Genomic DNA, 144,179 nt, shown 5'->3' with positions numbered 1-144,179 from the left:
GATTTCTCCTTGATGCTGCATGATTTTCCTTTTATTTTTCATCTATAAACATTTCAAAGTGGAATGAAAGACATGACAAACTATAACTATACTTTATTGCTGCTAAGAGCCATTTGATTCTTGCCATTTTAGCCTGAAATGCCAGGCGTTAAAGAACACAGACACTAATTAGGAGCATTAACTGGAAGAGTCAAGAAGGTGACAATCTCATTTTAGTCATCCTTGCCATAAATTCTGAGTCTTTCCTTCCCATGCCAGGTGACACCAGATGAATGTGCCATATGTAAATGCTTTGTTGTGATAAATAACTATCAGTAAAATGTTTATGCCCTAACCATGGATGGATGTCTTAATGACCGACAAAATAACAAAAGTAATGTCTTAGATTAGGAAAAATAACAAGAGTTTTGTGGTGTCGTAAAACAAGTAGATTTATAGCCTGGTCTGCCCACATCTATTTGGGAGTGAAAATATTGCTGCCTTCTGAACTCAACTGAGTGGTTTGCATTCCTATTGTTACATACTGGTAAGTATTTTACTATCTCAGGGCACATCATCAGATCCATAAAGTGCTATCATCAGTTGGCAGAAGACTGACAGATGCACACACATATATGAAGGCAAAAGACAATAATGCAAACAGTGAGGCCAGAATGCACAAAACTGTTACATTTTTGATGAGAGTATGAAAGACTGGCTTTGGAAAAATCTTTAGGATAAATCCCATGATTTGCAGTACAGGTGCTAAGGAAGCTTGTGTATATGCTCTTTCTGCATGAATGCAGCACACAGACAATCTAATTAACAGGGCATAATTGATCACTGATTCAAATGGAGACTAGGAAACTATGGCGTAGTCTGCACTAGCCAAATAAAGCAGCTTCTAACATTTTGAAGGTGGGGTGTTTAGACAAGGCACAAGACGCAAGTGAGTGGAAAGTGAAACAAAGCCATGCTCCAGAGCTAAAAACCCGAGCAAAAAGAAGGGATACTCTGACTCAAGGTGGAAAATGCACTTCATCACACCAGCATATAAACAGCCTGGCACCAGTATAAGACTGCGGCAAAGCAATGTGATGGCCAATAATGTAATAATAATAATAATAATATAATAATATTTATTTGTATACCGCCCTATGGGAAACCAATCCGGGCGGTTGACAACAGTAAAATATAAAATACAACAATTAAAAACACTTTATCCCTCCCCCCCTTAAGACAGTATTAAACAGTATAACATATTAAAAACACAATATCAAGCATAAAAACAACAATTAAAAACTAAAACCCCTGATATCCCTCTGTTGATCCTCAACCATCACTAAGATGGGGCCACGGGAGGAATGAGGGAATCAGGGAACCTGGGCCGGGATGGTTAATCTGGAAAGGCCTGCCGGAAGAGATCCGTCTTGACAGCTTTTTTAAAGCTGTCTAATGATGTCAACTGACGGATCTCATCTGGCAGGTCATTCCAGAGTTTGGGGGCGACAGCAGAGAATGCCCTCTGGGAGGTCGCGCAAGCCTAGATTTTAGAGGCTGCAGTAAGTTCTTCCCAGAGGACCGGAAAGCGCGGGGAGGATTGTACGGGAGGAGGCGGTCCCTGAGATAGCTTGGACCCAAGCCATTTAGGGCTTTAAAGGTGATAACCAACACCTTGTACTAGGCCCGGAAGCTGATAGGCAGCCAGTGGATGTAACTGGATGTAATTACAACATACACAAACCAGATAGTCCAACAGGAGGGCATGGGATGAAAAGAAGTGAAGGGAGCATGTATGGGAGGCCTCCATTTGCCAGTGTATCATTGGGCACACCAATGCATTGATACATTGTACAAGCAGTGCATTGTATCTGTGACTGTGTGGCCAGTCATCCAATGGAATGGGATCTGGGTCAGAAGAGGGAGGTAATTGGAGGTCTCAAGTGGTGTATTTGTGAATTGATGTGCATGCATGGTAGGGAGGCAACAAAAACAACAACAATCATGAAGCATGGCTTGATGCTACATGGTGCAAACAGCCCGTGGGTGTTCAGCCTGCCTTGGGAGTGAGCTGTGCTGCCAGTGGTATTTTCACCCTCTTTCACAAAACCCAGGATTAAGCAGCTTTTTTTTCCTGCTCGTCTGTTCTGTCTATGTGTCACAATGTTGGTAACTGATATGCACAAAGTACCATGTGATGCAAAAACAAAACCATCTTACATGCTGAAATGTTGCACAAGAGGAACCTATGAGTGGTTTGAGATAGCAGGAGCTTAAAAGTAGGGCTGTATGGATTAATCTATAACCATTTGAAGTTTTGCATGTATTCAACCCTTAATCCATTCTGTCTATTTTCTACATCATTTATAGCTTTTGTGGTTTTTAAAAATGCATACAGAAAGCTACATTTATTTTCATAGGCAATGTACCTTAACGTACATTTTGTTTATATTTCCCCCTAATATGCACATATATCTTTCCTTAATAAATATGTTTTTGTAAGCAGTTCCGCCAATGTACACATTGTGCATATTTTATTTTTAGCTGACAACTTTATTACACCATTGAAATGTGGAATCCTAAGGATAACTGTGCCCCGGTCCTAACATTAATCTGGGAACTATGAATTGCTTCAGTTCATTTAAAAATGAAAATCAAACAGACATTTCCCAGATATAAGAAGTATGGGAGGGAGTGGGGTTATTGTATGCAAAGTATTTTATGCTTGAAAACTCTGGCCTTTGGCTGGTGGGCACAGTCTGTCCATTAGGCTAATAAAGAGGAGTCAGTCCTATGCAACTGCTTTTTATTTCTTTCTTCAAGCTGTTGCCAAATGATTACCAACTAATGATGGAAGGTTATTCTGCAAAAGGCTTTCTTGTTATAGGTGGATGTTTCTTATTGTTGCATGCTTTCAAGTATTTCTTGTGATCCTAAGGTAAATCTATGAAGAGAGTTTTCTTGGCAAGATTTGTTCAGAGGGGGTTTGCCTTTGCCTTTGTCAGAGGGTGGAAGAGTGTCCCAGTGGATTTCTATGGCTGAGTGGGGATTCAAATTGTGGTTTCCTAGAGTCATAGTCCAACACTCAAACCACTACATCATGCTGGCTCTTAGATGGATCCTTAGATATTTGGAATTGTTCTGTATTTTGTCAAAAAAAGAAAAGAGAGTTGGGATTTTTGCAGAACATAAAATGTGTGAGAACGTAGTTTTGCAGATGCAGCAAGTCATGGACGCATACAGTGATGGGAAATGCTAATGGGAGGATTTTCCATCCCGTGACTTACCCAGGTCTTTTCTGCTCATGGCAAACATCACCTTTGTAGCTCTAGGTTTCTCTCTACTTTCCTGGGAGCTAGAAACTTGGTATATTCTCTTTGTACACTCTTGAGTACACTCCAGCTAGTTGTCAAATAGCAGTCAAATTCCACAATCTGTAGTAGATGGCATAATTCATGTTTAGAGCTAGACCCGTCCTTATATCTGAAAATAATTTCACGGTTGTAGTTCTAGGGTCAGCAATGATTGAAAAGTTCAGTGAACATAAATGGAGGAAGAGTCTTAGAAAATGAAGTAATGTGTGTTGTAGTAGATTTAGGACTGCTTGTACTATTATAGATCTGACAATCTGATCTTCTGAAATGTCGATATATAATGGGCCTGTTATGTGTTGAAAAATAGCTGGTGAGTCAGTTCCCAGGATACCATCCACAGCTGTAAAGCTGTTACAGACAGTGACATTGTGATGAGCCTAAACCTTGCAACAGCTGGATTTCATCCACCTCCTTTTCATAAGAACCAAATGGTACCATCAAGAGGCAAGCTGTCTCCCACTATTTATCCTCTGATTAGGATGGCAAAGACAAAAATAAACCACAGTAGAAAATGCATACACCCTTGAGTCTAAACTTAGATCTGTTTACCAAACAGGAAATATAGGGCTGGAACAGCTGCCATATCAGTTTTCCAAATCTGGGCAGTATAATTTACATGTTATGCAAATTTGTATAACAAGCAAATAAATATATTATGCAAATACTCATTGTACAAATGAATGACATTAATTGTTTTTTACCATTTTGTTTCATCTTTGACACCATTTTAAATAGTAAATCTAAAAGAGCCAGTGGAGTTTAACAGTTAGGAGTGCTAGATTCTGAAACTGAGTCAGTGTGGAGCAGTGGTTTGAGTGTTGGACTACAATTCTGGAAACCAGGGTTCAAATCCCCACTTGGCCATGTAAATCCACCAGGGGACCTTTGGCAAGTCACACTCTCTCAAATTCAGAGTAAGAAAAAGATAACCCCTCTTTGATAGGGTTAACATAAGATGGAAATGACTTGAAGGCACAAAATAACATAGGAAAATGCCCCATAATCCATATCATTGTGTTTCTGAAGAATGGGGTTCTTGAGCATTATCTTCATTACTGATTTAGAAGCCATTCATCTCAAGATTTTATTATTATTATTATTATTATTATTTATGGTATTTATACCCTGCCCTTCAGCCCTAAAGGCTATCAGAGCGGCTTACAATTATTATTTTTAATAAGACAGTTCCCTGCCCTCAGGCTTACAATCTAAAAAGACACAACACAAAAGGAGAAGGGAATGGTGGTGGGGAAGGGGATCAGGTCCAGCAGTTCTTCTCTCCCTCTGAAGCCTAGTCTACCACTTAAACCAGGTTGGCTCATATATTTTCCTGAATGGTGTATTGTGTAACTACCAGTATGTTTTAAACTGCATCTTTAGTCCCAGTCCTGGGAAAAAAGCGGGATACAAATAAATAAATAAATAAATAAATAAATAAATCTTTAATTTAATTTATTTTAATTGTGACTTTACTCTTTTATTTTGTGTTTTTATTCCCTATCACTGTAAATGCCTTGAGTCCCATTAATGGAAGAAAGGTGGAACATCAATCCAAATGCATGCTTACAATAGTAACCTCCACCAGCATCCTGGCAGAAAGCTCTTCTGGTACAGATGCCCTATAGATGGAGTCTGAGAAAATGGTGCATCAACAAGAGGTTGGGCATGGTGTTATTATCCCATTACCACTATTACAAATCCATTAATTGTGTGGATACACCAATGATAGTGACGGAACTTAATGTGCCTTCAAGTCACCTGTCAAGCTGACCCTGGAGTAGTCTTTACTTAAGAAAATCCTATGAACATTTTTCATAGGGATTCCTTAAGTAAAGAACATTCTGAGGTGGATTTGCCAATTCCTTCCTCTAAAATCTAGCCTACAGTACCTGGTATTTGTTGGCAGTCTCCCATCCAAATACTAGCTTATTATCCAAGGTTGGGACACTCGTGCAGAGAATCTCCTACCCATAGACGTAGGAGGGGAAAGTAAAAAACACAACAGCTTGCTTTGTTACTATCCCAATCTTGCTGAATGATGTATAGACTACAGCAGACATTCTACTACCTTATCTTCACCCCAGTGTTAATATGAGTATAGATTTGCTTTCCCTAAGCCTTTTCTTTACAAATAAAACTTCATGGGCTAATTGGAATTTGTGAAATGCTTCTGTTGCTAAGTTTGTACATTACCTGACCATGCCTCCTCATCCTTGTCCACCAGGTCCTATTTTATATTTCCACTTGTACTACATTCTACCATGTCAGTTAATGGAAAAATACGTTCCTCTATGTTGGGTTGTTCAATCTATCATTTCCTCAGTTTATTATAACACCTGATTATGACGCCAAGCTGGAAGGTTCCCTTTAGATGGCTGAGTAGTAAAAAGGCACGCTCAGTGTTGATCACATTGTTCAATATTTCCAAGATTCATGCCTCCATAAAGCAAGGCTGTAAAGTGCCTATAAAGCATAAGTAAAGTGGTGTAGGTATATCCTGTAAATTGTAAGTAAATACTTATGCTACTTTTCCTCCAGCAGTATGAAGCAGGATTTTGTAAATCGCCTTCAATCTTCTGCCATAGTTCATGGCTACAACACACACCTGAGCCTGACAGCTGCTTTGGTTTGCAGTGACAGCTTGGACGCAAGTGACAGAGTGTTGCATCTCCTTGTTCATTCTGCAGAAGCAATTGCTAGTCCATTATGTTATCACCCAGAAAGTTAAAGTTAATAAGACAGCAAATATCTCCAGTGCTGTTTTTCTCATAGGTGTGAGGTTTTACATTAGTGGCTGTAGCTGAGGGAGGCTTTATATACTTAGTGCTATATTTTCTCTCTCCTGCCTGGCAGCATGACAGAACTATACAGATCTAGCCAGGTAGCTTTCTGTATCTGGAAGGTACCTGTATATAAAAAACAGATACATTTTTTATGAATATACATTTACTCCACGTCTAAAAGTATAAAAATGCAAAGAGGCTCCTGAGACAATTGATGAGCTTTCCGATTATAGAGGGTTTGTCAACAGTTTTCTTAACCTCATGTAGAACCTTGGAATCTAAGACATTGGCATTCAAGTCTGTATTGAAGTTTGTGCTGGAATGCAAACCTGGATATTTGACCCATGATATTTGACTCTGCCTGCACTATCAGTTGATGGTTCCCTCCCAGCCAGCCTGTGTAGGTGTTTGGTGAATCAGGACACACACACACACTGGAGCAGCTGGTAGCTCTATTGCTGTGGGAGTGATGAATCAATTTTCAGTTTTATGGCTACTCCTCCCACTGTTACTCTGAGGTATACAGGAGCCCTGCCACAGATAAATGCACTTCTGACTGGGCGAGCTCCTGTTCAGCTCAGAGCAATTAGGGGGTGGTGGTTGTTGTAAACTGAGAATGGATTTGCCATTCTTGCAGCAACAGATCCACTGCCCACCTCCCAAAAGCAAGTGTAATAATCCTTAATATGCAATGCATAATTATTTAATGGAATCTGCTGTTACTGCCTGTGGGATTAGCCACTAGTTTAGGCTTAAATCCAGTTATTAGTCCCAATTAGAATAGAATCATAAAGTTCAAAGTATTGGTTATGACCTTTAAAACCCCATACAGCTTGTGTTCATAGTAGCTGAAAAACTGTATCTGCCTGAGTTTTAACATCTTCAGGAGAAGGCTATCTCTTGGTCCCACACCATCACAGTTGTGTTCGGCGAGGACATAAGAGAGAACCTTCTCAGTAGCTGCTCCCAGGTTGTGGAATTCCTCCCATGGGAGACTCAGATGACACTTGTTCACCTCTCTATCTGTTCGCAGACAAAGACATTTTTAAAAAATTCATAATGTTGGATAAAATGTCCTTTTAAGAAGCGGTAAAATAATTTCTATGGCTGCAAATGTTAAGAAATACCAGGTGTCATCCCTAATGGCATCACCACTGTATATAAGGGCTCTGGGATCCAGGACAGGTGTTGGTTGGAGAGTTTGTAGGAGAAGTGGATTGTAGCAGACAGTGTATGTTGCTAGCAGTCAGAGCTTCTGTTGTAAATACTTTGTATATATTTTGCAACAAGAAGATAAAAGCCTCCAAGGACTTTGGAAGATGTCAGCTGTGTCTGTGCCTTATTTCGGGTTGCTTTATTGCCAAATACTGCATACTGGGTTGTGCTTCCAACTCTGCAGTGAGCTACTGTTGAGGTCAAGAACCTCAGACAGTGCTGAATGTTGGCACCTTTGGGCCCAGTTTTTGTTTTGGTTGCTGCACACCTGCAGGACACAGAGGAGAGCCAACACATAATTCATGTGGGATGAAGGAGATTTTAGCAGGGCATTTACCTTTTCGTTGATGTTCTAAATGTCTTTTAAACTGTTTTAACCTTGTAGCTTTAAGGTAATTGTTTCATTGTTTTAAACTTTTGTAGTAATCTTTTTTTAAAAGCTGTACCTTGATTACAATTGGATGTGAGATGTTTTGGGTCTGAGATAAGGTAAAAGATGGGATATAAAACAAACAAACAATGCACATTGTTGTTATTTACTGCTGGTTGGCTTTGATTTACAGAGATCTCCAAGAGTCCCACTTGCCAAGATTAGGTAAGCAAACTCAGGGGTATGGCTGCTTTTTTGGAATGAATTAAATTTAAATGTATTTTCTCTCTTTTCCAACTGCCTTCCATTTTACTGAACATTAACATCTTTTTCAGTGAGTCATGTAATCTCATGATATGGCTGAAGTATGATAATCTCAGTTTAGTCATTTTGGATTCTAGCAAGAGTCCATGATTTAATTGCTGTTGAATGCATTTATTTGCTCTTTTGGCAGGCGCGTTAAGTTACCAGCCATCAAGTGTACAGTATTAAATTGTGACATGTGCATAGCTGAACCCACCGCAGCTTTCAGAAATGTATGTAGCTAGAGAAAATAAGTACCATGCCTACTGGTTATTTAGGCATGAGATTTATTCTTCCGAACAATTGCCTGATTCATTAATATGAGATGTATTAAAGATATTTTAGAGGCAGACAAAAGTGTGGTTATAACAGATGACATTATGAACATCATTATTGACATCATTACTAATCATATTAATGCTTAATAACATGAAATAGCTCATTTAAAGCCCTTATTTTGGACCCAGGAATCTCCATAAAGGAGACCTGCACAAAATGTTACTGTCCAAGGTCCTGAAACAACTGCTATATTGCTTGTCATTTTATTTATTTTGGAGTCTTTCCTAATATTCAAGGCCACGGAATTAATGAGCTGGGAGGAAAAAATTAAAACTTTAGTACAGAATATAGACACATTAAATGTATGTATTGAGTCATGAAATGCTCTTATTAGCTTCTTTTACTGGAAATACAATAATATTGTGATCTCCAAAGCTGAGAATAAGAAAAGACCGACCTTTTAGAATGCCAGTTTAATTGGAGGGGAAACTGTTGCCATTATATGGACTCTGTGGAAGTAAATATGTAATGTCTTCTCATAAAACTAAAATTTTCTGGCTTTTCATTCTTTCTCTATAATGGAATTCCACATGTTCACAGTTGGTCTAAAGCTGTGACTATGAGACTATGGCCACACTCAGGAAATAAAGCAGCTTGATGCCACTAACTGTCATGGCTTCATCCTATGGAATCCTGGGATTTGTAGGTTTGTAGCCTAGTCTGTCAGAGTGTTCTGGTGTCACACTAAACTATAAATCCCAGGATTCTACAGGATGAAGCCATGACAGTTAAAGTGGTGCAAAACTGATTTATTTCTTCAGTATGGATACACCCAAGGACTATATTCTGTTGGATTCCTCCATGTATTCAGTATAATTTTGTCAATACAATATTTATTGTATTGAGTTCAAACAAAGGAATGTATTTACACCTGTCGTACAGTAACTATTATCTGTTCAACATTGGCACCTCCAGATGGGACAAATATATTTGGAGAATGCAGTATTTGTTATAGATTTTGTTTCTTTCTTTGTTTAGAATATCAAATGACATTTTGTAGTCAGACTATTTTCTGGCAATTCCTGGCACCAGCTGCAACATTTTATTCCTACCTTTGATCAGAAATAAAATAAACATTTTTATACCAATAGGTCTCTGAATTTTATAGCAGAGACATTAGGAGGTTGGACTGGATGGCCCTTGTGGTCTCTTCCAACTCTATGATTCTGTGTTTTAGAATTTCTGAGACATATTGGAATAAAATAAAGTATTTTTCATCCTTTGTCTTTTAAAATATATATATATATATATATATATATATATATATATATATATATTAGAGTTCTAGTGCATCAGTGAAATGGCACTTTCCCACTACAGCACTACAGCTCAAACATTAAAAATAAATTAAACAATCAGAGATGAGAAAAATTTGTCATTTACACTACAGGACTGCTTCAGCAAACTAGGTCCCACTTAAAAAACAAAACAAAATTTTGGAAGAGTCTAAGAGTAGATCCAAAAATCAATAGAACTCCCCCCCCCCCAATGAAATGAGTGGACATGGAGGCAACAGTTCACAAAATCCAAGGAGCTATATTGTGAGAAGTCATGCTTCACTAAACTAATGTTGAAGATCCCAATAAGGATGAATATTTAGGATAGCAATGATCAAACTGAAAATCTTCCTCTTACCCCCAAGACCTTCAAAGGCACATTTGTTGAAGACACAAGTGAAAACCTTTTCTGTAGCTGCTCATGAGTCAACATGTTGTGAAGATGTGATGCAGCAGCCAAAAAAGCCAATGTAGTTCTGGGTTGCATCAGCCAATATAGTGTCTCAACTGAAGGAAGTATTAGTTCCACTCTATTCTGCTTTAGACAGATCTCCTCTGGAATACTGTGCCCAGATCTGGCCACCACAGTTCTAGAAGGATATCGACAAGCTGGGCCACGTCTACAGAAGAGTGAGTAAGATTATCAAAGATATGAAACCCTGGTGGTGCCGTGGTTAAATGCCTATACTGCAGACACAAGGTTGTGAGTTCGATCTCAGGGGCTTCAAGGTCCACCCAGCCTTGCATCTTTACATAGCTCACCAAAATGAATACCCAGCTTATTGGGGCAGTTAGCTCACACATTGTAAACTGCTTTGGGAGTGCTTAGTTCATTGATAAATGGAATCAAAATGTACTTGCTATTGCTATTGCTATGAAAACTAGCCTTTATGAGGAAAGACTTAGGGAGCTGGATATGTTTAACTTTAAAAAGTGAAAACTGAGAGGTGACATGATAGTTATCATTAAATATCTGAAGGGATGTCATATAGCAGATGAAGCAGCATTGTTTTTGCTAGAACATGGACCAACAAAGTCACTTTACAAGAATAGAAATTCCACCTTAATATTAAGAAGAACTTAATATTAAGAGTCACTGAGCTATGCTATTGATACTAAGTACCTCATTCTGACTTCAGAGTGACTTGCACCCACAGTGACAGATCTGGGTAACTGAGATGCAAAATCCCATAGCAAAAGCTGAGTTATCTAAATGGAAGGTGGGGGAGGAAGCCCCTAATTGGGTGCAGGAATTGTGAAAACAGTCCAGACCCAATTCAGGGTTTTGGCCCTGCTTCATGAAAGGAGGATGCAGAGACGGAACAAAAAACTCAAAAGCACGTATTCACAGTAGAAGAGTTAAAGGAAACAAAGTCCAATGTGCTGTTGATGGTCCACAAACTTTATTATTTTAAAAAGCCCCACGTGCTGTTGATGCACTTTTTAAGATGATAAAGTTTGTGGACCATCAGCAACACATGGGATTTTGTTTCTTATAACTCTTCTAAAGAGGATGCAGAGCCCCTGGAAGGAATTCAGGGTAAATCACCCATGTAGACAAGCTCTTAGCCCCTACTAAGCTGTGGAAATCACTGGAAGCAGTCACTATCCATCAGCCTGACTATTCTTGGAAGGTTGTTGTGAAGATGAATGAGGGAAGAGGTGAACCATGTATGCCACTTGGGTTCACTGGAGGAAAAATCAACTATAAATGGATCAAATAACAAACCAACAAGCAAAGATAAAGGAAAATGGTAGGGTTTGGTGTGGCTAAATCTAAGTGGATTTATCCATCCCAGACTGCAGTCTAGAAAGCATGTACCTTGCAATGCAGTTGAGAAATAGTTTGTGGATTGCTGCCTTAAATCTCTACAAGTGCCATTATACTTTCATTCTGTAGTGAACATGCATTACAGAAGGCTTTCATTCTGCAACATGTTCCCTGAACTGAATTATTTTCTCATCTAGCATGAGGTCAGCACACTGAGGACAAAATGCTCATCTGACAGTGGAATATGTTTCCTCAGAATGTGGTGGAATCTATTTCTTTGGAGGTTTTTAAACAGAGGCTGGATGACCATCTGCCAGGGGTGCTTTGATTGTATTTCCATGGCAGGAGTTGGCCCTTGTGATCTCTTCCAGCTCTATTGTTCTATGATTTTATGATAAGTATGAACTACTACATATGGTAAGAATGCTATAAATAAAGATATTTAGATTATTTTATTCCTCACTTAGAAATGTTGTACAGGATATCTTGAAACACTGGTGGTACATTTCACAAAACTGAATTGCTACTACATGGGCAGCAGAGGAGTCCAATGGGGAGAAAATGCTGGCAGGAGTTGTGTATATTCTTCAAACGTGACAAGAACAATATATGATAGAATGTGACAGCTGTGTCTTGCATTATGAGCAAAGGCACTTAGCGACTAATGAATGCAAATGCAGCATCAACCTCCATTGGCCAAGAGCACGAAATATGAAAAGATGTCCTGCTGCTCTATGAAACAGTTGCACCACTGCCTCTGAACCTGTGTCAAGTACAGTGAATAGGTCAAAATAAACCTACTCCTTCCCCACCTACAAATTCACATCCTAAATATTGTTTCTTCAGTTATTATCAAGCTGTGGATGTGTCCACAATGTGAAGATTCAGCTTGTTTGGGTTGAGATGCAAGAAGAGTTTGTAACAGAACACGGTCTTGGAGGATAAGTTTATTAATAGCTACAATTAATGATAATGTAATGTTACCTTTTTTATAAGAGGCTGTATAGTTTTGTATAACAGTTGCTGAAACATGGGCAAGAAAGTGCTATTACCCTTATGTCTTGCCCTCGTGTCCTATTGATATTGGAGTGGCCAGTTGGTGAACAGGCCCTTAGGTCTGATCCAGCAGTCTTTTCCCTATTTTTTAAATCCCACTCACAAAAGAGAGTGTAAGAGGTAGTGTAGTGGATGATTTTGCATTGTGATATTGCCAAACACTCAAGGAAAGTCCAAAAAGACAGGTAGTTAAATTGATCTATATCAAAAAAACAGTTCTAGTAATTTTCTTTTCCACCAGAAGTAGATGTTTTGTAAAGCTACAAGAAGATATAAGAAGATACCCATTTAAGGCACGTTACAGACTGCCCGTTTGGGGTGGCCTGTATCCGGCTCTTTCCCCACCGGATTGGGGCCTCAGCTGCCACAGTGGCAGCCTCTGAGGCCCCGATCCGCCACTTTCCAGGCTGCGGGGAAGCAGCAAAAGGCTGCTTCCCCACGGCCTGGAAAGGGGTGTCCTTGGGGCTTCATGCCCCAAGGACACCCGATGGCAGTGGGGACAAAGAGAAAGGGGCCACTCGTCCCGTTTCTTATTTGCATTGCTGGCACAGCTGTGTAGAGGCTGCGCCAGTGACGCAAATCCTGGAAGGAGCTCTGAAATGGAGCTTCTTCCTGCGCTGCCAAAAGATCACCCCAGGCGCTCTTGCGTGTTGCGAGTACGTCACTTCCTCGCTGCCTCGTTTGGAGGCAGTGCGGTGGTGATGTAGCAATGGCGACACCCTTGTGTATAGGGTGTCGCCATTTTATATGGACCCAGTCCGTACTAGGGTTAGGGGCATCAGGAAGTGACACCCCTTCCTTACCCTAGTACGTCCTGGGGACGTACTATAGGTGCATGTTTAATGTGCCCTAGATTGCCAGAAAAATCCTTCTTCTATTTATTGTCCTCCTCCAGCTATTGGGAGGCATATAGCAAAACTGAGAGGGAAGAGAGAAGCCAGAAGAATGGCAGATGACACAGTTATTCCTATTGTTCAAAATATCCTGAGGTTTCGGGATATTGTGAATGTAGGGTCCACTACACCAATGAATGCTATGGCAAAGCTGGGAGGAAAATATTCATTTTTGTCATAATGTTTGTCTCTCTTTCCATATTCAAGTTCTTATTTGAGAAAGTTGTGTAGTCAATAATAACAGTGTATTAACTGTAAGCAAAGATACAAAAGCTTTCTGGCATTAAAACAAAACAAAGCTGCATCAAATCTTACACATGGAATAATATCACAACCAAGAAATGCTATACCAGAGGCATGAAATTTTCAAAGCTCCAGAATATATAAGAATATATAACAACATTGTTAGACTACAAACCCTATCATCCCTGATCGTCAGTCATACTGATGGGAGTTGGAATCCAATAACATATTGAAGACTAAAGGCTAGAGGGACAACCTTGTCTATACTACAACAGAATAAGAATATTAAAGGAATGGGTACAATACTGAAGTTTCATAAGCTCATAACCGAAAGTAGATTTCCACATTTGAAGCAAAACTAGAGTTTCCTCCTTTGGTAAAACCATTGTCATAATTCTGAAAGAAGTTTCTGAAATTCAGATTTAAATGCCCAGCATTTAAGGACAAAAGCAATTTGACAATCACTGTGTTTTGGAAAAGCTGTCAAGAAACGGCTTCCAAATGGAATAACAACCATGCAGCAAAAGAAAAACAGGCCAGGACAAAGTGGAACTCTAACAAAGCCCACAGAGTCCTAAAATGCCTGCTCCCAAAGGAAAAGTGTTTTAAGTGAAGCCACATGTTATTTCTGTGCAGAAGCTGGTAATCCTTGGTCTATGTTTTGGTGTAAATGGCCTCTATCTAGTGCAGGAGTTCTGAACCTGGAGGGTCCACAGAAGGGCTTTAGGGAAACCTTAAACTTGGTGCAATTTTGTTATTTTTTTTAAAAAATGTGTCTCTTATTTTACTTGAACACTGTGTTTTAAGTACATTTTTCCCTAGGGAGGGGATCCATAGCTTTCATCAGATTCTCAGAAGGGGAGTTGATCCATTAAAAAAAAAAATCCATTGAGCTATGGGGGAAAACCTGACAGCTGGAAATAGTTTTAAATGAACTGTGAATGGCAAACCAGTATGAGAGGGCTGGGAAAGGAAGAAAGGATCTCCACTCCCAGTTCCACTGATCAGTTTTGGATCTGGCCATGAATACAGCTGCACTTCAGAGACAGAAATGAGGGATTTAATATGAAAATTAGGAAGGGATATAAATTTAAGAAAGGGAAAGAATCAAAAGGTAACTCTCCCACTTTCCTGTTCCCCAAACCATCATAAGCCAAAGCAAACTCCCCAATAACACCTCAACACCTGTTGCCTCAGTGACAGTTGTTTCAACCCACCCCTTCCACATTTTCACAAATCTATCATGATGAATCTTGTGGGGAAATGAAAAACGGCAGCTTTTGAACTTTACCTAGTTCTATATGCAAACATGAACTCTGAACATGAATCCACTTTATTTATTGACAAACAAGAATTTTCCAGAGGTGAAATGAGTAATTCTTTCTTCATTCAGTAACAAAAACATCTGTGCATGCTGAGAGTCTGCATTACTGTACTGACTTTGAAATGTTTCTTGTTTATGTGCCATCAAGTCGCATATAAACTTACAGTGACCCCATGATGGATTTCTTAGGCTTTTTTTTAAGGGAAGGAATACTCAGAAGTAGTTTTGCCAGTTTCTTCCTCTGAAATAAAGACTACTGCACTTGGCATTCACTGGCATTTTCCCATCCAAGTACTGACTAGAGGTGGCCCCACTTACTCTTAAAAATCAGACAGGATCCTTAACTATTTCACAGGAGAAATAAAGTATAATTCGTAGACTTCCTGTTCCCAAGTGAGGGTTGTAATATGTTCAGAGCCTTCGGTGTAGAAAGATGGAATCTATGGAAAGGTTGTAGCTTCTGAAAGTCCTCTGAGGCTGCTATCAGATGGGCAAAAAGACTGCACCCTGTAATAGACTTGAACATGGCAGGAGTAAATCGGTCAAGGAAGAAAGTGCAAAGTCAGTTTTACAGTTGAACATCAAAAGAACAAAAATAATGATCACCAATGATTTACATAACTTTACAGCAGACGATGAAAACATTGAAATAGTAGACTGTAGTCAAGAAATCAGAATAAGACTAGGGTTCAGAAGGGCAGCTATGAATGAACTATACAAGTTCTTAAAGTGGAAAGCTATATCCACTTCAGTACTAAAATTAGGATAGTTAATGCCATATTCCTGGTTTCTATGCATGGTTGTGAAAGCTGGACAGTGATGACAGCTGAAAGAAAGAAAATCAACACATTTGAAATGTGGTGTTGGAGAAGAGTTTTACAGATATTGCTAAAAGGACAAATAAATGGGTCACGGAACAAATCAACCCTGATCTCTCCTTAAGAGCCAAGATTATTAAACCGAGACTGCTGTACTTTGGACATATCAAGAGATGACACGACCTGCTAGAAAAGGCAATGATGCTTGTTAAGGCAGTAGGAAAAGAAGACCCCATTGAAGATAGATAGATTCAATAGAGGAAGCCATGGCCCTGAGTCTGCAAAAACTGAACAAGGTTATTAATGACAGAATGACTTGGAAGTCTCTTATCTATAGGGTGGTCATAAGTCTAAATTGGCGGCAGGTAACAAAATAAGAATAAACCTGTTTTATTGTGGTGATCCATATGATGTTTTCCTATCACATAATAAATCCTGGGAGCTGCTGGCATTACCAAAACATCTTTATTTCCAACCCCCAGGCTGATTTAAATTAACAAAATACTTTGCAAAAAGAAATGTACATTACTAGCCTTGTGTGTTTCCACTGTCTCGGAACTGGTAAAGATGGCTGCCAAGTAAACATAACTATGGTTTCCAAGACACAGATTCAACAAGAAAGAGTAATGTCAGCCCCAACAAAATGACCCAGTGTGTTATTGCTTAGCTAGTATACAGTACTAGTAGTATCAAGTGCCATGTGATGGGATGAGCTCCCATCACTACTCCAGCTTCTGCCAACCTAGCAAGCGAAAACATGTGAAAGTGCAAGTAGATAAACAAGTACCACTTTGGTGGGAAGGTAACAGCATTCCATTCAGTCATGTTGGCCACATGATCACGGAGTCATCTTTGACAATGCTGGTTTATTGGAAATGAATATCTGTTTGGATGGGTTATCAGTGGAATACTTATTGGAAGATTGGAACCCACATATTACCAGGCTAATGGACAATTTTCTGGTGGAGGCAACAAGATTATGGCTTAAATTTTAATAACGATCCTGAAATTTTATTGTAAATGTATGTTGTTGTTGTATGCCTAATAAAGGTTGACTGACTGACTGACTGGCAATGCTGGCTCTTCAGCTTAGTTATGGAGATGAGCACCACCCTCTACAGTCGGACAACCTTGATAAAAGGGGAAACCTTTACCTTTTTCAAAGTATACTATCACTAAAGCACTTTAGCACCTAGACTATAACTTCTGAGTAATAAAAAAAGTCTCAGTGTAAATAGGTGAAAATCAGTTTCTGAAATGTTGCATGAGACAGTTTCTGAAATGTTGCATGTTCAGTGGGAAGGGAAAGGATACAAGAGGGGAGGGAGGGGAACCCAGCATATTTCAGGAAAGAGAATGGATGCAAACTCATGAATATGCAGGTATAATAAAAACAAACAAATAAGCTGGAAACTCTTGAGGCTGTCAGGTTTTCCCAACAAGTGCTGCTATTTGGAGATTTTGAGGAAAGAAAGGAGCAGAAGGGAAATTGATAGACGGAGAAGCTCCCAGGCAAAGCATAGAGGAATATCTTGTTGGGATAATAATTCCTAGAATGTCCCAACCAGCATATCCTTTGCTACATGGACTAGTGCTTCTGGAGAATTACCAAATTAATGTGAAAAAGACATCCTTACTTTTTCTGACAGTTCCTCCAAAAGGCAACAGCTGGCCTTGTTTTAAGGGGCTGATTATCTTCTCTGTTTCTCTATCCATTATCAGCTGTGATGATCTTTGGCACCAATACACTTCATTTCTGTTCTCATTTATATGCTTCAATAATTTACTGTATCAAAATTTGCATTTTCTCTAAGAGCTTCAGCAAAATGGAGGTGTTCTTGATTTCTTTTTAGTGCTCTGGCTCAGCTGTTCTGTGCTGTAAACATTCTCACTATTACAATAAATTGCTTTAATCTTATCACAAAATTCATATTACACATGTAAGCCATTCTATGGGGAAAAGCAGAATCACTCACAAAGATCAAAACATGTTGTAAGAATTTTTGAGATATCCTTTGGTGTGCAGTTGGTGCTGCTCAGTTATGGAAAATGTTGTGGGTTCTTTTGTTTTGCTTTGCTGCCCTAAATACTTGCCGGGAGTGTTTATGATAAATGTTGAGCAGCAATAAAATCCATACAGCCTTGAAGTCTTCTTTTTTTTGCTTGGTGATCCATTCATCATCATTCTATTTACTATATGAATCAATTATAGTTTTCACAAAAAGGACTGTATACAATATGGATATTTTGGCTATCTGGATGAAGACGGTCATTACCAATATTCTTTGCAAGGAAAAGACAATGCTGCATCTTGTGAAAAATGTTGTTAGTTCCTAACAATTTCTGTGCCTCAGACCATACATAATATTACTGAATATAGTCAGATGTCTTTTTATTCATCACTTGGTTTTGTGGATGATGATGTTTGGGTTTTGTACTGATCAATAGTGTGCATTCAATTATTCGGTCAATTTGCTGTCATCATGCAGTATACTGGTATCACTCAAGGTTCTTCTGTATCATCTTTACTTGACTATTATATTTTAAAGACAATTTCAGAACAACCGACACAGTTAATATAAATCTTCACTGTTTGTTGCTGCATGAATCTTTGGCCAACTTTGATAACTGAGGACAGGACACCATCTTCTATGCTTTTATGGCATGTGAAGCTGAAGAAATATAATGATTTGTGCTGTTGCAATATTTCCTCTATGAATTTCTCAACTGTTATAATTTTAGACGGTTTTGTACACTACAGAATACATCCCCTGCATTTTATCTCAACCTATTTTGTTACTAAAATAAGATGAAACTCCAGTCCTAACAACCTTGTGGTGTGAGAGCAGTGGATAGCTGTGGGATGAGGAGTGTAGATCACATTGGGATAGGAAAAGGCAGCCTGAAGACAAGGGCTGCATGCACACTGCAGAATTAATGCAGTTTGACATCGCTTTAACTGAAATGGCTGAATGCTCCGGCATTCTAGGGCGGGATACATACCGCCATTTAGTACGTATAGGATATGTACTAGGGTTAGGAAGGGGCGGTGCTTCCGCACCCCCCTAACCCTAGTACGTATTCAATACGTACAAGATGGCGGCGCCCCTTCTACATGGGCGCCGCCATCTTGACGTATCGGACGCTGAGCGTCCGTACGCATTGCGGGCGTTGTGACGTAGCGAGTGCGCCCCTGGCGCCTCGTTACGTCGCAAACGCGACTCAAGAAGAAGCTCCATTTTGGAGCTTCTTTTTCAGTCTGCACGGGAGCCGCGCCGTGTGGAGGCTCCGGCTCCCCCGCAGACTAACCGGCGGCGGCGGCAGACCGCCGCAAAGCGGCGGTTTGTATCCCACCTGAGATTTGTAGTTTGTTGTGGCATCAGAGCTCTCTGGCAGAGAAGGCCAAATAATTCACAAAACTTCAAATCCCAGAATTTCATAGCATCAAACCATTGCAGCTACAGTGATGTCAAACTGCATTGATTCTGCAGCGTAGATTCAGCCAGGATACCCAAACATACACTTAATAGCTTGGGATGTTATTTTTTACAATTTTAATTGCACAGTTTTAATTGTTTTAATGTGTTTTATATATGTTGTTAGCTGCCTTGGGTCCCACTTTGGGAGAAAGGTGGGATAAAAATAAATAAATAAATGTTTGCTCCAACCAGCCAAGACTAATTTGGCAATCGTTTCCCAGAATAATTTTTTGTCTGCTCCCTCAGACTCTGGAATGACCTACTGGAGCAGATATTACAGCTGAAAATGCTGACTGCTTTTAAAACAGTATTAAAGACGTACCTCATCTGTCAGGCCTGGCCAGTCAATTTTAAATTATATATGTAATCTATGAGTGTATTTTAATGATGTTACAGTTTTGCATTTTAACTGTGGGTTTATGTACTTTTAATTTTTGTATCTTAATATGTTGTACCCTGCCTTGATCCTTAAGGGGAAGCAGTAAAGAAATTAAATATATATATATATATTATATTATCTCTAAGATTCAAGCTACAAGGAGTGTGCTATCTTTCAGTGTAACAAAGACCTGATGGCCTTCCCAGGAATTGACAGGAAATTCTTCCTAATGTTTAGATGGAATCTCTTTTCCTGTAGTGTAACTTAAGTTACAGTTAGTGTAACTTAATGATGTCTGTATTTTAAGAATTTTCTTAAGCATGTTAAGATAGTTTTCAGACTGCTTTTAAAAGTTTTTAAAGATTTATTTAATGATTTTAATTTTTCTTACATTTTTTTTGTATTAGTTTAATTGTTTTAATGTAAAGTCGAAGGCTTTCATGGCCGGCATCCATAGTTTTTTTGTGGGTTTTTTGGGCTATATGGCCATGTTCTAACAGAGATGTTTATCACACTATGCTCTTAAAGAGGTACTATTCCAGTGTGACTCCTCTAGCTGCCTCCTGTTGCATGCTGGGATTGGCAGTTTTAAGGAGGGGTATTTAGAATTCTCAGGCAGAGAAGTTCAGCTCCTTAAAACTGCCAATCCCAGCATGCAACAGGAGGCTGCTAGAGGAGTCACACTGGAATAGTAGCTCTTTAAGAGCATAGTGTGATAAACATCAGAGTTTCTTTCCGACATTTTGCCAGCATCTGTGGCTGGCATCTTCAGAGATGCCAGCCACAGATGATGGCGAAACATCAGAAAGAAACTCTGCTAGAACATGGCCACATAGCCTGAAAAACCCACAAAAAATTAATTGTTTTACTTGCTCAGAAATGTTTGGTTAAGATCCTCAATGAGTTCTGAAGTTCTTTTGTGATGCTGATCTAGCTTCTGCCCCTAACCTATCCATATCCTAACCTGACACACAGAGTTTCTGTTAGGAAGGGATCCATTCCTCATCTTATCTTAACAGAAACTCTGTGTGTTCTCTGTAGGAAAAACAGGCTAAAATGCAATAAGAGCTATTATTATTTTTCTGCAGTTAGTAGGACCACCTGGAATGGAGCTTACTTAATCCCTAACTAATAGGTTTGTCAGTTTCGTGTGGATGTGGATTTTATTACAATAATGCAAAATAAATAAATAAATAAATAACCAATGTAGTTTATTCATTTTAATAAATGCATTAAACCACCTTTTGCATTTGTGGTTTTGGACAGAAAAATGTTCCATTGTACATTCTCTATTCCATATGTCATTTTCCATTTCTTTTAATTAGTTTGTCCATGTCTGGGTAAGAAAAATCAATAGGCTATGCCCATTTCAGAAGCCAAAAGGAGTTATTTTATCATAAAGGAAAGAAAGTGGATGATTGGATGTAATGATAAAAAATAAAATGCTATATACAAATGAATGAAGTGACAGTTACAAGATTCCTAATCTATTCAAATAATGGTCCCCTTTATTGCCATTTCAGTCCTAATTCAAATAATCACTGCTGGCCCAAATGTCCTCCTTCTTTATTCCACATACTAAATGCAGGATGACAAACAGGCTTCAGGTGTTATCTGCACCGCAGAATAATGCAGATAGACACTGCTTTAACTGCCATGGGTCCATGCTATGGGATTCTGGGATTTGTAGTTTTGTGAGATATTCAGCCTTCTCTGTCAGAGAGCTCTGGTGCCACAACAAACTATAAAAAGTGGTGTCAAACTGCATTATTTCTGCAGTGCAGATTACGCCCCTGTCTTGTCCTTTCGCCTTTTCCATCTCCTCAGCATGATTTTAGAGCAGCTGCAGAGTCTCACTCTTTCTTTTTGAAATATTCTTCAAACCTGCCATTCTGAGTCTAGATTGACATTACATATTTTCTCGTCATAAAAACTTTCCTCAGGCAAGCATGGCTCCCCTAAGGAAAAAAACCAACCAGTTCTGCCCCTGGGAACATTGTCATTGATCCACCGGCAGGTTTCATGCAGTTATTAAATCAAAATTTCATTGAAACTAATTTCCAAGCATGTACACATGACTGTGTTGCAGACCTGTAGTTCGAAAGCCTGAGCTTTCAGATCTTCTTGGGCTGTAACTCCAAGAATATCAACCACTAGGCCATGTTGGCTGGGTATTTGATGGCAGCACTTTTGTATATGCTATTCTTTGACCTCTTTGAATTCTTTTTGAACTTGGATACTAAACTTTAAATGATGATTTGGTTGATAGTTCATACAAGTAAGTTATGATTATGGGGAAGATTATGGAAGAACTAAGGAAAAGATTATAGATGGCTCACACAGCATCAGGTGCGTCAACCTGGGAATTTAAGATAAGGACCATTGTTCTAGTTAAGTGGTGCCTATATGCAATAAACTTTATTAGTTTTATACATTTTACTATTACAACGTCCGGCAAAGAATCTTTGGGATTAGAATTTTGTTAAATGCTCTCTAATCTCTCTCGTACTACATTAATTCCCATGATACCAGGGAATGCTTGACAAATCACTTTAAGTCTCCAGTGCATATTTGTCATTTGCGTTTTCACAGTAGTGTTGTCTTCTGACAGTTCCAATGAAAATCCACATTTCAGCCTACCATCAGCTAACTGATGAATAATGCCAATCACATGCTACTTTGGGTCTAATCTGAGTCCTTCTCTTTATCAAATAACTTAAAGGAGAGTTGCACAGTATAACTTGAATTACTGTTGGTGGGGCGTTTTTGTATTTTAGAAGGAACATCACAATCAGACTTAAAAGTTTTAAAGTGCTTAAATTATTCAGCAAGATTTGCAGATAGCCTTTACTGTGTGTACTACAGTCACCCGATACAGGAAAACCCTATCAATTTTTCACCAGATTTTAAAGTTATTTGGCTGATGTCAAGGGAACATTTTATGGATCTTATTCAGAAATTATAAGTTGTGAGACAAAACTCAGAAAATTAGCCTTTAAAATGCCATAGACTGCAACAAGTTTTTCTTAAATCGATTACCCCCCCCCCCCCCAAAATTCTGGACAATGCACAAAACCACTCATGTCCTAATGATGCACCTCCTTTGGTGCATCCTAAAGAACTGAATCCAGGTTGAATCAAACATTTCAGAAGGCTTTCTCAATTGGTTTTCTGAAAATCAGACTAGTTTGGGCAAGTAATAATAGAAATAAAAGCTATAACCAGCTCCCAGGACTGTGGCTGGCATACTTAAATCTAGAGAAATACAGTATTCTGGGTACATTTTGATGACAATATGTAGAATTTAATTATTAAATTAAAGGACAGAGTCAAACGAAGGACATCTGCTGATGCAACTGGTTCCATCAACAGAATTGGCCAGTGTTCCTTCCCCATTGCAGACTCCTAGTATACACCACAAACTTGCTCCAGAGGGTTAGGATAACCTTTGGAACTGGTTTTGGGGTAGTGTTGATGACTGTAGTGGAAAGGAGAGGGGAAGAAAGATTAATCCCGATGCTGCTACAAGTACAACATTGGATGTAGGACAAAGAGTCCATCATTAGTTAGTTCACAATTATACTACTATTACTATTTTGTATTTAAAATATGTATACTGTCCATAAAATATAGCAGACTGAAAATTTAAAATAAAGCAATAAAAGCAGTTTATTGTACAAATTTAAAATAGAATAAAAACTCACCCTTAAAAACAGACCCACCATCACTTGTAAGGCAAATAATGTAGCAAAATAACCATCAAATACAAGACGCAGAAGTTTGTTTTGAAAGTCCTACTGGAATAAATAAAGTTTACCTATTTGCAGAAAGTAAGCAGAGAGGAAGCTAGGTAGAGCAAATGGCGCTATGACAGAGAAAGAGCTTTCCCATGTCCTCCCAGAGTATTGTATATTGAGTGTGCTGGTGGAACATAGAGGAAGGAAACCTCTATCAAACCTCAGCAGCATATACAGGGAGAGGCACCCCTCTGAATACTGGAGTCCCCGAGCTTTGAATGTCAGAAGCAACTCATGTGCAACTCATTGAAGACTGGTGTTATGCAATTTTTATATGATACTTGTCAACAATTTTACTGCTGTGACTTACAGTAGCTATAGCTTCCATGTCATCTTCAGTAGCCTATCACTGCATAGGCTACTGCAGCTAGATCATCCGTGTACATATATAGTTTTTATATATAGTTTTATCTTCCTAAGATATGTTTTATTCTTTTAATAACTGTCTGTTTTAATACCGTAATAATTTAATTCTTTTTTAATGTACTTTTAAAAAAGAATGTTTTTAATTGTACTGTTTTTAATGCTGTGAAGCCACTCTGAGCCCCAGTCCTAGGAAAAGAGTGGGATACAAACAAAAATAATAAATAATAAATACAAGAAAGGCTATAGCTAGTGGACCAGTCAAAGCTGACGCCAGCCACTCTGAGACATGGAGTCCACCTGAGCTTCTAGTAATGAAGATGGATCTAGGAGTACTTCCAAACTTTGTACCAGATCCTTCAGGGGGAATTCAACCTGATCCAGGACAACCACTTACCCTATTTTTTGACCCTGGAACCATGAATATAAATGGCATCAGGATTCAGACTCAATTTATCGGCCCTCATCTTGCTCAGTACAGCATCCATGAACTGGTCCAGCACCTGTACAGCCCCAGCTGCCTCCAGTGACAAGGAGAAATAAACAATAATGTACTTCAACTTTAAAATGATGGTTACATAGAATCTTCCTGGCTAGTGATTGAACCAGTTCCATCAGCAGATGTCCTTCATTTGACTCTGTCCTTTAATTTAATCATTACAACTGAGTCTTTCAGAGAAGCAATTTAAATAACAATTTAAACAAATTTGATCTGAATCAGATCAAAACACTGTGGTATAGACTACCTCAGAGGGTGGTGGACTTTAATTTTTTGGAGGTCTTAAAACAGAGGATGGATGAACATCTTTCATGGGTGCTTATTTGTGTATTCCTGAATGGCAGGATATTAAACTAGATTGCTGTTGTGGTCCTTTCCAGCTCTACGATGCTAAAACTGCTGTGGGTTAGCTGAAGTGGCAACACACAGCTACTGATCATGACTCAAACCAGAAACATTGTGATGTGAATATGACACAAACACCTCACATCCCTTAGGACATGTGTCTTCTGCAAGAGGATTATAGCCCAGTGGCAGAATAGCTACTGTGTATGCTAAAGGTTCCATGGTCAATCCCTGGCATCTTTAGATAAGATTCTTGTATGAAACCCATAAAACTGCTACCAGACAGCTACACAGTACTGAGTTAAACAGGCCAGTTTTCTGGCTAGGTACAGGCCTAGTATCTCTTATTTGGAATGCCATAACCTGAAATATTCCATAATCCAAAATTTTCCATGTGTGGCTGAAATAGTGACAGCTTTGCTTGCTGATGATTCAACGTACACAAACTTTGTTTCATGCACAAAATTATTAAATATATTGTGTATAAAATTACCATCAGGCTATATGTCTAAGGTGTATAAGAAACATATAGGAATTTCATGTTTAGACTTGGATCCCATCTCCAAGATATCTCGCTATGTATATGCAAGCATTCCAAAAATGAAATGAAGTCTGGTCTGCTGGTAATGCAGCCATGCTGTGAAGAAAGGAGAGCACATTATTTTATTATTTTTAAAGAAATATCAATGTACAGTAATATGTTGCATGAGCACTGTAGAAATCAAAGATGATTTCAGAAGAAATCTTTTGAGGCTTCATTGACACATGGAGGCAGCCTGGCTTTGGAGTGCAACTCTCTGAATTTAGGTTCAGGGTAAAAATAAGCCTTAATAATCCTAGCTTTATTGATTACAATCAAAGTCATCATAATGTGACTGCAAAGAACAGTCTAATCTCATTCTGTTTTTCATTCAGGTTTGCTGAACTTGTGTCACTGAGAATCCCAAAGACTCTTCAGACTTCAATGGGATTTTCTTCTATTCAGACAAAATCAGTCTTTGTCTGGGGCCCATAGTAACAACAATAATATTAAATGCAAGTCTTATGGAACAAGCTCATTATCATTCTTTCCATGTCTGCACCCAGCAACTCTTTTTCACTCTGTAACCAACACCAACTGAGCTCTGCAGGGGCTTCAAGATTAGGGGAAAAGGAGAGATGCAAGCTGATAAACTTTATGCCAAATTATTTTATCTTTCTTTTCACAGCTTAACTGACATTTTCAGAGAGTCTCTTCTCAGCAGAAATCAGCATAATGCCAATTTAAATGGTGCTGCTGGTAGTATTATTTTTTCCCCGTTCCTCCTGTTAGGTTAGTACTGTAATGTACAAAGTCTGGGGTAATTCCAAAACTCCTTGATAAGATTTATGGAAAGATTTTCTCCAACCTTGCTTATGAAAGACTGTGGAGAAAATATAGTTGCTTTCTGATATAAAAGAGCACTTCAGTGGTTAGCAAATAGGCTCAAATCCCCAAATATCTCAAAATGCTCATTGACATAATGTCTAGGTGAACTGAGCTTTTCTCCCCTAGCTTGTAAAACATTTTGGAACACTTTTAAGGGGTTTTTTTAAATTATTATTTTACAATCACTAATAGGCAGCCAGAGTAATCCCTTTGGCAGGAAGTGTTCTGTTCTGGAAATGGGTGTAGTTCCAGGCTTCCCCAAGGTCTTTGTTGGCACCGAACAATGACATATATTACTGCTGTGAGACAAGCTTGCTGTTTTTTGTACCTTCAAATCATTTCCAACTTACGATGACCCTAAGGCGACAATATCACAGGGTTTTCTTGGCCAGATTTGTTCAGAGAGTGTTTTTCGTTGCCTTCTTCTGAGACTGCAAAAGGGTGACTTGCCCAATGGGTTTCCATGGGCGAGCAGGGATTTGAACCCTGTTCTCCAGAGTCGTCATCCCACACAAATCACTACATGATGCTGACTCTCAAGATAAGCTTTACTGGTAATAAATGATGACGCAGATGATATACAGCAGAGATGCATTCCGTTCCTTTTAGGGATGGGGTTCAATGGTAGAACTGGGCCCCTAAACAACTAAATCTATGCAGATTATCACCATCTGACAATCCAACTGCCCCCTTCTCCACATGGGGCTACTAAACTGGTGTTTATCTCCCCAAGGTGAGGCTGACATAAGATGCATCTTCCATCAGCCTCACGTAAGGGTTATATAATACAGAAGCAAACAAAGAAAATCAAAGTGTAAAAGCACAACCCATCTCTCCCCCTTCCCTTATCTGTATAAGAACAGTACGAGCAGGTTAGTAACAGGGAAATTCATTCTAACAGTCTGTTCTTGGCCATGTTACCTTTTACTAGTCCCAAACTGCCAAGGTAACGTAAAAAGTATCGATGGGCCGGTACAAACGGGTGGGAAGCACCATCCTGACACTGATTCTAGGGTTTGGGAACACACAGCATCTGCATGCTCCTGAACCTTAGTGTGTAAGGACGGTGCCATCATGGCAGCCTCCCATCCACATGGGGGCTGCCATGATGACGCAAATGCGGCAGCATCCAGACATCACTGTGCCACACTTACATCATGGATGCATGACAGTGCACCAATGGCACACTCATGGCATCTGGACTACGCTGTGAAAAGAACTTGCTTTAAGCAGGTTCTTTTTACTGCGGAGGGACGCCGCACGGTTTGGCTGCTGTGGTGTCCCTCAGCAGTAAAAATGGGTGGCTTCAGCCCGCCCTTTTGGGGCAGTCTGTCGAGCCCCAGTCACTAACAAATCAATCCTTTCTATACTGAAAACATATCCAGGGGTAGCCATGTTGGCTATATAGCACAGTACAATATCACCCAAAATCCATTCACTCTTGTTAGTGAATGGAGCTAATTAACAAAAATGAATACTAAACATGTTTCAAGCTTTGGTATCACTGTTTTGTGGATTTTGGATGATAGTTTACCTTTCTATATTGGGTGACCTTGGGCAAGTCACAAACTTTCAGCTCCAGGGAAAAGCAATCACAAACCCTGTCTGAAGAAATGTTGCCAAGAAAAGACAGGTTCACCTTAGGATCACCATAAATTGGAAATGACTTGAAGCACACAACACACTCACATGTTACTGGACAGCTGTTAACATTTAGCCATGATGCTAACCAGGACTCTAAAACCCATCTGCCTGGTGGCAGAGCTCAACTACAGAGATATTATATTTCTGTCCAGCATTCAGCTGCATGCATTATCACATCCGCCCACTGCTCTGACCACATCTCTCCTTTGTTGGCATCCCTTCACTGGCTCCCCCTCCCTTTCTGTATTTAGTACAAGCTCCTGCTGTCCACGTTTAAAGCCCTCCATGGGCTGCCCCCCCTTATTTATCAGACCTTCTTTCTCCTCACCTTCCCACTAGGGCCTTCTGTTCTGGTAGTCAGAGTCGGCTGTCCCAGCCCAGGATTTCCTCTGCCCCATCTAGGATTTGCCCCTTTTCACTTGCTGCCGCTCACTCCTGGAACCTTCTTCCCTCGCGAGCAAGGGCCATCACTTCTTTAACCAGCTTCAAAACGGAGTTGAAGACCATCCTGTTCAGAGGAGCATTCCCAGACATTGCGTGATTGTCACTTGCTAACTGATGTTCTTTTTGTTGCCTGTTTTATTGAACTATTTCCTGGATTGCTATGTGTTTTATTTGTATTATCCTATCATTTCTTAGATTGTATGCCATAGGCAGGTTTACTCTTTTATATTTGTTGTTTTTATGTACAGCGCTGTGCAAATATACAGTGCTATATAAATAATAATAATAATAATAATAATAATAATAATTTTATGTCATCCTACTTAGATACCTAGCATTCCCCACCAACTGCAGTTATCAGACTACTCTTAAGGGCAGTTCCACAGTGCTTTGAAATATTGCAGTCTTGAGGTGACCAGGACCTGGACCACTATAGCCAAGCTGTTGCTGTACAAGTGTAGCTGTTACTTGTATATCAGCCACAGGTGGTCAAAGTACTCTGAACCACTGGTTCATCACTGCTAAAGCTGGAATGAAGAAACACCTCCAGGATATGTGCGACTCTATCCAGAACAGGCAGTCTATTTCCTGGACATAGAATCCGCTCAGCCACAAGACCTAATAATAATAATCTAAAATTAAGGAGTAGTGAGTGAAGAGATATCAAAAAGAAAATCATGAGTTGCACCCTACAGAAGTTCTGGACTGAACAGCGACATGCTAAACAGTGATTTGTGGTCATGATGTTCCATTTAAATGATTGTTTCCCCATACACATGGTGTAATCCGGGCATTGAAAGAGAGCTGCTGAGAATAAAACATGCTTGCAAAAGGGCCAGTTATAATGACTACCTGACTTACTTCATCATGTATGGAGCTGAGGTTTTCTCTTCTTAGTGAATGGAGCTAATTAATTTGATGTGGCGAAGTAGCTGTGAAGGCAGGACTGAATGGGCAGGGTAAGTGGCAAAACAAAGAAGTAGCATATAAATCAACACTAACTCACTTCTCTGATTGTTGGTTGTTATGTGGCTAAGACAGCATTATCCATGCACAGCAGGCTTGGGAGAGCTAGCTTGCAGAAGCACAAAAGCAGAAGCAAACAAGCAAAGAACTTCATGGGAAGAAGGGCAGTTAAGAGTTGAGCATGCAGAATTATTGTGGAATATGGACTTTTTGGGAGAGCCAGTGTGGTGTAGCAGTTTGAGTGTTGGACTATGAGGCCATGGTTCGTATCCCTGCTCAGGCATGGAACCCCACTGGGTGACCTTAGACAAGTCATACTCTCTTAGCCTCAGAGGATGGCAGTGGCAGAAGAAACTCACTCAGAAAACCCTATGATAAGCCCTAAGGTTGCCATAAGTCTGAAACTACTCCAAGGCACAAGAATGAACTGACCTTCTGGCCACATCATGAGAAAGGATGATAATGCTTAGAAAGATAAAAGAAGTAGGAAGAGAGAAAGATCACACACCAGATGGATAGACTCAATCAAAGAGGGTATGGTGTGGGATCTGAGCAGGGTTGCTGAGGATAGGGATTCTTGGAGATGCCTCATATACAGGGTCATCAGAGTTAAAAGATATAGCAGTGTTAGTCTGTAGAATCAGTATGTAGAGAGATCTTGTAGAACCTTTGAGACTAACTGAAAGAAGAAGTTGGCAGCATGAGCTATGGTAGACTAAATCAGATGCATTGGTCAACTTCGGATCAGTTAACAACAACAACTGACTGACTACTCATGGAGAAAGGGAGATCAGAAAAGAACATCCTGAAAGAGGACAAGGTTTGAATTAGCCAGTCAACCACACAAGAGTATTACATCCTACAACATTTTGTTGTAGGTCTGGCTTGTATACTTGGAATACTCTCAAGGATTTCAACTTGTAGTTCTTGATTCAAGGATAGAAAACTGATCTGTGCCGGGAGGGTGGGGGAAAACAGTGAGAGCAACACCCAAATCACTCACAGGGCTAAACGGCTGCACTGGTCTCAAAGGATCTGCAAATGGTCTCATTTTATTTCCCTGTCTGGGCAAATGTATTCAAGCATACAAGACTGCTGTGACTCTGCCGCCTCCAGAACCAGCTGATCCTCCCTTGGGGGGTCTTGTGGTGCCAACCTGTCTTTGACCAGAAGTCAACCCCTGTGTGGGAGGAAGGAGGCAAAATTAGCAAACAACAGCTGTAGCAAATGCAAATTGAGGGAGGGGTTTGGGAGCAGCAAGGAAACAAGTGTTGGGAGGCTGCGAGGAAATCTTTGAGCTAGGAAAATATATGACAGAAGGATGAGTAATTTTTTAAAAAGACTAATTTTTAGGAAACAGGTAGCTGTGTACTTCCCAAGGCAGTGCTTCATGTTCTTGTGCTACATGCTGGTGCCAAAAACCCAAAAGGCATAGACTTTCTAATCCTAATGCCTGGTGCTTTTCCTCAGTTCTCCCATTCACACGTACAGGCACACTATCTACAATGGAAATGTGGGTAAGCAGGTTAGCCATTGCTCATCAGTGGTAAAACTTGCCCTAGTTATGTTCATTTTTGAGTACATCAAACTTTTTCCAGTACCCTCAATGTACATGCCTTGTTTTGGATTTCACAAAACAATCATAGAATAGGTTTGCCAGTTGTCCCTTATCATAAGGGATGGCCCCTATCTGAAGGCCAGAAAACTGCCCTTTTATAGGGCTAGCAGGTATCCTTTATTATAAAGGATATCCCCTATTTGAGGACTGAAAAACATTTGTTTTTTATATAGACTGAACAAGATGTCACAAGCCTCTCCCCCCAATATTTGAGTGTGTGTGACTTCATTATGACAGAAATGTGTACATCATATAATTTATGAACGTGGTATTGTCATGTGTGTTCAAGTCATTTTCAATTTATGGTGATCCTAAGGATTTTCACTGGATTTTCTTGAAAAGATTTGTTCAGAGGGGGTTTGCCTTTGCCTTCTGCTGAGGCTGAGAGAATGTGACTTCCTCAAGGTCAACCAATGAGTTTCCATGGCCCAGCAGGAATTTGAACTTGATCTCCACAATCATAGACCAGTGCTCAAACCACTACACCACACTGGCACTACAATATGTTATTTCACAGAAAAATAGATGGCTATAAAATTGATTCCCTACTTAACCACAGAAACCCACTGGGTAAGTCACACTCTCTCAGCCCCAGAAAACCCTGTGATAGGTTCATCTTAGGATCTCCATAGGTTGGAAACAACTTGAAGGTACACAATAACAAATGAAATTGATCCTTTCATTTAGCATTTAGATAGAACACACAAACTTCTTAATGGCTATTTCTTAACTGTCAGTCCTGAGTGTCACAAGTTTCAACTGTCCCTTATTACTATGTTGAAAACCTGGCAACAGTGGGATATGAGGGAAATAACCTCATACAGAAAATTGGAGAATACCACTGCAGTGTTTGCAAAAATCTATTTACTCTGACATATATTCCATTAAAAAAATAATGGTGGGATTTAACTTCCCAATAAGGAGGAGGCTGCATAAGCTTTGGAGAAAGAATCCTACTGTGGGAAGATCTGTCTGGTCAGCATACTTCCCCTTCTCCCTTTTGTTCTCCTTTCATTTCAGACTGAATCCAGAGTCAAAGCAAAGAGGAAATTGAAACAGTGAAAGAGTTCCCATACCTTGGATCAAAGACTGATCAGAATGGGGACTGCAGTCAAGAGATCAGCAGAACATGATAAACATGATGATGATGATGATATGATATCATCATGATCTTCATCATCATCATGTTCATCATCATGTCCATCAGGATGATGATGATGATGATGATGAACATGATGATGATATGACATCATCATCATCATCATCATCATCATCATCATCATCATCATCATCATCATCATCATCCTGCCGCAGCCCCTCCGTCTTCCTTCCTGGTGCCACTGGGGCTGGTATTACCCATCCAAGCGTGTCTCCGCTGCACAACTCACACTGCAATGCCATCTCCTCCTCCTCCTCCTCCTCCTCCTCCTCCTCCAGGCGAGGAAGGGAGCCTGTAAGCACTAAGCAGCCACCCTCCTCCCCAGGGCAGCCTGAGCTCGACCCTCCTCCTGAGTCCCTCTCTTCCATCTCCACTCACTCACCCACCCATTCCTCTTCTTTGCCTTGTAGCTTCCGCCCGCTTTGTGCCCAGCCCAGGTGCCCCCAGCGAAGTTTGAGATCAGCTGCTCTAAAACCCAGCTGGATCTCTTTTTTGGGGCTCCAGAGAGAGGTAGCCTGTCTGCCTCTGCTCCTCCTCTGCTGCATTCAGATGGGATGCTGACTCCCACCTCCCCAGCCAGCCATGCGGCTGCAGCCCTCCTCCGCCAGCGGATGGTGATGGTGGTGGTGATGATGATGCCTTTGCCTGTCGATCATCCTCTGTCTCTGTCTCTCCTCTTGCAAGCCCTGCGCAGATCCTTCTGGTGAAGGCAGGGCGACTGACGATGGGCTGCTTGCTCCCTGCCTTCTCCAGAGGCATGAGCCAGGCATCGGGAAGGAGGCTCTGGCTGGCAGAGACCAGGCTGGGCTGAGGAGCTGGCTGGCTTCCCTGATTTGCCTCCTCCCTTCAGCGCCCACCTGTGAGTCTGTGCCAGCCCAGTGCCTGGGCAATGCTGCAGTGGGCAACCCAGCCAGACCGTCTGCAACAAAGATCAGGAAGAGCCAGCCAGACCTAAAAGCCCAGCAAGCGCCTTCGAGGAGACTCTTCCCCCCCGCCCCCCCAAAAAAACCTTTGTCCAGCTGGCTATTGTTTTTCTTCTTCTGTCTTGCTCCCTTTGGCATTTTCCATCCTTCCTTTCCTTGTTTTCATGTGGAGCTTACCTTTGCTTGGCAACCACTAAATCTACCCCCCCCCCTACATCTTGCCACACTCCTCCCTCTGCACTCACTCCAAGGGCGCAGTTTCTCTCTCTCTCCCCATATTTGAAATTAATTTGTTTGTTTGGCTGCAGCACTGAGGCAGGACCACAGACCCACACACGCACAAAAAGGAAAACCATTTAATCTCTTCTCCCTCCTTGTGCCAAGGAAGCGATGAAATTTCCAATTGAGACTCCAAGGAAACAAGTGAACTGGGATCCAAAAGGTTGGTGCTGCTTTTTCACTTTTAAAAAATGAAATGAAATGAAATGAAATCCTCATCCTTGCCCATCCTCATCGTTGGGATGGTCCTACCTCCTAGATGAGGAGGAGAAAGGAGAGACTGCTCAGCTGAGATTTGGGTTTGGAGAGGAGGCTTTGTTGTGACTGTGGCCCTCTGTCCCTTCTCTCCTTTGCTGACACCCTCCTATTTTGGAAGGTGGTCAGTTACTACAGTCTTGGGGAAAGGAGGAGGGGGAGAAACTTATCCAACTGGGGAAAAATGTGAGGCACAAAATGTGACATAATTCTCCTTTTGCAGTTTGTTTCCTTTTAACACTATTTAAGTGATGCCAACTTGTCTTGGGATAAGAGCTGTGTGTCTGTTTGTGTGGGCAAGGGGCTAGGGGCTTCTCTGATTTTGTTGTGCGATCCCTTTGTGGTGAGCATTGTGTCAGGTAAACTGGGCACGGGGATACAGATAGTGAGCATCTGTACTGCTGGCCTCAATGTTAAATGTCTGCCTAGGCAGCGAGATGGGATGAAATGGGACTGCAGTCAGCTCCTCCTGGGGTGGCAGTCAGAAGGTAAATATCAAAGCTTCAAGAGACCTCCAGCTATTTGTCTTTGACCCCTGTGAACAACCAGGTAGCGCCTCTGTCTTGGTGGGAGGCTGGGTTAACTTTGTGGTTAAATGATGCCTGTGTTGGAAGAATACTCGGGTGGTGAGTGGATGTATAGGAAAGAGCTTGATGTTCATGTCACTGCTGTGTTCTTCACTGGTATTTCATAAAACAGTCTTGAGTTGTTAAAAAGCACGCACTTGCAGGGGCATGGATGCACCACATATGCAAATGCTTCCTTCTAGCAGTTCTGCCAAGTTAGTGTGTAAGGGTACAGAAGCTTAGTAGTAATTCTCCTGGTTTTATATTCTCCTTGGGAAAGAGGCAGAGAGAAGCTTGGTAGAGGTGTGAAGATCATTTTATGCTTCAGCAGTTTGAAAACATATGCCCACAGGCTTGAATAGCAAGCGTAAATAGTTTTAGCATTTCTAGAAAGGATGAGAGATGTCAGGTTTCTATGTCTTCTGAAAGACTGGCTTCCTTCTTTCTCATTCCAGTCACTCTTTGTTTACCTCAACCGTTCCCTAGAATGTGCAAGTACTGTACAGAACTGAATTCTGTGTTGACTCTTAGTATCACTTTATATTTCATAGCAGGAAAGTTAAGTTATGAAAATATCCCAGATGTCTGAATTTCACAGATGAAATGGGCCAAGGACTTGCTTCGACCCTTTCTTAAAGAAGTCTTTCTACTCACAGAACCTGATGAGTTGGATACATTGATTCTGAAATTGTTATTGCATGATGCCTGGGAGAATGAGCACCATGTAATTCGTTGATTTTTGGCTGGGTTTATTTTCTTGCAAACAAAAAAATACACAACTGAGGTATATAATGGATTCCATTCCTAAACAAAACACCTATAATTACGGTGATGGCACAGAACGGTGTCCTTATATATGTGGTTGAAGCCAGCTTTTAATTAATCAGCTTTGAAGGGCATGGTTCTTTATTTCCAACAGGTGGTTGGTTCCAGTTCACCAACTGCATTGAGAAGTTCAAGACTCTAAGAGCTTGACAATCAGCCGCTAGAGATGATGTGATACTTTTCTCTAGGGCAGTAGGTCATTGTTCTGACATCCCATATTAGTCATAAAGTGCAGCCAAAGAAAAAGAGAAAGACGTGCTAGTGACTTCAAGCCCTTTTGCAAATACTAGCAGAAGAACAATTTGAAGTGACCTTTTGACATCAGAGCAGTGTCCTGGGAGTTACTTTTCCATATATTTTTTGTACAAATCTTCCAATTTGTGAGATGGGTTCTGGTCATCTGATTGTCACCCTAATCCCAACATTGGTGTCAAATGTCTGGTGCAGCATATTTACAGGGGCTGTTCTGTTTGACCAGGAATCATGCAAGGCGCTTAGCTGGCCTTGGATTATGCCTTTTATCTTCTCTAGTGTGGATTCCTAGGAGAGCAAAGACTTTTAGAAGATGAATGAGACAATTCAGACCAAAACTGCCAATAGTCACCTGTCACCTACCACCTCTGAGAAATCACTGGGGAACTCCCCAGTTGAACACTAGATCTAGTAGATTTTGGAGCCATGTAACTTCTTGTGTAATGGTGAATTAGCAATCTGAAGGATCTATTTCCTTTTCATTAAAAAAGAAAAACCCACATTATTCATAGAGGTCCTAGTTTGCATTGGAATAGGGGGCAAAATTTTGGGTATGAACCACATTTATGCACACTGAAGGCAATGTTTGGATCAAGAACTCACATGACAGGATTTCCATTTATAAGATGCTCTTGCTGGAGCATCTTCTGCTTCACTCTAGAAAGCTGTTTCAAAGTGTTGTGCGATCTTTCAGAGCAATGTGGGATGTGGATGTGGGGTTGGGGTGGGGAACCAGAAGAGACAATCCTCTCTTCCTGCAGTGAGAGTTTTTGCTTGATGTTTTTTCCATTCATGGAAGGTATAGACTGAGCCCAGCACATAGATATAAAAGACCCTAATTATACATTAAATGCAACATTCCCTTGATTTGTTTAGAATTATTAATTTGGCCATAGATTCTACTCAGTATATTTGATTGTTAAGTACTAGCAATATTATACAGTAAAATGTAAATGTAATTTCACTTAATACCATAACTTTGCACAATTACTAATGTGCCCTCAGAATCTCAAGCTGCATATATCATTTAAATGTGAAAGGCTGGATTGCATCCTGCAATAAAAACTTTGGGACTCTGCCACTGATTCCAGATGAGTTTTGGCAAGTTGTTTGTTTGTTTATGGGCATTTAGTTGTCCACAGGTATAAAATGTGGGATAATAATCATTATCTGATGTTAAATGTTAACGGTGTTAAATGTAATTACCGTCTGGTAAGTGATTAAGTCTCCAAACTGATGGAGCTATGCAAGCTAGAGTGCATTTATAATCTAATGGTAAAACAGTTGCATAGGTTGAGTGACTTGGAATATTGCTGGTTTTCAGGGCTACATCATTACTTTTATGAATGCATGTGAAACAACTATTAGATGAATGTCGTTGTGGTTTGCACTTGGCTGGATGTATGATGACCCTGGTGCTAACATGACTTTAGTATTAACAAGATTGTTTGCTTGAGCTTTAAGACCATCATGAGTTATTATAAAATATTTTACACTTCTATAGGAAGGAAGTTTCTGAGCGGTGGAAGATTGGTCAAAAAGCTGAAAATGATTGACCAGGTTGTGACTGAATTTTCTCCACTTGGTTCTTTATTATTTTGTAAATTTTTATTTCGCTTTTACAATGAGTTAGTGGCACCATAAATGACTCTCTTTCTTATCACTTTCTCCTTACAGCAGCCCTCTGAACTAAGTCAATCTGAATGTAAGAATGGGTGGCCCAAGGTTACCCAATGGATTCTGTGGCTCCTTTTGGACCAGAATTTGGCTCTCCCAACTGTCTTTATGTGTTCTCTTATGTGAACAATGTAATGTACATGTTTGGTGCTCATGGGATTTAGCCATTTCTAGAGTTTCCTGTATTGTCTTCACTTGGGTTTTCCTTTGTGTAACATGTGAAATCACCCTCAGAGCAACAATGAATGGATGAGAATTGCAATTGTTGGCGGTTTTTATGAATAGAATAAGGGAATGGCCATATATCCTGTAAAAGGGCAAGGTAATGGGGTGAGTAGGGTGGGGAAATCTAGGAAAGTTGACAAGTCTGGTTTAGTCTGCTTTGTTCAGGCCACATCTGTAATATTGTGTCCAGTTCTGGGTACCACAGTTCAAAAAGGATGTTGACAAGGTGGAGGGTATCCAAAGGATGGTGACCAAAATGGTGAAAGGTCTAGAAACCATGCCTTATGAGGAGTGACTTAGGGAGCTGGGGAAGTTTGGCCTGGATAAGAGAAGGTTAAGAGGTGAAATGATAGCCCTGTTTAAATATTTGAAGGGATAGAATAGAATGACCACTGAGAATGGAGCAAGCTTGTTTTCTGCTGTTCCAGAGAACAGGATCCAGAACAATGGATGGAAGCTACAGGAAAAGAGATTCTGTCTCAAAATTAGGAAGACCTTCCTGAGCGTAACAGCTGTTTGACAATAGGATATGCTGCCTGTGGAGTCTCCTCCTTTGGAGCTTTTGAAACAGAGGCTGGATGGCCATCTGTTGGGGGTGCTTTGATTGTGTTTTGCAAGGCAGAGGGTTGGACTGGATGGCCCTTGGAGTCTCTTCCAAATCTGTGATTCTACAAAAGATGCTGAACCATCGCAATACGTCTTTGTAGGACTCATTTCACAGGGCTTGATGTTTGGAACTTCTTTAGAGTGTTATGGCTATATAGGCTGAGAGTGTAAGATAGGCCTAGTTGCCATGGTAACACAAGTGCTTTGGGCCTGTCTTTGTTGGGGAGGATGTGAGCGAGCTCCTCAGCCTTAAAGAGAACTTTGTGAGAGCTCCCTCCCTCTGTATTCTCTCACCAACAGAACATGCTCCATTATGGTATATTGCTTCCGGGAGGATATGTGGCAGGCTGGGGTTATAGATTTAAATATGGACCCTTAATTGGAGCCTGTCTTCTCCTCACAGAAAAACAACACTTCTGAAAGACTGCATAGGGAGAGATCAGGGTTTTGTTTCTTAAATCTGTTTAGTAAGGCCAATGTACCCTACAGGAACATGTGTGTGCACACAGATATACATACACACAGAGATACAAATGCCATTCTCTCTCTCTCTGGGTAAATCTACACCATAGAAACAATGCAGTCTGACACCATTTTAAGTGCTGTAGTTCCATCCTAAGGAATGGTGAGATCTGTAGTTTTGCAAGGTCTTTAGCCTTCCTTTTCAAAGAGTGTTGCTGTTGCAGTGTGCCTTCAAGTTGTTTCTGATTTATGCCAACCCTAAGGCAACCCCATCATGGTGTTTTCTTGATGTGTTTCTTCAGAGGGAGTTTGCCACTGCTGTCTTCTGAGGCTGAGAGAGTGTGACTTGCCCAAGGTCACTCAGTGGGTTTATATGTTCAGCCAGGATTCAGACCTTGATCTCTAGAATCATAGTCCAGCGCTTAAACCACTACACCATGCTGGCTGTCCTAAAGAGTGCTAATGCCTCACAAAACTATAAATCCTGGGATTCTGTAGGAAGGAGCCATGGCAGTCAAAGCATTGTCAAACTGCATTATTTTTACAGTGTAGATGCATCCCCACACCATTTATACTACAGTTGCCAGGTTGAAAACTGGACAGGTGGCTTCCTGGACATTTAATAACTGTATATAAAAGGTAATTTCAGCAAGAGTTGCTTCTCATGCAGCCAAGTCACACGAAAGAACTTCTGAAATTCCTGCTTCTACACAACCATTAAAAGTACAGGATCCTTCTTCAGTTTTCACTATGGCAACGCTACTTCACACACACAAACCTCTTTCTTTCTTTCTTTCTTTCTTTCTTTCTTTCTCTTTCTTTTCTTTGTTTCTTTGTTTCTTTGTCTTTCTTTCTCTTTCTTTCTCACATCATTTGTGTGTCTGTATACTGCCTTGGATTCCTGTATAAGGAGAAAATAAAATAAAAATAATAAAATTTTAAAAAAAAGATGTGTGATAAGCCATGTTTATTATGATATCAAAACACAGCCAATGTGATGAGGTTTGAGGAAAGATTGGCTATATAATCCATTGAGGAAAGGTGTCTAAGGCTGGGACAACAGTTTTGCCCCTTGCATAGTAAGAAACATGTAAACCTTGGTGAAGACAAAAAATGAAATGTTTGACTTCACCTGAGCCTGATGATGAAAATAGAGATAGAAAAGTCATAGGTGATATTCAGGCTAGGTGCCAGGGAAAGTCTCTTGGGAGCTGATAGTAGTTAAACTGTATTTATCTTGGGCTGCTATTAAAGTAATAAATATCAAACTTTATATGGCTGCTGTATGTGGATGAGAGTGATCCACTTATTGATTTATACTTAATCCCTGGATAATAGATCCATACAGTGTCTGCACTATAGAAGGATTTGTGATCATGGTGAGAAATTGTATGCAGTTGGACAAGCCCCGATTTATTGGGAATTAGAAAATATTTCTGTGCACACTGTCTCCCCCTTTATACAAACTCCTCTGTCACACAATAACCACCCTCATATCACTTGTACAGTATAATATTGTTGTTCATTTGTTGTCATGGTTGCTATGACTAAATTTTGACCAAGCCCAAACAGATTTGCCTCTTTGTGAGCAATAGAAAGCCATCTGGTAGACCCTCAGCATTATCCCCACCAACTCAGTTTGTCTTCATTGGCCCACAGTAAGACACTTGTATGGGCAGGCTGCCCCAGATTGTTCCAATCCAGACACAAAAATAAATCAGAAGGATGACAAATGAATCATATCATTAAATTTATCAACAGTGTAAATCGGACAGATGGTTACCAAATAATTTATAATAGATCAGATGATGTTTGGTCAGCAACTACCATTGTCCCTCCATATCAGGGATTCTGCATCCACTAATTCAACCATCCACTACTTGAATGAATATATAATGAATATATATATATATATATATATATATATATATTTATTTACAAAAAGCAAACCTTGATTTTGCCATTTTATGTAAAGAATACCATTTTACTACACCATTGTAAATAACGGGACTCGAGCATCCATGGATTTTGGTATCTACAGTGGGGTCTGGAACCAAAACCAACTGCTATGATACCAAGGGCCCACTATCGTTTTATGAGAAACCAAAGTGAAGAACCAGTGGAGTAGCGATCCTGCTTAGCTTTCAAAATCAGATGATTTCACTTGTGTTCCTGGTGGCATGGTAGAAGGGTGCAAGCTAGGCCCAGTTACATTTCCTTATTTCAGACTAAACTACGAGCATTGTAACAGATAACTTTGAACATTTCCACCCATACAATCTTCTTTATTATTTATTTAAGTGAATTTATTATGGTCAGTATACTTCCCCTTGACTGTTGTCCTCTTGCCTCTAGTTTGGCAACTGAAATAATGATTATGTGTTACTTGCTGAAATGTATAAATATCTGGTATACTCAGGTGTCAAAGTAGGCATACATCAGCTGGTGGCTATGGCACAACCAGGTGCACAGTTGTCCTGCCATCCCACTGAGTGATTGGCATGCACAATTGAGCAAAAATGCTTGCAAACCTTTATCTCTAAAAGGAGATTTTTAATTACTCAGCCATGAGTTTTAATTAGACCAGTTTGACAGTCCAGGTTAGTATTTTACATGTTACACACAGCTGGGATTTGCGCGGAGTCAAGCAGCTTTATGTAAAACTTGATCTGTTCCTTGCTGTCCCCCTTTCGGGGAGGAGCAACAGAGAAATTGTTCATTGTTCAGTTCTTTCAAAATCTATTTGAATACAAAATGGTTGTGAGGTTGTCTGCCTGATAGTCACTGGGAAGCAAGGAGAGGTACCTAAGGAATTGGTTAAGAAGAATCTGATCAGGAAGGCATTTTTCTAATGGCAAAGCAACTGCTAGCATTTCTGAATCATCACCATCCCATAGGACTTGACTACTGTTCTATGCAACAGGTATAAAACACAGAGCTACAAAGTTTATATCCCAAAAGAATTTAGTCAGCTTGTTTTTTCTTCTTAGGAGGATAAATAAGCCTCTATGAGGGTTTTTTAGTGCAGAAATCTTGTGAACAAGGTTTTAAAAATGGGCACATTATGTATTTCTGTGTACTCCTTGGAGATCTTGTGTTCCCCCATGTATAGGATATAAAGGAGATTTACTATCTAAAATGTGTTGTATTTCACATATGAAAGAAGCATAGAGGTTAGTCCTTGCATTTAATTTCTGCTACAAAAAAGGATGGAAGGATGATTAGGGCAACTAAATCAAACATTTCTCACTATCTCTAGCACCTTGTGTGCTTCCTTCTGCTCTTTGTTTCCTCTTCACGGAGTTGGTGAGGAACCATTGGCATTATTAAGACTTCAGAGCATGTCCTGTGCTCAGAGATGTAGCCAGGATTTTAGGAAGGGGGGGGGGTCCAGACTCAGTGCCACCATTATAATGGTGCTTGTGTCCGGCGGCGCAGCAGCACACACCATTCATTTTTCTAATGGAAGGGGGGGGTCCGGACCCCAAGATCCCCCCCCTTGGCTACGTCCCTGCGGTGCTGCTGAAATTTTCTAGAAGAAGATAATGACAAATGGAATGGGCATCAGGCTAGAAGAGGAAACAAAGAGGATTATAAAAATGATCTTGACTTTGACCAGGTATGAGAGAAGCACAGGCACCAGGGAAAAGGCTGCATAAAACCAGCTGAAAGTTAGAGCTAATCTGCTCCAGCATTCTCCAAAGCACATAAAGGCCACCACGTGTAAGGAATTTGCTTTGGGAAGAAAGGATAGGACTTGACTGTGGGAGCTGTGAAGACAGCTCTTTAAAAAGGCTGTGTGGTAGGTCTGTGTTTCGATAAAACATAGGACTCAGGTATGCAGGGTGGGGAGTTCATAGCAAGTGATACTTGGAGGCACCAAGGACAGTGAGGCAATGAATCTGTTCACACTATGGCGATCTTTAGCTCATTAGAGCAGGGTTCTTTTTCTTCTGTATATTTAGAACAGTATCTTCCGGGTGTATGACACCTGTGGATGGAGGACCTTTGCCAACTATAGAATGGTAGCTTTGGGGCATGGTACTCTTTAATTGGGTGTATTCATATCTATTCATACTGATTGATCATCCTTAAGTACTTTCATATTGTGAGAGGCTATTTGAAAGCTAAGTAGAGCTCTATTGGAGAGCCTTGTCTTTTGTGCATGACTCATGATCCCAAGAGCAAGCTACCATTTGCCTGGTTCAATTTTCCTGCAAGCTTCTCTTGCTGCCCTGGGTACCTACATATTTCAGCAGGAACTGTCAGGGCTTCAGGCAAAATACAAGCTACTTAAAGGTGGCATCATGTAATGCTACAAATATGGCATGGCATTGTAGCAGAATGTCTTATGGACAGGAGTTGCCAACATCACAGACTGTAGTAAAGTTATTTTAAAAAAGAAAGAAAAAGCTGTAGCATTCATATGCTTGATGTTTGGCTCAGCACAAAGTTGGAGGTATTCTTGTTTGGAGTTCTTTGGGAAAGCTTTCACTATCATCACATCTCATGGTAAATGTGAGACTGGCTGCATTTATTTTTCCCTACATGGTGTGTGGCACAGTGGTTTGAGCATTTGACAATGACTCCACAAGGGCCGTCCAGTCCAACCTCCTGCCATTCAGTCCTGACAGACGGCCATCTAGCCTCTGTTTAAAAACCTCCAAAGAAGGAGATTTCAAGGAAGTATATTCCATTGTTGAACAGCTCTTACTGTCAGGAAGTTCTTCCTAATGTTTTGGCAAAATCTCTTTCCCTGTAGTTTGAATCCATTGTTCCGTTACCTTGTCCCTGGAGCAGCAGAAAACAATTTTGCTCCATCCTCAATATGACATCCCTTCAAATATGGTAAATAGTTTATAAAATACTTTGGGGTGCTTTGATTACAACCTATTTGAGGGATCCCCTGCTTCCATATAATCCACCCCGCACACTCAGGTCCTCTGGGAGGAATCTACTGCAGCCTTTAAAAACCAGACTAACTGCTACCTCCCAGAGGGCCTTCTCTGCAATTGCTCCCAAATTATGGAACGGCCTGCCGGACGAGATCCGTCAGATTGCCAGTTTAGACAGCTTTAAAAAAGCTGTCAAGAGGGATCTCTTCCGGCAGGCCTTTCCTGAATAAAAGGGTCCGGCCACAGAATGAACACCCCTCACATCATATATTAGGCCACCGCTCTGTCCTCATTATATTGTTACTGTATCATTAATAGATATTTTAATCTCTAATTCTAATTGTATCATGTTTAATCTGGTTTTAAGGGGGGGATTTGGGACATAATGTTGAATGTAGATTTTAATGTGTTGTGAGCCGCTTTGATTGTCTTGTTACAGAAAAGCGGGATAAAAATAAAAGTTTTATTTATTTATTTATTTATTTATTTAAGTGGTATCTCCCCAAACCATAATAGAGCTGTTGTAGAAATGTACTGCTCCTTCATATCCAAACTATTGTGAGACTGCTGTACATAGTGAACTGTATAGGTGTAGCTGTACACTTGGCAGATCTGCAAGGTTTATTGTACTGTGGCAAAAGTTATGTTTTTATATGGCATTCACTGATATGGAAAACATGGAGGAATTTTTGGGCAAACAAGAGTGTATGGAACATTGCCTACTTTGCTTTAATTCAAGATGCTGTGAAGTGGTTGCTACAAGGATGCAAACTGCTTGTGTGAACTGGCAAAAACTTAGTTGGGAATACCAATGTAGAAAAAGAACAAAAGGCATAGGTATAGGTAAAAGGGGAAAAAACCACAATGCCATACAGTTTATAATAAAATAAAAATATTGGCTCAGTTGTCCTTGTTCCACGCATTCAGTGTGTTTGCAAGCTGAACTGTCTGCTCCAGGGAAAAGGTAGAAAGGATAAGAAATCTTGAGAAACATTGTTTTTGTTCTTTCTTAGCTGAGCAAAGTTTAAGCTGCCTGGTGGGCATTCTGTTTGTTTGCAACTTGGTATCTTCCAAGTGAAATATTGCAATGAAATTTGAAACTTACACCTGGGATAGAGTTCTGTCTACCATGTTTTAACACCAACTGCACATGTTACTAATGTTATGTCCTCTCTCCCTTGACCACAAAGATACCCAAATAAAATGTACGTTTGTGTATTTCTGACATAATTTGTAGTTTTAAGATTCAGACATCCTGTAACCTGTTTTAGAAGCTGGGTTGGATTGGGTTGTGTAGGAATGATGCAAAATATATTGCAATGGGTTATGAGACATGCTGCTGCTTGAAAATTGTGCCTTACCAAATATATGTTGAATGGGCACATGAAAATGATTTGAAGAAATTTTAATAATTCATGCTTAGAAGTACTGATACAGCACCAGTGTATTTCTAGGTACCAATTGATATAGACTCTTGTTTATTTATAAAACAAGCATTTCCCCCCCCAGACCATATTTTTGTCACTGCCAGAATGCATATATCTGAAGGAGCACCTCTCCTTATATGCATCTGCTCAAGCATTGAGATCTATTGTAGAGGCCCTCTGTTTACCATCAGTGGGAGTAATAGATTACACAGATAAGTGGAAGAAGTTTCTTATCCCATTGTTCTGATCCTGGAATACCTTTCCCTTGGAGGCTCATGTTAGCTTCATTTGGTGTTAAGTGTAAACTTAGCACTTTCTCAGAGCGGAGTGAGGATCATCGTCCAACTAGGTTATGAATTTATGTTACAATATACTGGGTTTTAAATAGTTTTAAATAATTTAATTAAAAATTACTTGTTTTTCATAGCTTTGTTGCCTATGCCCAACTTTAAAGTTTTGTTTAACTGAAGGATAGGATATACAGTGGGCCCTCTGTATTTGCTTGGGGTTAGAGGAGCAGGATCCCCATGAAAGTGGAAAATCTGCAAGCAAAAACCCCAAAACAACAACAACAACAACTCTTTGTTTTAAATCTGGGACAACACCTTTCTAGGAATCTCTAGGTCCTCCAGTACAATTCGATAGTCAACACCAGGCGGACGTTGACCATAGCATTGCACCGGAGCATCTACAGAAACCTAGAAAAGTGTTTTCTCTAGGAATCTGTAGGTTCTCCATCATGACTCTATGGTCAACCTCCAGCAGAATTGAGCTGGAGGACCTAGAGATTCCTAGAGAGAACATATAAATCAAATCCATGAATAATCAAATCTGCAAAAATCAAAAGATGCAAATGTGGAGGAATGACTGTAAATATTTTAATAAATAAATGTGCCCAATCTATATCCTTTATTGCATCCTCAAACATTACAAAATTTGATTAAAATGCAGAGTATGCTATATAAATGTATGCACTACTTCAATGGAGGAAAAAGTACCTAACTGTATCAACTGTAGAGGTTCTCAGAGTCACCAATTATAAATGCTGGCAACTAAGCAGATATTTTAGCCGGCACAAAAGACAGTATTCAGTTGGCATGGCTTCACTAAAACACTAATGGGCCATTTGGTGTTTTTGCTTATTTTAAACCAATGTCAGATGTTGCAAAAGCAAGTTCATTGCTTCAGAGAGCTCAGATGATAATTATTCATACAGATATGAATTTGCAACTTAAAAAGATTTATTAAAAGGAGCTTGTTTCAATTGCTACCCCTAAACAACCCTGCAGATTTTTATAGCAGCCCATTTTGGGCCAAAAGATTGAAACACTTTGGCTTTTAAAATGTAAGTGGGTTTTAAATAATAACATTAATAAATATTAATGATGAAAGGAGTTAGATATTCATGGAGGATACAGCTAAAAATAGTGTTGCACTATTGGATGTCTCTTAGTATGACAGAACTTTCTTCTCCTCCCCTTTATACCACTCAGAAACTTGAAGTGGTTTCCAGTCTTTCAAAGTAGGTTTTAAGGGTGTATGGGAGGCTATATGTTTTCCTTGAGAGAAGCAATTCCATTGAATAAGTGACATCTTTGGTTGTCCTTACTTGTGATGCCTGTGTAGTACCTCCAAGATGAAAAGTAATATATGTTTGAATCTCAATTGCTTGGGAACAATGGGAGCACAAAGACATAAGATATCTGTTTGGCCCCTGCAAGAAATCCAATGCTAGAAGATATACTGTAGGTCCAAAAAATACTGCAGTAATAATCCAATTTGAGACCTCTTTAACTTGCTCAGTGCTAGGGAATTCTGGGAACTGTAGTTTTGTCAGGCATTTAGCCTTCTCTGTTGGAGAGCTCTGGAGGGCTCCGGTGGCGGCAGCGGGCCCCTGGGAAGCCAGTTGCTGTCCCTTGGGCCCTCCAGGAGGGCTCCTGCGACAGCAGCGGGCCTCCCAGAGGCCCGTTGCCTTCGCTGGGGCCTCCAGGAGGGCTCCAGCGGTGGCAGCGGGCCCCTGGGAGGCCAGTTGCTGTTGCTGGGGCCCTCCAGGAGGGCTCCGGCGGTGGCAGTGGGCCCCTGGGAGGCCAGTTGCTGTCCCTTGGGCCCTCCAGGAGGGCTCCCTGCAATGGCAGTGGGCCTCCCAGAGGCCCGTTGCCTTCGCTGGGGTGCTCCAGGAGGGCTCCAACAGCGGCAGCGGGCCCCTGTAGTCAGAGCCCAGCAAAAACGGGGAGGCCTCCAGCGCTGGCGGTCCCCACCAGCTCTTCCCTGGCCTCTGACAGGGCCTGGGGCCCCGTCAGGGGCCAGCAAAGAGGAGGTGGCCTGGCCCCCGGGGGTGGAAGCCCCGCCCCCTGGGGATGGAGGCTCCACCCCCGGCACGCGGCCCCACCCCGGGGGGTGGAAGCTCCACCCCCCGGCTTCGGCCCCCCAGTTGTCTGAGGGACAGCAACCCGGCCCCTGGTTCAAAAAGTTTGCCTACCCCTGAATTGGAGCTTCCGGACGTGGCACAAAGGTTGCCCCATGTAGATGCCCATTGTCACCATTATTATTCATCACATGTTTGGAAGTGTTATGTAACAAGATTAGAGAAGATAATTCGATAAAGGGATTTAAATTTAAGGGGAAAGAAATTAGACTAAGAGCTTATGCAGACGATGTGGTGCTAATAGTTGAAGAACCCATTGAAAATATCTCAAATGTATTTAAAATAGTAAATGAATTTGGCGAAAATGCAGGACTAAAAATTAATAAAGACAAATCAGTGATGATCACCTGTAATATGACAAAAAAGAGACAGGAGATATTATATGGGAAAGCAGGGATAAAAATTCAACAAAAAGTTAAATACTTAGGGATTTATATAACAAAGAAAAATAGTGATCTGTTTGATAATAATTACAAAAAGAGTTGGCAGGATATAAAAAACAATTTGGAAAAATGGAATAAATTACAATTATCATTATTAGGAAGAATTGCTCTAATAAAAATGAGTGTTTTACCAAAAATCCTATTTTTATTTCAAAATTTACCAATAATTCATAATGAGGGGATCTTCACTACATGGGATAGGGATCTAAAAAGATTTGTGTGGGCGAGAAGGAAAGCCAGAATCAATTGGACAATATTAACGGACAGCAAAGAAAGAGGAGGATTAGGGATGCCAAATTTGAAATTATATTTTTATGCATGTTGCTTGGAATGGATAACAAAATGGGTGGAATTAAAGGATGAGCAATTATTAGATTTAGAGGGATTTAATCTAAGATATGGGTGGCACGCCTACATGTGGTGGAATAAAGTTGAACTAAACAAGGAATTCAAAGAGCATATTGTAAGGAAAGCATTATATAAAGTATGGATAAAATACAAGGAAAAATATTATACAAAGTTACCAGAGTGGGCTTCCCCTCATGAAGCAATATTAAAGAAGGGCAGAATTGAGGGAAGAGATTGGCTAAAATATAAAGATTATGTAAAGATAATAGAGGGAAAAATTACAATGAAATCTAGGGAAGAAATGCTAAAAGAGGGAATTAAAATAGATTGGTACTTATATTATCAATTAACGGAAAAATATAAAGCAGACAGAAAAAATGTTGGTATAACATTAAAGAAAACAGAATTGGATGTAATATGGATGGATAAGGATAAGAAAAAAATAACAAATTTCTATAATCTAATTTTAAGGCTTGAATTGGAACAAGAACAAATTAAGCATTGTATGATTGTATGGGCACAGAACATAGGGAAGAACATACAGTACGAGGCATGGAAAAGAGGTTGGGGACAGGATTTAAAATTTACATTGTGTATGGATCTAAAAGAAAATTTTTACAAAATGATGCACAGATGGTATATGACACCGAATAGATTAGCGAAAATATATAAAAATGATAAAGGAAAATGTTGGAAATGTGAACGAACTACGGGAAGTTTTTTTCACATGTGGTGGACCTGTCCTCTGATAAAAAAATTCTGGAGAGAAGTACACAAGAAAATTGAAATAATTATACAATTGGAATTCCCTCTGGTTCCGGAGCTCTGTCTTTTAAACATAATAGAAAATAAGGATTTAAGATCGAAATTGAAACCATTATTATATTTAATCACCGCTGCCAGAATAACAATTGCCAAAGTCTGGAGAAACAAGGAAGTACTGAAAGTGGAGGATTGGTTAGGAAAGTGTCTAGAAATCATAGAAATGGATACCATAACTTTGAAATTAAAAGATGAAACGCGAGAAGAAGATAATTTAATTTGGTTGAGAATAAGAGAATTGTTTCAAAAGGGAAAGGTTAAATAAGGTAATAAGGAGAGAAGGGAAATCATGTTAGATATGTGATACCGTTGCTGTGTTAGAATTATTGATATAGAGTCAATTATTGTATAAACTTAGGATTTAAGCAAAATAGAATGAAAGACGATGAGATAAGGAAGTAAGGATGATAGATTTTTGAGAAATAGAGATTTTATAGCTAATAAATAAGCAGTAAGTGAAATAGAAAGTGAGGGGGTGAGGTGGGGGAGGGTAGGGTTAAGAAATATTGGAATATAGAATTTGGAATGCTTTGGTATTGCCCTTTTTATGTTGTAAATAATTTCAATAAAGATTATAATTAAAAAAAAAAAAGGTTGCCCCATGTAGAGCGCATTGCAGAAATCAAGATGAGAGGTTACTAGAGCATGTACGATCGTTTCTAGGTCCCGCTGCTCCAGGTAGTGGTGCAACTGGCGTATCAGCCGAAGCTGATAACAGGCACTTCTGGCTGTTGCATCAATCTGAGAAGACAGTTGAAGCGATGAATCCAGGAGCACCCCCAAGCTGCGGATGCAGTCTTTCGGGGGAAGTGTAACCCCATCTAGAACTGGTGAACCTATCTCCATACCCGGATTGGGGTTACCTATCACGAGTACCTCCGTTTTATTTGGATTCAGCTTAAGTCTATTTTCCTTCATCCGATCCATTACCGACTTCAGGCAGTCATTTGGGGGGAGATGCCCTCATTGGTCACTGAAACAGTCCGAGACATAGAGAAATAAATGTGGGTGTCATCAGCGTACTGATAACACCCCGCCTCATGTCTCCGGATGATGTCACCCAGCAGTTTCATGTAAATGTTAAACAGCATGGAGGACAGAATGGCGCCCTGAGCAGCTGTCCCCCAGCATCACCATCTGGAATCTGCCCGAGAGGTAGGAACGTAGCCATTGCAAGGCAGAGCCAGCGATTCCCAACTCTCTCAGGCATTCCAGAAGGATACCATGGTCTATGGTATCGAAGGCCGCTGAGATGTCCAAGAGCACCAACAGGGCCACACTTTTCCTGTCAATGCACAGATGGAGATCATCGACCAAGGCGACCAGGGCAGTCTTCACTCCGTATCCCGACCTTAAGCCAGTTTGAAATGGACCGAGATAATCGGTGTCATCCAAGACTGCTTACAGCTGGTTTGCAACCGCCCTCTTGATCACCTTACCCAAAAAGGGAAGAAGAGATACTGGCTGATAATTGTTTTTGTCCAGGGGATCAAGGGAAGGTTTCTTTAGAATGGGTTTCACCACTGCTAATTTAAGACTTGATGGAAAACAACCTTCCCTGAGGGAGGCATTGATTATGGATTGTAGCAACTTCAAAGTTGCCTCACCTCCCTGGATGGCCAGCCAAGATGGACAGGGATCGAGAGGGCAGGTGGTCTTTTTTACCTTACCAAGCAATTTGTCTACGTCATCAGTACTCATAGACTGAAATTGATCCAAGATAACCTCATTAACGGAGTCACTAGACACTTCTCTTGTTGACTCTGTACTAATGCTGGCGTCTAAGTCGGCCCTTATCTGAAATATATTTATTTAGGATGTATTGCCTATATTAGAGAAAATAATGTGAAAAATAAGTGTATAGAGGGAAACGGTATATAATATATACATATGTTAGGGGAAATTACATATAAAATAAAATAAATATAAAATAAAAGTCATTTTCCCCTTCTTCCACTTTGTTTGAAATATACAGACTGATCTGGAAGTTGAATGCAGAACAGAAATGCTTGCAAAAGCTAACATGAACTGGAAATAGTGCTCTCCATTGAACATGTTTTCCCACCCCATCTGACCAGCATTTCAGACTTTCACAGTGTGCTCTCCAGGGTGCTGTACTCTTTCTCCAGATAAGCAGGACTGGCCACCTCAGTAGAGTCACAATACGTGGAAAGGGTTGAAAGGGAGCAACTTGTGTTTGTGACTTTCATTTCAGTGTGGAAACATTTGGCAGCAATTTCTGCAGAGCTGTACAGTCAGCTTTGGGGTTATGAAACAACTTTCATTACTGAGGAACCTTTTGATGTATGTATGTATGCATGTATGTGTGCATATGTGCCTTCAAGTCACCTGCTGACTTATGGCGAGCCTGTGAATTTTAGGGTTTTCCTAGGTAAGGAATACCTAGAGCTGGTTTTGCTAGTTCCTTTCTCTGAAATGTAGCCTACAGCACCAGGTGTTTGTTGGCAGTCTCCCATCCAAGTACCAGCAGACAGGATCTGGTCCTTTTAGGGCAGTAATTTCCAAAGTGGGTGGTATGCCTCTCTGGGGGAAGTGGAAGGATCCAGGGGAGCAGTGAGGTAGAAAGGGGGCAGTAGTGGGGAGGTGAGGGGAAAAGGGGGCAGCAGGGGGCCTTCAGTCAAAGTATTGCTGTGAAGGAAAGACAAGGAGAACTAGTGGTCTTTAGGATTACATTAAACTTCTTTTCAGGATCCCCAGAAAACCACCACACAGCCTTGCTGATAATTTTGTGTGGTGTTGTCTCCCGCTCTTTGCCTGCCCATGTGAGTTCACTCCCTTACTGGTGTCTTTCACTAGTAGTGGCAGTTGGGGAAACTTGTGCAAGACTTGAACACAGGGCATCACTTCTGTGGCTCAGAGCAGCACCATTTTGGGACAGAGTGGAGCAAAGAGTTAGAGCACATGGTGGCAGTGGAGAAGTGGCAGCAAAAAGGAGCTTTCAGATTTGGGACCCTGCTTAAGTTTTGTGAACTTTGCTGGGTCTTGGTTAGCAACCTCTAGTGTCAGGGCAGTGTATAACAGTTGCTTGGGAAAACAAGATGGAGGACTCAGTTACACTCATGTCTTGTTGGCTGGTTTCCCATAGCATTAGATTAGCTATGGTAGTGGTTCCCAAACTTTGGTCTTCCAGGTGTTTTGGACTTCAGTTCCCAGAAGCCCTAGCCAGCTTGGCCAACAGTCAGGAATTCTGGAACCTGAAGTCCAAAACATCTGGAGAACCAAAATTTGAGAACCACTGGTATAGTATGAACAAAATATTAAACTAGATTTATCTTTGGTCTCATTTGACATGGCTCCTGTGTTTTCATGAGTTCTAAACTTAATGTGAGAGTTGTCTCCATCAAAAATAAGGTGGTGTTTTTTCCATTAATTGGCTGATATATTTTGTCTTGCAATCATGCAGTGACCAAAAGTGGGATGCAAATTTTGTATATGTATAATTTTAATGAACATGAAAGTTCTGCCTGTGGTGCTTAATCTGTAATAGCTCATTTGTCTATGCAAAATGATGAGTTTCCATTTGTATACCACCATTCTTCCAAGCAACATTCTTTTAGCAACATTAGAATTCTTGCCTTGCTTTGTTGTCTGGACTAGTGTTTTCTATAAAAATATCTGCAGAATAGACTCCTTTTAATTTATCATTTGTATTGCATTCTAGACTAACTAGGATTTGGTTTAATTCAAGAGCTATTAATCACTGGGGTTTCAATTATAGCTATGTAAATTTTTCCAAAACTAACTGGAATTGTGTTACTAGACATTTGCTGGTAATATATGGCAATTGCCATTTAAGGAGTGTTTTAGAGTGTCTTTTTAAAAAATGAATTGGTGACTGGCAATTAAGCTTTATCCCCTTGTGGATATGGCATTGTAAGATCTCATGAGCACAGGGAGAAGTCTCATGTAACAAAAGAAAGGATTTTGTCTGTGTGATTATATACAATTTAAGGGGATATATTCCTTTTGTGACAGGAATGCTGTAGGCCCTTACAGGATGAGATTCTTAGGAATGGCCAAGCAACCATAGGCTATATCAGTGCTTCTCAATTATTTTCTGTCATGCCCCCCCCAGGAAGAAGAAAATATTTTGCGCCCCCCGCGCGACTGTAAATAGTATCATTTGTCTATAAAATTGTTATAAGTACACCTCTGCATAACAGAGCCTCGCGCCCCCCTTTATGGAGCCTCGCGCCCCCCCTGGGGGGCCCGCCCCACTATTTGAGAAAGGCTGGGCTATATGGAGAAGTCATATAAAGAATATGTTGTAAAAATTCTCATCCAGAAAGAGAAAGGGTTTCTGAACATGTTGAAAACAGTCAGCCTGTGAGATCCAAAAGAGCAGCATTTTTATCACTAGCAGCAACAGCAAATAAATAAATAAATAAATAAATAAATAAATGTGCAAAAATGTTTCTGTATAGAAAACTTGGCAATATTTTTGCAAAAAGTGGAAATAATCATAACAAAGCAGAACAACCCCCACTGTTTCACCCAGTGGGGAGGAAACTTTGGACATTATCAAATACAAGAATGAAATAAATATTCAGTCCATAGTTCCAAATTTCTTGAGACACAATGAGGAGGATTTTATTCTTTTATATACTATTTTCACCCAATAATGGATTTTAGGATGGCTCAAAAGTAATTAAAACCAGTACATATTTTTTAAAAAAATACAAAACATTGGTGACTTATGTATAACTAATAGCTATATATGAACATAGATATAGATATAAAAATTATAAAGAAATTAAACAATTTTTGGAGTTAAAACTATTTAAAATACATTAAAAACTCTTTTAAAAAGCCCATCACATTCAATCACTAGAAGCCTCATTGAATGGGAACCCTTCCACTTGCTTGAAGAGCTAAAAAGGAGTCATCTTAGCATCCCTAAGGAGGGTGCTCCAAAATAATGGAGCAGCCACGGAGAAGGCCCACTCCCTTGTTCCCACCAAAAAATCCTGGGAATGCAATGAGGCAGAGTGGAAGACTTCTCCCAAAGATACAAAAATTCTAACAGGCTTATTTGTCACAAACTGAGAATCATGGAATGACAGAGTTTGAAGAGACTTCAGAGGCCATCCAGTCCAACCCCCTGCCATGCAGGAATACACAGTCAAAGTGCCCCTGACAGATGGCTATCCAGCCTCTGTTTAAAATTTGCCAAAGAAGGAGACTCAACCACACTCTGAGGCAGCATATTCCACTGTTGAATAGTTCTTATGCTCAGAAAGTTTTTCCAAATGTTTAGGTGGAATCTCTTTTCCTGTAGTTTGCATCAATTGCTCCATGGTGTCATAGTCTCTGGAGCAGCAGAAAACAAGCTTGCTCCATCCTCAGCATGAGAGTTTACTTTGGAATTGGTGAGAGTTGCCTAGCTCACTTGAAGATAAATCCATAGAAGCACTAATGTGAGCAGGATGGAAACTCACTGAGCTGGAGGTTCAGTGGACCTGCTTTGGAAGTCAAACAAATTCTAATGTTGCTGGGAAGAAGCAACATTTCTTCCTGCTTCTGGTTTGCTTGAAGCAGCTGCTAGCAAAAGAAAATAGGATTTTGCTGGTTTCAAGAGAAGGAGGTTTCTAGAAGCATTCAGATTAGTAGGAGATGAAAGATTTCAATCCCAGTATATGCTGGACTTGCACTTATTTTGGCAGCACGAATGATTGTTTTCAGAGACTATGGTAACCTTTTAGATTTGATGTTTATCAAAGATTATACCTGTAGGCTGGGCTCCTTGTGCTTACTCCCCCTCCACATTTTGAATTCATTCTCTCCAACAGCAGTTTTTGCTGCAGATTGCTGAAATCTTGCTGAAAGCAGCACTAACACTGCAACTGGGTATTCTTTTTAGGAAAACAGATGCAGTTGTTCTCATATAGATCACCAAAACTGTCTCATTCCAGATCATTTACCATTCTTCAGTGTTAAACAAAAGATACCCCCGCCACCCAGTTAAGCTCAACCTACAATGCAGTTATGCCAATTTCTTTTTTAAGCTGGGAAATTGTTCTTGTGAGTTGTGCTTCCTTTAGTTCCTAAAGTACAGTCTGATAATAAGAAGCAGTGGTGTTTTTTTTTTAAAGGGAAGGAAATAATGCATTTATGGTTCTGTGTTAAGTGCTTTCATCATGCCATTAAATAACCACAAGGGTAAACCTCTTCTGAACAAATCTTGCCAAGAAAACTCCTTGATAGGTTCACCTTAGGGTCACCATAAGTTGGAAATGGCTTGAGGGCACACATCAACAACAAAGTGGCAGCTTGTGGCTTCCATGTCAGTGGGGCATTGATTCTACTCTAGGTTTTCTTGTGTACATTAAAGGCGCTATCCAAGGTGCAAAATCTGTTTTAAAGATAGTGTTTAGGATCTTGGAAACTCCTGAATATTTAGTCTACAATCCAGAGTGGATCCCCACTATCATCATGAAAGCCATCAATCCCTACTACTACAAGAAGCCCTTAAATATGCTGAATGAAATGATAGGATTTCACAGCTGTCTCTGGACTGGTTATTAAGCTGTTGACCAAATTCTTAAGCATGAAGCTAATTTATCACAAACTTGCAATTTTCTGTTGAAGTGTGATGTGGCTCACTGCAGTTCACTTAAATAAAATATCTGTTCTTTGATCTCTAAATTTATTTCTTCCATTCTAATAAGGTGGACCATTGCTATTTATCTTCTTCTAACACCAAGATCCACTTCAGATGTTTTAAAGACTCTCTGCCTGGGGAATCCTCCAATGAATATATCAAACTTCCAGGCACTGCTGCCCCCTGGAAGTTTATGAAGTCGCCAGTAATGTGTCGGAAAGTGGCACCTGTTAGTTCTATCATTGGCTGTTCTAACAGTAATCTCTTCTTCATTTTTAGGTCTATAGAGATGGTGTGCATGGGGTATTAACTGGTCCAGAAATCTGCAAAATTTTGGGAATATATTCAGGATGGCTTCATTTTTCTTCAGTGGGTTGACTTTTGTTCATTCATGCTAGTTCATTGCAGTTAATAATATAGATTGACACTGAATCTGGCTTGAAAGGGAGAGGGTATTCCTTTGGGCAGACATTAACTGTTTAGCTGCTTGGTACCAGCTTCGGCTGATATGCCAACTGCGTCCCTGTCTGGACTGAAAGGACCTTGAAACAGTAGTACATGCACTGATAATCTCTCGCTTAGATTTCTGTAATGCGCTCTACATGGGGCTACCTTTGTACCAGGTTCGGAAGCTTCAACTAATTCAAAATGCTGCAGCCAGATTGGTCGCCAGAACTTTAAGGCAGACCATATAACACCCGTTTTAAGATCCCTTCACTGTCTGCCAATTAGCTTCCAGGCTCAATACAAAGTGTTTGTTATTACCTATAAAGCCCTACATGGCTTGGGCCCGGGTTATTTGAGGGAACGCCTCTCCCTACACAAGCCGCCTCGCATCCTCAGAACTTCGGGGAAGTATATATTGGAGTACCCTAAGGTGAGACTTGAATCAACTCACCAAAGATCTTTCACAGCGGTTGCTCCAAACTACTGGAATAACTTCCGGAAGAGATTTGCCTTAGTTCCACCCTGGATGTCTTCAAAAAATCTTTGAAAACACACCTCTTCCATTTAGCATACCCTCCTGACTCTTCCTGAGAAAACTACCTCCTCATAAAAGTTACTTCTAGATGCTGGATCATGATTAGATATGATGTTTTTAAGATGCTATTTTATATGGTACTGTATTTTATTCTGTATTGTAATGAATATTTCATGTTGTGAACCGCTTTGATCACCCTGGAAAGGCGGTATATAAACAAAGTTTTTATTTATTATTATTATTAGAGATGGACTGGTAGATTTGAGCCACAGGCATCTATCAACTAGGAATTAGGAGTTCATAACCAGGGCTCAAGCCACAGATCAGTCTGAGAAAGCAAACCAAAAGACACAGCAAAATGGAACAAGGTGTGGCTGTAAATTTACAAGCCAAATTCTGGCCTGCACAAGAAGTCTGTGAGGACAAATGGCCAATGTGAATGGAGCAGAGTCACTCCTATTACTAGAGAATTATTCACTATCTAAAATGGAATTGATTCTATTACACTAAACAAATAAATAAACTATATAATCCAGACTAGATATCAGTCAGATATGGAGGTATTAAAGAGAAGGTATCTGTTCATGCATATGCATGCACTTTTTAAACAGCTGCATAATATATAGGGCAACAATGTTCAATACATTTTGTAGTTCACTCTTAAATACAGTGATAGACAGTGAATCCTGTCTTAATGAATCAAATCAATGAAAGTTTTGGTTTAAGGTACTGTACTATTCTGGAGATGGGGTCAGCATCTGCTGTCATATTAAGACTAAACCCAGAGAGGATTCACTGCCCCACCAATACAAAGAAAGTTACCAGCTACCACTACCCTTCCTGAGGTTAATAGGGCATATGACTTTGTCTGAATTTCAATAGGATGGATTCCAAAGTGTTTTGTTTTCAAAAACAAGGACCATAGTTCAGTGGTAAAACAGAAGCAATGTATGCACAAGATCCCAGATTCGATTTCCAGCACTTTCAGGCAAAGCTAAGAAATATCCGAATTATTAGGTGGATGTTCTAGAGCCTGTAGTCCTGGTGATTCACCACACAGGCTAGCCATACACCGAACCAGAAGCCTTGGTGTTTCCTGGTGTGGATTAAGTCTTTATGACTATTCTTTTTCTGAATATGTTCTTTTTATCTGGAGAGATTACACCAGGCTCACAGAGAACCAGTTTGCTGAATCATGTATCACATCCAGCTCTATGTCACTGCTCAAGGGTTTTGGTAATGTGCAAGTCCCAGTTTGTGAACAGAAAGCAATATAAAGGGTCATGGGTGAGAATTCTGTCATTGGATGACAAATTTCATTGTCAACCTGTGGACAATATAGCTAAGGATGATATCACATGGGAGGAATGCCTCTCAATTTTGAAAGAAAAGAAAGTGCAGCCAATTTGCAAAATGAACACAAGTACGTGGATGGTTATCACACCACAGAAGAACACAGTGCCCATCCCAAAGCCAAAGCAGTGTGAATGCAAAAGAAATTATCATATGAGTACGTAACCCATCATAGTGGAGAATTCGAATTAGCATCCCTGCACATGTGCAGTGAGGGCAGAATCAGATTGTGACCTTTTTTACACTCCCAGTGGAGCTTGCTTCTGTTTCCCATGGTTTTGCCTTGTTTCATGTTATTTGTTCATTCATTACCTTTTATTTCACATTATTTAGGCAACCCACGTTATTTGTTAATTCATTACCCTTTATTTCATGTTATTTAGGCAATTCACGTTATTTGTTCATTCATTACCCTTTATTTTAAGTTATTTAGGTAATGCATCTAAAGCAAAGGATCATGGGAGACTGTGTCTAGCACTTCCTGTCCTGTCAGAGCGTTATATTGAGCTGTCATGGGGTTTCAGCCCTTTGTCCAGAAGGGATTCCCAAATGTCCTCCATTTTTCAGCAGAGGTCCCCCTTTTCCAAGGTGACCAGGCAGGTCCTCCTTGACACGTCCTACATTTTCAGCCTTCTTGTTGAGGAGGATGAGGAGGGCCCAGGCTCGGGGGTCTCTTCCTGGCTCCTTCCCTCCCTCCCTCCCTGCTGCCTTCCTCCCCCCTCCGGCTGAGAGAGTATGACTTGCAGTGGGGCAGCGGCAGCACTCAATGTCCTGAAGCCAGGCCAGGGCAAGCCGGCAGGGGAAGGAGGAGGAGGAGGAGGGGGACATGGAGTGCCACCGCTGCCCTGCCCTGCTGCAAGTCACACTCTCTCAGCTGGAGGGGGGAGGAAGGCAGGAGGGAGGGAGGGAGCAAGGAAGAGGCTGCTGGAGCCTGGCCAGAGCATATCTGGGCAATGGCAGCGCTCCATGTCCTGAAGCCGGCCCAGGGCAAGCCAGCAGGGGAGAGAAGAGGAGGAGGGCTCAAGTGCGCTCTGGCCAGGCTACGGGGGTCTCTTCCTGGTTCTTTCCCTCTCTCCCTGCCCGCTGCCTTCCTCCTCCTCTTCCTTCCTTACTCTCTGGAGCCCAAAGGATCTTGGGAATTGTAGTGTGTTTTTCCACTTAAGGGAATCCCATGCTGATCCAGGTATGCATTTCACACCAGTTAAATTTGCATTGACTGCACATTGATTGCACATTTGGATGGGAAAAGGCTTTGTTAAATTCGATAGTTTACCAAATTTGACTTTTTCCGGGTTGACTCATCATTGCGTTCAGATCGATGCTGGAATGGATTCGACATCGTTTGATAATCTCTTGCGAAATTATGTGCAGCCCCATGATTGACTCCACAATGATCCCGGGATAACCTTCCAGTTTCCCCCGTGTGTTAACGACCTAAGAGTACATAACTCATCCTTACTGAATGAGAGTAAAGGTACCAGTTGATTTCTACATTTTTGGTGTTTATTATTGTAGCCATTTATCTTATTGGAAATGAACAATGGAACATTTCAGAGAACAGAAATTCCTGGATATATTTTGTTGCTTCATCTCCTGAGTAGGATGAAAGCAGCCGGCTGAAAGTGAGTTACCATAACAGTTAGGTACTGAAGCATGCTTATAGACTCATAACAAAGGAGATTTGGAAGTGACTTCACAATGTTGGGTCTAGTTAGAAGCTGTTAGAATAGGAGGTTAACTTTGGAGTCATTTCACCTTAAGAATTTTCTTTTAAATTAAATTAGCTGTGCAAAATTGTGACAGAAATTGAATTAGAGCTGGAGCGGCACTGAGACCATCTGGTCCTTTTCCACAAGGATTATTGTGTGACATGTTTTAATCCTCCCCATTCTGAAGTTAACTACCAATACCTTTTCTAGGACCCATTTTTCATAATAGTCTGTGACTTTAATTCAGGTTGTTTATGCTTGATACTTCATTTTTTTTTTACAGCTCACCATTTGTATTTCTGTGTTATGATCACACTCATATTCCAGTAATGAATTGCTTAGAAATACTTCAAAGTAGGATTGTGAGAGTTACAGCACACTCCTAATTAAATCCAGCACTAGGAAATAAATCCCACATAGTTTATTAACAGTGAAATGTGCATAAGTTTGTACCCTTATTTAATTAACAACACCTTCAGTTTTTGTCATCCTTCAATATATGTGTGTGTGTGTGTGTGTGTACGTACAGTGCACCCGCATCATATGCAGGCGCATTATACACTGCTTTCAGCATATACTGAAAGCAGTGCTGTTTCTTCCTGTGATATGCGCCGGAAGAAACATTGGTGTATGCACCGCTGGTGCCAGGCGCCACCACGAACACGAGCCCATTGCTTTCAGTGGGGCTCGAGCATACGCGTTTTTTGTTTTATGTGGGGGGTGGTCCGGAACAGATCCCCTGCATAAAACAAGGGCACACTGTATATATAGATATAGATATTGATATAGATATAGCATATCTTTGTTCATTTCTTCTCTATCTCCCATAACACGAGAGATCACTAACCTCATGTGATGGCATCATGATTTTGTGTGTTTTCCTTCCCCCATCTATGCAATGTTGGCTTCCACTGATAAGGAAAGGATTATTGTATATACTTGATTATAAATCGACCTCATGTATAAGTCGAGGGCAGGTTTTGGGGCCAAAATTATGTATTTTGCTATGACTCGTAGATAAGTCGAGTGTAAAATTTAGGGACATATAGCAAAGGATCTAAAAGATGAAGCAAAGCAAAACAATGTCGAAGGACTTACAAAAGTCCAGCAGACATAACTCTTTGTGCTTACTCTTAAGACTGGATGGATGAGACAGTACAGGGGTCCAGTGCTTCACATTTTATAATCTTGCTTTTCATCAGAGGATGATTCCTTCTTTTAAATAAGAGTTAAGATACAGTACTTACATTGACACTTGGATAAGTCGACTCAGGTTTTTGGGGTAAAGTTTTTGATCTAAATTTCTAGGCTTATACATGTGTATATACAATATGTACTCTTGGATGACATTTTGACAATAGTAGATGCTCTTGAATATTGTAAGGGAGGAGAGGACATAGAAGTTTTGTTTCAACATTTTCTGTGTCTTGTATTTAATATGGTAGTCAATTATGGCCATAGCACAGTGGTTATTAGCCATTTTTGAGTCTGAAACCCTCTGACAATTGAAAAAATGTCCCGCTTTCAAGAAAAAAATGGGCATAAATACCATTTTCAAAGTAAAAGGGAAGAAATTAAAAGAAAATCCATTTTTGTATCTAGCATGTCATTTTAGAATTCAGGATTTTAAAATATATTTATTATTCTGCTGTTGCATGGGGGGATCATGCAAGCAGCAGATCAGACTTTTTCTGTAGCTGCAGATGTTCTTAGTACTATTGACTGGGTCCAGAATCTGGTGTTCTTTAACTGCTGTTGACATTTCAGTTTTAATGGCAGTGCTTTTAACATAACCTTTTTTGTTTTTAAAATTTGCATTAAAGCATGATTGTTTTTATGACTGCATAATTTTTTATTGTCTTGGACTGTTTGTGTACCTTGCCTTGTGGGTGGCTTTGGACAGGGATGATTCCTAAATATTAAATATTAAATGCTGGCATTTAAGGCAGCTCTGTTAACGTATTCTGTTTCCATACTGTGCCCTCTCCAAACAAGATCTTACCGGTCCCCAGTGACATCAGCCCACTGGGTAAAGGGCTGTGTCAAAACACTGGCAAGTCCCCTTTGAGGCAGGAGGATCTGCCAGTGTAATGACAGTGTTGCACAAACTGAGATTTGTCATTGCCTTTAATGAGAGAGATTAAACCTCTTTCATGACAAGTTAACAGACAGACACGAAAATAAAATGTCATCTTAGGAAAAGAAAGCTTTTGTGAGGCTTTAAAGAACAACAACAGCAACAGGTTGTGGACTGATGACTGATATATATTTCAGAAGGAATTAAAGAGCAGGATCATAGAATGCAGGACCTCCCTTTGGACAGTCTCATGCAGAAATGAGGAGAATATAACCAATGGTCTGCATGTGATAGCCCTCAGAGGCATTTTTGCAGCCTCTTGGATCCACATTTTTAAAGAAAATGCCCTCATTTGTTCGTCTAAAAATGCAGTCAAGTACCCCTTAGGCCAGTGGTGCTCAAATGATGGAGTGGGCCCATGTGAGGGGGGCATGAGAGTTTCTCAAGGGGGTCACAAGACTTGGAGGTCCTGATGACTCTTCCTTCACATCTTCCCAAACCTTTTTATCTGTAAAATTTACACATTTGTTGAGTTAAATATTGAATTTACTGACATAAAACTGTTCTAATTTGAACAACGTTATTCCTGATAAAATGTTAAAATGCAAATATACGTGAATGTGTCAATGAAAATATGCACTCTAAATAAACAAAATATTTGTATTCATAGACTGAGGATGTGGGGGCGGCATCCGCATGATGTAAAGGGGATTCTCAAGGGTAAAAAGTGTGAGCATCACTGCCTTAGGCAGTATGGGAAGCAATTCTGGCGTGTTACACACCCAGTGGGCTCATTTTAGGGCCAGGCGAAACCTTTTTAAGGCCTTTTGTCCAGCAGAAAGTGACCTGAAAGTCAACTTCTGGGTCACATCCTGGTGGGGGAAAAAGGTCTCTCCTGCACATAAAGTGGCCTAGGGAGAGTCACATTTACAGTGCTATAGAGATAAATCATCATCATCATCATCAAAGTGAAATTATCCCCTGCAGCTTGTAAGTGGCATTGAGACAGAAAAAATGGGGGGATGGGGATGCAGACATTTGAGGTATCGGGGGGTTTAATGCATCCCCCTAATTCCTGACTGTTGCCTATCCCTATTCTAAAGAATACACGAGATGAACCGAATTGCACTAACCACTGATGTCCTACAGGAATGTACTGTAGCATCTTTAGCAACCTCTCTGTAAATATGCAGCTGCACACATTGGAATATCATATAGATGTTACAAGGAACATATGTCCTAGGATGGAGTCTGCTTCCTACATCTCCGTGCAGTGTATGTTCATTAGAAAGTCTGAAATAAGTGCTATGGTTCTGAAATATGTCAGCCTTGCCCAGGGAGTAGCCTTACAGCAGATCGTTTGGCCATCTAGTGTACAGCCATCTAGAGTACGGTGGGAAACCTATTTGACTCAGAGCCCAATTTCCAATTTGGAAAGCATCTCAGAGGATGCATTTCAGTAGAGAGTGAAATGAATGGAGTGGAGCCAAGGCAAGGGAGGTGGAGCCAGACGTACTCCCTAACTGAGCTGGGCATTTCCTCCATTTAGCAACCTTTTCAGTTTGACTTTTAAAAATTCTTTATTGTGAGCTGAAAAAGGTCAACCATTTTCCCAGCTACCTTCATTCCCAAGTGATGCAACTTACATTTTTAGTGATAAAATGAGATTGGCTAGAAGGTCATGAAACAGGCTAAGGCATATAACATGTACTATTTATTACTACAATGCACCATAACAGGATGGGTTCGATCCAGGATCTGCCTCCTGCTGGCAAAAACACTCTTATCTGTTGAACTTCCTCTATCTGATTTTGGGGTATTTCCCTTTCCTGCTACATTTCACTCTGTTTATCATTTTCAAGGGACTGGTGGGGCCAGCATTGGAAGGAAGGAGCAGGGGAACCCCTTCTGCCAGCCAAATGTCACTTGCCTATATCTTGATCCACTTCACTGTGAATAGGGACCACCCTTTAAAGGAGGCTGCAGATCAATAAACAGAGAAGCTGACTTCATCACTTATTTTTCAAGATACAGAGCCCAAGCACTCAAATGCGTGAGGAAAATAACAAATGAATGTTCTGTACTTGGCTGGGAGTATTGGATCCTGGCTTCCTGACAGATGACATCACACTTCAGGGAATTGTAATAAGTCATTTACCAGAAACATAATCCAACGTGTATAGGATAAATTTTGACTTTTGACATTGTCTTTTGTGAATTAGCAAACAGGGATACAAAAGTACAGTGGACCCTTGTTATCCGCTGGATTTTGGTTCCAAGATCCCCTGTGGATAATGAAATCCGTGGATGCTCAAGTCCCATTAAATATAATGACATAGAAAAATGGTGTCTCTCATAAAAAATGGAAAATCAAGGTTTGATATTTGAAATTTATACTTTTTTTGAACATTTTCAAACCGTGGATGCTTGAATCTGTGTATAACAAAATCCATGTATAAGAAGGGCCTACTGTACATCCAGATCAGAAACTCCATCCTACTGTGACATATCAGCAGTAGTGGATGATCCTGATGCTTCCCTCTCCCATTGAAGCCAGGAGCAAAACTCCCATTCATTATTCCCATTCATAAAGCTAGTCTTCCCCAAAACAGTGCCCTTCGCCTGTGTTGGACTACAATTCCCACCTTCCTTGACCAATGTCTACAGGGCACATAACTGTGTTGCCCCCTCTCAAATCTATGTAGCATACCTGCCAACATTTCACAGATGCAAATGTGGACACATGCCACTGAGCATGAAAGTTGTAAGTGAATAAGAACACACAACCTAGGAGAGGCTGCAGCAGGTTGTTTTTGCCTGAGTCTATAGAGAAGAACAAGAATCTGCTTCCTTCTGTCCTCTCTTCCCACTCAGTTGATTGAGCACAAACTACTTTGAATTCAATTTACAGTAACTGAAGTAAGCTAAGGACCTAGGAGGAAAGTGGAAGGAGGAGAGAGAGACTCTGAGACACTTTAAAAGCAGCTGGAAAAAAAAATAGGATAGCAAAGGATTAATCAGGACAGTTGGATGGTATTCTGTAGCTTTGGCACATGTACCCCTGTGTTGTCAATTTTTTTTGTAGAAACAGGAGTACAGACATCATATATAGCATACTAAGTCTCACGAACCAAAATAAACTTTTGTACAGCTCCTGCCACTGACACATGGAGTACTTCTACCACCCCCCAGTTGTTTAGCACATAGAGTATTTTTCATATAATATGTCAATATATACATGTCTCCAATGAAGGACAGCATGATTGTTCTTGTATTTTAGCATTGGGGGTAAAAGACCTATGAAAGAACAGCTGCTTGCAGAGATTTCAACTGGGGACAACAACTGGTTTAGCTCTCACTTTTATACATGTTAAGTGTTTCATGATGGGGGCACGAAAAGTGGCTTAGGAAGTTGTGGGCTCAGATCTAGGACTTTGAACTGTATCTAGTGTTGGACTTATGCAAGAACAGAAACCAGTGTAATGGTTCAAATACAACCTCAGTAAGGATAGTGTGTCTCCTCTGAATAAATTCCTGTAGGAGGTAATGGGCTAGATGAGGAAAAGCAAATTGAAGCTGAATCTAGACAAGACAGAGGTGCTTACTGTCAAAGGTCCTAACCTGGGTTTGGAGGTGTGTCAACCAGTTCTGGAGGGGGTTACACTCACCTTGAAAGATGGTGTTCGCAGCTTGGGGGTGCTTCTGGATCCATTGCTTTAAATGTCAGCTCAGATAGAGGCGACAGCCAGGAGTGCTTGCTATCAGCCTTGGCTTGTCAGCTGCACCCCTACCTAGAGCTGGAGGACTTAAATATGGTTGTACATGTGCTGGTGACTTCAAGGCTGGATTTTTGCAGTGCACTGTAAATTGTGCTCTCTCAGTACTAAGTCTGGAAATTTCATTTAGTTCAGAACATGGCAGCTAGACTGATTACTGGGACATCCAGGAGTGATCATATTACACCAATATTCAAATCACTCCAATGGCTGTCAATTCATTTCCAAAGTGTTGGTTATTGCCTTTAAAGCCCTACATGCTTTGGGTCCATGTTACCTACAGGATCGTCTCCTCCCATATAATCTGCCCTGTACATTCAGGTCCTCTGGAGAACATTTACTCCAGTCAGTCAGGACTAGGTTGGCAACTGTCAGCCAGAAGGCCTTTTCTTCAGCCACCCCTAGACTGTGAATGACCTGCTGGAAGAGATTCAACAGCTCAATACATTGTCCAAATTTAATAGAGCATTGAAGACCAGTCCCTTCCAGCAGGCTTATCCAGATCATTTTAAAATGATGAAATTTAGATGTGGATTGTTTGTACATCTTGTTTGTTTTTTAAATTGATGTGTTTTAACTGTTGTCTTTTTAACTGATGTTGTTCACCTGATAATTGTTCCTCACCTTGATCCATAAGAAGAGGTGGGTAAGAAATAAATTATGTTATTATTAATACTAATATCAATACCAATACTACTATTACTACCACCAACAATAATAATGAGGTATAGTCAATCCTCAAAATCTGCTCCTGAGGACTTCCTGCAGCTGATTTTCATGCAGTTCTGTGGGGTTGGAGGGGAGGCTCTGCCCAGATAATTTCCATAGTCACTTCTCCCATTAATCTCTCGCTCTGAGGAACACTCCATCAGAACCTGGCTTTGGAGCTTCAGAAAGGGGTGCTGGCAGCTTTTTGTAACCTGCACAATCTTCCTGACAGCATATCTATCAGACTTTTAGAACAGACATTAAAATAGCATATATTGGCAGTATGGCAATATACCATAGCATGACTTATTTTCTTGCTTCTAGTGGGACATCTTTCCTTGCTGCTGTGCAACAGAGTAACACAGCTATCTGTTCATCTAGAAAGAGATTTTGATCTTCTCAGCAGTTTAACAATAGCAACAACAAAATGATATTTCCCTTCCAAATAAGGCTGCTGAAATGAGATGCGGGGAAATTGGGAGGTATGATGTCAGTTCAATTCTGGTACTGGAAATAAATGTTTAGACTCAGAGTCACCTTCTTTTTAAATTCTAAATTTGTGTTTGTTTCCAGTTTGCTGAGGCTAGTGGATCTTAGGGTTCTAATTAAAAAAAGCAAAGTAGATTGATAAGCTTGAAGTCTGCCCTTCCCTACAGTATATAATTTTTGCCTTCTTTAGGGCAAAGAATCATAGAATCATAGAGTTGGAAGAGACCACAAGGGCCATCCAGTCCAACCCCCCTGCCATTCAGGAAATCTAAATCAAAGCATCTCCGACAGATGGCCATCCAAACTCTGTTTAAAGACCTCCAAGGAAGGAAACTCCATTACACTCCAAGGGAGTGTGTTCCACTGTCGAACAGCCCTTACTGTCAGGAAGTTCCTCCTAATGTTGAGGTGGAATCTCTTTTCCTGCAGCTTGCATCCATTGCTCCAGGTCCTCCTCAATATGACACCCCTTCAAATATTTAAACAGGGCTATCATATCACCTCTTAACCTTCTCTTTTCCAAGAAGTTAGATTAGTAAACAGCAGATTAAATTTCTTTGTGACTTTAAAGGAATTAGTCAAATTTACTGCTAGTAGGTCTGCTATTGGCATCATCACCATTGTTCCTTTTGATTCAGGAACTGAAAAAGTTACTTTTTACAATACCTAGAATCGTCAGCCAACAGGACCACAGAAAAGCTGGCTGGGTTTTTTGAGTCTAATGTTTGTAACCAATTTATGTTTTCCCATGCTTGTGGGAATATAACAAAAGCTACAGCATCTGCACAGTTTCAGAGTAATCCTGAAGTTGCATTTAGAGGTAGCCATGTTGGCCATATAGCAAAGTACAATAACATCCAAAATCCACAAACAGTGATATCTTTATTCGAATAATCAAAATGCACAAACTACATTGAAGCTCCACTGGCCTATAGTCAAACTGTATGCAGTTCCTTTGTGAGAAGTTTTTAAAAATGCTCCCAGGGAAAGAAGTATGACCTGCCAATGGACATCAGAGATGAGATTAAAGGTTTTGATATAGTTGGGATTAAACACAACTATATCCATCTCACATCACAAAATACCTCAAAATGGAGACATCCACCCTTGAACAAAAAAGGGCCAGTGTGCACTAAGCAATCTTGGGAGTCATAGGTCGCTGATTAATGTTTGTTGGGGAGCTGAAGGAAGGTGATACAGTGGTGTGGTTGGGAATTCTGAGTAGAAGCATTCTACATGACAACATTTTGTTTCAGGGTTCTACTTTGATTAACTAATAGTGTTTTCAGTTCTGTGAGTGCTGGTTCTTATGTAGCCCAAATATCACCAGGAACATAGAAGAAGGAGGTAACAGCAAGATAGTTTTCATAGAATCACAGAAATCTCTTAATCCAATGGCGAGAAGACTGATGGCCAGAAATGTTATTTTGGATGGCCAGGATCCAGTTGGATAATTCCACTGGATAATCCATGGCTGGATTAATGGTTTGGCTAAGTTTGGCTTAGAGAAATCTTAAGGAAGGGGTGACACTTGTAATTGGAGCACACAGTGAGGACTGAGAATACTCAGTAGGAATGGGATGTTGACTCATTCTTCCAGGGGAGACCTCCTCTCCCTCCAACAGTCCCTATGCACCCTAAGCACCTGCTGCAGAAAGCTGGGACATCCTTTGCTTTGTATGATTAGCAAGGGTTGTAAGAAGAACAGATGCCAACAGAATTACCCAAATGATTTTGTTCCTCATACCTGTAACATTTCTAAGTTGAGTTTTTTCTACCTACTAGTGTGCTTTCCACTGGGCTTTCAAGAGTAATCACAAAAAATACATTCCATCTCCTACAGTCTTCTTTGCAACATATATTTACGGATTCCCACAGAGGGTCAAATGGTGCAATTCTGTGGAAATGTTCATTCCAAAGTCTTGCTGAGTCCTCAATTCCTCTATGAAATACGAAGTTGTGTAGTATGTCTAAGCTGACAGAATAGTCTGGAAATGCTTCATGATACAGTCTTGTGTGATAAATAAAGAGAAATGCTGTATTTTACTTTTTTTTAAAAAAAAAACCCTCTGAAATGAGGCGTTTGACTGTTTTAATGTGGCATTTATTGAGCAAAATGTTAGAATGATGATCATAGGTCAGTTAAGTGGCCCTGCTGGCTGGGGTTAATAGTAGTCTAACACATCTAGAGGGCAGCAGGTTTGGGAACGTTGTTATATGGTTAGTCAATCTTATAATTAGAATGGATGCTTTCAGTGGTAAAAAAAAGAAGAAGAAAGCAATAACAATTATTCTGTGAAGATAATAGGGCACCTCCATCCCACTATGATGCAGTTTAGAACTCTCTGTGTGTATGTATAGCATGCATATATTTGTGTTAGAAGCTGTTAGACACAGGGATTGAACATATTGTTTTGTTTTCTCCCATTTTAGTGACTGTTCCGGCAGCCATTCCCCCAGCTCGTGAGCCTGAAACCAATAAGACCAGCACACACCAACCAGCACCACGACGTTCTATTTCCTCCCCTCGGGCAAGTGTGATTGCTAGTATGGAAGCCCCGTCTCAGGGCTTGCAGACGGTCATGAAGTGGAAAACAGTAGTGGCTATCTTCTTTGTGGTTGTTGCTTACCTCATCACTGGGGGCCTCGTGTTCCGTGCCCTGGAACAACCAGAAGAAAACAGCCAGAAGAACAGAATAGCCAACGATAAGGCAGAATTCCTGCAGGAGAACAACTGTGTATCCCAGCAGGAGTTGGAGGCATTGATTAAGGTGAGAGATTTGTACAGGATACATTGGGAAATCTGCTTTTCAGAGGCAACAGGAAACCATACTTTCTCTCATGAGTTGTGTGCCACCCTCACTCTCCAGTTTCTCTTTTGTGTCTATGAAAAGCAGATCAAAAGCATGCACGTTCGGTTTTAAAGTAAGCACAATTTTATGTGATACCCCAATGCAGGATATGGTGGTTTGTACTTTAAACTATGCTTACTGTGATCAAAAGCCAGGATCAAAATAATCATTTTGGATCTTGCCCTGTTTTGAAAGAGTAGTTCCCCTCAACTTCAGGATCATCTTTTTAGGTGCCTTGACTGAATGCTGTGGCAAGAGGACTTTTTGAATGGAAGTGAACAACTATAATGGATTGGAAAGGAGGTTGTTTTCACATACCTTCCAGGGGCCACGCAGTCTGCCAGACAACATCAAAAAAGGAAAGTGACCAGATGTTCATATCTGGTTTTGTACAAAAACTTTTAATGGATCCTACAATCTATTTAAAAAATGAATTACCACTGCTGGAGATTTCTAGGAGAGGCAATTCAACCCTTTTTCCCAGCACAAGGGAGGCTTGGGGAGGCTTGAGGAACTGAGGGCCACAAAGAACAACTTTCTGGGGGTGTATGTGGTCACATACTTTGGACCATACTTTGCCCATCTCTGGCTACGATTGCTTACACCACAAATTGAGAAAAAAGGATCAGAAGATATGCTTCCATATTAGGATATTTCCATCTCCAAGGAATATCTGCCCTGTTTAGCCTATAGACCCTGAAATGTCCCATTGCTAAATATAAAATATAGCTCTTTGAGACTTTAAAGATATGGAGGAGGTAGAAAATGCCAGAATACAGTACTCTTCTTTCTGGAAGTCTAAAAAAGTCTTGCTTTGGTTTTACTTTTACAGTGGAGCCTTGCCTTATGCAGGGGATCCGTTCCAGACCCCCCTGCATAAGGCAAATCCTGCATAAGTTCGAGCCCCATTCAATATAATGGGGCTTGTGCTTGCAGTGGTGTGGCGCATGTGTGCGGTGGGCACACGCACCATTCATTTAATGGTGATGCACCCACGTATGGTGTGCCCACATATGGAGTGGGCGCACTGTATTGATAAATAATTTGGTCCTACTTAGGTTTGATCTGCACTGTATAAATGCACTACATATCTTAGGTCTGATCTGCACTGAATAAATAATGCAGTTTGTTTTAACTGTTTGTTTAACTGCCATGGCTCAGTGGTATGGAATCTTGGGATTTGCAGTTTGTTGTGGCACCAGAGTTCACTGAGAGGGAAGGCTAAATATCTCACATGACTACAAATCCCAGATTTCCATGGCATTCATAGAACCATAAGTTGGAAGAGACCACAAGAGCCATCCAGTACAACCCCCTGCCACACAGGAACTCACAATCAAAGCACTCTCAACAGATGGCCCCCAGCCTCTGTTTAAAAACCTCCAAAGAAGGAGACTGCACCACCCTCTTAGGGAGGGTGTTCCACTGTTGAACAGCTCTCACTGTCAGGAAATTCCTCTTTTCCTGCAGCTTGCATCCATTGTTCCTAGTCCTATTCTCTGGAACAGCAGAAAACAATCTTGCTCCATCCTCAATATGACATCCCATCAAATATTTAAACAAAGCTATCATATCACCTCTTAACCTTCTCTTCTCCAGGCTATCCATCCCCAGCTCCCTAAGTCATTCCTCAGAGGGCATGGTTTCCAGGCCCTTCACCATTTTGGTCACCCTCCTCTCTACACACTCCAGCTTCTCAACAACCTTTTTGAATTGTGGTGCCCAGACCTGGACACAGTATTCTAGGCAAGGCCTGACCAAGACAGAAGAGAGTGGCACTATTATATCCCTTGATTTAGACACTATACTTCTATTGATGCAGCCTAGAATCACATTAGCTGCCGCATCACACTACTGACTTATGTTCAACTTGTAGTCTACTAGGACTCCTAGATCCATTGAGCCATGGGAGTTAAACCGGTATCAAACTGCATTATATCTGAATGGCAGACTAATATACAATTAAAAGCCAGATTTACTTGATTGAAGAGGAACATATTAGAACTGCTGGAAGTGCTACTCTGATCCACGCATTCAGCATAAGGGCTAAATGAAACACAGAAAGAGAAGAGAACATGAGCCCTTCCTTTATTACTGTCCTCATGCAAAAAAGCAGGTCTGAAGTGGTGAATCTCCTGTGTGAGTGCAGATTTTCTACACATTTCTGAACTCTGGTTTTCCAGCATCCTGGTTTATGTGGAGAGCCTTTCACGCATATAGGAGGCATTGTTTCAAATTGATTGCCAAGTGATGTGGGGCTGGTACGTTGCATGTTCCCCTCCTGCAGAGTTTAGTGCTCATTTGGAATACCTGACTAGAGCTACTGATTATAGTGTTTGTAACAGTGTAAAATTATACTGCTATCCCAATGCTGGCTGGCTTTGAGGCAAGCAGGTTTGAAACAGAGGAAGAAAGGGAAGAGGGGGAAGAGAACAAGAAATGGTGAACTGGGTTACCAAACATGACTTAAATTCTAAGCCAAAGTGTAATTCCATTGCCTAAACTCAGGAGCTAATGGATCTCTCTATGTCTATGTTTATTAACAAGGATTCAGAAACACAAGTGATTCTTGTGCCTGTAGCCACACTGTTAGATGACTTCTAAATAGGGATTAAAAATCCCATGGAGGCAATCTGATGCTAATAGGAGGAGGCTTCCTGCTTAATCCCTTGATCTGAATTCAGCACATGGGATGGTGATCAAAACCTGTCATTCTCTAGCAGCTGTGTGAAACATGTTTGAGCTTGATGTGGCTCTCAGTTGTTAGCTTTATTTCTGTGATGGGTCTTTGCTAGACCAAGCAAGAGTCCAGAGTTTAAGTGGAATTGAGAGATCTGATTTTCTGCAGTGACTTTCAGTGGCTTTCCTTCATTGTTAATAAATTGTACAGTAGGGGAGAAGGAGGATGGGGGTCTACCCTGTTGCTTTTTGCATGGTGTGCTCTGTGAATAAACAAAGGAGTTGGTTTTCTTGCTTTTAATCTGACACTTTCATCAAGGAATTGGCTTCAGCTCATTAGGCTGGTACAGTTGTAAGACAGAGCAGTTCTTGATGATGTGTTTGATGAAAACAAGGGCTTATTAATTAAGATGGAGTGTTTTCTATTTGAATATAAAAGAACAGGGAAATGTCTAATTTTTTTAAAAAAAACTATTAATTGAGTCAAAACTCCTGTCTGCTCATTATGCTGGAAATTGAATCGCAACTGAAGTTACTCAGACAGTAACCCAATATTTATGTTTTATGCCATAAAATTTATACAGTGGACCCTTTGGTTCCAAGTTCCCCCGTGTATAACAAAATCCGTGGATGCTCAAGTCCCATTAAATATAATGACATCGCAAAATGGTGTCTCTTATAAAAATGGAAAATCAAGGTTTGATATTTGAAATTTATACTTTTTGGAACATTTTCAAACCGTGGATGCTTGAATCTGTGTATTAAAAAATCCATGTATAAGAAGGGCTGACTGTAGTTAAAACTGATAGTAGTTGTATTTCTTCCAAGGTTGCATAGCTGAAACAGAGGAAGGCAGACAATATCTGCTGGCTTTGAGCATCCTCTTTTTTCAGTGCTCTATGCCTTTCGTGGCCAGTGTGCCTGTGACCTTTTTCCTCCTGCTCTCACTGCCTAAGCTGGCATAGTTCACCAATAGATTTCAGTCAGTGATTGCACTTTTCAACCCAAAAGCTCAGAGCAAGGTTGCCAGGTGTTTCCAAAAGAGCCAGGTCTACTCAGCTTCAATGGCAGTAATTTGTCATTTATGGTCAAATCATTTTCTGGGTGGCATATTCCTCCAATATTCTTTGAATGAAAAATATTATTGCATTAGGTATCCAGTGACATTTGATTTCAGTATTGTATATGTGACCACTGATGTGATAGATCCCTTCTGCAATTCAAGCTCCTGTCACTCAACTTGTCTTTCTGACCTTACAACCCCATTCCTGGGTCTGGTTCTTGGGCCTCAGGATGACTCTTATACTGGACATATGTTTATTGTTAGCTTTCATTTGGTAGCATGTAATCTAATTGCCTTAATTAATCAGGAATAAAATCTGCTGAGGAGCAAAAGTAAACAGCAAAACATTGAAGGTTTACTGTATAACCAGGGGTGCCACTTGGGAATGCAGGAAGTTCAGATCATGCTGGACCACATTTTTCATACTGCATTTTTTTTAAAAAAAAAATCTTAAAATTATTTTTAAATAAAACCTGGGGCCTCTCCTTTCTTTTCTCACTGAGCTTCACTCACTTGCACCATCTCTTCAGCATTTTAAAGGGACACAGGTGAATGCCACATCCCATTTCTACCAAAAGGCAGATATTTGGGGAGCAGTGGTGTCACCCCCCCTTAGGGTGTCACCTGGTGTGATCCACACCCCCTGGGCCTTTCTGATGATGCCCCCGGCCCTGTCTCTAACTTTCCCTCTCAGGATTTAACCTGTTCCTATCTGTCCCTATTCCTGGCGATTATCACACGGGAATGGGATAGGGATGGGATCGCTCCTCTGCCCTTATCCCATCCGTGAACCCGATCTCCTGTCTGGTAAGCGCTAGTGAAAGTGTTCACATGAAACACTTTAACATAACATTCCGCTGATCCCATCCGTGAAGTGTAATCGTATTAATGGGTTCTTCCATTAATACAAAATGACAGCAAATGGCAGGACAATTCCATTTCACTCAGGACAGGATCAGCGTGATGGGATGTGAAAGTCTTTTGCGCAATCACTTTTGCTAGCGCTTCTGGATGGCTGAATGTCAGGATCAGCGCGATGGACGGGTCAATGACAGGTTAAGTGTAAAAGTCCTTCCTGTGATCGGATGAGAAGGACAGGACAGGGATAGGACAATGATGTCCCGTCCCCGTATGATAATCGCCAGAGTCTAACTGGCCCTATCTCACCATTTAACAGTCCAGCCTCTAGTTTTATATTCTTTTACCCATGTGTCTCCACTTACAGCATTCTGAAGGCTGTGATTGATTGGCTTTACTCAGGCCATGGAGTCTAATAATGTAACCCTTCTTCACAGTTGATACTGTGTTTGATAGGTGACATGAAATTACATTTGGCTCTCCACATTTGTGGCTTTAACTTTTTCAGATTTGATTATTCACAGATTTGATTAATATGTTCTCTCTAGGAATCTCTAGGTCCTCCAGTGTAACTCTGCCAGACGTTGACCATTGAGTCAAACTTCAGCACCTAGAAATTCCTAGAGAAAACTCTTCTGTAGGCATTGGTAGGTCCTCCAGTGCAACTCTGTGGTCAGTTTCTGCCAGATGTTAGCCATAGTGTTGTGATGGAGGATCTAGAGATTCCTAGAGGAATGTTCTTTCTGGTAAAAAAAAAAGTTTTTTATTTGAGTTTTTTTCACTTTCACAGGGATCCTATGTCCCTAACCCTGGTGAATGTGGAGGGCCCACTGTATATTATATTATTTATTGAATTAATTCATACCCACCATTCTCCCAGCAAGGGACTTAAAGGTTGCTTTCAAAAAATCTAAAACAAGGGCAGCTAGAATCACATTTATAAAAGTTAAAAACAATTAAACAGAGAATTTTATAATAAAACCCCAAAATTAAAGTACATTTAAGATGTGATTAAAAGATAAATCCACAGCACACCACATTCAAAACATTAATCTGACTCATAATATAAACACCAAAGGCCTGCATAAATAAGTACTTTGCTGGCTGGTGGAAGGAGAGCAGAGCTTTGGCTAACCAAACCTCCTATAGAAACATGTTCTACAGCCTGGGAGCAGCCATTGAATAGGCTGCTCCCTGTATCCTTACCAAACATGCCCATGATGGTGATGAGGCCAAGATAAACCCTTCACACAGATATCTTAAAATTAGTCATGTAGGGCTTTAAAGGTATTAGCAGACACTCTGAATTCTGCCCAGGAATGTACTTGTAGCCAGTGAAGCTGTTTCAACAAAGCCTCCATCCTGTCGAATCCTGGGATTTGTAGTTTTTTGTGGCACCAGAGCTCTCTGACTGAGAAGACTAAATATCTCATGAAAGTACATTTTTTTAAAAAAATATTTATTTTTTTAAAATATAAAATGAAAGTACAAATTCCAGAATTTCATAGCATTGAGTGATGGCAGTTAAAATTATGTCAAACTTGTATTATTGTTGCAGTGCAAGTTTGACTCAAGATGAACAACAGGTCTGGAAACCAAGCCCTAATGACTTAGGAAGCTGGGTATGTTTAGCCGGGAGAAGAGAAGGGTGAAAGGTGACAAGATGGCTGTCTTTAAATAACTGAAGAGATGTCATCTTGAGGATGGAACAAGCTAGTTTTCTGCTGCTCTAGAGACTAGGACATGGACCAATGGATTCAAACTGCAAGAAAAAAGATTACACCTAAAGATTATGAAGAACCTCCTGATAGTAGGAGCTGTTCAATAGTTGTGTGGATCAGTGTCTCTCAGGCTATCTGATGTGGGAGGTCAGCAATTAATTTTTCCATTGTGCCAGGGACTGGCACCATATTTGTGCCCATTGCTGCAATTGTTGTTTGTTATTTCCTGGACACTTGCCAGAGACCAGCAGCCTCTGTCTCAGGGACTGGAACCAGTCCAGAGACCACCATTTTGAATATGATTGGTATGGTATATATCACTTGAGTAGTAGACTCTCTTTTGTTTGTAGTTTTTTTTAAAAAAGAAATCATATAGCCATCTGTCTGTGATGCTTTACAGGTAGATTCCTGACAGGGATATGGAGTAGTTAGGCCTTGGGATCCCAGCTAAACAACTACACTGAGCTCTTGCCATCCACTGAGGGTTGGTTCCAGGGCCTCTCTGTGGATACCAAAATTTGTGTATGCTGAAGTCCCATTAAATACAGTGGCATAGTTAAATGGCATCCCTTATAAAATGGCATTATCAAGCCTTGCTTTTTGCAGTGTGTGTGTGTGTGTGTGTGTGTAATAATTTCAATTTGTGAATGGTTGAATCTGTGGATAAAGAATTTGTGGAGATGGAGGGACAAATGTATACAGTAGAGGACTGTGCTTTCATTGTAACTGTCATGGCAGCATTCTGTGTAATTCTGGGATTTACAGTTTAGTATAGGGTATTACAGTTTAGTACAGGGTATTCTTGTCCAGAGATCTCCTGAGTATCTCCAAACTATAAAGCCCAGAATTCCATAGGATTAAGCCCTGGCAGTTTAATTGGAAACAAAGTGCTATACTCATGTATGATTCTATGGGTGTTAGGAGACAAGGAAAGGCCCTTTTGTGCAAGTTACTATCTTTCTAAAGTACTCTACAGTATTTATATTCCTTTGGGAGTTGTTCCTATTATTATGAAAGCAGTATCACATAAAACATTCAGAACAGTAAAAGGCATTACAAAATATCACACAAACTTCCAAACCAAAAGGCAAACATCACAGAAAGTGAAAAAAGATTTGCTGCACATTATCTCAGGGTTTTTTTTATTATGATTCCCAGTCACTTCTGATCACTGGCTGTGCTGGCTTGTTCGATTATAGTCCAAAACATCTTGATGACAGCAGTTTAGGGAAGGCTGCACCCTTTCCATGTATGTGAAAGCTTCCCTCCTTCTTTTTGGCTGTTATTTTTTTATCATGCCATCTGAGCTGCATACAGAGGCATTTAGGCTTCTGCCAACTATAGAGCATTTTGCCTTGTCCTTTAACCTCAGTGAGCTAATGAATGATCACCGAGTTAATGAAGAAACAGGCTGTGTCGCTGCACAAGTCAGGTATTCTGAGTGAGCGTCAACTCAGAGGAATTTGCTTTTGTCCTTAGGCATTCCTTTTGCTGTTATCAGGAATCGTTTCTGAAAAGTAAATTAAATCGCTTTAGCTGCTTATTGTATTGAATGGCTTGCAGCCAGGGAGCGTATAGTATTGGAACAATTTTTTTGTCAGCAAAGGAAAGCATTTGTGATTTTTGCTGAGATCCTGGAAACTTGGTAAATGTGACTCACAAATATATGTATTTGAAGAATAAACTGCTCCCAAAGCTATGGTTATAAGTAAAGCAGACTAAAGATGAGAAGAGTTGAGAAAGGGTTAATTGTTTTGGTATCACACACTTCCAGGAGGATTTTGTGAAAAGTGATGCCTCCTTGCAGCTGGCACAGCAACTTACTGCATTGCACCAACTGCTGACCTTCCTGTAGGAAAAAGATGTGTTTAGAATAATGGCAAGGGTGTAGTAGAACATCTGCCTTGGACTAGGCTCAGAGGGATGTATTCCAGGCTACACCTGGGCAGTAGCAGTTTGTATTGATCTAAAGCTTACTTAGCAGCATTCTTTTGGTTATTTGGCCCATGATCCCTGGAAGCACAATATAATGTGCATTTTATCTATAAAGAAATTCCCGTGGAACTAATCTGACATGGAGTTTAGTACAGGATGTTTTGTCATAATACAGACAATCAACTTACCAAGTAAAACATTTGCCATGACTGATTTACCCACTCATCTGTGTTGCGAAATGTTGGTCCGGTCATTTCTCCAGCCAGGTTCTAATGTGTGACAAAAGCTCAAATGATAAAGTTTCCTTCTGCTTCTTAACCATAATCTAGGTTGACTGTCTGTTTTAACAGTCCATAGTAGATCAGATGAACCTAGGAGACTCTCCTGCACTCTAGCTATGCAGTCTGATATCTGATATCTAGAGTTAGACAGAGGTATAGCTACCTGGGAGGTGGGAATGAGGGCATTGCATTTGCCACCCACAAAAATTCTGTCCCCCCAATGAAATTTTTCTTCAGTTCCTAAATTTCTAGCATTGCAGTCAGTGAGAGACAGTAAAAATAGTTCACACTTAGAACTCATATTTGCTGTGTTTATATTTCTTTGGTAACTTTTCCTGCCTATTTTCTTTGGATGCCTAAACACTATTTCTACATGCTCAAATGAGGTTTTGTTATTGCAATGCTATAAATTTGGGGACTGAAAGAAAAATTCTTGGTAGGGGGAGGAAAATAAGTCTCATGGGGATTAATGCCCTCATGGAATCATAGAGTTGGAAGAGACCGCAAGGGCCATCCAGTCCAACCCCCTGCCATGCAGGAAATCCAGATCAAAGCATCCCCGACAGATGGCCATCCAGCCTCCGTTTGAAGACCTCCAAGGAGGGAGACTCCACTACACTCCTAGGAAGTGTGTTCCACTGTCAAACAGCCCTTACTGTCAGGAAGTTCCTCCTAATGTTGAGGTGGAATCTCTTTTCCAGCTTGCATCCATTGCTCCGGGTCCTAGTCTCTGGAGCAGCAGAAAACAAGCTTGCTCCCTCCTCAATATGACATCCCTTCAAATATTTAAACAGGGCTATCATATCACCTCTTAACCCTCTTTTCTCCAGGCTAAACATACCCAGCTCCCTAAGGCGTTCTTCATAGGGCATGGTTTCCAGACCTTTCACCATTTTAGTCGCCCTCCTTTGGACAAGCTCCAGTTTCTCAATGTCCTTTTTGAATTGTGGCGCCCAGAACTGGACACAATATTCCAGGTGGGGCCTGACCAGAGCAGAATATAGTGGCATTATTACTTCCCTTGATCTAGACACTATACTTCTATTGATGCAGCCTAAAATCGCATTGGCCTTGTTAGCTGCCGCATCGCACTGTTGACTCATGTTCAACTTGTGGTCCACTTGGACTCCTAGATCCCTTTCACATGTTGTCTCCTTAAGCCAGGTGTCCCCCATCCTATATCTGTGCATTTCATTTTTTCGCCCTAAGTGCAGTACCTTACATTTCTCCCTGTTGAAGTTCATTCTGTTAGTTGTGGCCCAGCTTTCTAGTCTATTCAGGTCATTTTGAATCTTGATCCTGTCCTCTGGAGTATTAGCTATTCCTCCTAATTTGGTGTCATCTGCAAATTTGATAAGTATTCCCCCAATTTTTTCCTCCCTCATTTTGCTCAGCAGTCCTATACAGTAATCATCTGTATATGTTTATAGCTTCACTTGTAGGAGAAGATGGAAGATGAATAACAACTCTATTAAATCATTTGTGGTAAATTCTAGACATTTCAGAAGTTGAAATAGCTGTGAACCATGCTTGTCCCTCCAGATGTTACTGAACTACAATGGACAGTAGTCCTAGCAGACATAGGTAATGGTGAAGAATGCTGGAAATTGTAGTTCAACAACATTGGAGACCACCCCGTTGGAGCAAGAATTCCAGACTTAGGATTATAGATGAACTGGAACTGTGTCCCGCTCTGGGCACCACAATTCAAAAAGGATGTTGACAAGTTGGAGCATGTCTGGAAACCATGGCTTATAAGGAGAGATGTAGGGAGCTGGGTATGTTTAGCCTAGAGAAGAGAAGGTTAAGAAGTGATGTGATAGCCGTTTAAGTATTTGAAGAGGTGTCATATTGAGGATGGAGCAAGCTTATTTTCTGCTAGAACACGGAATAATAGTTGCAAGCTCCAGGAAAAGAGATTTAACTTAAACATTAGAGGGAACTTCTTGACAGTAAGAGCTGTTTGATAGTGGAACACATTCCCCCGGAGTGTAGTAGAGTCTCCCTCCTTGTAAGTCTTTAAAACAGGCTAGATGGCCACTTGTCAGGGGTGCTTTGATTGTGAGCTCCTGCATGGCAGGGGGTTGGACTGGATGGCTCTTTTGGTCTTTTCCAACTCTATGATTCATATTTATTTAATTAGCTAATCATGAGGTTCACTGACTGCTGAGCTGTTTCTGGGCAGAAATCAAAGTAGTGGTTATGACCTTTAAAGCCCCATATGGCTTGGATCCAGACTATCTGAAAGACTGTGAGTGTGAGCCTTCCCAAGCTTTAACATCCACAAGAGAATGCTTTCTCTTGGTCCCATCACCATCACAGGCACATTTGGTGAGGACACAGGAGAGATCCTTCTCACTGTGGCTCCTAAGCTATGGAACTCTCTTCTCCCACAAAGTCTTAATGACCTCTGTCATGCTGCCTTTACACTAGCAGGTAAAGATCTTTTTATTTATGGAGGCATTTGATTTTTAATAAGCTGTGGCAGATGAAGCTTTCAATGGGGAGTGTTTAGTTTCTATTTTATTGTGTTTTAAATGCATTTTAACATGTTTAAACTTGTCTTTTAAAAAAAGAGAACTCAGGTTTAATTGTGGTTTAAGTCTTGTATTAATAGTTTTTTTACACAGCATATAAATTCAATAAATAAATAGTATATACTGTGTTTTTAAAATGGTTGTAAATTGCCTTGAATCCTGCGCTGGGAGAAAGCTGTGATAATCATAAAATAAAATAAGGATTGTAGATTCCAGTGCAAGTTATTTGGGCAGTAAATGGTTTTTAAAGGAGAAAGGTGGAAGAATGGTTTGTTCTGAGCAGAACTTCTTGTAAATTCATTGGCTTTAATTACTTCTTGTGCTCTAACCTGCTGTTCAGATTGAACTGTCGTATGCTAATGTGTTCTGCCCTGGGCATTTGTGCTTTGGTGGGAATTGCTTGTTCCTTGTGTCACATTTCTTCCGAAGTTATCAGACCTGAGGTTATCTACTGAAGTTATCAGACCTGAGGTTTTTCATTGCACTGAAAGTGTTGCATGGACACATGGTTGATTTCCTTCATAAAAATCAATCTGTGAAATAAAGGCAGTGTAAAAATTTGTAATGCAGTGGACAATAACTGGTTTCAGAGAAGTGTGTATGAACACCCTTGAATGAAAGAAACATTTTTTTTTTTTTACAAATTGGGAAACATAGAAGGGGAGTACATTGTAAGGTTACACCTAACCTGATGCATCTCCAAAAGAATTTCAGAAGAGACTGAGTGGAACATGGTACAATCTTTGTGAATTTCACAGGTGCTGGTGCAAAAATGTGAATGGCTTGCATTACACAGAGCCACGTTTCCTCTTTGTAACTAAGTCCTTAATTAGTTTGCCAATGTACTAGTTTCACAATCAGGATTATTTAGGTTTGAAACATCCTGGTGGGCTATCAAGTCAAATCTAAATAGACAAACATAAGACAAAGCATCTCAAACACTTCACTAGAAACTGGTAACACAGAAAACACTTTATTTAGCAACTGGAGCACATGGAACATTTTAGGAAGAGTTTCCAAATATCACAGCTGGCTGTGGGGTTACATGAGTGTAGCATGGAAGCCTCTTTGTGATAACATTGACAGCAGAGACAGCAAATTTAACATACACTTGAGATTAATTATAAAGGATATAATTGTCAAAGCTGGAAGTATAAAACTAGCAAGTAAAATACTTAATTGGGCCACTAGTGTAGCTAATTAAATGCTATGATTCTTGTCAACTTTCTATTTAAGTCTGGCTATGTTTCAGAAGTTATACTAAATCATGCTAAACCATCCAAATTCTGCTTTTCTTTCTCCATATTACTAGAATGCATAAAGTTAGGTTAATGTTATGACTAACTTTCACTTGGCATGTAAAGGGTCATACTTGGTACCTGGATTTTTTTTTGAACCGAAGTAAAGTTCAGCTTAAAAGTTTCCAGAACCTACGTAAAATGATTTACAAAGTAAAAGTAAAAGTCAGTACAGAAAAGTATTATATCAGGTAATAGTTTTTAAATCTAAACTATAAACTGTTCAATATTCTAGATTGTAAAGTCAATGAAAGGTTAATTGAATTTGGGAAGAGTTAATGAGGTCTGATTCCAAGACAGTTCAGAATTCAAAGAGAATTCTAATTCCCAACCTTAAGAAAAGTGCTAACCTTCTCAAATTTGTTGCCCAACCCTCTAGGTCGAGTGGTCCAGCAATAATTAAAAAATAGCAGGTGAATGGCAAATGGATGCATATAGCAGGCAAGACATGTCTGCTTAGCTGTGCAGACTTTTATACCTTTATATTGATCAGAGCGGCTAAAATGATGATTTGGCCAACCCTATACCAATGAAAGATGAATTATCTTCTGGATCATGGTCCCTTGACATTTGAACCTCAAGTATTTTAGGAACATTTTCTGGCATAGTCACTTGAGCTTGTGTGAAATTTCCATTTTTTTTCTGGAAGAGCTTCTTAATAATAATAATAATAATAATAATAGAATGCAGTTACACCTTCTTTTCAGACTTTCTTTGGCAACACAGGGAGGTTAGAAGTGGAGGGGTCGAGTGTGGAGCACACAACCCTGGGTCTTTCTACACACTTACAATAATAGTGTTTTGGATGGGGTGATAATCTAACAAAACAACAAAATGGCAACATAAAAAGTAGTTACATCTGAAATAAAATTATGTTAATTAAGAGAATATAAAATGATATAAAAGAATACTTGAAAGACATTAGTACATCTCCCAGACAATTGTCCCTGGGAGAGTTTGTTTAAGCAAATGGCAGCAACTAAAAAAAAGCCTTCTCCCAGTTGCCATTTTATCTCAGTTAAGATTATTGAAGCACCCAGAGGCGAGCCCCCCCAAATTTCTTAAGGTGCTAGGGAGTTGTGTAGGTGTTAATCTCCATTGCATTAATCCAATATGATCTCCATTATTTATTTATTTACCTGAGTATTCAAGTTGTGTATTAGCAATGAGCTCTCAGTATGATCAAATGTTCCTGTAAATGTCATTTTGTATTAAACAAAGGAATATGTGGGCAAAATTGTGCATAACTGTAATAGGTCACCACCTGTTTTCTTGTTTTCTGAACTACAGCAGTGATGAGGGCAATTAATTGGCCACCAGGGACTATCTCTTTCTGTGTGGAATATGCAACCTGACAACCGTTGTCCCAAGCTTTCTGTAGGCCTGTGTTCCTATTTACACTTCATTCACTCTTTTAAAAGATGTTCTTATAGACTGCAGAGAGAGGCTAATTTATTTTTAATGAAGATAGCGATTCCAAAGAACAAGAGTAGAACATTGAAATGATGTTTTTTCCAAGGCAGGGGAAGTGATGATGTATCAAATAATTTTGAAAGACAGAATGACTATGAAGCTCTTTAACATTCAGAATAGATGAGCGGGTTGTCCATTATCTTTGGCATTGTTTGCTGCATGAAGAAAACTTGTCTTCTTTATATTTTGGATCACCTCTGGAAATTTCTGGAATGTGACAATAAAAGTTAGCCACACTCAGCGAATGAAATAGATTGTGCATATTTCAAAGCTACTTACTTCTCGTGCTTTGTTTTTCGTTGCTATAAAAATTGATTTTGTGAGGGATTTTAAGGTCCATACAGAGGATTTTGATTAAAACTCAGATCAGATCAGTGTTTATGCAGTAAGATGGGAATTGAGGTGAATGAGACCTGTGCTGAATGAAGAAGCCTATCTCAGGCAAGAGCCATAACTTAGTGAAAGAGCACAGACTTTACATGTGAAAGGTCCCAGGTTCAATATCTGCATATCCTCCAACTGTCTCAGTATGGCAGTGAGTCAGGGACAGTCCCAGTTAATCCTCTGACAGCCCACTTTTTTCAGCTGGTTTTAAAATGTCCCAGTTTCTTTCTCCCCAACCCCACCAGTTGCAATTGCTGCAATCTGAGGTCGAAATGCAAAAGTAGTTTTCATTCAAATAATTCAGCAAAAAGGGGCAGGAGGGGTGGAATCTTACAGTCAAGTTGACTTCAATTTATGGTGACCTTATGAATGAGAGACATCCAAATAACACTATCTTCAACAGCCCAGCTCGGATCTAGAAGATTCATGGATCTGTCATCTGTAATGAAGTCTTCCATTTTTCCTGCTGCTTTCTATCTTGCCAAAGCTGTATTGTCCCATCGTGTGTCCAGTGTATGACAGTCTCAGTTTAATCATCTTGGCTTCTAGGGAGAGTTTGAACTTGATTTGTTGTAGGACCATTTATTTGTTTTTTGACAGTCCACAGTATCCATATGCTATGGAAAATGCAAAGTGTTTTGGCCACTCCTAGCTTGTGTGGTCTTTCTCATTAGTAACTTTTGCCATCACATTCAGATGTTACTTGGACCAGTGTGTCCCAATTTCAATCTGTATAAAGTTGGAGTATACATATCTGGCAAACTGAGGGACAGCAAGAATGGTTCTTATCTGAAACCCCGGAAAGGCACTGCTGAGCCACCGCCAGTGTAGACAATTACTGTGCCAGATGGGAGATTATCGCACTGTGTTCTGAGAACGTTCCTATCATCACGTGATGAGAACGTTCCTGGAACAGATATTACTGCATTAGTAAACTAGAACGTGATCAGACCGTGATCAGAACTGCATTTTACCGCACAGCGATTCCTGAAACCGTTCCGAGAACATATTCCACCAAGGCCGCCTCCGTCTCCTGATTGGCTGAAAGAATGACAGGCAGGGAGGCATTGAAGCAGGCAGGCGAGCGACTGCAGTGAGGGAAGGGGTGTGTGTGAGAGAGAGAGAGGGGGAAAGGAGGAGGGAGGGAAGGGAGGGAAGAAGGAGGGATCGGGAGGAAGGCAGGGAGAAAGAGAAATGGGGAGAGATGAGCCTTGCAAGTTACATCCCAAACCTCCTTTGCAAGGCTGGGAAGAAGGAGGAGCTCCATGCAGGTCTCTTCAAGCCGAAGAAAAGCAAGTTGCCAGGGAGGGGACTGGGCCAAGGGCAGAGCCCCGGCAGCCATAGCAGCTCTTTAAACCGGTTAGAAAAGAAGAGTCCTCTGCTGTCATCCCAATTCCCCATTTTGGCTGCTTGTCAGCCTTTTGCCTCCTGTGTGTGTGCGCATGTAATGTGTGCCTTCATAGAATCATAGAATCATAGAATCATAGAGTTGGAAGAGACCACAAGGGCCATCCAGTCCAACCGCCTTCTGCCATGCAGGAAATCACAATCAAAGCATCCCCAACAGATGGCCATCCAGCCTCTGCTTAAAGACCTCCAAGGAAGGAGACTCCACTACACTCTGAGGAAAGAGTGTGTTCCACTGTCGAACAGCCCTTACTCTCAGGAAGTTCCTCCTAATATTGAAGTGGGATCTCTTTTCCTGGAGCTTGCATCCATTGCTCCGGGTCCTAGTCTCTGGAGCAGCAGAAAACAAGCTTGCTCCCTCATCAATGTGACATCCCTTCAAATATTTAAACAGGGCTATCATATCACCTCTTAATCTTCTCTTCTCCAGGCTAAACATCCCCAGCTCCCTAAGTCGTTCCTTGTAGGGCATGGTTTCCAGACCTTTCACCATTTTAGTCGCCCTCCTTTGGACACGCTCCTTTTTGAATTGTGGTGTCCAGAACTGGACACAATATTCCAGGTGGGGCCTGTGAGCTTCCCTCCCCGCTTTAATTCTTGTCTGGCTCTTTGCTATGGAATTCTGGGAGTTGTTTGCTTGCTTTTGTGTGTTGCTCCAAACAGAGGAGCTTTTGTGGGTTCCTTCCTGGAGGGAAGGAGGAGAAGGTCCTGGGCATCCCTGCCATCCTTGCCTCCTGCAGGCTGCCAGCACAGGAGCCCCGCTGGACATGACACTAGAGGCCCCCGCAGAAGCAGCCAGACCCTCTCCCTCTTGCTCTCTGCTCTGGCCCCCCTGTTTCCCTCTCTCTTTCTCTCTCTTTCCCTTCTTTCCTCTTCTCTCACTTGTCCCAACTTTCCTCCCTTCCCTCCCTCCTTCTTTCCCCCCTCACACACACACACCTTCCCTCACTGCAGTCGCTCGCCTGCCTGCCTCCCTCCCTGCCTGTCATTCTTTCAGCCAATCAGGAGACGGAGGAATGAGAGAACGGATTTGAGAACAGATAAGAATATCGCACACACCTCTGTTGGAACGTTCTCATCACGTTTCAGCTCTCTGGGAACACATTCATATCTGTACCCTCCTGGAACACATTTGGAACACATTTAAACGTTCTGAGAACCCGATTGGAACACATACGTGCGGTATACTCAAATGCGTTCCGTTCTCATCACGTGATGAGAACGGTCTCAGAACGCAGTGCGATAATCTCCATGGTCTGATTCCATATAATGGGTCCTCTTATTTTTATTGTCTTGAATTGAGTTTTTAGGTGACTTGCTGTTTTATTGTGTGTAGATTGGATGTTATTGTTATTCGTAGCTATTTTACGGTTGTAATCCCACCTCAATCCATTGGGAGAGGCGGGAAAATATAAATAAAATTTATTATTATTATTATTATTATTATTATTATTATTATTATTATTCTCTTCCACTCCTGTGTTTCTCATTCATCTATCTCTAATCTGTTAAGCCAAAGAAAATAGAATACCTTTTCAGGTGTTGTCCTAGTTCATTATATCTCTGGTTTGTTTCAGGCTTGTTGTTGTTTCCTTTTTTTAAAAAAAGATCTACTTATCAGGATTATGCAGTACCTATCATATTCTACAAAACATTTCAGTCGGTGACTAACTTTGTGTGCTTTGTTGGTGTTATGACTTAGTCTTGATGGATTAGACATCAGCGATCCAATAGCTATAACGAATCTATGCACTCACTCCAGTCTTGCTTAGACTGTTTTTATAGCCCATCAGACATTTTTGTGGGCCTGATTCAGTCCTAATATTTTTTCCAGCACAGAAATGCAGACTACTTAGGGTGCATCTACACTGTAAAAACAAAGCAGTTTGACACAACCTTAAGTGTTGCAGCATTTAAAGTTGGAAGACAAAACCTTTTTGTTTAGGCATGCCTTTGTTTATTAACTGGCTGTGAACCAAGTTATATCCAGCTAACAAGGGGCTAATTTACCATTTAAGATGGCAGCCTGTTATGTAAAATCAGGAGAGGTATCCTTTGCCAATCAACCTTTGGTTAATATAGAGGTGCTAAAACATCTGGAACAGTGGGGGGGGGGAGTGGGGTCATGGTATAAAAGTTTACTGTGAAATCGAAGGCTTTCATGGCCAGCATCCATTTTTTTGTCGTTTTTTTGGGATATGTGGCCATGTTCTAGAAGAGTTTATTCCTGACGTTTCACCAGCATCTGTGAAGATGCCAGCCACAGGTGCTGGTGAAACATCAGGAACAAACTCTTCCAGAACACAGCCACATAGGCTGAAGAACCCTAAAAAACTACAAAAGTTTTACTGTTTTTTTAATCTGTTAGGCTGTTCTTTCAGTTTTTCTGGGTGTGATGCTGAACATCAGCAAGAGGAAGGCTGATAGAAAGGGTCTGACCTGCTTTCTTAGCCATGGGAAAACCTGAGAACCGATCTACTTTTCTGTAAGCTGAGCTTTGAAACAAAAATTGAACTGAGCTGGTATGGGTAGGTGTGGGTGAGGGAGAGCGCATTAAACAAAGATATATAGGTTTAGTTTGCCCAAAGTTTACATCAAGGTTAGGAATTATATGGCCCTTGTGATGTTGTTGAATTGCAACTCTCATCAGACCTAACAGCATAGCCATATTGAGTAGCCAGACTAAAAACTGGAGACGGATCCTCAGTCCAAGAGGGAATTTCAGCAGGTGTCACTTGTCACACAACTAGGTAAAACAACAACAGCTTGCTGAAATTCTCTTTTTACACTCTTAAGCCCTCTCCAGTTTCCACTCTGGCAACTCTACTATTTGCTCTAGGTTTGCTTTATTTGCTTTGCTTTATTTGCCCAATAAATTAGTCCTAGAGTATAAGAAACAAACAAATAGGAAAAACAGGGTAAATCAATATGGAACTCTCCCTTGAAGCCAAAGTGATCATTGAGGCTATTATACTTTGGGATATCATGAGATGACATGACTCATTAGAAAAGTCAATAATGCTTGATAAAGTGTGAGGCAGTAGGAAAAGAGGAAGACTTCATTACAGATAGATATATGCAACCAAGAAAGCCACAAAACTGAGTTTGCAGGGCAGGGCTGTTGGTGACAGGATGTCTTGGAAGTTTACATGCCCATCCTCATACTGCTGTAGGACCCGCTACTGGGACATGCTCCTTATCTTGCCGCGCCATTGCTCCCTCTGTCACAATGTCTGATATGGAAATGGGACACCTGGCTACATTTACCTGGCTAGGCCCCCATTTCCACATCAGACATAGTTATGGGGAGTTTTTCAGTAGGAGTGACAGAGCAAGATAGAGAGTGTGAGGGGCCATTTAAACAATCAGGGTTTGCTGTGGAGCTTCCAGGAAACTCCCTGGCAAATCAGGGATCAAATTGACCTGGGCTAAAGACTGTTTACCCTAGGGCCAGACCAGATCTGTGTCCAGTCTGGCAGGATTAGGCCCAGTCCTGGCCCAGGGTCTTGTCCTTCATCATCTCAACAGGACAACATGAGGCTGGAGGGGAACATGGGCCTTTTAGCCTGTGCAGACAACTCCAAAGTCTCCTAACCATTCAAACTCTTAAACCCACCTAATTCCTAACTTGGAAAGATCCAACTCTCACTCCCTGACCAGCTATCCTACACCAGCCTTTTCAAAATCCCCTCAGACATTCCACCCATCACCACTCACTCTCAAAATTTTGTTCTCTCATCCCTCCTGGGCCCTGGCAAACCCTTATCATATAGCATCTACACATTGTACACGTAACTATACTTTACCTTAACAATAAAGATTTTATTGATTGATTGATTGATTGATTGATTGATTGTATTTATACCCTGCCCTTCAGCCCTAAAGGCTATGAGAGCAGCTTACAATTATTATTTTTAATTAGACGGTTCCCTGCCCTCAGGCTTACAATCTAAAAGACACGACACAAAAGGAGAAGGGAATGGTGGTGGGAAAGGGGGTGAGGTCCAGTGGTTATTCTCTCCCTCTGGTGCTTATCTCTGTTACTAAGTTGAGGGAGCTTGCATTCTCAAAGGTTACTTTATGGTCCGTCTCATGACCCCCCAGAAACATTTAAAAAGAGGCTTAAAACCTTTCTGCAACAGTTTCTAAAAAAATAAAAATAAAAATCCAGAACATCACAATGGCAGTTAGCAATAACACAGAACACTCCCAGTATGGAATGCTGGGAGGTGAAGTCCAACAGCATCAAGAGAGCTTCACAATTCTCTCTGCTAGTTTAAATTCTTGCTCATTGCTGCCTCCAGCCATCAGTATTACCACTATAAACTCTATGTAGTTTTCTAATTCTGAGGCAAATTTCTTTCTATATTCTCTCAAGGGAGGGAGAGTATTGTGAATATAAAATATAAGGCAGTTGCACCTTAGCTTATTTAAATTTATACAGACAAAAACCTGTCAAAGATCATGGTGCTACTCCTGTCATGAGAAAAACGCTCAAAGCAAGCTGTCTCGGTGGCACACTTCTCTATTGCAGCACATTCCCAAAGGTGTATTGTGCACTTTTGGCTGCACAAACTTGTTAGACTGTGTGACCACAAATGTGGTTCTAGCATTACAGGCCATGCCACATGCTGTGATGTTTCCAGAAGAGGGCGAAGACAACATTTCCCCTGGCATAAGAAAACACCAGCTTAGCTGACAGCATGTCATGGCCTGTCTGGTTTGTCTAGCTGTCGATTAAGCTGATTTTCACTCTGCTGGGTAAATAAATGTTCCCTAGATTCATTTGGAAACATAGGAGTAAGACATCTTCCCCGCTTTTTCTTACAAATTAGATAGATACTTCAGGCTCTTTCCTGTCTCCTCCTTTGTCTTGTTTTATGTAGATTATAAGAAAATGAAATGATCCAAGGGTGACTTACATTTAGGGTTGCCATAAGTGAGGACCTCCAAACCAGGACAAATGTAGGACAAATGCAGGACAACATTTTCAAATGTAGGACACATTTTATAAAAATGGAGGACACACAAAAAATTGAGGATTTTTTAGAAATGTTAATATAAATGCATGTTTCTTAGGCATGATCAAAATGGAGGACATTTTGACATTATTCGTAGACAGATCACGGAAATGTACTTCCCTTTCTGGCCAACCCCCTCTCCCCATTCCAAACAGCACATTTGAGCATCGAACATGGCTTTATTTTAACATTGCCTCTTGCATATTTCAGAGGCTTATTCCACAACCAAACCCTTTGGTCAAGGGACTTTGGTTTTTCTTCATTTTGACTTGTTTTGTCTGTATTCCTCCCCACTAAATAAAGGAGACATGAAATGGAGTTAATGGGTACAAGTTGTTCAACAAAAAAGTCTTGTGAGACTCTGTAGGCAAGAGATGCACCATGTTAAGAACTGCATTAAGCATACTTAGGCTGCTGCCACACTGCTTTCACTCTCATCACTCCATCCTATGGAATCCTGGGATTTGTAGTTTGTTGTGGTGCCAAGGCTGGGCTTTGAAATCTCAGGCATAAGAGAGGCAAAAGGCTTGGGCTGCATCTACACTGGAGAAATAATCTGGTTTGAGACCACTTTAACTGTCTTGCCTGAATACTATGGAATTCTGGGAATGGTGGTTTGTTCCAGCACCACAGCAGAATGGCAGTTAACCCCTGGAAAGCTCTCTGACCAAGGTGACCAATGCCCTCACCCCAAAATGTAGGGCACCCAAGCAAAAAAATGTAGGACATGGCCAAAAATAAAAGCTAAAAACACCCATGTAATTATAAATCCATGCTTCTTAGCCATGATCCAAATGGAGGACCTTTTGAAATTTGACAGAAGAAGGCATATCCTGGAAAAGGAGGAGGATGCCTGGTCACCTTGTCTCTGGTCCAAAACACACTGCAGAAATAAAACAATGCTGGACTGAAATGCCCAGAGTTCCTCACCAAAGCTGCATCCACACTGAGGGAATAATCCAGTTTGAGAGTGACTTAACTGTCCTGGGTTAGTGCTGGGGAATGCTGGGAATTGTAGTACATTGTGGCCCCAGAGCTATCTCTGACAGGGAGTCCCATAACCCTCCAAACGTAGTTGAACTGCAGTGCCCAGAATTCCTCCCCAGGTGCATCCACACTGAGGAAATGGTCCAGTTTGAGACTGCTCAGTGCTGGGGAATCCTGGGAATTGTAGTCTATTGTGGCCTCAGAGCCATCACTGACAGAGAAGTCTCAATGTCTCCCAAACACTAGCATTCCCAGGATTCCCTAGCACTGAGTTAAAGCAGTCTCAAAGTGGGTTATTATTCCTGCAGTGTGTGAGAGAGATATAAAAGCTAGGGACTGGATTCATTTGGAGGATCTCTGTGTCCAAAACACACTGCTTGGACTGCCAGGGCTCAGTGCTATGGAATCCTGGGAATTGTAGTTTATTGTGGCACCAGAGCTCTCTGACAGAGAAGGCCAAATGCCTCACAGACCCCAGAATTCCAGAGCATTGAGCTTTGGCAGTTAAAGGGGTCTCAAAGTGCAGAGGGGGGGGGGGAGAGAAAAGCCAGGGAGTGTGAATGAGCTCTGAGAGGAGGAGGAGGAGGAGGAGGAGGAGGAGGAGGAGGAGGAGGGAGGGAGCCAAGGGAAGTGGCCAGGACCACCAGAGGAGCCCCTGCTTTTCCTCATCATCGCAGCCTTCTCACTGCTGGCAAGAGGCTCTGCCCCCAGCCAGGCAACGCCTCCATTCAGTCTCCTTTTGTCGAAAGAGCTCTGGTGCCACAAGAAACTACAATTCCCAGAATCCCATAGCACTGAGCCATGGATGTTTAAGGGGGGGGGGTCAAACTATTTCTGCAGCCTTTGCTACCCCAAAGCCTTCTATTATTTACCAGCAACTTGCAAGGCAAAATCTCTTCCTTCCAAGCCCTTGAAAACCAACCCAAGGGGAGGGGGGCTGATTGCTTCTTTCCCATTGGTCAGCTTCGGGAGAAATTTGCATATTACAAGGAAAGGTGTTTAGGGCCTCAAAAACGACCCTGTGATAAAGAATTACAACAATACTGAGTGGTATATATTTAAAAGATGAGGCATTTAGACTCCCATGGCCTTTTTTTCTTTGCTCACTGTAACCTGAAAGTAATGCCTTTTGCAGGTTATATATATACCAAGTGGGCTGGCAATAGCTCTGAGTGGCAGATGTCTTGAAGACCTGCTCTCTAGGCTTAAGTCAGGCAGGGAGGCAGGGAGGGTGGCACACAGCCATGGGGAGGGCTGGAGCTGCCTCCAGGGCCTTGCTGGGGGGGGAGGTCCCGGGGGAGGGGCCAAGCCGGGGCGGGACCGTGTGGCCCCGCCCCAAACTGGGAAAGTCCTGCCCCCAGGCGGGATATGGCAAGCCTACTTACATTGGTGTGTTACAGACCGCCCGTTTGGGGTGGCCTGTAACCGGCCCTTTCCCCGCCGGATCGGGGCCTCAGCTGCCACAACGGCAGCCTCCAAAGCCCCGATCCGCCGCTTTCCAGGCCGCGGGGAAGCTGCAAAAGGCCGCTTCTCCGCGGCCTGGAAAGGCTTCAAGCCCCAAGGACACCCGGCAGCGGCGGGGAGGAGGAGAAAGGTGCTGCTTGGCCCCTTTCTCCTCTGCGTTGCTGGCGCAGCCATGTAAAGGCTGCACCCAGCGATGCAAAGCTGGAAGGAGCTCCGAAACGGAGCTCCTTCCGGGGCCGCAGAAAGGGCGCCCTAGGCGCCCTTGCACGGCCCCACTACGTCACAACCGCGCCGCCCCATTTAGAGGCGGCGCGGTCGTGACGTAGTCATGGCGGCAGGGTGCTGCCATTTTTTACGGACTCGGTCCGTACTAGGGTTAGGAAGGGGCGTCACCTCTTGACGCTCCTAACCCTAGTACGGACCCAGTCCGTACTTTTATGCCCGTTTGTAATGGGACATTGAGAGTAATTTATAATGCAGTCCTAAATCAGAGATACGGTGTCTGTTGGGCAAGTGTGACCCTGGGACTTCATCTAACACACCAAGGATGTTTTTAAACCCTCCAGATTCTCTGGCTGTTTTTTTAAAGCCAAAATAAAAAGGGTTGAATTGCCTCTTTGACTAGGAGTGACAGTTCACCTTTGCAATAGGTCAAATGCCTCTCCTATTCTGTTTAACATAAAAACATACACTTTTTTTCAAAACCAGAAGGGGAATTTCAGCTACTTCTGGTTTTGTTTTGATTCTTCTTCTTCTTCTTCTTCTTCTTCTTCTTCTTCTTCTTCTTCTTCTTCTTCTTCTTCTTCTTCTTCCTCCTCCTCCTCCTCCTCCTCCTCCTCCTCCTCTTCCTCTTCTTCTTCTTCTTCTTTTGTATTTTTGGTAGCCTGCATAGGCTCCAGAAGATATTAGGGTGCAGAAAATTTTCCCCCAGGCCTACCATGGTTGTCAGTTCCTGTTGTGTGTGTGTCAAGATTAGACATAGATCTCTCCTGCCAGAAATAATCACTTTCTGCTAGCCCAAACCTTCTGTTGTCAAAAACTTCTGTTGAAGGCTGATCTCAGAGATCTGCTGACAGAATGATCTTCTGGCAGAACTGCTCTGCTGGCTAAGAGCTGCTAGCAGAAGAATAAAAAAAATGTGTACAAGGAGCTGAGTTTTGCCAGATCTGACTCTCCTTTAGCCAAGATGTGCAAACATCATGTCAGTTAAAAATTAAGCCAGGGAAAGGGTGGTCTGAAGTAATTTTTTACATCACTTTGGAGAAATTCAACTGAGCACAGCTTAAATTGATCTAGTTTTGACTTATCTGGCTCTTGGACATCTTGGCTAGTTAGAGAGGTACTCTCTTAATATTTTGAACCTTTTTGTACATATAGTGGCCAAAAAAAGAAAAAAGAATGAAATGAAAAGAAAAGGGAACCATTCTGTTTCCCCATATTCTGTTCTAACTGTAACCTTTTATCCTAAGTACAATTTTCTCACCAAGACTATCAAATGTAGTTGCACTCCCATATCTTAAGAAAACTTGCAGGTTATTCCAGAGCTTCCAGGAAACTCTGGTGTGACTTTGGTATTTTTGAAGTATGGGCAGCTGGATCACATTGGATTCAGGGTGATCCAGGCTCTGTAGTGGTCAAGGTGGAGGATGGGGTGGCAGAGATCGGGGGGGGGGGGGAGGTAAAGTCAGCTGTCTTTTATCAGCTACAGAACTGCAACTGTGTCCTGCTGGGTGCATCCTTCCCTTCCTCTCCTTTGCATTGGGGGGGAAGTGTGTGGAACTTTGTAGGCAGAGCATTACTGTATATACTCATGTATAAATCTAGAAATTTTAGTCAAACTTGACCCCAAAACCCCGAGTCGACTTATTTATGGGTCAATATATGTACTATGCTTTAACTCTTATTTAAAAAGGAGTGATCCCCTGGTGAAAGTCAGGCTTATAGTCTGTCCTGAAAGTACTAATCCTTCTAAATTTTCTCATCCATCAAGCATTTAGGGTGTGTACAAGCAGTTATACCTGCTGGATTTTTGTAGGTTCTTTGGCATTATTTTCCCCTGCTTCATCATTAAGACCCTTTGCTACATGCCCCTAAGTTTTACTTTCGACTTATCCGTGGATCGTATAAAAATTCATAATTTTAGCCCCAAAACCTGCCCTTGACTTATACATGAGGTCAACCTATAGTCGAGTATATACAGTGCCTTCCTCTCACATGATATAGGATTCTGGTACTGTTGACCTACGTCTTGCATACAAACCAATGCACTGGGAAATTCTAAGAAGGACCATATTTTCTCTTGCAAACCAGCCACTGCTTTGAGATCTGCTGGCGAAGGCTTTCTCTTTGTCTCGCCAAACTCACAGTTCCATCTGGTAAGAACATGGAAAAAGTCTTTCTCAGTAGCTGCCCACAGGGTCTGGAACTCCCTTCCCAGAGAAGTTAAACTCATATCCTTCCTACTTTTTATTTTCACAGACAAGTAAAGACTTCTCTATTTCAACAGCTATTTGATGATTGACTCTATATAAAGCCTGTCCCATCAAAATAATGTGCTGGATCTTGGTAATTGTGCTGGTGTCTGCCTATGTATTTAATGATATATGTTTTAAGCTGGTTTTAAGTTTTTGATTGTTTAACCTCATTTTAATGTTTGTATCTTCTGGAATTTTAATGATATGTTTTTTTAAAGTTATTGCAAGCTGCTTTGAATCCTGGGAAAAGGGAGAGAAATCATTGTCGTCATCATCATCATGAAAACTTTCCTCCTCATCCCATCAATCCTTGAGATGTGTTTGGCTGGAATAGAGGATAGGGTTTTCTTTATGCTGTGCCTAGAGACAGAAATGCCTACTGTGGAGGGCAGGATCTTCTACTGTGATTTTCTTCTTATTTTGCACAGACACATTTATTTATTCTTTATTTTCCACACTTAGACATGTCAGCTTTCAGTGAGTCACATAATTTAAAGCAGGATTGGGCATCTGCTAAGGATGGTCCAGGGCCCATTTTAGCGCTCAAAGACCTCAGCGCCACCCAACTTGCTAAATAAATTACACACAACAGCTGTGGAAACTTTGGGGAATGTGATTGCCTTGGCGTATGGTGGTGTCTTCTTCTTCTTTTTTAAATAGAGGCTGGATGGCCATCCATCAGGGGTGCTTTGATTGTGTCTTGCTGCATGGCAGGGGGTTTGACTGGATGGCCCTTGTGGTCTCTTTAACTCTGTGATTCTATGATTGGTCTTTTAAAGACTATTTTCTTCTTTCTTGGCTTGTTTCTTTTTTTGGCAATCATTTTATTTAAAATGGCTATATTGATACATAGAATCACAGACTCATAGAGTTGGAAGAGACCTCAAGGGCCATCAAATCCAGCCCCCTGCCATGCACAGTCTTGCTCCACACCCGTGTCTTTATATGGCAACTTGTGACCTCAGGACTTCTGGGGATGCGATGCTATGTACAATTGCCCCTCCTAACTTGCGGATCTGGGATCTGCGCCCTCAAATATAAAAGTGGAGGTATGACTTTTGCTATTTACATTGGCGTGTGCACCTGGGCCGCACACCCGGTGCATGCCCCATTCAAGCCTTTGAGGCTTGAATATGCGCGAGACTCCATTTTTGCAGGGGGGAGGAGGGCAGAACGGATCCCCCATGAAAACGAAGGGCCAACTGTATTTCTCATTTTTTCCCCCAATGGCAAGCTGGGTGGTTTGGGGACCCACTCTGAGATCCTGATGAGCTGCATCCAGGCCATTGATCATACCATGCCTATTCAAATTAAAAGCATTGAATAATCCAACACAGTCCCCTTTAGAACATCAAAACATGACAATAGAGAACACTATGTATATTAATTAAAGGCCAAGCTGTTAAATGCTAGTCCTTATAATGTGTGGGCTGAAGACACATGCTGCCTTTTCTTTTATTCTTGATTTATTTTCTACTTTCTCATTGGTTTAACATGCTGTTTTGTTTGAATCCACTTTGACCTTTTATTTGATTACACTGATTATTACTAATTATTATTATTTGTTATTTTACTTAATATATTAGTATATCTCTTAGATTAATAAGCTAGTGTACCTAATATCTCTGTACATCTTTGGAATTCTACTCTTCTGATAATGTCAGAGCTTAGAAGAGCTACTTTTTTGAACTGGAGTGTGAGGACCTCTACTTATCCCACCATTATGGCATCAAATGTGAGGACCTCCATTTGTCCCACTGCTGTCAACACCACTGTGGAGACCTTCTACATACCTGTTTGGTTCCTGTGTGAGTGTTTTTCTTCCTATAGTCCTACAGCTAGGCACCAGCATTCTTAAACAACTACTGCCATTATCATGTGCCTGAACTCAGCCATAAGCAGTGTCATAGAATTTGCTGAGGTTCAAGTATATAATACAAAAATTATTTATTAAATCGAAGTACGGTGTTTAGTTAAGGAGTACTTAATACATCTAAGGCCTTGTCTGCATGGGCCAAGTTATTCCAGGCCAGCTCAGAGTATCCTGGTCCTGGAGTTGCCTTGATCTCTCCCCTTTACTGGGCCCTCCATTCTGATACTGGGCATATCCGTTCACACGTGCATCCTACTGAGCTGCCTGGTATGTCTGCCATCACTGTGGGTCACTTAACTCAGGTCAGAATGAGGTGCCCACACTCAATCACATGGCCAGGATCCTCATTCTGCTCTCATTGTGAGTGACTGGCAGAAATAGTGGTTGTACCAGATGACTCAGTGGAATGTGTTTCAAATCGCAACCTCTGTGTCGCAGTGGAGGGCTCCAGAACTTCCTAGAAAATCCAGAGTAAAAGGTAAATTATTTTAATTCAGTTTGAGGGTGTTATACCCTGGTTTTGTTATCATAGAATCATAGAATCATAATCCAGTCCAACCCCCTGCCATGCAGGAAATCTCAATCAAAGCATCCCCGACAGATGGCCATCCAGCCTCTGTTTAAAGACCTCTAAGGAAGGAGATTCCACTACACACTGAGGGAGTTTTTTTCACTGTCAAACAGCCCTTACTGTCAGGAAGTTTCTTCTAATATTGAGGTGGAATCTCTTTTCCTGGAGCTTGCATCCATTGCTCTGGGTCCTAGTCTCTGCAGCAGCAGAAAACAAGCTAGCTCCCTCCTCAATGTGACATCTCTTCAAGTATTTAAACAGGGCTATCATATCACCTATTAACCTTCTCTTCTCCAGACTAAACATCCCCAGCTCCCTAAGGCGTTCCTCATAGGGCATGGTTTCCAGACCCTTCACCATTTTAGTTGCCCTCCTTTGGACACGCTCCAGTTTCTCAACATCCTTTCTAAATTGTGGTGCCCAGAACTGGACACAATAGTCCAGGTGGGGCCTGACTGGAGCAGAATAGAGGGGCACTATTACTTCCCTTGATCTAGATACAGTTGAGCCTCACCTTACACGGGGGATCTGTTCCGGATCCCCCCCCACCGCGTAAGGCGAATTTTGCCTACGCACGTGCCATTGGTGCACACCCCATTCATCCAAATAGGATGCTCCACCCCTTGCGCCCCGTGTACGCTTAAGTCCGCGTATAACGCGGGCGCACTGTACTATACTTTTACTGATGCAGCCTAAAATCGCATTGACCTTGTTAGCTGCCACATCGCACTGTTGACTCATGTTCAATTTGTGGTCTACTTGGACTCGCAGATCCCTTTCACATGTCGTCTTGTTCAGCCAGGTGTCCCCCATCCTATAGCTGTGCATTTCATTTTTCCGCCCTAAGTGCCGTACCTTACATTTCTCTGTGTTGAAATTAATTTTGTTAGCTTTGGCCCAGCTTTCTAATCTATTAAGGTCATTTTCAATTTTGATCTTGTCCTCAGGGGTATTAGCCACTCCTCCTAGTTTGGTGTCATCTGCAAATTTGATAAGTATGCCTCCAATTCTGTCATCCAAGTCATTGATAAAGATGTTGAATAGCACTGGGCCCAGGACAGAACCCTGTGGGACCCCACTGGTCACTTCTCTCCAGGATGAAAAGGAGCCATTGTTGAGCACCCTTTGAGTTCAGCTGAATGTCCTGGATGTCATCTGGTCTGTTTGCACCAGAACCAAAGTTTGGGCCATGCATCTTCTGGACTCCCTGAAGAGAGAATGTGGGAAGCCCAGTTTATTTGGCCATGCAGACAAGGCTTCAATTCTGACTCTACTATTTCTTTCCTTGCTTCACTATAATTCCAAGTGAACCTAACCAATTGAATGAGTCTATTTTATTATAAGCCAGCCTGAGATCTTCAGATACAGGGTGAGATATAAATATTTTATAAATAAATAAAAAATACATAAAACCTTGTCTGGCTCTTTAACTGTTGTACACACTAACCTATTCAACCAACTAACAATCACTCATCCTTTCCATGCTCTACACGCCTCCTCTGAAAGATCCTTACCTTTTAATTTATCTTACACATTGCATACATAACCATATGTTAATTTAAATTATCTAATAAACACAGCAACCTTTTTATATAAAATTCACATCATATGCAACTCTAAGAATCCTAAAAAGAAATCTATTGTGTAATCTTGAGCCTATCACCCTTCCCCAAACTAACCACTTTCAGAGGGTTTCATTTTAAAATTAATGTAGGATGGAAGAGAGCCATGTGTGCTACCATGAGCTTGTTGGAAGGATGGGGTAAAATGAAATGAAATAAACAGATAAATAAATAAATACAGACAATACTTCCTTGCAAATGAGATGTAAACATTATTGTATTTGCATTTTCTGAGGTGTGTCCTTTCAGATCAATATTCTGTTTAATTCCTATCCCTTGTTTAGACAGCATGTTAAGGGAGTTCAGTGGCAGAAGAATGCCGGCTTTGTAGTTAGAATTTCTGGAGTTCATATCTCCTGTTTCAGGGATCAGATTGCAAGTGATAGGAAAGATCTTTCTCTGTCTGAAACCCTGGAGAGATACTGTTAGTTGGACTGAATAAAACTGGGCTTGAGGATCAACAGGTCTTGCTTGATAAAAGGATTTCCTGTGCTTCTGTGGAGACCAGTCTCCAGCATGTGCTGCCTTTGAGAACAAGTTTTATTTGCTCCCTAGCTAATTCTACTGTCACTTTTCTTGTAGCGGGTCATCAATGCTACCAGTGCTGGAGTCAATCCTGTAGGAGACTCTTCCAACAGCAGCAGCCACTGGGATCTCGGAAGTGCCTTTTTCTTTGCTGGAACTGTCATCACAACTATAGGTAAATATCGAAACAAACTTTGGATTCAGAAGTTGGGGAAAAATGGTTTTAAAGCACAAGTGTCATGAGAAATGGAATTCAGAGACATAGCAGTGTTAATATGGATCAGTATGCAAAGGGATCTTGTAGCACTATTGAGCCTAACTGAGAGAAAGTAGTGAGTTACATTAGCTTTCGTAGACTTATGCCTACTTCATCAAATGCATGAAATAGAGTAATGGCCCAAGCTTGCAGAAGTTGCTTTTTGGGGGTCTGCAACTCTCTAAATTCTCCATATCAGGTGTGAGCTTCTGGGATTTGTAGTCCAAGCTCTGGAGTGTTTAGTTAGGCAACACCCCCAGCCTATTTTGCTTGGGTAGGTGAAATTCTGCAAACACATTTGGGATAAAGAGGAGAATACGCCACAAGTAGCTTCCCTTCCTTCATTCTTCTTTTGGGTACACACAGCCCACCCCAGACATCCTGGGCTAGTGCTCCAGGGGGTAGGGTTGCCTTTGGGGGTTAGGATGGGGCATCAGATAGTGAGAAGGTGAGGGCTCAGCATGTAAAGATGAGCCTCTCTTCTTTGTTCCCTGTGCTTTTATTTCCAGACTGTAGAATATGCAGGAATATTCCAGTGGAGGCTGTGTGTGTTGTAGTTGAGTCAGAAAAATACATTGGCCCTGTTGCAATGCTAGCAGTGGTGTCTTTCATTTCAGAAAACTGCCCAGGAAAAGCAGAACAGATGTGCCTGTCTTGGATCTTGAGAAAAGTGCTTTCCCATTATTATTATTACTACTACTACTACTACTACTACCCAGGGACTCATGGTGGCTAACAGAATTTAAAATATCCAAGTAAAAACACTACAAAACAATAAAAAAAACAATTAAATATTTCAAAAAGTTAAAAACATTACATGTTCAATTTTAAAATTTAAAAACTCTTTATAAAACTCTTACAGTACCCATGTCACTGTGAGAAAGTCTGGAGGCATAAAATGTTTTTATCTGCCTCCAAAATGAAAACAGGGATGGAGCTAGCCTGGCCTTTTTAGGTAGGGAGTTCCTGAGCCTTAGAAACCAGGATGAAGTAGTGGGAGTGGGAGAGATCAGGTACCCCAAAGCATTTTTTTAGATCAGGGTTGGCCAACTCTTAGGAATTAGGGGTCCTCCCAGACCCCTGAGGAGACCTTTAAGAGTAATCCCTCCCACAACTCTCTGGAAAAAAAAAAGCCTCCATTTTCCCGAACACCCTCTAGAGGCATGGGGGGTATTGTTGCCATTTTTAAACCTTCCCTGTGCCATTTTAAGCCCAGAAGAGGTACTTTTTTTTTAAACAAAAGGACATAACTCAAAAGCTGGGAGCTAGAAACAGCTCTATGGGGAACACATGCATCCTGCAGGACGCACTCTCCCCACCCCTCTGTTTTCTACACCTTGCCCAAATGTTTCAAGGTTTACATGCTTGAGAGGGGTGTCATTTGAAGGATGAGATGCAGATAATACTTTGTACAAATTTGCTGTGCTTGTATAGCTGTATTACAGCTGTAGGCATAGGTGGCCCATGAGTAGGGGAGAGGGAGCATACTACCCCTGAAATTTGGGGATGAGCATCCCCTGCTTGCTCCACATCCCCTGCTTGCTCCACAAACCATCCTTGGCTGTAAGTATGTTTTTATTAGAAAACTAAAAGTAGTTGCAGAGATTGAAAATCAGTGTCAACTGCAATTTATCAGCTCTCAGAAAAATGAGCAAAGTGCAACCCTCTGGAGGCTGAAACTCTTTTCACCTTGCATTCTCTGCTCAGTAATTTATATGTCGGATTGGTATCAGCACATGTACTAAGCATAAGATGGAAAACAGAAAATAAATACATTCTAGCCCAGCCTAATTCGCTGTGTCCAGCAATCGTGTAGGGATTTTTCCCCCCACTGGGCTGTGAGTTGGACTTCAAATGTGGTAAAATACAAGTAAAGATATTTGATTCAAATTCACATTACAGTAATTAGGGATTATAAATGCATGGGAAGCTGAGCATCTGAATCAATGTATAAATGAACGTGGGATTGTAGCCTCCTTCACAATCATATGCCTGAAGGAGATCCTCTTGATTAAAGGAGTAGTAGGAGTAGTATGATGTAGTGGTTTGAGTATTAGACTAGGACACTGAGGCTTCATCTCCCCTGCAGAATTAATGCAGTTTGACACTGCTTTAACTGCCATGGCTCAGTGCTATGGAATTCTGGGATTTGCATTATTGTGAGATATTTAGCAGTCTCTTTCAAAGGGCTCTAGTGCCACAATGAACTACAAATCCCAGGATTCCATAGAACCATGACCACACTTATTTCATTTTTGAAGCTAAGCCAGGCCATCCAAAAGTACTGGGATGGGACACTATGGACTTTATCACACATGAGGAATTTCTCTTAATTTTGAATGAAAAGAAAGTGGGGCCAGAATGCATTTACGTGGATTCACTAGTGCAGTGAATTTACGTGAATCTGAATTGCATTCAAACTGGCTTCCCATTGCCCGAAAATAGCATGCCATTGCCTGAATTTGCGTGTGGCAGTCTATCACGCAATAACATGAAACCCCATGATTGTTCTCGGACTGACTTCCCATTGTCCGAATTTGCGTGTGGTAGTCTATCACGCAATAGCATTAAACCCCATGATTGCGTTCAGATTGCCATTGGATGATACTTCCAATTTCCCTTGTTTGATAACGTTCTATCAAGGAACAGCAGAAATCTCCAGGTAAGCCTGCCTGAAATCTTGCAGAGCTGATGCTAGTCAGATGCCCTGTCTGAATGGGCCAAATAAAATGTCCTTGCTCCATCCTCTAGGCAAGTATTCCAGGTGATGCATAGTCAAATCCTCAGTTTTGGTGTGAGTAGTCCAGAGAATGTTCAGCACCAAAACATGGGTATATCTCTTTTACAATGGATTTAAAAAACTCCTTGCTTGCTACAGATCTTAGGGGAAGATCTGCAGTAAGCAAGGAGTTTTTAAAATCCATTTCACACCAGAATTGAAGATCTTCCCAGAAGATCTGTAGTCCTACATACTGATGCCAGGCAACTATTTGAAATGCATTCTAATGTGCTGCCCGGCACAGCAGCAGCAGTGGTGTCACTGAGGTCAGAACAAGGCATCCAGCCAAGTGATTGAGGCTAGCCACTTCCTTTTGACTTGAGAATTGAGTGACTCTTGCCAGTGGTGGTGGCACAGTGGGACACGTGCACGAACAGCTGCCTGGCATCAGAACTGAGGGCCTCACGTAATGCGGGGAGGTTGGGGCAGCTTCCAGAATATTCTGGACCATGCAGACACCATCAGAATTGACAGTGCTGGGCAAGGTGAACCAATGGTCTGATTCGGTATAAGGCCACTTGCTGTGCTACACTACTGACTGTTTAAACTTGCAGTTCGGATAATAGGCACAAAAGACACAGGCTTTGCATAACTTATACAGTAGAACATAGGAGCTTACCTTATCATCTAGCTCAGTATTTTCTATATGGAGAGGCAATGGCTCTTCAGTGTTACCGATGAAGATCTTTCCCAGGCACATGGGCTGAGTCTGAGGAGTTTATCGAACGGGAGGAATTTCTCTTAAATTTGAATGAAAAGAAAGTGGGGCCAGAACGTATTCACTTAAAGTCGCCAGTTTAGCGCAATTACGTGAATGCGCATTGCGTTCAAACTGGCTTCCCATTGCCTGAAAATAGCATGCCATTGCCCGAATGTGTGTGTGGCAGTCTATCACGCAATAATGTGAGACTACATGACTGTGCTTGGACTGACTTCCCATTATCCGAAATTGTTAACGTTAAATCCCATGATTGTGTTCAGATTGCCATTGGATTATACTTCCAATTTCCCTTGTCTGATAAACTCCTGAGACACTGGGAATGGAAAGCACATTTGTCATGTGAGAAGACTTCCCCTTGCACTGTGGGACTTTCTCTTCTTGTCCTTTATACTACAGCTGTCCCTTCCACTACATGCTCTCAAATCAGCTCCCCAAAGTCTCCATTTTGCTGGCATTTGAAGGATCTGCAGGAAGGAAGGAAAGGAAATAAACTTTCTTTCTGTTCCTCTGACAGATACCATTCTGTTGGTGGGATAAGTTAATTTGATACCATGCCCATATGTTTTCCCAATCAGTTACAGTTTGGCAATACCAAAAACACTGTACTGCTAAAGTATTTCAAAAACAATACAAAACCAAATCCCCCAAACCCAACCCCCTACAAGCTTTCCAATAAATATTATTAGGTTTTCTTCTGTTTTAAGCAATTCATTCTTGGTTTGATCTATAAATGTGGGTGCGTATTTCCATTGTAAAAGTGCATTGTTATGGCGAAGCTACAAACCACTTAAATGAAATGGGTTTTAATGGAGCAGGCAGTAAAATGATCTGAACTTTTGTGGTTCTACTACTGTAAATACATTTCCTTTTTTTAAACAAGAAAAGAAAAAATGCATACACACAACACAATGGATAATGAAGCAAGAAGACTCAGCCTAAATTGATTTCATTGAACGTCCATGGTAATAAATTGTCTGCTGATATGAATGGCTGGATTTTATTTTTTTTAAAAACCCAAACCTAGATGATAAAATAGTCATAAATACCAGAACAGTGTTATGAAGATTAAAAATATAGGTCTGTATCCTGCTGCTAATTTTAGCTGCAGAGGACTCATTGACCTCAATGGAAAAGTCAGCACTGAGGAAAGTTTGATTTGGTGTATCTATCTAGTCTACACTAACAGTTGGATGTAGCAGACGTTTGGATCTTGAGTTGCCCTTCTGCTCATGGAAGGACAACAAATCCCTGGCCTACATCCAACTATAAGTCCAGGCTTCTGTTTCTGGAAGTGACTTTGATACATAGGAGGCTACTGTTGTTTCAAGGGAAGACAGCTAATTTCCACCTTTTCAATCTTCCCTTGGTATCCTGTGCCATTTTTTATCCTATTCCAGAGGGTCACCTCAACCCTTCAGTGTTGATTTTCCAGGACTGCAGCATCAGTGTAGCTACAGAGTAGGGGCAAAATGAGAACATTGCTCCAGAGTTAAGAATTTTGTCCCCTCGATGAATTTTTTCAGTTTCTAAATTTGTATCATTGCAATAATTTTAAACCTCCATTGTGCGTTTAGAAATACAGTTTAGGCATCCAAAGAAAAGGGGCAGGCAAAGTTACCAAGGGAATGTGAACACAGTAAATACAGTAGGCTCTCATATTATATGAGTCTGTATTACACAAATTCACTTACACAGCAAAAAAAAAGTTCTCTCTAGACATTTGTAGGTCCTCCAGCATGACTGTATGGCCAATTTATTTATTCTGTTTTATTGTTGTAATGATTCAAGCAATTTTAGTGTGTTTACTTTTCATCATTAGCAGTTTTAGGAGCATCAAGTGCTGAAGATTGAATCATAGAAATTTAGCAAAGGAATAAATATAAACATTAAAAAAACAGCATATGAAAGACTGACATGCTGTTTCGGTAAAAAAAAAATTGTGTCCAAAGCTTATTTTCTAATAATAATAATAATAATAATAATAATAATAAATTTTATTTATATACTGCCCTGTGGCGAACCAATCCGGGCGGTTTACAACATTAAAATAACATACAGCATAAAAACAATATATTTCCCTCCCCCCTTAAAAAGTTATTAAACAACATATCTAATTTAAAACCACAATAACTAGTTAAAATAACATAAAATAAAGCTTTTGGAGTTTTAGTTTAATTTTTTATTATTATCTTGCATATTTTGCTGATATGTATTTGTCACTTTGCTTTATTTATTTTGCATTGCTTTTTGTATTATTTCTGAATAATCTCTTTTAATAACTGTATTATATAGTTTTGTATTTGCATTACTCCATCCTTCTGTGTGCATGTGTATATGTATATTTTAGATTATAGGCCGTTGGCAGGGCTGGTTGTTTTTGTTGTTTTACTTGTAAAGTGCCATGTACATTGATGACGCTATATAAATAATTGGCAACAAAACAACAATAATAGAGACAAAACTCTGTGAAGCAACTCCACAATTAGGAAAATGAAAGCCTTCCACTGTCTCTGTGATGGATGTAGTGGCCATATTTTAATCTGACAGTATCTGGAAGAAAGAAAAAAAACGAACCTTGGAAAAGTTGCTTGTTTGGACTACAGTGCACAGAATCTGGATTCTGTAAGTAGTAGTCCAGAAAAAGTAACTGATTAAAAACAAGTCAATTAGCAATGCATGAAGATAAGCCTTTTAAAAACTGAATGCTAAGACCAGCTAAGAAGCTGGAGTATCTTTTGAAGATTGATAAAAGCAGGTGGGTAAGAAATGGAAATTTCACTGGGTGAAGTATGTGATAAAGGGCCAGCATAATTCATAACCCAAACTTGAAAATGAGATTAGCTAGGTGAGTCATCTTCCCACCAGGATCCAATTTAGAGGAACAATGAACAGTAGCACTAAGCAAATGACAAAGCTGGACTTATTTGCTGGCTTTCCTTTAGCAGCCTCTTGCACCCTGCTAAGCTTACAAAAATGTGCTTCAGATCAATCAAATGACAGATTCCATTAAGGAACTCTGAGCTCTATGAAGAAATGGTGGAAATGGTGGACTCTGTAGGTTTGAAGGGCAATTAATTTCTCAGTTGCTGTGAATCCTATTAAAATTGAGGGACTGGAGGATAACTCTATAAAAGTACTTTTTATTGTGGGGAGTTTAATTTGTAGTTATTCTTGCATCACTTTGTTCCTGGAGTTATATTCTGTTCATCATTCCTACTGATTCCACCAGATCCCCTGTGGGAACACTCAGATTAGCTTTAAACATTATTTATTTTATTATTTTATTTATTCATATCCTCTTTTCTGCCCAAAAAAGCACACAAGGTAGCTAGCAACATCAAAATACAGAATTAAAAATAAAGCCTGCATTGTGGAAAATTCCACAATGCAGGTTTCATTACTGTGGCTATTTAATGTTCTGTGTGATGTCTGAATAGAAGTCACACTTTGCATTGAATATCATTCTGGTTCTAAACCAAGGGTTGGAATCAATGGCCCTCTAGATGTTGTTGGACTTCAGCTCCTATCATTCCTCACTATTGGCTTTGCTCAGTGGTGTCACTTGGATTGGTATCACCTAGTGTGGTAACTCATGGTGTCACCCACATTGGCCTCCTCCTGTATACCACTCTGTAAAGAATCCTTAGTAATGTTTTTTGTACAGTACTAAGGTTACTCATAAATTGTAATTCCCATATATCACTGAATGTAATGACAATACTTGTGACATAAACAAATTAGTAAAATTAAAATTGTACCTTTAAATTACAATAAACTCACTCTAAATGTTTGTGCATGTGTTTAGTTTCATGTGGTTAAAGTGAAAGTGTGATAAGATGTGATGGTTTTAAAGAAAATTGTAAAAGAATAAAATATTTTTGCAATTTTTTAAAAAAAGCTTTTTTAATTTTAAAATTTAATTAAAAAAAACCCTGGGGCCTCACTGCTGGCTAGGGCTGCTGGGACTTGTACTTTACTAATATCTGAAGGTTGCAGAATTCCCATCTGTTTTCTAATCTTACAATCCTACTGATACTTTGAACTTTAACTCCTAGAATCTGAAGTCCCAAACATCTAGAGCAGGCCTGCACAACATTCAGCTTGCCATAGGATTTTGGGTGGCCTGCAAGGATGTGGAATGACTTCAAGGATCCTTCACTGCTTGGCTTCCTCCTGAGGAGAGGGCCATGTGGAAGAGGAAGGGGCGGGCAGAGGAGGATGGAATTAATATTAATAATATTGATTATTAATAATAATTAATAAATTAATATTTAATTAAAACCTATTTGTGGCCCAAAGAATTTTAACCTATTTTAATTTTGGCCCCTACCTACTGTCAAGTTGTGCAGGTTTGATCTAGAGGAACAAGTCTGAGAATCCTTGGAACATCAGCTTAGTTGGCTAGACACCATGTCACTACAGGATACTGGCCATTATGTTTCTACATGCAATCCTATTTTTTAAAAAATGTACCTAAAACTAGAAATATAGAATAGGAAAGGAGAACAAGGGTCATTAAGTCCAATTCTTGCTAATGCATGACTCCAAAACTAAAGCATCCCAGATGGATGAGCCATTTACTTTGATAGGTGGCTATCTGAACCTCTAATGAAGGAGAGGCTACCACCATCCAAAATAGTCTATTTGATTGTTGAATAGCTATGTCAGAATTATTATTATTATTATTATTATTATTTATTTATTTATATAGCACTGTAGATTTGCACAGCACTGTACATACAGATAATAAAATAGATAAAAGCAAAACCTGCCAATGGCATACATTCTACAAAATACATATAAAACAATAGGTAATAATACAGGATAGAATTAGATAAAATAAACAGGCAAGAATTAAAAACATCAAATCAAATATCAGATAAATAATCACACAATGCCTGGGAACGTTTTTTCTAATGTTCAGTTGGAGAAACCGAGAATCTGAGAAACTACTATATGAAAATTTGCATCTTAAAAGAGCAATAGGAGAACCAGCAATAGTTGCAGGTCCTTGCTGAATGAGAACACCTTTGTTGTTTCATGGATTTGTTTCTGTGAAATCTGTAAAACAACCACCAAAAATCAGTTTTCTCTTATGGTGAAAGTACTTCCTGTCACTGTGTGGTGTTCCATTACAGTTAAGCACATTGAGAGGTTCCATGGGGGTCATCAACTGAAGATGCCTTTGTCTGACTCTGTGCAGCAGGAACTTCTATCCATTTATCAGTTTTGCTTATACAATTAGGATGATATTTTCACTCCTTTTGTTTTAGTTGTACCATTTGGTTTAACTTCTATATATTTTCATGTTGAACCTGTTTTTAAAAAGCTTCTAAGTAAAGTTTCAATGAAAGAAAAAAAGAAAGGAGGGAGAGGAGAAATGTTGGGCCAACAAGTATTTATTTTAGCCAATGACAAATTAATTATTTAAGAAAGAAGTTTGCAATCCATTAATAATTCTGAAAACTGATTGTAATGCATGCAAGAGTTAAAACGTTATTTGAAATTTAAAAAATCATGTGTTTATCCACTAAAGTTGTATCTACATGACACTATTGTATCAGTTTCATACCATTTTTCATGAAATCAACCTAAGGAATCCTAGGATTTGTAGTTGGGTGAAGTACTTAGAATGCTGTGTTCTAGATTCCCTTGAACTACAGTTCCTGAAGCATCTTGAGTGCTTCACTACAGAATTACAGTGTATCACTACAAAATTAAACCAATTTAATTCACAATCTTTCTTCTTAGAGTGCCCTTTAAGTACTTTATCAAACTACAAATTCCAAAATTTCTAAGCATGGAGCCATGGCAATAAATTAGTATGAAACTGATACAAATGTGCAATAGAGAAACTACTGTGCAAAAAAAAAAAAAATCCTGGACAGACTTCTAGAGATTGATAAATATATCTTGCCTAAGGTATTGGCCTCCGCTTAAACACATCTGTAGGTATATATGTATAAAGCTGGAAGTCAGATTCTCAAAATGCATAATGTGAGGTAAAGGAATGTAAAACGGCACTTACAAACACTAGTTTCTCTCTTTGTAAGTGAGATACTTAAAATTTCCATGTCAGATAGACCTGAGGATATGTGGAACAATGGAGAACAAAATAAAATTCTCCCTCTTTAGGTCTATTTCTTCATTATTTACTGTCTTCTCTCCACCCATCTTCCTAATTTGGAGATCATGATGACTTCTTTCAATTTCCCTCTTTTTCTTAACAGGGTATGGAAACATTGCACCAAGCACAGAAGGTGGAAAAATTTTCTGCATTTTGTATGCCATCTTTGGGATCCCACTCTTTGGCTTTCTGCTAGCTGGCATTGGTGACCAGCTTGGAACCATCTTTGGGAAGGGCATCGCCCGAGTGGAAAAAGTTTTTCGGGTAAGATTAAGTGGCTTAAATTGTTTGAAGTTTTTTTAGTCATGAAGCAGGGCATCAGGATGTTTTTATCATGGTAAGGTAGTGAGATAGAAGAATAATCTCTTACCTCTGAAATATGCCTTCATAATGTGGGAAAATGTATTCTTTATGCCCCTGTAGGTATATATAGGCATGATTATAGAGATAGATGATGGCAGTGTGGCCCCTGCTGAGTTGGGAGGAGTTGGAAAGGGTTCTCCCACCTTTCTGGATGTCCACTCCTGAGTTAGAGCTTAGCTATGTACTCTTCACTTTCCATCCAATTATATCTGCAAACTAATATAAATTAGCATATAAATTCAGTTAAAACTTAAAAAAATATTTTTTACACAATTATAATTTTGACTTCCAGGGGATAAGATGCAGATGCTCCAAGAGCAATCAGAATGTTGTTAGTCTTTTTTAACCCAGTTTTTTAAAGGAAAAAGAAAAGAGATAGGTGGGGAAAGTGAAATGGCGCCAGCAAGAAGCATCAAAATTGCACAGTTACAACAAAACAGAGAAAAATAAACACAGCACATGCACTAGAATGGACATTATCAAAGCACTGTTGCAGAGAAGGTGTGATAGTGATTGTTTCAATACTGGTAGGTTGCTGTTTGCTTAAACAATGTGATTGCTACAGGACAACAGGCTGGTATGATAGAATTCTCAGTGTTAAATGTGTGTGAGAGACAGCAGAACATCAGTGCTTCAGTCTGATCATAGTGTACACCTGTTCCGTGTATTTCTACAAGGGTCTGAGACAGTCTGGTTTTCACTTTGCCCATCTGTCTCTGTATATATAATTTATAAATGCTTTAACGGCTATAGTATTTTTGAGATCTGCATATGAATACACTTCTCCCTTCTTCCTTTGGCATACATCTCAAAGCCCATAGGACTGTCTTGAGAAACATTTGCAATTAATATTAATTATAATCCTCTGTTAGGCTGTTTTTAACTCTGCAGAAGACATTAACACTGAAATAAAGAAAATTAGTTCCATTAATTACAGTTTAGTATCCTAAACTGTTGTGTGGCCGCTGGGTTTTATTTAAATGTATTGATCTTCTAGACCTAATTGACACAGAGTATATGAGTTGGTAAAGCTCTTCCTGGCCTATAGTGTTTGGTCAGCCAGTGGAGAATCATACCATTGAATGTATCTCCATGAAAAAGAAATCCCTGCCATTCAAACCAGCAACAATATTATAAAGACCAGAACTGATCCTATCATTAGACAGTGGGAGATGGTTACAACATTAGGATATCATAGAATCATAGAGTTGAAAGAGACCTCAAGGACCATGTAGTCCAGCTCCCTGTCATGCAAAAATATAGCTGTGTTAATCTGTAGAATCGGTATGTAGGGAGATCTTGTAGCACCTTTAAAACTAACTGAAAGAAAGAAATTGGCATGAGCTTTTGTAGACTAGAGCTTACTTCCTCAGATGCATTTGGTGGAGTGGAAAGCCATGGACAGACATATATGTGCCATAGTGTGTGAGAATGTAAATTCAAATTCAAATTCCTTTGTGTATGGTAATGAAGGGGCAAATCCGGTTTTAATGATGGTCATTGGTGAACAAAGGCAGTGGAAACTAGCCTCTAGGTGAGGAGAATAGATGAGTGTGGGAAACAGAGAGTGATGTGATTAATAGATCAGGGGTGTCCCTAATAGGATGGGGGGTTAGATAGTGTTAAAAATTGGTCCCCAGACTTGAGACTCAACCTGAGACTTAACTTGAGATTTGGAGGTAGAGACTTGAGATTTGACTTGAGACTTGGAGTAAAGACTTGGATACATCACTGTGTTCTATACATTTTTCTGTCCTTGTGCAACTGAATCTCACTTATGTGAATCCTTGCTGCAACTTTGTGTCTGAAGATTTATTTTGTCTCTTTCTCTGTGGGTGTGCTCCACAGTCTGAAACGTTTCTCAGCCGATTTCTTCTGTGAGCAGTTCGAATGATTACTGCAGCAACATTAATGTTAATATCATCCTGTATTTTCTGTCTGATATCCTGGAGTATATATAAAAAAGGGAAGATGGAGATAGAGTTCAGTTTTAGCTGCCTGACATGACCTCTGCATCCCCCTTGGGAATTAGTTCAAAATGTAGATGACATCTTCTGTGGACTAGACTTTTCTTACACATTAGGAAGTTTTTGGCTACACTTTTCAGACCAAAATGAAGACCTATTTAACGTCTGAAGATGCAATGATGGTAAGACACACTCAGTATGCACACTGTTAATGGAAGGCATTATATGAGATTGAAATTATCTTTAAATCTTTTTTGTGCCACTTTGCTGTTGTTATTTGCTGCCAAGTCAGTTTTGACTTAAGGTGACCCTATGAATGATAGGCCTTCAAGGGATCCAGTAATCAATAGCCCTGCTCAGATCTTGTAAAACTCAGGGCTGACTATAGTGCTTTTTCTTCTGATTTTTACTTTGCCAAACATTATCATCTTCTCAGTGAGTCTCATCATCTCATATATGTCCAAATTATGAGAGTCTTAGGACTAAGACAGACCGCCTGAAAATGGCGGTCTGCAGGTGCCCGTTTCAACTCTGGAGGGATGCCACAGCTGCCAAACTGCTCAATGTCCCTCTGGCGTAAAAACAGCCTGGTTCTCCTGGGTTCTTTTTGCAGCGCCCGGATTACGTCGCAAGTGCGCCACTGGCGCACTTGTGATGTAAATAATGTGCAGCAATGTGTGGATGTGGAATGTCCCTTACATCAAGATGGTGGCACCCGTGGGGATGGGATGCAGCCATTAGGCCGCCGCCTGCACGTACTAGGATTCTGGAGCGTGTGGTTGCCGTGCGCTCCGGAACCTTGGTATGGTGGCAAGACGGCACTTTTAGCCTCTTTGTCTCGGGCCTTAGTTTAATCATCATGGCTTCTAGAGAGAGTTCAGGTCTTATTTGCTTTAGATCCTATTTATTTGTCTTTTTAGCTGTCTATGAGGCTGAATGTGTGGGCAGGATATGATGGGCCAACCCTGTCATATCCTGCCCATAGATCTGGCCCATTCCTGCCTCCAGCACTCATCTGATCAAGCTCAGCAATGGGCGGATGTTTAGGTACCCACCTGCCACAACACTGTGGAGCTGCTGTCATTCTACTTGCAAGCCCCTGTCGCAGCCTGTAGGTATGGAAACAGAGTATCTGGTTTCACCCATGTGGCCATGCACCTCTTTCAACATCACAGGTTGTGACTGGGGTCTGCAAATAGAATAGTGTGAACACCAGCAGGTAAGTGGGCATGTGGTCACTCAGTCTACTGGCTGTCATGGTGGAGAAATGGATGGAAAACTCCACCACAAACAGCCATTTTTTATGCTCACACAAAAGGTTGGTTGGGCTGGGATCAGGCTGAATCTACCAGAATGGTTTCCGGTCTGCCCATTTCTGACCTGGGGCTGTTGGCATGCATGATCTAAGCAGGACAACACTAGGCCAGGGAGAATATAGGCCTTTTGACCTATGCATATAGCCCCCACGGTATCTGTAGAACCTTTCCTTTTCTTCTTTTGTTCAGTTTATAGGAATCTTAATCTGGAATAGAGCATATAAAGTTAAATGTCTATTTTCAAATTAGAATTCTGGTCAATCTTTGCTGCAACACTTTTATTGTAAACCAGTTGAATCAAGCATGGCTTTAGGCGTCATATGTTAGAAGGCTCAAGGTTTGATTTTTATTGTTGTTGTTATTGATTTCTTGGGCACAGAACCTGGCTACAGGCCATAATCAAAGCCATTTTCAACATTATTATGCTGTGAGTGTATATAAGGGTATCAATTCTTGCTTAATTGTCTCATGTTTGTTTTCTATAATGATCAGTTTGGATTTCAGCTGACAACGGTAGGTCAGCAGTGGGGCATGACTTCGCTATCTCACTATTTCTAGAATCATCAAATTGTTTGATGATCTTTCTTCAGGGATTTTGGTTAGATAATGGGCCTTTTTAGATTAAATACTAAACTGTAATTTAACATTATGTGGACAAGCCTGTAAAAACCATGAATGCATACACTTTGCTCCTCTATGATGGCTGTAAAGAGATCCAAAGTTTCCCCTTTGACTTTAATCAGAATTTGCTGCTGCATCATAACTGGGGGAAATTTGGCTACTTTATTAAGGGATAGGTTCCTTGAATGAAAGAAAAGAATGAAAAGAATGACTTGAGATGGTAATGCAACACCATTGTTCATAAGTCAAAGTTGACTGGATGACAAATAACAACAAAAACAAACACATCAGTAGTATTTTGGTGAGTTTCTCCAAATGTGAGATGGTAACTATAATGACAATGAAAAGAGAGGCAAGGAATCTGGAAACCATACAATTGTGCATAGTAGTAGTATTGTGCATGTCTTTTATTGACTACAGCAAAGCATTTGACTGCATAGATCATGAAAAGCTATGGCTCGTGCTAAGAGGAATGGGAGTGCCACAACATCTGATTGTCCTGATGCATAACCTGTACTCAGGACAAGAGGCTGCCGACAGAATAGAATATGGAGAAACAGAATGGTTCTCAACCAGCAAAGGGGTCAGGCAAGGCTGAATACTATTACCCTATTTATTCAACCTATATGCAGAAAATACGCAGACCATCTGGAGCTTACCAAACACTTTTCAAGGTCAGCCCCATGCACAGCATATTTCATAGAATAATAAAATCATAGAGTTGGAAGAGACCACAAGGGCCATCCAGTCCAACCTCCTGTCATGCAGGAACTCTCAATCAAAGCATACCTGACAGAGTCCAAATGGGATGTAACTAGGGCATGTGTGACCATGGCCAGATACAGTTGGCACACAAGTTTTAAATGTGGAAAAGTACTCCTGGCCCTGAAACTGGAACCTCCAGGTTCAAAGTTCTGTCCAGAAGTACACCCAAACAGTAAACCTGTGTCTTCTAGGGGAGTGTTAGCACATCTAACACAGGCTGACACTCTGTTCCTCAGTCTACCAGGTCTGTCTTGTCTGGATTAAGTTTTAATTTGTTTGCCTTCATCCAGTCCATTACTGATTCTAGGCACTGCATTTGGTTTTCTGTGAGCAGTTCATATTGTTGGTCAGTCAGGGACGATGTGGGAAATGTAGACAGTCTGAGCACAACCTGATGACTTTGCTCCCCAAACCTTAAGATTAATATGGTTTTGAAAAAGCTGTGTAGACTTTTGTTCAGCTGCCATGGCCTCTCCTTCCCTTTGTAATGCTCATTTTAACTTTAGCCGGAAGATACTGTAAATTAGTGTGACCTGAATAAAGACAGGGAACTGCTGTTTTCAATAGATTGTTTTCTCTTAATGTGATGGGGAGACCTACCTGCATGACTCTGATTTAACTGTAGTGTTAATCACACCACTTTAGGTCCCAGTGGTTCTTGTCCTGTGAGTCCAGAGCAATTAATTCTTATCACATGAGGCAGGAAACAAACAAGTGCTGAATGCATGATGAAGGATTTTCCTGTACTGCATGTCAATCTGGGTTCCTTTATGTGAAAGTGGGGGGATGAAATGCAGCTGTTGCTGAAGACCTACTCACATTTTCCAAATATCAGATCCATCTAAAATTGCAGCCCAAACTGTGGGAAATATTGTTATTATCCTTTCTGGCTTGTGTTTCACACAAATTAACCTGATAACTAGACCTTTCAGACAATACACTGCCAAAATTGGATACACATATACCGCAGTTACCAAAGTAAATGTCTTCCTGGGCATTATGTCTTTAACAGAAAATTTGGTTCCAAAGGCACATTGAAAGAATAACTCAGGGCCGGTACACACGGGCCAAAAGCAGCATGCTACCACCGATACTAGGCTTCGGGAGCGTGCAGTAACTGCACGCTCCCTAACCTTAGTACATTGGGCGCCACCATGATTGTGAGGCCCTCCCCACATGGGGCGTGCATCTATGACATGTCCTGTGTGATGTGTCCAAATGGAGCGTCACACAGGACACATCACCATGCTGCTGGAGGGCACTTAATGGCACCTTACCAGCAGTGCAGAAAGGAGCTGTGTTTTGCTGCTCCTTTCTGTGTGTGCATCGCTGGCATGGCAACCACACGGCAGCATCAATGTTGCAGAGGAGAAAAGGGTTACCCCTTTCTCCACTTTAGGGTCAGGGTGCTGGAGGGCATGAAGCCACAAGGGCACCCCTTTTCTGGGCTGCACCCCAACACTGAAAAGCTATTTCTTTAGCCCTTCTGTATCATCTTCCCAATACCAATGCTTAAAAAAAGAAACAAAACAAAGAAACGAAACAAAACAAAATAAAAAAAACCTAATTCTAGCTAGACAGAGGATAGGGAGGAAAATACAGAGCTGGACAGGGATAAAATGGCTTTGTAAAAAGAAGCTTCTTTGCCAGAGGTTTTGTTAACTGCAATATTTCTGTATCTGTAAATCCAGACCTTTGAAAAATACCTAATGTCTTATACTGGAAATTAAAAGGACACAATAGGGGTTTGAGTATTGGACTACGACTCTAGACTCCCAGCTCTGTCATGAAGCCCACTGGGTGACCTTGGGCAAGTCACATTGTCTTAGCCTCAGAGGAAGACAATGGCAAACCTCCTCTGAACAAAACCTGCCAAGAAATTGCTTTAGGGTCGCCATAAGTTGGCAACAACTGGAAGGCACACAAGCACCATCACCACACATTTCTAATCTCTATTTTGTAACATACTGGCTTTGAATTGGGAACAGTAATTGGAAAGAATGGTAATAGAGGAATGACGATGATGAAAATATAAGAACTGATTTGGAGAGTCCTCAAAAGTAGTAGTTCTGGCAGTGTAATCCTCTTCAATTTCTGAGCTGAGAAATGCATCACATTTTAAGAGGCATGCAATCCAGTGGTTCTGATTTGTGTGTTAGCCCCAGAAGGGGGAATTAGTTTGGTTTGCTTTGCTGAAGAAGACAAACTGAATGAAATCCTTTGCTGGAGTTAGCAGGAATAGGAGTTAGCAGGAACTATCCTCTGGGCCAGATATAAAGTGGCAGGTATCCCAAGTCTGTACACCGGTGATCATATTAACCAGGGCAGCCCACTGGGCACTAACACAACTCTTGTTATTGGATACTTTTGAGGCAGCAGTAGGTAAAGATTCAGGAAAGCTGGGCTTTCTTTTGTTTCTACACAAATAAGAATCAACAAAACCAGTTCAGCACCTTGGATAGTTCATTGATTAAAATCTGGAAAGGATTTGCCACTCCACTGATGTGGGAGTGATCATTTGCCACTGCTGAAAGGTGGCTGTTCTGTACCCGAAAAGTAACATACACTTCTTAATCTTTGAGAAGTTAGAGCAAGACTAGATGCAAGTGCTAGATTGCTTTTATTTATGGAAAAACTGCTTCAGGGACAGCAGAGAAGCAGCATGACCATGGAGATGATTTGAAATGGAAAAGTGGCTGTGCCAGATATAGTGTTGCAGATGTCATCCACCAGCTTTTTGCTCTAAATATACAAACCCAGAATCACTTTAAAAAAACAAACAAACAAAAAAACCCTGCACCTTGTAGCATCAGAAAATATTCCACAGAGTATTCTGCATTTACCCAACCTCTTAACTGATTTTCTTTCATGAGAAACAAAATAGAAGAAACACAGAAGATTTGCAAATGGCAAACAATGGCAACTTAATTTCCTCCAAATTTCTAATGAATGAAATAGTGTAATCACATTGCCAAAGGTTCATCCTGAAGAACCCCTTCTTGTCTCTCACTTGCAATTTTAATTTGTACCAGAAGATGAAATCGAAGTCTGGAGTCCATTGCCATGAAGGATCTGTGTATCTCTATACTGGGCTAGAGACTCTAGCTGAAAAACAAAAGAGAGCCAACGGTTATTTCTAGACAAAAAGCAAGCCATCAAACATAGCTGTACAAAGAGAGGATTTATAGCAACTGCAGTCCATAGTTGTCTAAAAGCAAGATCAGTTTTATTCCATAGTATTTGCTAAGGACAAGTTAAATTTAGAACCTACCAGAAATTAGTACCTTCTCAAGCTAAGGTTAACTTTTTGCATGTTATTTTATCCAGGTTTTTATCTAGTTAATTGTGCAGACAGTGATTGCTTCCAAAATGTGGATCTGATTTTAGAGATTGCCATGTGCAGTGCTTTTCATCTGATGTGCCCCTCCCCCCATTATTTGTTTTCCAGTATGCAAGGAAGGACACTGGTCCAGGGACCACGGCTTTCAGTAGCACTGGTTCAATGGGGAAGAACAGTGGATTTGTGGTAAAGCAACTTCTGGGGAGCATACATTCCCCACCCCTGTGATAACAGGGGTGGGAAATGTATGCCCTCCATAAGTTGCTTTACCACAAATCCACCACTCTTCCCCATTGATTATGCTAGCTAGGACAACCTAGGGAAGGAATGTTATTGAATGAATACTTTGGCAACCATATTTGTAGGGGACACTGTGTTAGACTGGGTTACAATCCTCCTGAAGATGCAGCTTCATAGTTTGTGTGTATGCCTGAACTCAGCTTTGAACCTAGAAGTCCAGGTTTCTGCCACAGGCAGGAGTGCTTGTGCACATTTAAAGCTTGTGTGCCAACTGTACTCATTCCTTGAGATGCTGGAACTGACCATAGTGGTACATACCATAGTTACACCCGTTTGGACTACTGTAATGTGCTCTACTTGGGATTGCCTCTGAAGATTGTTTGGAAACATCAGCCCCACCACCATTGCACACATGCTTGGTGGGGATGCAAGAGAGAGCCTTCTTGGTGGCTGCCTCTAGACATTGGAACTCCCTTTCCAGGAAAGCCAGTCCCCTCCTTGCTGTCCTTCTGTTGGTGGGAAGGACCTTTTCTTTCTTTCTTTTTATTTGGACAGGTTTTTAAAAATAGAAAGTTTTTAAAGAACAGATTAGAGGGTGAACTGTTTTTAATAGCTTTTTAACTTTTAAAGTTCAAGATGGACATATGCCTGTTGTAGATGCTTTAGCTAAAGATCCTGCAAAAGGTTGGACTCAAAGGCCCATGAGGCCTCTTCCAACACTTGGATTCTATGATTCTATGAACTGAGATAGAGAGGCATGCTGCCTCCAATACAGGGAGGTGATGTATAGTCATCCTGGTTAGCAGGATGACTAGATAGATATATTCTTCATAAATTTATTTTAAAACCAGGTCCTGTCACACTACAGTTACAGTGCTGTGATTTTATTTTGATTGCCATGGCAACATTCTATGGAGTTTTAGGATTTTTAGTTTGGTGAAGGACTAGAGCTCTCTGGCTGAGAATACCCCTCCCTAAACTGCAAATCCCAGGATTCCGTAGGTTGTTGACATGCCAATTAAAATAAAATTATAGCACTACATTTGTGTAGCTTTTAATGCCATCCAGTTTGTTTTAGCACTCTTTTATGCCATCCTGCATACACCACATCTTGTTGTTTCTAGGCAGCTTGGCAATCTTCTTAAAATAAAGAATATAAAGTGGATGGCAGGAGAGCCTTCTCAAGGTGGGCATTCCACTACTGTTAAAAGGCCTCCTTTGAGTAGCCATCCACTAGATCTGAGACATGTCTGTAATAACAACTTCATATTCCAGATAAGAGGAATACATGTATTGATGGTCTTTACATTTTAGTTCAAAGGCTCACATCAACACTTTGAACTGGGTCAAACTGGGGTTCACAAACCACTGGCATAATATTTTCAAAAACATATTCTGCAACATTGAGATGTTCTTTATCAACACTAGATGGTATAGTTTTTTGTGGGTTTTTGGGGCTATGTGGCCATGTTCGAGAAGAATTTCTTCCTGACGTTTCACCAGCATCTGTGGCTGGCATCTTCAGAGAATGCTTGGCTGGAAAGGAGTTGGGTATATATACTGTGTGACCTGGAAATGCAGGAGTGATTTGCATGTGTATTGTTCTGTTGCTAATGGCAGGCCCCAGGGTATACAAAAGATTAGTGGGTATGTCTGCTTGATTAGTACTTATTGTCTGCTGGGAATCCCATGACCCTGGGAGATTTCTCATTTGCATTTGTCTTTATCTTGCTATCTTTCAGGACTGGTAGCCAAACCTTGTTTACTTTAAGGGCTTCCTCTTTCCTGTTGAAATTGTCCTGGTGTTTGTGGGTTTCAATGGCTTCCCTGTGCATCCTGACATGGTAGTGGTTGGCATGGTCCAGAATTTCAGTGTTTTCAAACAGTATTTTGTGCCCAGGATGGTTAGTGGCATGTTCTGCTACTGCTGATTTTTCTGGCTGACCCAGTCTGCAGTGTATCTCGTGTTCTTTGATTCTGGTTTGCACACTGTGTTTGGTGGTCCCTGTGTAGACTTGTCCGCAGCTGCATGGTATGCGGTAAACTCCTGCGGCTGTGAGAAGGTATCTATGGTCCTTGGCTGAGCAAAGCATTTGCTGGATTTTCTTTGTCGGTTTGTAAGCCATTTGAAGGTTGTGCTTCCTCACCACTTTGCCTATTCTATCTGTGACTCCTTTGATGTATGGTAAAAATACCTGCCCTTTGGGTGGCTGCTTGTCTTCACTCCTCCGGATTTTCCTGGGCCTGGCAGCACTTCTGATGTCTGAGCTGGAATAACCATTGACCTGTAGAGCCTGGTCCAGGTGCTTCAGTTCATCTTCCAAGAATTGGGGTTCACAGATGCATTTTGCCCGGTCTACCAGTGTTTTGATTGTGCTTCTTTTTTGTCCTGGGTGATGGTTGGAGTTCTTGTGCAGGTATCTGTCTCTGTGTGTGGATTTTCTGTATACTGTGTGACCCAAACGTTGGTTCGGTTTGTGGATGACTAGGACATCCAAGAATGGCAGTGTTCCTTCCTTTTCTTTTTCCACAGTGAATTGGATGTTGGGGTGGATGTTGTTCATATGGTTCAGGAACACAGCTAGATCTTCTTCTCCATGGCTCCAAATGGTGAATATACTATATGGTATATTTTTGTGCCTTGGATTTCTTTGCTGTGCTATATTTCTTCACTGTTCTTTGTTAAAAAATAGACCCAGAGAAGAAAAACAGCTAGAGAAATTACAAGAGAGAGCAATAACTTGGGATGTTTAAAGCAAAACTGTGCTGCTGAGACCTGTGGGATATTATCGCCCCCCCCCCCTTCCAGCTGCTATCAAGCTATTGACTGGATTTTTTCACACTCAAGTGACCTTTTTCGAACTGAGGAAATGCAGCTTCAGCTTCTTCAGTCAAGAGCAATGGGGATATTCACTAGATGGTTGGATTGGTAACTGCCCAAATCACAGCTGGCATTTCCACAGGGAACATGGTAGAGAGAGCTTTCTGAAATTGTATTTCCTTTCCAGGTGATCTAATCTGAAATGAGATCACAGCTCCGCATGATAGCACTTTCCCAGCTTGGGAAGCTGATCTGAAACTTGAGAGGCTTAATTTTCCATTGAGGTGGTGTCTGGGACTCCTGGGAGTTGGAGTCAAATGACATCTAGAGGGCCACAGGTTTGCCATCTGTAATATTCATCCATGCTTTCATCTGTGGAATTCAAGGGAGAACATATATGGATTTTAACATGGTAAGACTGGCTTCTCATTAAGCAGGGGTGAGGTGTTTGCTTCAGGAGATGAAACATTGGGGGAAGGCAGACGACTGCCATTTCAACACTGTTGTGTGCCTTCAAGTTCTTTCTGGTTTATGGAGACCCTTGGTTTTCTTGGCCAGATTGGTGCAGAGGAGGTTTGCAATTGTCTTCCCCTGAGGCTAAAAGAGTATAACTTGTTCAAGGCTACCCAGTGGATTTCCATGGCTGAGCAGGGATTCAAATCCTGGTCTCCAACGATGTAGGCCAACATTTAAACCACTACACCATTTCAGCACTAGCAATCATCAAAGTCACCCTGCCCACAATGCTTGGCTTTAGAGTAAGACCTGTTAGAGCCAGAACTCAGCAGTTCTGTGGATGCTCTGTACAACTACTACTACTGTCCCAAGAGCAAGTGGTTGAATGAGTATGGGCACTGTAGTAAAAATGTGATTTCCCCAAGCTCTCCTTACAGGATAAAATGTGGTAAATTACAGGGAATATATGGGGTATAATTGCATGTCCCTTCATATAAACAAACCTCAACAGATCCACACCCATCTACATGGAAGAAAAATTAGTGAGAGGTATTATAGCCTAATTCTCTACCGACTAATCGATTGTCTATGTGTAGGAATACTTTTATTTTTATTAAGAAGAGAAAATTCCATTGTGCGAGCCTTTGTGTACAATCTGAAGTTTGTGTACAATTTAGACATAGTTTCATCATTGCAAGAGGGGATGGGTCACAATCCAGCCAGTGTTAGACACACTGAACTTCCCGATAATTTCACTTGGAAAACTGAGCATGTTTGTTAAATTTCTCAATTAAAAAGAAGATGGCTGTAACATAGGCCCTGTCCAGATGGGCCAAAAAGCACATACTGAGTACATGCTAGGGTTGCCTGGGAGCGTCCTTTTCAGATGCTCCCTAACCCTAGGACGTACTCAATATGTCAAAATGCCGGTGCCCTGTCTACATGGGCGCCGCCATTTTGATGTAACAGCCGTGTCACGTCCAAACAGCGCGGCGCGGCCATTACATACTAGTGCCGCTGAAGGACGCATGTGGCATCCTTTCAGCAGCGCCAAAAGGAGTTCCTTTCGTGGCGTGTATCGACGGCGCAGCCTTTACATGGCCACACCAGCAATACTGAAGAGAAAGGGGCCGAGCAGCCCCTTTCTCTCTCTCCCTGCCGCTGTTGGGGTGTCCTTGGGGCATGAAGCCCCAAGGACACCCCTTTCCAGGCCGCGGGGAAGTGGCGTTTTGCCGCTTCCCCGAGGCCTGGAAAAGCGGCGGATCTGAGCCTCCGGGGCTGCCGCTGTGGCAGCTCAGGCTCCAATCCGTCAGGGAAAGGGGCAGGTGCAGGCCGCCCCAAAGGGGCAGTCTGTATCCTGCCACAGTGTTCATTTTCACTCTACAAGTTATTATAATTATTTATAATCTGCCTGAAGCTAATGTAGGATACACAAGAGTGGGCAGTCTATCTGCTATTCTTTCTCTTCCTCTGTCCTCCCATCACAAGCCTGTCCTCCCACCACAACCCTGTATGTTGGTCTAGATATAATGATAGTTATCATCAATACAAAGACTCTAACTGACTCTAACAATGACTATGGTCCTTGTGGATGCTTCCAGGTCTATGATTCTATCATAATTTATTATGTCACTCTCAGTTTAAAAAAGTCTGCACAGTGTATCAAAGAGAAACAACATCAACATTAATATAAACAAGATAAAATAACACAGTTGTATACCTTCAAGTCATTTCTGACTTATGGCAACACTGAGGTGAACTTATTACGGGGTCCTCTTGGCAACATTTGTACAGAGAGCATTTGCATTTGCTTTCCTCTGAGGCTGTGAGAGTGTGACTTGCCCAAGGTCATCCAGTGGATTTCCATGGCTTAGTGGTGATTTAAACCCTTGTCCAGCCCAGCACTCTAATTGCTACATCACACTGGCTCTTTCAAACAACAGAAATTTGATTCAAACAAGTAAAGGAATTAATCAAAATGGATGACACCAAGTGAATAGCATAAACAAGGGCTAAACAAATCAAAATGATCTTTACATGCCACTGAAATAACATCAGGGTTGAAGCCTGCCAATTAAGTGTTGCTGAGGTGGGCATTGTACATTATGGTGTGATGACTATGAAGGCCCTTTTCTCAATCACCACCTTCCTAATTTCAAATGGAGGACATGCATCTATAATAACCTGGACTGAGAAATCTAAGCTTTAGTAAACTGTTGTTATGTGGGACAAATAATGGGAAGCTTGAATAGAACAGAAAACTATTTGTTAGCTACCATCTTTAGGCAGAACTTTCCCTTTTCTTCCATCTTCTATTAACAGGTCATCATGATGGATTAGACCACAGAGTAATAGGTTTTAATATCTTGGGCCTTTCCAGGCAAAAGGGTAGAATTTGTTTCCACTTTTGTGTTATGTAATGTAATCTTTTGTCCAGATCAGTGTGAGATATTGTAGAACTGCATTCTTGCTGTGGTAGTAAGAAATGTTGTACCCTGACAGATCTCATGTTTGTTCCACTTCAAAGTAGTAAACAGGCTGCTACTGTTGCAGAGAGTTTAGAAATACTGTTGTTCATTTTTTATAAATGTGTATTTAAAAATCCTAGTCTCAAACAGCTTAAGAGCATAGCTAATAAAGGTTGCAAAGCATTCATAGTCCCCCCCCCCAAAAAAAAATAAACCAAACCTCAAAACATGGCAAAAGGGAATGCATGAATCAAAGACTTAGGGAGAAAAAAGAATAGCAGGAGTAAATGCCTTATGTTGGGTCTCAACAGACAGTACTACTCAGTCTTCTCCAGAATGGAGATGTTAGCTTTCCAAAAAATAAAAATAAAAAATAAAATAAAATAACCAGGAAGTTGGGGAGAAGATACTGGGATAAACACATGGGGTCTGTATCTTTGTGTTGGCCCCGCAAAACACAGCTTCATCCACATCAAGAGTGCCAGAGTTTCAGTGTCTTTGCACATGCTACATTATATAGGCTGATGGTTGCGTTTTTGTTATTCCCAGATGCAAATCATTTTATGAATGGTTTCATGGAACTCAGTATTAGCAATTTACAGGTAATGTCTATCATTTCCCATCATTTTCTCTTGCAGAAAAAACAAGTGAGTCAGACAAAAATCCGTGTGATCTCAACTATTCTCTTCATCCTGGCTGGTTGCGTCGTTTTTGTCACTATTCCAGCAGTCAGTTTCAAATATATTGAGGAATGGTCGGCTCTGGACTCCTTTTATTTTGTAGTTGTCACTCTGACCACAGTCGGTTTTGGGGATTTTGTGGCAGGTGAGTTTTCTAAGTAAAAGAAGCCTGGTGGTATATTTGGGGGAATGGGGAGAGAATGGTGGCTACTCACATGAATTCACTGCTGTTGGGAGCATTTTGAAAGTAGAATTACACTTATTTTGAATGTATTTTGAAAGTACAGTGGACTCTTGTTATCTGCTGGGGTTACCCCCATGAATAACAAAATCTGTGTATGCTCAAGTCCCATTAAATATAGTGGCATAGCAAAATGGTGTCCCTTATATAAAATGGGAAAATCAAGGTTTGATACTTAAAATTTATACTTTTTTTGGAATATTTTCAAGACATGGCTCCATGTATAAAAAATCCATGGATAAGGAGGGCCAACTGTAGAGTAAAATAGAGTAAGTACTACTGGGTAGAATTTGTTTTGATTACCAAAAAGAATGTAACACATAGTTTGTCTACGTGGGACAAATAAATTGGTCTCGCCCCATGTCCTACAGTGACCTATCTTCATGATGCAGGGTCCAGTCCCTGATTCGAGTGTGGACTATCTTCATGACATGAGGCCAGTTTGGCACTGAATCCTCCTTATCCCTTCCTTAAACTGGATTTTAAAAATTTCCCTTTGGATTCTGAATTTGAAAGAAAATCCAGGGCTGTCTACAAATGCATCCCTACTGTGTTGCCTGGCACTGCTGTTGCTGGTGCAAGTCATTCCCGCTGAGGTCACAACAAAGTGCCCAGTGCCAATAACAAGGCTGGGTGCTGCATCGTAACCTCAGAGGGAGCTACTCACTCCAACAGCACTGGTGCCAGCTCATGAGACACAGTGGGAATCCATGTGTAGACAGCTGTCCAGTATTGCTACAGTGTGCAGACATAATGGGGGGGGGGGGGACAGAACTGGGGCATCTTAGGGCCAGAATACTGTGGGAGCAGCCCAGAATATTCTGGCTGGTGTAGACAAGCCCACAATCCAGCTAAGTGCAATGAGTGTTTCAAAGCTGGCTTCTGCCAAAGTATTCCCAGTTAAATGAGGAATCATATTTGGAATTTTTTACTTGGTCCAGGCCAAATTCCAAGGCAGATGGGATCTGTTTCTGGCACAAATGAGATAAGATGTCGGAGGGAGGCGAGAGGGTGGTGGTAGGCTGGCTCAAAACATTTGCTGCCTGAGGCAGAGAAGAATATGGTTCCAAACATATCCCAAATCAAGTCGCTTCATACTCTAAACCAGCTAGATATCACAAAATTACAAATCTCAGAATTCCATATAACTGAGTCAAGGTAGTTAAAGTAGTGTCAAACTGGATTATTTTTGCAGTATGGATACACCCCTTGTTTTACTGGCAGTAAAAACAGTGCAATCACAAGTTTCATGCATTCCAGCTCCTGGTGCACTGTACTGTCATATTTTGGTGTACTGGATGTGATATCATGCTATTTTTGGCTGCCATTTTGGCTAAGTTTTGACTCTATTTTGTTTGGGGGCTTTTAGGGAAGCATGGGGGCTTCTGGGGGGCTAGGGGAAGTAATCTCCAACATTTGCAGCCAGATTTGGATCAACTTGGTTGGTTTGGGGGCAAAGAAATTAATCTGAAAATAAGCATAATTTTAAAAAGTTGGGAGCTTTAAGAAACTTCATGGAGGCTTCAGATGCTACACTTTGCCCATCCCTGATGTAAGGCAAGACAACATGTTGGTGTTACTACTTTGGGCATCACATTTCTTACACTGTGGAATCAAGTCTGGAGCAACTGTTATATGGACCCAGATAGGGCTTCCCTTGGTTTCTGAAACCACTTGCTCTAAGCAGATTGATGAGCTGGTGTACCCTTTGCAGCCATTATTAGCAAGGTGTTGCAGCACAAGAAACTAAATACCTTAATCCTGCAGATGCTTCAGGGAGCCCTGGTGGCATAGTGGTTAAATGCTGGTACTGCAGCCACAGCGTTGTGAGTTCAATCCCAGAGGGCTCCAGGTTGACTCAGCTTTCCATCCTTTCGTAGGTGGGTAAAATGAGTACCCAGCTTGTTGGAGGCAATTGGCTAACACATTGTAAACTACTTACAGAGTGCTGGGTTCACTATGAAGTGGTATAGAAATGTAAATGCTATTGCTATTGCTAGTATGGGTGCGTAAGGCACCTGAGGGATCATGCTGCTTCTGCTCCTGATCGCAATGTCCCAATGCCTTTTAGCCATTTTCTTTCCTGACTCAAAACCCATGGTTGTCCAAGCAGGTCTTTCAAAAGACTAAAATCCCACAATAGATTGTTCAGAGGGAGGAAGTATGGCTCAATTTAAGCTACCCATGATTCCCCTCCCAAATCTTGTTGGTAAGATTGGAAGGTAATGTAGAACGGCTCTGTGGAAGAAGAGGAAATTTGTGAAAAATGAAAACAAACACCTAAGATATTAAAGAAGTTAATTTTTCACCCAGTCTATCAGCCAAAATGTGCTGCATGGTATTCACAATTGGGAAACAATGGGATCTAAACAAGACATACATGTTAATGGAATGTTTTGTATTTCATGCATAATATTTTTAAGAATGACAATTTTCTAAAATAAAAGTAACGTTTTAGGTTTCAAAGAATCTAAATGTAGTAATTTAAGAATGATCCCAAGTATAACTAATAGCCGTCTGTCCAAACAACTATAATATCCCAAAAAAGGATATCAATATTTAAAATCAAATGGGCTGCAGCTTTCAGCAGGGCAAAACCTATAAATTATGTTCTCTATCTTTAATAGAATTTTTGGCCCTGCACCTTTATCATTTTAGAAATCTTGTACTGGATGCAAAAGATGAATGAGGTGTGTGCCATAAAGAGGTTGTGTACTTGCTGAAATGAGAACACAACAGTATTAAGATGTAAATCTCTGTACCTGTCAACTACCAATAAACTAATGTCTCAGTTTAAGCTGGTGGTGAAAGAGAGAAGCCATGCAGTTTCCCCCCCAGTCGCTCTGAGAAGACAGTTTGAATCTGAGCTAAGCTGAGCTGAATACAAAGCATTTGTTAGATTAGTAACGGAAGATAATGGCAAGGAAAGACAGGTTTTGGAAGTTACCTTTTGTACTGTAATTCCCACAATACTCTAGCAAGTGTGGTCTGTGGCCTAGGGATTCTGGGAATTATAATCCAAAGGCAAGCAAGCTCCATCAGGCCTTGCCTGGAAAGAAGAAGGCACTCCACTCCCTCTCTCCACCATCATCCAGAGGGAGAGAAAGAAGAATAGCCCTCCCTCCATCCCATCTGTCATCATCTGGCCTGGGAGGGAGTGAAAAGGCAGGGCCAGCTCCATCTGGTCTGGCCTTGATTAAGAAGCAGAGCCCTCCCTCCAGTCCATCTGCCTTGGTCCAGGCCTCAGAGGGAGTGAAGAAATGCTGGACCTGATCCCCTTCCCCACCACCATTCCCTTCTCCTTTTGTGTTGTGTCTTTTTAGATTGTAAGCCTGAGGGCAGGGAACCGTCTGACTAAAAGGTTGTATGTACAGCGCTGTGTAAATTTACAGCGCTATATAAATAAAGCTTAATAATTATAAATAATAATGAGCTCGGGGGTGGTGGTGGTGGTGGGATGATTGAATTCATGCCTGTTTTGTGACTTCCAGAATGCATCTATTTAGTCACTAGTGGAAACAGAAATCTGCACAATGTCACCTATTGGTATATGATCAAGGAAGGGACTCCAGCGTTCTTGTCATCTTTGAGTGCAATCCATTATTCATCGCAGCTATAAGATCTCCATTCATTTCAGTTGGCTTGCTGAAGAATGCTGTGAGGGAAGGAAGCACAGCAAGCAAGATTAGGAAATGGCTTGTCCTGTCTGATCTTCTTCCACCATTGCAAGCATCACCTCTATTAACCTTAATGCGGAATTACACATGTGCCTAATTGAGGATGGAGCCCTAATCAGAGGGAGAGGAAGTGTGCAGTGCAGGGACGTAGCCAGGATTTTGGGAAGGGGGGGGTCCAGACTAAGTGCCACCATTACAGTGGGGCTTGGGCGTGGCGGTGCGGTGGCATGCACCATTCATTGTATCTAACGGAAGGGGGCAGACCCCACAGACACACACCCCCGGCTACATCCCTGTACAGTGGATGAGATCCTACATTCCCACTTTTTCAAATGTTTTTAAAATGTCTCACCTTTCTTTCCTCCTCCCACTTTCCCCCTTTGTCCCCAGCTTACTTCAGTCGCTGCAAATTGATTTCAAACTGGTAGAGGAGAAGTGGAGGTGAAATTCTGCCCTTCCCAGTTGACTCTGGGAAAAGCAAACTGCTACAGACACTTCTAGCTTATGTGTTCTTCCCCATTTATAATGTTTGTTGTTTTGACCACACTGTGTTGTTGCTTGACCACATATTTCCCAGTTTTCAGCTGTGAAATGTTGGAGGGTATGGTGCATAGTATTGTACTGTTAAAATGCATTATAAGTTAGACAAAAACAATAAACAATGTAAAGGATTTGCAGGATGCTAATGGCCAACACTACTGTGGTGCTCACATCATGACTTGATGGACTAAGCCATTTTCTTGTTTTTAATGTGTATGCTTTTAAATTGCTTCAGGCCTAAGCATACTTGCTAGAAAATAAAGGCCCCAGTGAAACTAAAAGCCAGGAATCATTTACTGTATGGTATGTTTTCCCAGAGGAACTGCTACAACTATTCTCAAGACTTGCCTTCCTCTGAACTTTATGAACTGGTCACTGAACAGATTAAGAGATTTATTGATGAGGAATCAGTCATAATTTGTATGATACTAGATGGATTTAGGTGACCTGTCACCAGTCCAGTTATACGTTTATCACTGCATAAAATCCAGTTGGTCTACTGGTGCCTCCTCCTGCGAGCGGAACAGATTCCCCTTTTGCCTTCACCCCACATCTCTCCTAAGGGACCAGGTTTGGGTGTGTGCAAGAGGAGATGGAAGGAGAATACAAGAAATACAAGATTAGTTCATCATGTAGACATATTCCTATTGGCAGCTATTTGTCTTTGGGAAAAAGTGTCAAAACCTTTCTACCCCTCATGGGCTACATGATAAGGTAAGGATGTTGTCAACTTTGCTTGTTCCCAAAGTAACAGATGAGTATCAAGCTAATACTCCCCTGCCTCTCTTCCCAGTTGAAACAAGAGTAGAGTAAAGCCCAGTGTTATGTACAATTCCTGTTCTGTATACCTTCCCATTTGGAACGGGGAGGGAATTGCAGAAGAGGGAGGTGCTGCTTCCTGGATTAGACTCACAGTCCAAAGGTTACATTTCCGTAAGTGTTAAGCAAGTTCTAAAAAGCATAGATATCCTCTCCTGTCATTTATTTGAGAACTTGAAAGCATCAGGCTATCAAGTGCTGATGCTAAGTGGTTTGTTCAAATCTACCCATTTAGTTATAAAGACAGTCTTGGGCTGTTGCCACACTGCAGAATTAATGCAGTTTGATATTGCTTTCACTGCCATGGCTCCATCCTATGGAATCCTGGGATTTATAGTTTGTTGTGGCATCAGAACACTCTGACAGAAAAGGCTAAATGTTTCACAAAACTACAGATGCTAGAATTCCATAGCATTGAGCTATGGCAGTTAAAGCACTGTCAAACTGCATTAATTCTGCAGAGTGGATGCAGCCTGTTATCTGGGCACTCTGAGCGGTGATTCACATGCACATCCCATTGTGCCACATGCTGGCAGTGGCAGCAGCACAGGTCACCCTCTCTGAAGCTGAAAACAAGGCATCCAGCATTTATCATCTGGTTGGACCCCTCATTCTGACCTCAGAGGGAGTGACTTGCATCAACTCTGGCAGGCAGCACAGCAGGATGTGTTGTAAACAGCTGCCCGATATTCCTCTGGAGAGCTTTGGATTTTTTGGGAAGATCTGGAGCAAAATGGGATTTTTAAAAATCCATTTTAAGGTTGGTATAACACACGTTCAGTGCTGAACTGGCCATATGTTGTCAGGACAGCTTGCACCAGAATAGGGGATTGGGCCCTGCATCATCTGGACTGATCACTTTGAGAATGGAGAGAGGATATGTTATTTGGCCCATGAAGATATGGCCTGGGTCTCCCTTGGAAAAGCTATTGGTAAAAATGTAGATGACAAAGTACCGCAAAGGGTTCAATCAGTAGGCAAAGACTGCTGATTTACACAAGTCTTTTGTGTTTATTAATCTGGAAAATGCAATTGTACTGCTGATAAATATGATGGTGGCTGGAAGAAAGGCAAAGGATTAAATTGAACAGGAAGTGGATGGAATTACTGCCCTTTTACTGCCTGCTTTGTCTGTGCAGCAGATCATCTTTTTCTTCTTTATGGTGAGTTTTCCACTGGGACATGTGTGATGAGAACAACCTCCCTGCATCATAGCAGCAAGAGCACCACCACTTGCCCTTTCTTGTATGTTGAAAGCCATAAAGCTATATAGCAACCCATAGTGTGTGTTGAGAGACGTTTGAAATCAGAAATGATATTTGGGTCTCTGCCAATATTTTATGCTTCAGTTTTTATATGTGTCTTCAATCATTGTAAGCACATTCCTGCATAGGCTACACAAAATGCACTTTAGGGCTTCATTGCAGTGTATCAGATTGCTAACAGCCTGTAAAAATGCAAAAGCTCAGAGGGTGATGGAGAACTAGGGGAAAAACTGAACCATGGCAGCATACTAAAAAAAATATATGAGTATTTGCTGCAGCCATTTCTAAAGAAACTGCATTAACAGCATTATCCTAGTTGTGTCTATTCAGAAGTCCCAGTGAGACTTATCCCAGATACATGTATATAATCCTGTATACACTTATTTGGGGATAATACCCATTTAACTCAATGGAATTGACCTCTGAGCAGACATGGACAGGATTTTGCTTTGGTTGGTGTTCTCAAAAAATAAACATGCATGCACATGCATGAGATACAAACAGGCAGCTTGGAAAGGGGAGATTTTAATTTGTTGTATTGGTTGTTAATCAAGCTTTAAATTTAATGGTCATAGGAAAAAATATGTGATGAAATATAGATCCAGTATTTGCATTTCTGAACTGTCAACATGAAGAGGGGGCCTTGTGTGATTGCGTCTTGTATGCTTTGCAATACAGTTGCTTTCCTGATATACTTTAGTAGTAAGAATTTTGCCTTTTTCCTGCTTTTCAAAAACCAAAATATCTGCTATGATGGATGGGACTGATGAGAATTTAGTCCAACAACATTTGGAAGACCAGAGGTTCCCTACTCCTCTGCTAAAGCATAGTGAAAAAAATATTTGTTTAGATGAACAAGCAAATGAACAAGTCTGCTATGGCTGCAAAAAAGAAAACAAGTAACTAGAGTTAATTTTATACTCAGATAGTTTTTCCATATGTTGGCTCTTTCATTAATCAGAATGGAGACTGCAGTCAAGAAATCAGAAGAAGACTAGTACACGGAAAGCAGCTGTAAAGGAACCAGACAAGATGTAAAGTTATCTAATATCAAAGTCAGAGTTGTCAATGCCATTCTATTTCCCATTTCTATATATGGTTGTGAAAGTTGGTCAGTGAAGAAACCTGACAGGAAGAAAATCAACTCGTTTGAAATGTGGTGCTGGAGACGAGTTCTGTGTATATTGTTTACTGCTAAAAAGACAAATCAGTGCGACCTACAGCATGAGAAGACATGATTCAGTAGAAAAGACAATAATGCTTGGTAAAGTAGAAAACAGTAGAAAAACAGGATGACTACATTACAGATAAATCAAGGCCCTCTCTATCCACAGATTTTTTTATCCATGGATTCAAGCATCCACAACTTGAAAATATTCAACATACACACACACATTCCAAAAAGCAAACCTTGATTTTGCCATTTTATATAAGCAACACCATTTTACTATGCTATTGTATTTAATGGAACTTCGGCATCTACGGATTTTGATATCCCCACAGGGTCCTAGAACCAAATCCAGAGGATACCAAGGGCCCACTGTAGTACAAATTTACTAAGGGTGACACACACCACCATTTTTTTTTTTTTTTTTTGTGATGGGAGAGTGGACTGTAGACATAGAAATGATGTAGTGTGCTTGCACCTTGAAATGTGTCTGTATCTAAATAATTCCTGAATATGTATCAAACATTATTGCCTTGGGTTTTTTCTCCTCTTCTTCCACAGGAGGAAATGCTGAAATCCCTTACCGAGAGTGGTATAAGCCCTTGGTGTGGTTCTGGATCCTCGTAGGCCTTGCCTATTTTGCTGCTGTCCTCAGCATGATTGGAGATTGGTTACGGGTTCTTTCAAAGAAGACTAAAGAAGAGGTAACTAGTGATAAATGACTGATTTAACAGGTTTTTCTGTGAAAAAATTGTTGTTAATACTGGTTTGGGTTATGCTTGTTTCTTTGTCTCATTCATTTAGTAGAGGGATGAGAAACACATCACCATGCTGATGAAATTGAGCAGCAAATTGTGATACTGAATTTTATTGTTGTTTTTCTATGTCTTCAAGTCCTTTCTGACCTATGGTAACTCTCAGGAGAACCTAACACAGAGTTTTCTTGCCAAAATTTGTTTAGAGCGGGGTTTGCCTTTGTCTTCCTCTGAAGTTGAGAGAGTGTGGCTTGCTCAGGGTCAACCGGTGGGTTTCTGTGGCTGAGTGAGGGTTCAAACTCTGTTGTCTAGAGTCATAGTCCAGCGATCGAACTACTACACCATACTGCCATCAAATCAAGGCATGGAGCTTTGAGATATCTCCATGAAGCCTGTGGGCTACATCTTGTCTCCCCCCATTGATTTAGAAAATGCATAGCCCATGCCACTGCTAAAAGCAATTCTCAGAATGGCTCATAACAAATTTAAAGGTAATTTAAATGTAAGATACATGTCATCAATAAAACAAAGGCTCCCCTTTGTAGACTGAAACAACATTAAAACACATCCAAATTAGCAGTACAAAACTGAAGTTGGAAGACTGAGAGCCAGACTAAGATCTGGAGAAGATAATGTAAGACAGGTGAAAAGTTAAGATGAAAATAGCAATAGCATAATGGTTTGAGTGTTGGACTATTACTCTGGAGACTAGGGTTTGATTCCCAGCTCATCCATGAAACCCACTGGGTGACCTTGGGCAAGTCACATGCTCTCAGCCTCAGGGGAGGCAATGGCAAATCTCCTTTGAACAAATCTTGCCAAGAAGACCCCATGATAGGTTCACCTTAAGGATGCCATAAGTCAGAAATGACTTGAAGGTACAGAACACATACAGAGCAATGACCCAGCCCTCCAGAGAAAATTCTGAAGTTTAGGAACAATCACAAAAAGGCTCCCTCACACTTTTTAAGCAGTCTGGCCCTAGTCAAGTTGGGATACAGGGAACTTCATCACTGAATCTACTTAAATTGCTTTTGAGTCGTCTGTCTGGAGGCACTTAGTAAAGCTGTAGTATTGATCCTATGAGGTGAAAGAATGAACCAAGAATTGACTGAATCTTAGTGCACTATGATGATCAAAGCATTTATCATTGTTTTCAAAAAGAAAGGTCCATGTATGTTTTCAGGACTGTTTCCAGGAAATCCATTTTATGGAACAAATAAATACTCTGCTCCCAAGAATCTCAATGTATAACTGAAGACTGCTGCATAAGCAGATTTACTTCTCCTGCTATGTCCATTCATTCTTATTCTGCCAGTTATTTTTTAAATCAGGTACCCTACATAAAAATAGTCCTTATGCTTAGGATTATGCTGTCATTGTACATTAGAGCTTTGTAATAACAATGGGTTCCATAGGGAGGTCCTATGCTTTTTATAGCCATGGAGAAAGGAGGCAGTTTGCTCATATGGTTTTTCTTTTGGCTTTAAATGCATTACTTTAAATTATATTAATGGAAGTCAGGAAGTAGACAAAAAACTGGGTGAGTGTAGCTTTTTTAATTGACCTACAACTGTGGGAGTTCCTTTTTAAAGAACAACAACACATGATTGCTTCTTTAATTGTTATTATTGGTAATTATCCTGACCTTTCCTCAGCTTTCTCTCTCTTTTCAACTTTTATATACTTCTCCCACCTAAGGTTGGTGAAATAAAAGCCCATGCAGCTGAATGGAAAGCCAATGTGACTGCAGAGTTCAGGGAAACCCGGCGGCGGCTGAGTGTGGAGATCCATGACAAGCTCCAAAGGGCGGCTACCATCCGGAGCATGGAGCGCCGGCGCCTTGGGCTGGACCAGAGAGCCCACTCGTTGGACATGCTCTCCCCAGAGAAGCGCTGCGTCTTTGCTGCCTTGGACAGTGGCCACTTCAAGGCTTCATCTCAGGAAAGCATTAACAACAAACCGAACAACTTGCGCCTTAAAGGTTCGGAGCAGTTGAGCAAGCATGGCCAGGGGGCATCGGAGGATAACATCATCAACAAATTTGGCTCTTCATCCAAGCTGACCAAGAGGAAAAACAAAGACCTTAAAAAGAGCATCCCGGAAGATGTGCGGAAAATATATGAGACGTTTAGGAACTACTCCTTGGATGAAGAGAAGAAAGAGGAGGATTCTGAGAAAGTGTGTCATTCGGACCACTCTAGTACTGCTGTCCTTACCGACTGTATTGAGCAACACTTGGGTTTGGAGAACGGAATGATCCCCAGTGAAACCAAAGAAAGGGAACATGAAAACAAATCATTACTTGAAGACAGGAATTAAATGTAAAAACTCTCTTTGACTGTCTAAAGAACCAATGTTAGTCTTTTATACATGTACATGATATATAGATAGCTAGGTAGATATATGTATCAAGACATGTGCCTTATACAAACTCCAAATTCAGTCTGAATTACATAGCATCCTAGAATATTTCACTGTGCCATAATGACCGAAGCTTGCTCTGCCAAAAGAAATCACAGATAAAACCCTGGAGAATGGCATCTAAGGGTGGAATACTGACAACATCGTCCTACATATTTGCTTACCATGGGAAACCTCAAAGTGCCATGGTAATACAGCTGAGAAGGTGAACAGCAGTGGCAGGAATGTATGAGAGCAAAGACGTCTTAGAAGAGCATTTGGGGTCGTGAGGAAAGGAGGCCTCCATGTGTCTTTGCAATGAATCACAAGTTCCTGCTCTCCCTTTTAAATAAAAAATGCAAAATTATGGGGTGAACGTCAGTAAGGCAGTTTTTACAGTTCAACATAGGATCCAAATATTATTTAATATTGTATTAAAACAAATAAACAATTGAATTAGCTTTCAGTAATCAAAAAACATAAGAATATTATGTTCGCATATGAGGAAGCTACTGATGCCACTGAAACAGTGATGAAAATAGAGCAGGATGCTTTTTACAGGGGAAAGAAAAGAAAATCCACAAAAACAATACATTGTGAATACGTACTTATCATAACAAATGAAAAAAAAAATTAAAAATAGGGGGAAAAGAAAACGAAAACACTTTTCCCTTGGAAGAACTAAATAATCCGGAGGGGGGGGGGACTTCAGAACTTTAAAAGCTGCTTATTTTTTAAGGGAGGGGAAAATATCATAATCTTGTGCTTGGTTCCATAAACAGTGAGCCACTTTCCTTTTTATAAATTTTGCGTTCACACTTTGTATCACTGAAGAGTTTCAGTTTTAAAGCTGTAATTTTATGAAGGTAGAAAACAAAGCATTTGCATGTTGTCAAACATTTGCTATTCTCTGTAGCAAAATTTGAATTCTTAAAAAAGAGAGAGAGAAAGAAAGAGCTAGAGAGAGATAAGTGCATATACAATGTAAAGTCAAAAGAGCAGGGTAACCTTCAAACTCAGGGCTCTGTGTCTCTGTTGGCAGTTAGGGTTAAAGTAGGAAAGAAAATTCCCCTCAAAATTCCAGAAAGGTGGTTATGATAAAATATGATGAAATGTTTTAAATGCATATAGCTTTAAGTGCCATTAATAACATCATAATTGTGCAACTGTCTAATCACATATTTTGGCAAATATGCTCCTTTAAAGTTTTACATTTCTTTCCCACTCACTTTAGTCTTCCTTCCTTCCCTCCAACCCTCCCTTCTTCTCACTCTCCTTCCTTCCTTCCTTCCTTCCTTCCTTCCTTCCTTCCTTGCTTCCTTTCATTCCTATCTTCCTTCCATAGAAGCTAAGAAATATTTTTCTTTTTCTCAAACCAAATGACAAATGGACAAGGGAAAAACACCCTCATGTTTTATATTCATTGTTGTATACTTGCTGTGTGGACATAGAAAGCACAAATGGCTTCAGACTTGAAAATGAATGTTAAATGAAGAGGTTAAGAGAAAATGAATGGGAGTTACATACAGTGCTGGACTCTTGTGTACATTTGTATGTTTAAGAAAGAGTATGGTGCATTGCTGGTGCTCATTTAAAAGCCAAACATACTTCGAATACATGTTGAAGCTCACATAAGTTCAAACAATCCTTCGGATATCATTCAGAGGACATCCTTTAAGCACTGTAATCCATTTGCCCCAGGCTGTTCAAAATTGACCAAACCTGTTGCAACACTTTACATTCTCTTACTTTCATAAGTTTAGCCAAGCATAATTTATCAAGTTAATACCACCAAGAATAGTTTGTGTGATCTCATCTTGAAATCACAGGGCCCTTTTACATGATGGAATATAGCACTATGATTCTATTCTAACTAATATGGTTCCATCCTGTGGAATCCAGGGATTTGTGGTGTTTAACGCTTCTCAGACAGACAGCTATAGTTCTTTGCCAGACAACATGACCCAGGATTCCAAAGCATGCAGCCATAGCATTTAACCTGGAATCATAGTGCTGTAATTCTGTAATGTGAAAGGGGTCTGGTTAAGACAGTTAAAGGTAGCAAGTGTGCAACATGATTAACTTTGACCTCACACTCTGCCCCCAGTAGTTTGGATGTAGGAAAACTCCAGTATATGACTTTGAGAAGTGATTGATGTGGATTTTTATTTGTCTGTGAGGCCCTTGCTAAGGCAACTGTGATCTTGAACCAGTGACTTTTCCTTCTCTCTATCCTCAATGTATGGGGTGAGGGATTTCAGTTTGTGCAGTAAAAAGCAAGTCTGGTCTCCTCTCAAATGTAATTGTTTACTGTGTTACACAGAATGTAATGGTAGTAACTAAGAATCAAGCCCTCCTCCTCATGTCTGTAAAATCCTGCCTATAATATGCAAATTCTTAAACTGTTTGTTGGTCACATTAAGATGGAACTGAAAGTGTGGCTTGCCCAGTGTGTTTGCATGGCTGAATGGGGATTTGTAGCCCAATACTCAAACCACTAAACCACCAGCGGTTCCCACCCTGTCCTCTGTGGAGCCCTTAGGGCTCCGTGAATCAAAAAGGTTGGGAACCCCTGCACTAAACCATGCTGGCTCTTGTGGTGTACTGTTTCTTATTCTGTATTACAAGTAAGGTCTGGCTTCTTATCAGTGGGTCATTAAGTACCTTGCTATTAATTGTTTGGAGATGAGCCACTATATAAATGACAAAAATAACTGCAGCCTCTTGGATGAATTTGGAGACGTAAACTGTTGAAATTTGGTGGGGATAAAATGATCAGAAATGCAAATCAACATGGACACATCTATTCAAGTAAAGAGTTGGAGAACTCAAGATTAATATGAATGAAGATCACAATGCTGTTTATGTTTAATATGAAGTAAATCTCACTTGGTTCCATGGGCTTTCTTCACAGGAAATGGGTTTAGGATTGTAAAGAAAGCAAAACCTGGGGAGGACACAATAGAATCCACAGAAGAAATGGAAGATACAGCTCAAGGTGCTCTACTGATGGAGGTTTAATTAGTTTAAAAACAGGGCCCAGATGTTTATTCATCAATAAGACATACTGAGTTCAATGGAACTTATTCTCAAGGAGACGGGTATAGACTTGCAGCCTAGGTCTGTTATCTAACAGATATCTCTCTGGAAGTGTGTTCCATTCAATACAGTGGGACTCAGGGTGCATCTACACTGCAGAAACAATGCAATTTAACTGCCATGGCTCCGTCCTGTAGAATCTTGGGATCTGGAGTTTTGTGAGACACCAGCATTCTTTGGCAAAGAAGGTTAAAGATATCATACAACTGCAAATCTCAGGATAAGATGGATAAAACTGCTACAGCACTCAAAGTGGTGTCAAACTGCATTATTTCTACAAAGCAGATGCATCCTCATTAAGCATGCATAAGACTATGCTGTTTTGGGGTGGTTTTTTGTCCTGTTTAAAATTATAATGAATCCAATTGTTAGTTCTAACTAGAATAGACTCACTGAATCAATGGAACTTACCTAAGTGCTGACTGTGCAAGTTCCTTTTGATCAAATGGATCTTCCCCTGTTGGGACTAACAACTAGATTATGAGCATAGCCTGCAATATCTTCTTGGAAACAAGTCCTATTGGATTTAAAGGGACTTTTTGAAGGAATAGTGCCACACTTCAGCATTTTTCTATGTTCATTTTATTTCTCCATGACATGTCCTTTCTTGCTCTCCTGTCTCATGCAATGTAATGGTGATGTGAATAGATACTCCAACATAGTTGTGGAGATAACTCATTTATCCTTTCCTTCTATGTGATATATCTGAATGAAAGTTACTCTGCCTGCCTCCTGATTTTGTGTGGGGAAGAAGTTTGCACTTCCAGCTTCTCTCCCATTCCAATGGCAGCACTCATCAAGGAGGCCCTTTCTCACAATACATTTAATTACAGTTGTCCCTCTGTATCCACAAATTCAAGCATCCATGGCTTGAAAATATTCAAAATCTATAAATTCCTAAAAGCAAACATTGATTTTGCCATTTTAGATAAGGCACACCATTTTACTATGTAACTATATTTAGTGAAACTTAAACTTCCATGGACTTTGGTACACACAGAAGGTCCTAGAACCAAACCCCAACAGATACCAAGGTCCCACTGTACATAATGAGCTATCTTGGAAATGGGACCCACATCTAAAGCTGAAATTCACACATCTCATATACACCTTATACAACTGGTCCTCCATATCCATGGATTCAAACATCCATGGCTTGAAAATATTCAACAAAAAAAAATTCCCCAAAGCAAACCTTGATTTCGCCATTTTATATACGGGACACCATTTTACTATCCCATTGTATTTCATGGATGCCCAGCAGATACCAATAACCTACTGTAATTAATTAATAACATTTATTATATACCCCACTCCTCAGCCACAAAACCTCTCACAAATTGATGGTCCCCTGGCCTCAGGCTCACAATCTGAACAAGACACACCTTACAAGGAAAAGGGAATAGTAGTGGGAGAGGGAATTAAGTCCAGCAGATACTGCCAGTTATTCTCTCCCTCCATGTCAAGGGCAGTGGCTGTTGGGATGGCAGGAGAGCCTTTCATCTGCCTTTTAGCCTAAGCATGGCGCAACTGTATCTCCAGGGGTAATGCAGGGACCCCACTGTTCCAGGGGACTTGCCATAGTTGCAGGTTCACCTCCCAAAAGGTAAGCATGTGCCAATTTTTGTCATATCACATTTTGGGGGGTTTCTGTCATATATGATATGATCTTTCTTCACTAGAGTTACCAAATAACGGCTGGCATTCTGTATTCCAGTTATGGATTTGTAACTTGGGATCTTATCACACTAGGCGAATCCTGCTCAGAAACAGGTTTTAAAAGTAGAAAAAATGCGAGAGCTTTTTTCAGATGACATTTTCCCCAAACAGAAATAATGTGGAAATAAAGCAAATGGAAAATGGACAAAAATGATACCTTTTTACTTTCGAGAACTTCCTGATAGTAAAAAAAGTGTCGTTTTTGTCCACTTTCCGTTCACTTTATTTATACGTTATTTTTGTTTGGCAGAAACGCATATGAAAATCATTGCACATTTACGGGTTTTTTCTACTCCTAAAATCCCGTTTCTGAGCTGGATTTGCCTAGTGTGAAAAGCCTCTTAGAGTCATGGACCCATAACTGCTCTGTATGTAGTAATGCTATGGAGTCATGATTGTGGCACTGTTCTCATGATCATAAGCCTCCCTGCACTTTACCAGGTAGTATCTGCACTGAGAGGCGGAGGGCTGTCATAATCAGAAGTAGGATCTGGTCACAATTCCTTGTTGTAGACTTAGTCACTTGTGGGAAGGTGGTGGAAACATCATCCTCTTGTGCCTCAATCATCAGCTGAATGTTCCTCCATTTCTCAGTGCAGCTGCTAGTCCGTTTGGGGAGGATTGCGCCAAGGGATGCTACATAGGAAATTGTCACACAAGCCTCAAAAGTGGAATTAAAGCAGAATAGACACGTCTGTGGTTGAATCTTATCAGATGATGCCATGAGTGATCTGTAGTTGATCTGTCTTCCATCTGTGAATTTTGCATACTTTTTTATCGATGGGTTTCCCCTTTTAATTGCTGCCAATATTGCTGCTGTAGCATTAGATTGGGTGTGATAATATCTGGGTTACAGTCCTGGCATTGGGCAGTCATGTTGTATCAGTTTCTTCTTCTTCCTCACTCTCACTGCCCCCACTATTCCCAAGCAGCCGGTTTTCTACATTCTTCTTCCCCTCAATCACATTGCCACAATGCTTAAATAGTTTTAAAAAGAGGGGGAAAACATAACAATAGGCATGCTAATAAAACAAATATGGCAGAGAGGTGTAGTTAAGGAGCATGCTGGGAAAGAGAATCCCAGACTGGCAGTGGTTGTTACAGTGATTGTAGACACATGTAATAGGGGCTGCTGCATGTACGTATGCATTTTATTTCATTAACGCAATGGGGCCTGTGTGATCATCTCCATAGTTATGCTTGCTTAACTAAGTAGGTGGTATGTATTGAGATCTTGTAGCACCTTTGAGACTAACTGAAAGAAAGAAGTTGACTTAAGTCTACTTCCTCATGCTGCCAACTTCTTTCTTTAGTTAGTCTCAAATGTGCTACAAGATCTCTCTACATATTGATTCTACAGACTAATATGGGATACAATTATTATTATTATTATTATTATTATTATTATTATTATTATTTCTTTAAGTAGGTGGTGTAGAATATGGGCCACTGTATCCAGAAAAGCATAAAAGTGAGACAGGGCCACTGTTTCAGCATTATAAAAGCTGGGTGGTAGGCTCTGAGTGGAAGGTGAAGAATGGAAAGCCTAGTCATATTCAAGTATTTTAAAAACTGGAGGAAGTAATCCCATGAGCCAGAGTAAGGCTGCACTCAGTAGCCCCCACCCTTAGTATGGCATTACTACATTGTTCCATTCCCACACAGCCACCCACACTTAAACTGCCTTTGTGTGCATTGATCTACACATGGAGAGATGCTTTCATATGGTGCCACACATTGACTGTACAGGAATTCTCAACCATGTGGAAGTCTCTATCAATATAGTGGTATATATGAAAGCCTTTCTGCTGCAGATATTTGCTGTCTTACCTTAAAACAAAGATTAAAAAACAGTGGTGATGTGTGTGTCTTCAAGTCATTTCCATCTTATGGCAACCCTAGGGCAAATCTTTCAGGGGGTTTTCTTGGCAAGTTTCTTCAGGGGGGGTTAATATTGCCATCCTCTGAGGCTGAGAGACTGTGGCTTGTCCAATGTCATCCAGTGGGTTTCCATGGCTGAGCAAGAATTCAAACCCTGGTCGAATACCCAAATCACTATACCATGTTGGTTCCTGGTACAACACCATAACACCTTCTTTTTTTTGTTAAAAATTCATTTCCAAAGGATTGCTGGAAAAGATGCATTTTATGTTAACAACACTTTTTTGAACAAAGAAAAAGCATTGGCTTTAGTTTATAAATTCTTTATGATGTTAGAAACAAGGTCAATAGCATGGGTACTTTTTACAAGTAACTTTCCAAGCTTCATTTCTGTATGACGCTAAGGGTGTGTATGTGTTTTAAAGAGAAAGCTTACTAGATACATTAAAAACACACTGACATTTCCAGCTGCACTCCTTCACAGAACTGGATTACCCATGGATCACCAGGATCATAAGGTAACTTCAAAAGGTCATTGAATGGCAGAAGAAAACAGGTAAATTCATCCTGTCTTGCAAACTGAATTTCAGAGAGTGATGCTGATTGAGGTGTGCTTTGCCACAATTTCCTATTGCTTCCATAAGGATTGGACCAACATCATCTGTCACTGCAAGGAGAGATGGAGTGGAAGAAACAGCCATCAATAATGCAGCAGATTTCATGTACAGGATTTAACTTGATCCGATTTGTTACTCCAAGCACCCATCAATATTCTACCTGGCTCTCTAACTCAGACTGCTGAAGGAGGTTTATTCTGGCAAATGATTTATTATCCCTACCACCACCACTACCACCACTCTTTCTTGGTGCTTATTTGAAGACTTTAATTAGATTATCTCACTGTGACAGAATACACTCATTATGGTGTGCATTCTATTCAGTGTTAGAAGGTAAATAAATGATTCTGTTAGAAAATGATATCATATGCTTATCGTGAGTCTGATCTATCTCTGGGGTGCCTGCTTTAAGTAACAGTAACTTTTGGTTCCAAGATGACCTCTTTCCTGGACTTACTTTCTGAGATGCTCCAGTCAGCTTGGAAAAAGTCAGTTGTGCTTGGGTGGAAGAAAAAGTAGTGCTGCAAGAACACTGGGGCTACCTCTGCACTGCAGAAATAATCCAAGTGGACACCAATTTCACTGCCATGGCTCAATGCTATGGAATTCTGGGAATTGTAGTTTGTTATGACACTAGAGCTCTCTGACAGAGAGGATTAAATATCTCACAAAACTACAGTTCCCAGAATTCCCTGGCCTTGAGCCATGGCAGTTAAAGTGGTGTCATCCTGGATTATTTCTGCAGTTTGGATGTAGCCTGGGAGAACATTACTAATGCCCTGTACACACTGGCCATTAAGGCTGGCATAGGAGTGGAGTTGGGGTGTAGCGTCCTCATGACACATGCCCCGACTCTGCCCTTGGGTACTGTGATGCTGCGTGGCACTCCACACGGCGCACGGCACTGCTGCGCTCCTCTGGCTCTGCATCCCTATGATGCAGTGCTGAAGGAGCGCTGTATAGCCGAGGCACAGCGGCTATCATGCCCTTTCCAGGGTGCAAAAAAGGAGTTGCTTTTTGTGGCTCATTTTCATGCCCTGGAAAGACCGGATTGGGGCCACAGCATGTGGTTGCTGTGGCCCCAATCCAGCTGAAGAAGGGGCAGCTGGAGGCCACCCCTTCAGGGTTGTATGTACAGCCCCTAAGTATTCTAACGTACAGGAGAACAATGATGGAGGACTGAAGGCTGGCAATGCCTTTTCAAAGTTTCCATGCATCTTAAAAATTCAAATAATTTTTATTATTCAAATAATTAAAATGGAGCCGGAAAAGGCGACTGAGAGAGGAGAGGCAAGAAAGGGGTGGGAGAATAAACTAGCTTCAGGTAGGAGGCTGAGTGGAACAGAACTGAGCATGGATCTTGTCCTCTTTAGCCTTTGGGTGGCCAATGAAGGGTGCTCCTTGGATAGTTTGCTACTAACCATGGGGCCAGGTAAGAGAAAGATCCCTATGTGTTGTGGAGATGTCAGGGCTCTTGTAGACAGGGAACACCTGACTTACTGGGGACACTGAACAAAGGCAGCCCGTGTGCTTGTGTGTTCAAGTCTGGATGTCCAAAGTTTTCCTTGAAATAGGTGAGCAACATGAAAATTTTTAGAGTCAAGGCATTAGCTTAGCAGGAGGGAGAGGGGAGGTGATGGTGGAGACACTCTTGTCCTTCCTAAACTCAGTATATAAATTCCAGGTTTGTAGTCTTTAAATAGTTAGTTGCGTATCTTCTTCCTCATTAATAACTTTTGCCCTCTTGTTGCCTAGCCATACCTTTTTGACCACACTCTCATGTGGCTCAGTCACATATGGCCCGGTTTTCATCTATGAAATGTTGGAGGGTATAAGAATACCTCTTTGCACAATGACCCAAAAGTCATTATGATATACTGGTAACAGGAAGCTATGCCTGTACATATCATCAACCAAATTCTGAACACCATGCATCTAACTATAGCTCCTAGCAACCTGCCATGCTGATGGATGCCATACTGGGAAAGGATGTCTCATGTGCAAATTGCTTTTACACTTTGAACTCAATTTACAGCAAATGAAGTAAGCTGAGGATGA

At 40.8% G+C, this 144,179-nt stretch overlaps 1 protein-coding gene across 1 annotated transcript; it reads left to right on the top strand.

The window, feature by feature from the left end:
- The first annotated feature begins 32,911 nt into the window (after window positions 1-32,911).
- On the top strand, window positions 32,912-137,818 carry KCNK10 (potassium two pore domain channel subfamily K member 10). Its single transcript, XM_089522351.1, has 7 exons — window positions 32,912-33,211; window positions 68,426-68,763; window positions 99,075-99,192; window positions 109,004-109,164; window positions 123,896-124,082; window positions 132,209-132,351; window positions 134,104-137,818. The coding sequence occupies exons 1-7, from the start codon at window positions 33,160-33,162 to the stop codon at window positions 134,722-134,724; spliced, it is 1,620 nt and encodes a 539-aa protein (XP_089378477.1). The 5' UTR covers window positions 32,912-33,159; the 3' UTR covers window positions 134,725-137,818.
- The last annotated feature ends 6,361 nt before the right edge of the window (window positions 137,819-144,179 follow it).

The sequence above is a fragment of the Sceloporus occidentalis genome, unplaced genomic scaffold (genome assembly GCF_023333645.1).
Source record: "Sceloporus occidentalis isolate IW3139 unplaced genomic scaffold, rSceOcc1.0.p SCAF_4, whole genome shotgun sequence".
Taxonomy (NCBI): Eukaryota; Metazoa; Chordata; class Lepidosauria; order Squamata; family Phrynosomatidae; genus Sceloporus; species Sceloporus occidentalis.
This window is presented reverse-complemented; position numbering and strand designations above follow the sequence as displayed.

Excerpts from the sequence above, each read along its gene's own strand:
- KCNK10 (XM_089522351.1), top strand. The coding sequence starts at position 33,160 with ATGAAATTTCCAATTGAGACTCCAAGGAAACAAGTGAACTGGGATCCA. Across the intron at positions 109,165-123,895 it reads GAGTGGAAAAAGTTTTTCGG|AAAAAACAAGTGAGTCAGAC; the intron begins GTAAGATTAAGT and ends TTTCTCTTGCAG. Across the intron at positions 124,083-132,208 it reads TTTTGGGGATTTTGTGGCAG|GAGGAAATGCTGAAATCCCT; the intron begins GTGAGTTTTCTA and ends CTTCTTCCACAG.